The sequence below is a fragment of the Pelodiscus sinensis genome, chromosome 13 (genome assembly GCF_049634645.1).
Source record: "Pelodiscus sinensis isolate JC-2024 chromosome 13, ASM4963464v1, whole genome shotgun sequence".
NCBI lineage: Eukaryota > Metazoa > Chordata > Testudines > Trionychidae > Pelodiscus > Pelodiscus sinensis.
Genome location: NC_134723.1, coordinates 29,450,833 through 29,580,691, shown reverse-complemented (window position 1 = coordinate 29,580,691; position 129,859 = coordinate 29,450,833). Strand labels below are relative to the sequence as shown.

General features: G+C 43.7%; 1 protein-coding gene across 4 annotated transcripts; it reads left to right on the top strand.

The window, feature by feature from the left end:
* Window positions 1–13,420: 13,420 nt before the first annotated feature.
* On the top strand, window positions 13,421–128,169 carry GAB3 (GRB2 associated binding protein 3). 4 transcript variants are annotated; one of them, XM_075940966.1, is made up of 10 exons: window positions 13,421–14,247; window positions 91,157–91,460; window positions 103,941–104,157; window positions 107,343–107,818; window positions 111,184–111,239; window positions 112,570–112,825; window positions 115,145–115,226; window positions 119,044–119,146; window positions 121,386–121,499; window positions 121,852–128,169. In XM_075940966.1, the coding sequence occupies exons 1-10, from the start codon at window positions 14,176–14,178 to the stop codon at window positions 121,966–121,968; spliced, it is 1,797 nt and encodes a 598-aa protein (XP_075797081.1). In that variant the 5' UTR covers window positions 13,421–14,175; the 3' UTR covers window positions 121,969–128,169. The 4 variants fall into 4 exon arrangements, with proteins under 4 accessions (XP_075797081.1, XP_075797082.1, XP_075797080.1 ...); XM_075940967.1 differs by lacking the exon at window positions 13,421–14,247 and adding an exon at window positions 62,071–70,955; XM_075940965.1 differs by lacking the exon at window positions 13,421–14,247 and adding an exon at window positions 80,977–84,305 and having other exon boundaries at window positions 111,187–111,239.
* The last annotated feature ends 1,690 nt before the right edge of the window (window positions 128,170–129,859 follow it).

Below are 129,859 nucleotides of genomic sequence, written 5' to 3'. Positions count from 1 at the left end.
TCACATTTCAGAACAGGAGGGGGATGCAGGGGGGGGGGGAGAAAGGAAGGAAGGTAAGTGTCTGTGAATTGATGATATTAGAGGTGGGGAGAGTGGGATGTCTGTGAGCTAATGGTATTAGAGGTGATAATTGGGGAAGCTATCTTGGTAATGGGTAAGATAGTCTGACTATTTGTTCATTCCTTCCCGGAGAGTGTCGAATTTTAACATGAATGACAGTTCAGAGGATTCCCTTTCAAGTGCAGATGTAAAAGGTCTTTGTAGCAGAATGCAGGTGGTTAAGTCATTGAGAAAGTGTCCTTTCTGGTTAAAATGGCAAGAAACTGTTTTTTCTTTGTGATCTTGTCTGATATCTGTTTTGTGGGCATTAATCCTTTGGCGAAGTGTCTGAGATGTTTGTCCAATGTACATAGCAGACGGACACTTTCGGCACATGATAGCATAAATTATATTTCTGGATGCGCAGGAATATGTGTTCTTGATCTTATAACTCATTTGGTTAGGTCCAATAATGGTATCAGCAGAATGAATATGTGGACAAAGCTGGCAACGGGGTTTGTTGCAAGGGAAGGTACCAGCGTTGGTATTAGTGTGGTATGTCCTGTGGTTGTTGGTAAGAATCATCTTGAGGTTAGGTGGTTGTCTATAGGAGACTATGGGTCTGTCTTCCAGAGCTTACATGCTGTGTGTGTGTCTCTTCTCTCTCTCTCTCTCTCTCTCTCTCACACACACACACACACACACCCCTTCACTCTCATCTCCCGACCCAACACATACAGGGAGGGAGGGTTGTTGTTACTACTTTTACTATTTCCAAAGTGGGTTATTTTGGGGTTTTGACTGCTGTGTGCATTTCATAATTTTCATTTCTCTCTGGGTACGTCTATTCACTAACGTAGTGAATACAAGCAGAGAGAGGGTAAGTTTAGAAGATAGGATACACAAAGAACAAGTTAAAAACCACTTAGGAAAGTTCGATGTCAGCAAGTCACCAGGTCCTGATGAAATGCATCCCAGGATACTCAAGGAGCTGATAGAGGAGGTATCTGAGCCTCTAGCTATGATTTTTGAAAAATCATGGCAGACGGGAGATTCCAGAAGACTGGAAAAGGGCAAATATTGTGCCCATCTATAAAAAGGGGAATAAGAACAACCCAGGAAACTACAGACCGGTCAGTTTAACGTCTGTCCCACGGAAGATAATGGAGTAGGTAATTAAGGAAATCATATGCAAACACTTGGAAGGTAATAAAGTGATAGGGAATAGCCAGCATGGGTTTGTGAAGAACAAGTCATGCCAAACTAATCTGATAGCTTTCTTTGATAGGATAACGAGCCTTGTGGATAAGGGAGAAGCGGTGGATGTCATATACCTAGACTTTAATAAGGCATTTGATACGGTCTCGCATGATATTCTTATTGATAAACTTGGCAACTATAACTTACATAGGGCCATGATAAGGTGGGTGCATAATTGGCTGGATAACCGTAGTCGGAGAGTTGTTGTTAACGGTTCTAAATCCTGCTGGAAAGGGATAACAAGTGGAGTTCCTCAAGGGTCTGTTTTGGGACCCGTACTGTTCAATATCTTCATCAATGACGTAGATATTGGGATAGAGAGTACGCTTATTAAGTTTGCAGATGATACCAAACTGTGTGGGGTTGCAACTTCTTTGGAGGATAGGGACATAATTCAAAATGACCTTAGCAAGTTAGAGAAATGGTCAGAGGTAAACAGGATGAGGTTTAATAAAGAGAAATGCAAAGTGCTCCACTTAGGAAGGAACAATCATTTCCATACATACAAGATGGGAAGCAACTGTCTAGGAAGGAGCATGGCGGAAAGGGATCTAGGGGTCATAGTTGAATATGAGTCAACAGTGTGATGCTGTTGCAAAAAAAGCAAATATGATTCTAGGTTGTATCAACAGGTGTGTTGTAAGCAAAACTCGTGAAGTCATTCTGCCGCTCTACTCTGCACTAGTTAGGCCTCAGCTGGAGTACTGTGTCCAGTTCTGGGCACCACAATTCAAGAAAGATGTGGAGAAATTGGAAAGGGTACAGAGAAGAGCGACAAGAATGATTAAAGGTTTAGAGAACATGACCTATGAAGCCAGGCTTCATGAACTGGGCTTGTTTAATTTGGAAAAAAGAAGATTAAGGGGGGACATGATAGCGGTTTTCAAATATCTAAAAGGGTGTCACAAGGAGGAAGGAGAAAATTTGTTCCTCTTAGTTTCTGAGGACAGGACAAGGAGTAATGGGCTTAAAGTGCAGCAGGGGAGGTTTAGATTGGACATTAGGAAAAAATTCCTAACTGTCAGGGTGGTCAAATATTGGAATAAATTGCCAAGAGAGGTGGTGGAATCTCCCTCTCTGGAGATATTTAAGAACAGGTTAGATAGACATCTGTCAGGGATGGTGTAGACGGAGCTTGGTCCTGCCTTGAGGGCGGGGGGCTGGACTCGATGACCTCTTGAGGTCCCTTCCAGTCCTATTATTCTATGATTCTATGATTCTATACTTGCTCCCTAGTTCGAGCTAGGGATGAAAATGTAGGCAACCGAAATTGCTAATGAAGCGGGGATTTAAATATCCCGCACTTCATTAGCATGATCTCGCTGGGGTGTTTCTCCGCTCAACAGCTGATTCGAACCAGGAAGTGCATGCCAGGACGCGTTAGTTCGAACCAAACCCTTTGGTTCAAACTAACGTTACTCCTCATTTTTTGAGGAAAAATGAGGAGTAACGTTAACCAAGGGGTGTGGTTCAAATTAACACGTTCTGGCGTGCACTTCCTGGTTTGAATCAGCTGTTGAGCGGAGTCACACGCCAGCGAGATCATGCTAATGAAACGCGGGATATTTAAATCCCCGCTTCATTAGCAATTTTGGTCACCTACATTTGCATCCCTAGCTTGAACTATGGAAAATGTGTAGATGTACCTTGTTACACTTAAATTGAATTATTTGAATATAGTAGTGAGTTCTAAAATGCCTAATCTGTTGTGGCTGGAGTAATTATCCTATGGTAATTGTTGCTCCCAAAGTGCCTGGCATTTCCCTGCAGCCCCTGACAAAGGCAGAGCAGGGGATCTCCACATGCTGTCCTTGCCTATAGACACCACTCCTGCAGCTCCCATTGATGAGTAACAGGGAACGTGGCCAGTAGAAGTTGTGGGCTCAGTGCCTGAATACGAGGGGAGCACATGGCACCACGGAGCTACTACTTTATGTGACAGCTGCTTTGGGAAGTGGTGCAAGGCCAGGGCAGGATTAAACCTGCCTTAACTCCACTGCTCCACCACCGGGAAGGTGTCTCAGTTAAACAGTGCACCTCCAGAGCCTGCTTCCTGAACCTCTGTCCCAGTCCTGAATCCCCTCCTGCACCCAACCTCCTGCTCCAAAGACGTGAGACCCCTTGCACCCAAACTCCTTCCCAGAGGTTGCACCATGAAATGCATCGTGGACCCCAGTTACCCTCCCTGGGCTAAGCCCAGAGCCCCTCCCACACTCCAAACCCCTTGGCCCAAGATCAGAGCCTGCACCCCAACCCCCTATCCCAGCCTGGTGAAAGTGAGTGAGGATGGGGGAGGAAGGGTGATGGAGTGAGCAGGGTGAAGCCTCAGAGAAAGGGTGGAGCAGGGGCAGGGCCTTGAAGAAGGGATGGGAAGGAAGTGGGGCAAAGATATTTGGGTCTGAGGTAGATCCAGGGGTCTCCGACCTTTTAAAGTATGAGATCCCTTTTTGAATTTATGTGCAATCCAAGATCTACCTCAAACCCAAATACCTGTGCCCCTCCTCCTTTGTGCCCCTTCTCCAAGGCCCCGCCCCTGCTCACTTCATCCTTCCTCCCCCCCCCCATATTTCCTCCCTTTCATCAGACAGGGACAGTGGATTGGGGTGCAGGCTTTGGTTTTGGGCTAAGGGATTTGGAGTTTGAGAGGGGCTCTGAGCCTAGGTCAGGAGTTGGGTTGCAGTAGGTGGTTCAGGGTAAGGCTCTGTAAGGGAGTCTGGGTCTTGCGGGGCTCAGGGCTAGGGCAGGAGCTTGGAGTACAGGAGGGGGTTCATGACTGGGGCAGGGATTCAGGATGTAGGCTCCAGCTGGACACAGCTTACCACAGGTGAATCCGGTGGGGTGGTGCAGTGAGGCTAAGGCAGGCTCACCCCTGCCCTGGCCCTGCACCACTCTCAAAAGCAGCCAGCAAACTGCCTCCCTCCCAAACCCTGTTATGCCCCCCACCCCTTCTGTAGAGATAGAATACAGGGTGGGAGAGGGGAACAGCTCCAAGGCAAAGGCAGGAGCAGGGGAAATGCCAGCCCTTGACAGCTTCTTGGCCAAACCAGTCAAGATCACCTGTCAGAGGCTCCAAGATCTACCAGTAGATCCTGATCTACTGGTTGGTGACCACTGAGGTAGATCTTACATTGCATTTAAATTGAAAAAGTGATCTGAGGTTAAAAAGGTTGGAGACACTATGCTAGCATATTTATGCCTGTCTCTGTAATTTCTACTCCAGTGCATCAGATGAAGTGGGTCTTTGCCCATGAAAGCTTATGCTTAGGTGTCTTTAAGGTGCCACTCGATTCCTCATTGTACCTGCCTTGGACACTCAGCTCTGGTCACTTTGCTCCTTCATAGTCACATAAGAGCCTGGAATAACACTGCAGTGCGGCATCTTGGGGATATGAAGAAGGAGGAAGAGAATGGAAAGATGCAATTAAGAGTATGGAGCAAAAAATGCTCATTTCAGTTGGGTTCTCACATTTTTGTTGTGATAAGCCCATGTTTTGTTTCCCTAAATCCATCAGTCCACTTAGCAGCAGCTGTAGCAATGGTTTTAGAAAACTACCACATGGATCTTTTCTCTGAATCTGTGGGAGTTGGCTGACAGGGAATCATCTCATGTCAAATATAGGGCTGGTGGCTAATAAGGTATCCTCCATCCGTGATTAAATCATGGGTAAAGTCCTTGGCTTTGTTTATGCAACTAAGATCTCACTGAATGACTCACATGACCCTTTTGTTAGTTTTAGCGTTCTCCAGACTTGCTTTGTGTAGCCTGAGTTGAGAGAATTTTTTAGGTGGCTCAGCCTGCTTTCTGACTCCAGATACAGGAGTTGAATGTGACTTTGCCATGATTTATTTTTATCTCTTATTTCTGAGGCTCAGGTTTAAAGATAATTGTAATGAGGTATGAGCTGAATTCGTTTTCTCAAAATGGTGCTGGTTTCCTATTTGCTCATTGGTGGAGTTCCCGGAGTTAGCTATTGATCTTACAGTCGTATGTAGTCACCCAAGAGGCCATATCTGTGCAGTCCCACTGCAGCTGAGATCAACTGAGCCATTTGTACCAACAAGTCCACAGATTTGAATGTCTACAAGCGTTCACAAGGCTGTTCTGTCACAAAGTATTAATTTCTTCCCTTCCACATATGACACCACCAGGCCTATGATTTCTGTCTGGATAGACACTTAAAACCATTTTTTCCCCTTAGGACTATGACAGTGGAAAGAGGAATATGGTAAGAGTCTTGTTCTGTGGAAGCAGGCATCTTCAAAACAATTCTTATAAATTCAGACTCTGAAACTAGAAGCATTTAATAAAAGTAAGCATGAGTAACGCTATGAAACACTGCTGAAGAAGCATTACTCCAAACAAGACATCTGTGACATTAAGAGCTATTGTACTATTTAAAGTAAATCAATTGAGTGAGATCTACTGGGTGCCCACTCAAGTTAGCGATCAAAACATCAACAGAATGGAAAACATTCTGACTTCATTACTGACTTTTGTACAAGAGGAAGAAAGCCTGGTGACAAAGGCCTAAATGGCCAGAGCTTTCTGTATCATTCTTGTGGAACAGAAAAAGTCAAGGAAGATAAAATTTCACTCCTAAATGAACTAGCCATTGATGGACCCAACCTCCATGAATGTATGTAGTCCTTTCTTAAACTCTGTTAAAGTCCTGGTCTTCACAACCTTCTCTGGCAAGGAGTTCCACAGGCCAACCATGTGCTGTGTGAAGAAAAACTTCCTTTTGTTTGTTTTAAGCAATCTCTTAAGTAATTTAGGAGCTTAAACCAACTTTAGGTTGTAAGGAACTCGATTAAGGGAACTGACTTTAATATCATAATTGTCTTGCAGTTTTAGTTTTGTTTTAGCCTTGACCTATTTTCTTGTATTCCCTCCCATTAAGTCTCATGGGACTTAGGCTCCTAAAATCACATAGGTTTTTGAGAAGTCAGCCATCAGTATAAATACTGCATTAACATGAGAATGAACAAAAATGCTCTGCATGGAAATGTCTGAAGTAGCTTAGTTATTAAGGATTGTCCTTTGGTGTGGTCTCTGGTATTGCTGAATTCCCTCATACGCATATAAATCATCCAGCTTTCATTGAATGTCTAACTGTACTCAGTGAGACCACTACTATAGAAGGACAAGTAGGGTTTGACCCTGGCTATATCCACAGACAAGAAGTGAGAAGGGTGTAAATGAACACAGAGACATGAACAGAACTTCTGTATGCATCCATGTTGTGTGTGAGACAAAAGACAAAACAAATTAGGACTTTCAAGATTTCCAGACAAAGACCTGTCAGTCTTCTGAAGAAACTAAGAGTATGTCTACACTGCATGGTTATTTCAAAATAAGCTACTCCAGAAAAAATACTTTGAAATAGCTTATTTCAAAATAGCGCCTTTACGCTTCAGTGAAGCCTCAAAATTAGTTCGAGGCAGGCTTCCCTAATGTGGATGTGCTACCTCAATTTAGAGCCCCAGGAGGCATTCAGGAGTAATTACTCTGAATGGCCCGGGGGAGGAGCTATTTTGAAATTGAAGGAGTGGTGCATCCACACTACAGCTATTCTGAAATAGCTATTTTGGAATAGGCATTATTCCTCGTGGAATGAGATTTACAGAAGTCGGAATAAGCTGTTATTTCGAATTTATTTTGAAATAACAGAATTGCTGTGTAGACACTTGCGTTGTTATTTCAGAATAATAGCCATTATTCCGAAATAACGCTGCTCTGTAGATACACCCTAATAGATTAGCACAGTACTGGAATCCTACAAGCTCATTGTTCCTGATTACTGCAACCTCCATGAGACAATAAAAGATGCTATAATGTACAGACTCTGCCTCAGTATGAAAACTGTGGAATTCATGCAAACCATCATCAGTTCCACATATTCAGCTAGACACACTGCACCTGACATTTAATCTGGGTGTGGACACAGGAATGAACAGTCATCCAGGTAAAAATTATGGGCTTCTTCTTCCTCTATCAGGCAAAGGGAGCAACAATGTTAATTCAGCCAAGAATTGCTTCATCCCATATATTTTCAGCACACGTTAGGTAGGCCAGCTACTCAAGTACAAAGCTTCTACTTCCTCAAAAACATTATCATTTCCCAGTGACCATGACCACTGATGTCCTGACCCTGAAACAGCCTCTCTCCCAAACTGACAGGAAAGATTAACAGGGTTCACAAAGAACTATAGTGAATGAAGTGCATAGGCAGGAGACTAGAATGTGTTTGGGCTAAACCTGTTTGAATCTTTCTGCTAGCATCACAAACTATGTACAGGACTACGCCACTGCTGTAACGGAAGGAAAGAGACTCTTCTACTGCACTGCCATCACGCCAAATCATGGCCAATGGAACTAATCTACATGGGGAAGCAGCTAGTAAATCGAGATCATGTGATGCCAGCACTTAACTCAACCACTGACTAATGTGAACCATTTTCAACCTACTCGGCAGAAAATCTCAACCACATAAGTGAGGAGCTCTGATGGAGTTAGGTCCCACCTAATACATACACATACATAGGTGAAAGCCTTTAGGACCAAGTAAGCCACCACCTGACTGGTGAAAGCCAGTGAAGAACTGTGTCCACCACTAATTCCAAATGTAAAAAGCTAACATCAGTGCATATGAGCTCTGCAACCACCACCCTGTCCTTAATTTCCCATCCTTAAGCAAAATTATTTACAAAGTTTAACAACCAAATTCCAACAACACATGCCATCTGCCACCCTCCTGAATACCTCATAATCAGGCTTTGGACCAGGACATAGCCTGGAACAGCTGCAATGCACTAAAAGTTGACAGTCACAGTGCAGAGCTAATGTTGAGAGGGGAAGGACTGACAAGAACATATCACCATGGAGCTCCAGTCTCTCCACTAGCTCACACTGGGCTTTCCGGGCTAGTTCAAGGCCTTAGTGCTCCTCTTCAAAGAACCAATCTAGCAACATCTTCTTCTTTCCCTTATCCCATATCTGCGGTTGACCTGTCGTGCAAGCATCTTCCATCTTCATCTGGCAGAGGCAGCACTAAGGTCCACCTGCTTTAGATCTTCTCTGACGCAGTCCCTCCATCACGTCATTGGCTTTGCTCGCAGTCTCTTTCCAATCACCCTGTCCTGCCCTGCTATCGTCACTAGGAACTCTTCATGTGTCCTCGTTATGTGCCTGAGCCAATGAAGTTGCACTTCCTGGATTTCGACAGCCACACTAAAGACTTTGACTTCCATTCTAATGCTTTTGTTTCAAAATCTGTCCCTTAATGTAACTCTGTTTATGACTCAAAGACATCTCATCTCAAATACCTCCAGATTGGAACCTGCTGTCTCTTTGCTGCCTGTGGCTACGAACCATACAGCCCTGTGAGGCAGAGCGATGTTCAGCACAGTGGGACTTAGTCTCAATGGAACACACTTGTCATACACAACACCTGAGATGTTTTTTCTACATTCTTGCAACACCAGTCAACTGTACCTCACACAAGCTCAGTGTTTTCCATAACCCAGCTGCCAAGGTAATTGAACTGGTCAATCTGGTTCAGTCAGGATCTCTCTATCCAGTTTCCCTGTGACACCTTTACTGACCCACATGACTTCAGTCTTAGTCATGTTCATTTTCACCCCAAGCCTGTTTAGCTGGTCATACCACTAGTTTACTATCTTATCTAGGTCTTCTTTTGAAAATATTTTTACCACCAGGCCCATAGATGGAGGGGGAGGAGGGCAGAGGTGACAACTGCTCTGGGTCCCAGCAATTCAAAGAGGCCTGAGACTCCCAGTTGCTGCTATTGCAAGCAGCGATGGCAGCTAAAGCCCTGGGCCCTTTAAACCACTGCTGGTGCTCCATGCTAAGTGCGCCAGATGGTTATAAGAGCTGGTGGAGGGTGTACTGCACTCCGGGCAGCACAGAGGGCTGACTGCCCCCAGCTCTGCCCCTTCTGCCCGAGGCCTCTCCCTTTTTGGGGCCCAGAGATCCCCCCCCCACACACACACACATACACCTTATCCAGGTGCCTGTGGTGGCTGTCAGCCCCACTGTGCATATAGCAGCTTCCAACCATTTCCCATTGGGACCTTCCTGCTGACATAATCTATCAGCATGATAAACCTCAGAGTACTGAGGGCTAACCCCGGACGCAGTCTGATTTAACTTCAAAGGTGCTTGAAATGCCCAAATGTATTTGGATAACTATTTTAAGTGATCTATATAGTATAGTCACCATAGTATTCTCAGACGCTTTGTATTTCTTCAGTACTGGGGTGAACATCTTTCTATCCACTTGGGGTGCGTCTATGCGGCTCTGTTATTTCAAGATAACTAGCATTATTTCTAAATAACAGTGCGAGTGTCTACACAGCCATTCTGTTATTTCAAAATAATTTCAAAATAACAGACAGCTTATTCCAAAATCTGTAAACCTCATTCTACAAGGAATAGCGCCTATTCCTATTCCAAAATAGCTATTTCAAAATAAGGTGTGTGTAGACACTCCACTGCTGCTATTACAAAATAGCCCCTCACCGGGGCCATTCTACGTTATTCCTCCCCAGTGCCTCCTGGGGCTCTAAATCAAGATAGCACATCTACATCAGGGAAGCCTGCTTCGGACTAATTTTGTGGCTTCCCTGCAGCTTAGACGTGCTATTTTGAAATAAGCTATTTCAGAATAACTATTCCAGAATAGCTTATTTTGAAATAAGCGTGTAGTGTAGACGAACCCTTGCTGTCCTGTTGGCAAGCTGCTTGTCTATCACTTGCTTCATTACAAACAGGGCATCTGTGGCAAGCTAAACTGTTCGGCTATGTCTACGCTGGCGCGATCTTGTGCCAGAAGTATGCTAATGAGGCTAAGCGTGGAATATCGCCGAGCCTCATTTGCATATCTAATAAGCCGCCATTTTTGCAGAAGAGGTTCTTGCGCCAGAAGGAGTTGTCTACACTGCCCCTTCTTGTGCAAGAAAAACCCTCTCACGCAATGCTGTTACGCTGATTATTTTCAGGAATAATGGCATTGTGTAAGAGGGTTTTTCTTGTGCAAGGAGGGGCAGTGTAGACAGCTCCTTCTGTCACAAGAACCTCTTCCACAAAAATGGAGGCTCATTAGATATGCAAATGAGGCTTGGCGATATTCCATGCTTAGTCTCATTTGCATACTTCTGGTGCAAGATCACACCAGTGTAGACATAGCCTTCTTGTTCAACAAGGGGTTTTGCCATTCTCTGCTCCTAGTATCTAAGATGTCTTTCAATATATTCATCCCGCGCTATATTTTCTGCATTCCCTTCATAGGCATTTTTCCTTATGCATTGGGGCCAACATTGTCTTGCTGAATGGCCTTAGCCACTGTACTCATTCATTTTATGTCTCTCTGATCTAAGACTTTCACCAGGTGTGCTGTCACTGCATCAGATCCTGCTGCCTCACTCTTCTTCAGAATCTGGACTGTGTGTTTCACTTTATTCTCTGTCATGTCAGATTCACACCTTGCATTCATCAGAGGGGTAACTATATCAGCCTGTACCTGCAAAAACAATAGGGAGTCCTATGGTACCTTAAAGACTAACAGATTTATTTAGGCATAAGCTTTCATGGGCAAAAACCCACTTTGTCAGATGCACTGGAGGCAGGCACATGAAAAAAGGGAGTTGCCTTATTAAGTGGAGGACTGGTGCTAGGTGCTAATAAAGCTAATTCAGTCAGGGTGAATGTGGCCCACTCCCAACAGTTGATGAGGAGGTGTGAATACCAACTGAGGGAACACTGCTTTTTTGTGGGTTAGCTATTCCCAGTCTCTATTCAAATCCAGATAAATAGTGTCAAGTTTGTAAACAAACCACAGCTCTGCAGTTTCTCTTTGAAGTCTGTTTTTGAAGTTTTTTTTAGTTGAAGGATGACCACTTGCAAATCTATATACATTTGGGCTATGTCTGTACTGGCAGGTTCTTGCGCAAGAATAGCCGATCGTCCACACTGCCCGCCCGCTCTTGAGCAAGAAGATTTACAATAAAGCATGGTAAGAGAGGGCTTCTTGCACAAGAGCTACACTCTTTTCTAACAAGTGTAAGCTCTCTTGCACAAGAGGGCAGTGTGGACGCACGGCAGGGGTTTCTTGTGCAAGAAAGCCCTATGGCTAAAATGGCCATCCGAGCTTTCTTGCACAAGAGCGCATCCACACTGCTATGAATGCTCTTGCGCAAAAGCACATGGCAGTGTGGACATGTTCTTGTGCAAGAGCTCTTGCACTAGAACCCGCCAGTGTGGACATAGCCTTGTTAGTTTCTAAGTTGCTAAGTACTTATTGGACTTGCAAATCTGTTATTGAGTGTCAATAGGAAATTGAAGTGTTCTCCTATTGGTTTTCCTTTGTTACCATTCTCCATGTCTGATTTGCGTCCATTTATTCTTTCACACAGAGACTGTACAGGTTATCCAATGTACATGGCAGAGGGGCATGGCTGGCACATTATGGCATATATCACATTAGTAGATGTGCAGGTGAATGAGCCCCTGATGGTGTGGTTAATGTGGTTGGATACTATGATGGTGTCACTTGAGTAGGTATGTGGACAGAGGTTGCAATGGGGTTTGTTGCAGGGATTGGTTCCTGTGTTAGATTTGTTTCTGTGGTGTGATGCATAGTTGCTAGTGAGTATTTGCTTCAGGTGGGGCTGTCTATAAGTGAGGACTGACCTGCCTCCCAAGGTCTATGAGACTGAGGGACTATTTTCCACATAGGTTGTAGATTGTTGATGATGTGCAAGAGAAGTTTTAGATGGAAGCTATAGGAAAAGGTCAATGGTGTTCTGTGACCTTCCTTGTTGTCCTGTAGTAGGTTATTTCTGGGCACCCCTCTAGTACTGCCAATCTGTTTTCTCACGTCCCCTGGTGGGTATTGTAGTTTTAAGAATGCTTGATAAGATCCTGTAGGTGATTGTCTGAGGGACTGGCATAAAAGTGGTTGTATCTTAGCACTGGGCTAAACAGTGGATCTGTGATGTATTCAGGATGCAGGATGAAGGTATGTAAATAAGTACAGTGGTCAGTAGGTTTGGAGTATAGGGAGGTGTTTATGTCACTTATTTGCACTGTAGTGTCCAGTGTCACTTATTTGCACTGTAGTGTCCAGGAAGTGGATCTCTTGTGTGGACTGGTCCAGGCTGAAGTTGATAATGGGATGGAAACTATTGGCCCTACATTCAGATTACATGTTGGCAACTCCATAACTTATGCCTGCTGTAAGAAATCCTAACCTTCAACTGTTCAGTGGGACCTAGCAGAGCTGTAATGACAGCATTTAATCTATCACTCAGCAAGGCAGCTGCATGCCTCTGGGCCAGTTCTGCTCACAAAACCCAGAACAAGGAGTCTGAAACCAGGGGATGAATTGCTCACAGCTGAGTGTGCTTTGCAATGAGAGCCTCCAGAGGAACTCGGACTAAGCCAGCATCTGACCCCTTTCAGAGCAAGGTGCACAGACAGACCCTTCCTCACTCTAGCCAAACTAATGGGAGCAGTGGAGGACAAGTCTCAGAGAGGCAGCCATGTTAGTCTGGAGCTGCAAAAACAATGAGGAGCCCTGTGGCACCTTAAAGACTAATACACTTGGGCATAAGATTTTGTGGGTAAATCCCACTTCATCAGATGCACACCCCAAGGACAGTGGGGGGGGGGAGAGGGCGAAGGGGAGTTTAAAACTGACATAAGCTTCCTACCTCTAGAGGTACTCAAACTCTGGGGGGTGGAAGGGGGATATGTGAGAAAAATCCAGTAAGGAGGGACAACACGTTTTATTTAGTAAGATTTGCCAATTTTACTATATTATGACCAGAGGGAGGGACCTAGTAGACTACTTCGTTTGGGAAAGGGTTTGTGGCCTAAGAAAGAGTCGAAAACCCAGTGTCCTTGGGAACTGCTCAGTAGGAGGGAAGAGCAGAAGACTCCTGACCTCAAGAGGGGCCGACACAATTTGTATAGGCGGAGCGCTCAGGGCCATTGAACTAAACTGCCAACCCTGATGGAACCCAGCCACTCCCAGCCGGCAGCCCCCTCGGGGCCAGGTCCTAGGCTGCAGCCCGCTAGCTCCCTGCGAGGCCGGTCAATGGGCGAGGGGGAGCACGGGCGGGCTGCGGCCAGAGCCCCTGCTTCCGGTCAAACGCGACAGCTCCCCGGCGCGGGCGCGGTCCGTGCCCAGCGTTGCTGGCAGCCCCGCGGCAAGGCAGGTGGCTCGGAGCGCCCCGGGCCGGCGGGGAGGGCTCTTGCTGGGGGGGGGGCTCGCCCCCCTGCTTCGCGTGCGGCTCCAAGCAGCGAAATCGCCTCGCTGGGAGCCGCCCCCCGGCCGGAGCCCCGACCCGCCCGGATCCGCCACTGCAGGTTCCTTCTCCCAGCGCGCTGCGGGCGGCGCGCCCTGAACCCTGCACCGGCTCCCCCGCCTCGCAGCGTGTCCGTCCGCGCCCTGCCTCGCCCGCTCCGGGGGGAGACACGCGGGGGCCGCTGGTGCCCCCAGGGGTGGGGCGTGGGAGAGCTCGCTCTGCCCGCCCGAGGTGCTCACCGAGCCGGCGGCGTGTCAGTTTCAGGGCGGGTGTGGGACACTGGCACACGCTTGTTTTTGTTTATCCCTGGCCTCTCGGCCCGTCACGTGCTCGGTGTGTTGCATTGTGTTTTCAGTGGGAGGGGGGAGCTGCCTGGGGCCGCGATCAATGTTGTGACTTCCTCCTTGCGCGGTAGCAGCGCTGGAACCCAGCTGAAGGAAGCCGATTGCTGCTAGTTTCAAATTGGCTGGGAAGGAACAATACACACACACACACACACACACACACCCTGGGTGCCGTGTCCCTTCTCTTTGAGAGGGGGGGAAGATGAGCTCGGGGGACGTTGTGTGCACTGGATGGCTCATTAAATCGCCCCCCGAAAAGAAACTGAAGCGATATGTAAGTAACGCGGCTCTCCTGATATTGTTCCTTCCATCCAAGAGCTTTTTTTTTTTTTTTTTTTTTGCATCTGCTCCGTGTCTAACTCTTGCTTTGAAATGTGTCGTTGATAGAAGTGTTTGTTAGGACCAAAACAATAAGGGAAAAGTCTAGGCGTGTATTAAGCAGTTTAATTTTCAGTAACATTTTTGTCACTTTTTAAAAGGAACCTTTTGCGGCTGGCTAGATCAGAATACTTAAATTGTATGTTATGCAACAGAGCTTAGGTTTAAACCACATTTCAGTTTCAGTTAATGTTGCCATAACTATAACAGTTTTGTAACAGTCACTCAGAGGTATCTTGTTCAGAAGCTGAGAAGAACCTACTGTCCTTATGTTTTTAACTCCTTGCTTGAAGTAGGATGACATGTTTTGCTAAGAGGCTATGTGCTGGTAATGACACTTGACAATGTGAATGCCTGTTAACATTTTTTGTTTACCAAATTGCCATTTCAGTTGCATTGACACAGCTACTCTTTTGCCTGTCATAAAGACGTGATAGGAGATGTCTTGCTATAAAGTTGCAAATGGTCCTTAGGTAAAATGGACCAAGCAAAACAAAACCAGGATTTCCAAGCCTGGATAGCAGCAATGGGGACCTCTTGTTTCATTTTCTATCTGCCTGTTTTTCTGAAGGGGGGGGGGAAGGGTGTGTGTTACAAACATAGGAAACTGTATCACTCCAGGGCTACAGGGAAGGCATTCCAGGCAGAAATAAATGACCTTTTTTTCCTTTTTAAATTTGCTTGGAACAGCACTAAACTTAAACCCATCTTGGGCCATTTTGTTTGCACATTTATGAAAATCCTTATTCAGGCGTGTTATTGTTCAGTCTTGGAACTGTGTGATGTTCACTTAAGAAATGCACTTTCCATCTCTCTTGCCCTAGCGCACTTCCCTAGACTAGAAGGATGCCACCATATGTTTCTGTCATAATTTTGTAGCCATTTACATGGCTTACATCATTTGTCATATTTGCGTGGGTTTATTAGCATTTTTTTTCTGGATCGCTGATGCTAGCTTTTTTCTAGTAATATGGGGAACTGCTCTGTCTTGGGAAGAATAAAATCACAGCTCTTTTGCAATGGACTTCTAAAAACAAAGTAATTTACTGACGATAAAACTGACATCCAACTTATTCTTAACATCAGTTTGTCTTTGAAGTCTGTCTTGAGAGAGCAGCATTTAAATAGGGAAATCTAGTTTTTGTAGTATTTTCTGTAATAAATAGCATACTAAGACTGATTTGCAGCAGGCACCACTAGACAGTGTATAAGCCACTGATTCATCCAGCTGGTAGCATTAGAAACTGGTATTAGTGAAACTATTTTTGATGACTCAATATTCATAAAAAGGCAAGGAAGAAAAAACAGAATGTGACAATGCTGTGAGTTGAAAGCCCCCTTTATACAGTCAATATAATGGTCACAGCAAGGCCAGTGATCAGCTCACAAAACTAGCTGCAATCTGCAAAAGCTGTCCTAGACTTTTGCACTACAAACCTCAGTGGAATCGAGTCTACTCTATTCCTCAAACCTGAGCCATTAGATTAGCTGGATCTCTCCTGATTAATGTTTGTTTGCTCCTCAAAGGGATAAACTGCTGCCTTGTTCACAGTAAAGCAGATGCAAATCTGCCCTCAGTACAGAGATTAACACCCTTTCTCTTATCCCTGTGTGGATGGTGAATAATTTTTGGTAATAAATTAACACCTGAACCTCCTTAATCCAAGTGTCTGTCATCCGAGAACACCATGATTCAGACCCCTGCATGGCCCTCCAAGACCCCACACCCAATAGCAGTTTAAATACAGTGCATTAAGGTTTTCTTATGACATGTTATACATGTGCAGTACTCTATAATGATTTGTACTTGCAAAAGCTTTAGTGACACAATTTATTTATCCTTCATTATGGCGAACACCCACGATCCAGAAAATTTCATAATCCGGCACAGCCTATTTCCCAAGGTTGCTGGATTAAAGACATACAAGTGTAATATCTAATTCTTATACAGCATTTTTTCATCCATAGCGCTCAAAGCACATTAAAAGATTTTTTAAATATATTATGGTTTCATCACCAATATTTTCTGGTATAAAGACCCCCCAGAATGCTAAAAGAATGACTAATTGAATTGACTTTGCTAGGAATAGTAACAAACTGCTTACTGCAAAGTGTTGTAGGCTCTGATTGTGGACAGAAACCATATACTAATCTGAAAGATTTGCACCACTCTTTGTGTCTGGTTGTCAGAATGTATACTCTACATGGAAGTTTAGTGTTGCTCCCAGGTTACACTGATTTGAGTATAGTATGAGGGCCATATAGGGTCAGGTACTCTCCCTATTATACACCCAAGTGGTTCCTAATCCTGTATCTGTTCCAACCATTGGGAAATTCTCAGTGACTTCAATGGAATAAGGAGGAAAGGTATATTGAGAAGGGAATAGACCTCACCCCAAATTCAAACTTGTGCATTAATATTACTCATTGTGAGTATGCCACTGGGATTACTTGCAGAGTGTAAAATAAGGATATGTGTACATCTTTGCAGGATTGGGACCAAACAGTCTGTACTTAAAAGTTAGGTTAATGCATCTACTGTGCTCAAAGATATGAATCTTATATCGTGGGGTCCTGTAACTATGCCGACCTAACCCAGTGTAGATACAGCTAGGCCAGCAGAAGAATGCTTCCCTTGAACTAGCTACCATCATTCAGGGAGTTGAAGTTTCTACAATGACAGAAAATCCCTTTCAGTTGCTTTAGGAAGTGTTTACAATATGGGAATTATAGCAACATAGCAGCAGTGTAATTGTGTTTCTGTAGCACCCGTAGTGCAGACGTGGCCTGACGCTTGTACCCAACGAACTTAATTAGGTTTTGTGAGCATGAACAAAGTCAGTATTTGGCAGTAAATAAGGATAAAATTATTTTGTAGCCTGGTAAAACTAAAAAAACAGGTGTTGGAGTCTGTATTTTTCCTGTAATGTCTCTCAAAGCTAACACTCTTAGTATTACTATTCTTAGAAGTGTCTTATCATTCCCTAACAAAGGGTGCTGTCTTACATGTGCAGGAAATGAACATGAGATTAATTACCAACATGTAACTTTCTGTAAAAACAGAGCCTAATGCTAAATGCAGAGAACTCATTAGAAAGTACAGGACACTTGATTTTTATAAGGAAATACTTTAACATTATTTTAATATCCTATACAATCTTGTACTGCTGTCTTCAAACATTAATCTTTCATCAGCCTATCTAAATGCTCAACTGTGCAAGGAATATCCCTGGAGACTGTTGGTGTTTGCTGTAGCTCTTTGTCCCATAATAAATATGACCTGCAAACTGCAGAGCTCTCATTTCCCCACTTTGTTCCATTGTGGGCTTTCCTCCTTGATTTAATCTGTGTAGGTTCTGGAAGTTGCTGGTGCAGGGTTTGGTGAAGGTGGAAAAATGCTGGGGTGTAACTGTGAAAGCAGTGGTTACAGTGTCATTGGTGACCATAGTTTCCTAGAATACGCATTCTAACTACTAGGCTCAGTGCATTTGGAATTTTGACATTTCAATACTTTGGGTGAAATCCTAGCCCCATGGAAGTCAATGGGTTTTTTGTCGTCAACATTGATGGGCCCAGGATTCCATACTGGATGAAACAGGATTAAGTTGTTCGGAAAATGGGCCTGGGATATTTAGGTTGGAGTGCTTTTATTCCCCTGATAAGCACTTAGTACATTTCAACAAGCCAGCAAATTTGAGTAAGCATGTGACATCTTACAGGAGAGAGCACTTATTGCAGAATAAAGTTTGTGCATTTTTCCAGCCCAAACTGGGCTCTAGAAACTTGTAAATAAGGCAATGAGAATTCAGAAACGAAGAGCAGGCAGGGATGGACGTTTCACTTACGATCAGTTATACAATCTGAGTCCTGAACAAGAGGAAGCATTTTGGTATCCTTACTGTTGCAGATGTAGCTGGGAACAAACAAAGTCTCTCAGGACTTGTCTAAATTAAACACCCGTTGCTCTAACCTGCATAACGAAGAACTTACCGTGGTGTTTTCTGTGCATCAATATCAGCTGGTGCTGCTCTCCTGTCAACTCTGGCTACTTTTCTCACCCTGGTGGAGTACTGGAGTCAATGGGAGACTCCTCCGCGATCAATATTGCATCTGCTTAGACAGAATAATCAACCACTGGTGGATCAATCAATCCACTGCATAGTGAAGACAAGCCCTCACTATTGAGATAAAGAACAAGTCTGTTTCATGGCCTAGAAGAGAGAAGGGGTATCATCAGGGCATGAAATGTATTGCATTTCCTACTAGCTAAGAAAGACACAAAAGGGGGATCCAGACTGTGAACTCCAGGACTAGCACCCTGGTGAGAAGCCCACCCCTATAGATGCTTTTTTATATTTTCCCAACCCCCAAATCATTAGAAGCTCTAAAACCAGATTCTTAGCTGATGTAAATCAGGGTAATAGCTCCATTGAAGTCAGTGCTGCACTAACTACCAGCAGCTGTACGCTTCAGTACTATAGAAACTGAAGGGGTAGGTCCCCTTCCTCACCAGGCCCAAGTTCCCACTTGGCTTGGATGAATGGATATTTCAAACACCACTGACAATCAAGATTCCTTGTACGGAGCTTTAAAATGGGATAAAATAGATCCCAGGTAAGTATAGCTTAACTTGCATTTCTCACCATACGCCTTCTTGGAGCTTCTGTGTTACAATGTGGTGAACTGAAGCTTGATTTGGATTTTTGATGGTTTAGCTAAGTGGCTAGGCTAGGGGATGGTAAATAACATCAGTTCCAGTCAGATATATGAAGCTTCGTGATCCTCATATATGGTTTGATGCTGAGTGCCAGGCTTTAAAAAGATATGAGAATGGCTAACTGTTTCCTCTGAACAACTTCTCCATTTTTTGCTGAAGTTCTGGTATTTGTCAGGAGAACATACAGGAAGCTACTAACAGTTACGAAGAAACCAAGAAAAAAATTATTATGGGAATAATTTGCTCAAGAATGGAAACAAAAATCTCAATCAAATACATTTTGGAGACTGCTGGGATGTAAAATATCATCCCAGACTGATCTGATTCCCTACCAGTCGAGTTGGTATCATCAGGGGACACTTCCACTCTGCTCCAAAGTCTGCACATTCTAGGTACAGGTGAAATTAACCTTGTTAGTAAGGTTTGACTTAATTGGTAGCTTGTATTTTTTAAACTAACATAAGAGAATCCTGAACTTAAGTTTCTTTCTAACCCTACTTTTATTTTTGCTCTCTTCCCTTTACCCTTTATGCTCTTGTGGAGTCAACAGTTTGCAGTTGCCACAGTGAGTCAGCTGTTCCGACTCTGCCAAAAGCATATACCTCCTATTGACAATAGAAGAACCCCTGTCTCCTTAGGTGGAAGTTATAAATTGTGTGCTCTTCAACTATGTAGTGTATTCTCTCTGTTGATATAAAGCGCTGTCTAACACCTGACTGGCGTTCTGGTCATTCAACTTATTTCTAAGAAGGATACAGAAAAATTAGGTACTGACCACATGGAGACTTCTTGCAGTGGAAGTTCCTTTTGAGCAAGGACTATGTTCTCCTGTGTTTTAAACCGCTAGAAAGATTGATGTCACTGAGCAAATAAGAGTGAGGTTGTTTCAGGGCAGAGTTTCCTTCTCTAGTATTAAATGTCCGTAATTCAGTGAGTTAGTGAAATCATTTTATCCTATTTTAACCATGTTTTGGTGGCTTGATACAATGCTTACTCTTCTGAGATGGCGATTAATTCTAGGAAAAAAATGTAAAAAATAATAACCACTGCTGTTCTTGGCATCCTGAATATCAAAATTTCCGTCAGACTATTAATTTGGGTGGAGCTGCAATAGCTCTGAAGCCCCTGTTTAATCTTCAACAACGTGTTTTCAGTGCCCTGGAATGTCCAGCTATTGGTTTCTTTTCAAAACAAAAGCACAGAAGTTATCAAGTCTTTACATTTGAAAATAAATACTTTTTTAAAAAGGGCAGTTTTCTACAAACTGAAGTGGAGAAGGAAATGTTAACTTACTAGTAATTAACCTAGTGATGCAATCAGAAATTCATTAGAGAAAAAAAATTGTTAAAAGTAGTGGCTGTGTGGTAGGTTCTTTGTTACAGCCTATGAAAACTACCCAATATTGTTATTTAAAAAATTGCTAGAGTGCAATATTTGCATTGGTCATCTCAGAGCATCTGCCACCTTTTATGTGTTCTGTGCAAATTTGTTTTATGCTTATTTGTTTTGGGGGAAAGGAGATTATGCAGCAAATTTACACTTGTAAAGTTTTTCAGAAGAGGATTTTCATCTGTGCTGGAAGCGTATTAGTAATATGATCATGCAAAAAGAAACCCCACACATGCTAAATTAGAAATGAAATTTGCATGTCAAAACATTGCAGCCAGGGAGATGATGTAAACTTGTTCTGTCGTATTTGACTATTGAATAAAATGCTTTAATTTGTGTGTTTGTTTTATTATTTTTTTTAAAACACTGCCTTGGTTGGTTTTCTGTTTCGCCCAATTTGCACCAAGACACCACTGACTTTCCAAATGTATATCAAGCAGAAAGGTTGAGAGGTATTGTTAGGGTTTTGTAAGTTACAATATAACCAGCCTCACATGTTCAAAGCCATGAGTCAGATCCTAAAAAAGTAATGATATTGTTTTAACAAGAATTAACTTTTTTTAATAAGCCTTCTGGCTTTTGTGCTTGGGGGGGGGAGGGGGAGTCCATATTTTTAAACTTTTCTCCATAATGATTAGGGTTAGAAACTTATTCTTTTTTTAATTAGATCTGAGATTCTCCCTGTCACGTGACTCCATGAGATGAAGCTTTAAGAGAAATGCCACATATCATGAGTTGCAATAGAACCATGATAGCTGGCAGCACTGTGTAACGTTTGGACATTAAGGCTACGTCTACACTGGCCCCTTTTCCGGAAGGGGCATGTTAATTTCAGCTATCGTAATAGGGAAATCCGCGGGGGATTTAAATATCCCCCGCGGCATTTAAATAAAAATGTCCGCCGCTTTTTTCCGGCTTTTAGAAAAGCCGGAAAAGTGCGTCTACACTGGCCCCGATCCTCCGGAAAAAGCGCCCTTTTCCGGAGGATCTTATTCCTACTTCGAAGTAGGAATAAGATCCTCCGGAAAAGGGCGCTTTTTCCGGAGGATCGGGGCCAGTGTAGACGCACTTTTCCGGCTTTTCTAAAAGCCGGAAAAAAGCGGCGGACATTTTTATTTAAATGCCGCGGGGGATATTTAAATCCCCCGCGGATTTCCCTATTACGATAGCTGAAATTAACATGCCCCTTCCGGAAAAGGGGCCAGTGTAGACGTAGCCTTAATGTGCAGATGGTGAAGTGGTGTAAAGTTCCCACTGAAAGTAGAATCAGGATGAAATATAGTTACCACCCTGTAGCCTCAAAGGTAAGGGCCCTGACTTACAATATAAGGAAGGTAACAGGCTGGGCTTTCTATGATCATTTAATTCTGCATTCAGGGTTTTTTGTTTTAAGGTGTTGGTGCTCTGGTGGAGAATGCTCTCTTCACCATTGGGAAGGATAACTGAGCAGAGCTGAAACAATAGCTCTTACAAGGTATGAGCTGCCTCATTCTTTTGTGTCAACAGGCTGTTGAATTGTGAAGCAAATGGTAATGTCAACATTGTTAGTTATTCCCTGCTGGTCATCAAGCTAATATATTTAACTATTAGAGGCTAACAAAACATGTAGATGGCATCATGAGCTTTTGTGGGCACAGTCCACTTCTTCAGATGAATGGCATTTAAAGGGTCTTAAAAATAAAGGGTACTGAGAGTGGTTACTAAGTATTCTTATTCATATAGTATGGACATTCTAATATACAATTTCTTTTCCCTTTTTCTTCCTCTTCTCCCCATGCCCTCTCTGTGCTATTTATTTGAAAACTGGACCCCATAAACTCCCTTTTTCTGAAGACGTGGGCTGTGCCTACAGAAGCTCATGATACCATCTACATGTTTTGTTAGTCTCTAAGGGTATGTCTACACTACCACCCTGGTTCAAACTAGGGTGGTTAATGTAGGCAACCGAAGTTGCAAATGAAGCCCGGGATTTAAATATTCCGGGCTTCATTTGCATCTTGCCGGGCGCCACCATTTTTAAAGCCCCGGTAGTTTGGACTCTGTGCCCGCAGCTACATGCGGCACGGAGTAGGTAGTTCGGATTAGGCTTCCTATTCCGAATTACCGGTACACCTCGTTCCACGAGGAGTAACGGTAGTTCGAATTAGAAAGCCTAATTCGAACTACCTACTCCGTGCCGCGTGTAGCCTCTGGCACGGAGTCCGAACTACCGGGGCTTTAAAAATGGCGGCGCCCGGCAAGATGCAAATGAAGCCTGGGATATTTAAATCCCGGGCTTCATTTGCAACTTCGGTTGCCTACATTAACTAATGTCTACATTAGTGTAGACATACCCTCAGGTGCTGCAAAATTATTTGTTGTTTTTTAAGTTTTTCCAGTTACACACTAACATGGCTATCCCTCTGAAATATATAACCATTGTTACTGGATGTATTGGCATATACTTGAAGGGGGGAGGGAGTGTGCAATTAACTACTATCATAAATTGTTGAAATAAGGGATTCAAGAATTTCTCTCACTCTTAGCATTTGAAGTCCATCATTGACCTTCCTAAAATGGGGAGGGGCAAAAAAGATTCCACCCTTATCAATAACAGTCTGGTGGTCAACAGCCCCATCTGCCCTGAACTGTCACATCATTCACCCCTTACTCTTCCGCCAACTTGCACAATGCAATTCTGCATTTCCACTGCAAACATCAAAGCACCATGAAAAATGAAAATACAGAAGCAATGTAAAATTAAATTAAATACCAAATAACATAAGAAACAGCTGATTTATTGAAGATTTAACTTATTAAATAGCCACATTCTAAAATGTACTTGAATGTGCAACAGAATGTCTAGTTTATTGCAGGAAAAACTGCAGTTTGGGTCCCAGATTAAGGTCCAGACTACATGGGACCCTGCTTTTCTGGGGCTGCCTTCCTGTAGAATTTGCAGTTCATAAGTAATACTCAGAAGAATAATGTTGATGTTATGTCTATGAATGCAAGTTCATTTCCTTGTTAAAGAACTCAACACTTATCACTTGCTATTTTAATTTGTTACTTTGTTATTGTTTGCTTTCTAGAAATTTAACAAAATACTTGTGTTTGTGGTTTTGACCTACACAAAGCTCTTCTTCAGGTGTGGGAAAGATATTCAGTGTTACAACTAAATACAAGGTTGGAAAGATTGTTTAGCATATGTAATTAACATATATTCTAAAGGACCATTCAAGGTAAAGTGGCTAATTAACCTTGCAGATTAATAGGCAAACACTTTTCACAAAACAATCACTCTGTCTCATCTCTCAGTCCTCATCTTCAAAAGAAACCTGCACAACACCTTCAAAAGAGCTTAAATTCATAATTTTGGTAGATACTTGGTGAAATGATAGTTAATGGGACACCATAATAGCAGGGTATAAAACATATAGAAATAACTGAGTAGGTTGCAGGTGGAGCAGTGGAGTCAATATAGTAAGAATTTTAAATGAATCCAGTAGTACTAGAGAATCTCTAGGGAGAGAAATTCCATGCTTGAAGAATACGAGTATAGCAAGAATATACTACTGACTATCTGACTGGGATAAGAACAGTTACTGTGAAATGCTCAGGGAGAATAGATAGTCTGAAAAGCCAAGGATAATGGGGAATTTCAACTATCCCCCATATTGATTGAGAATTTGTCACCTTGTAATGGGATGCAAGAGATGAAAATTTCTCGACTCCATTAATGACTGCTTCTTGGAGCAGCTAGTCCTGGCACCTACAAAGGGAGAGACAATTCTTGATTTAGTCCCAAGTGGTGTACAGGATCTGATCCAAGAGGTGAATATAGCTGGACCAGTCAGTATCAACAATCGCAATGGAATTAAATTTAACATCGTTGTGGAGGGTGATGCTAAAGAAATCTATCATAGTAGCATTTAATTTAAAATAAGGGAACCATGTGTGCCAATTCCCTGGGTGCACCCACAGAAAAAATAGGAGGGTACTCAGCACCCACTTGCCACACTGGGCTGGCTGCCAATCAGATGTTAAAAATTGGAAGTCCTACCAAGTAAAACAGAAAGGAGCATAAACTCTGATGAGCAAATGTGAAGTACAATCAGGCAGGCCAAAAAAGAATTTGAAGAGCAACTAGTAAAAGACACAATAACGAACAGCGTGGGGGAGGGAGGATTGCATTGTTTGGCAGGTTTCCTGTTTCTAATCAGTGGAGCCACTGGACAATGAAGATGCTAAGGGAGAACTCCAGGAATAAAAGTCCATTGCAAAGAAGCTAAATGAATTATTTGCATTAGTCTTTACTACAGAGGATGTAAAAAAAAATCCCCACTCTCAAGCTCATTTTGCCAGGTGACAAATCTGAGGAACTATCCCATATTGAGGGATCAATTAAGGCCATCTTAGAATAAACTAGTTCTGAAGGAACTCTACTATGAAATTGCAGAACTACTAACTGTGGTATGTAACCTATTGCTTACGTCAGCCATTGTGCCAGAAGACTGGCAGTTAGCTAATGTGATGGTGATTTTTTTTTTTAAAAGGCTCCAGATGTGATCCTGGCAATTGCTGGCCAATAAAGAGCAGGCCTACATTAGAGAGGGAGATGGATCTAAGTCATGCAACTTCAGCTGTGTGATTAGTGTAGCTAAAGTTGACTTACTTAGATCTACTTACCATGGTGTCTTCGCTACGGTGCATCTACGGGAGACATTCTCCCATCGACTCCCCTTGTGCTTCTCGTTCTGGTGCATACCAGAGTATGGGAGAGTGATCGATACTTGAGTTATCATATCTATAATAGACATAATTGATTGCTGTGTCGTGGATCTGGCCAGTAGTGAAGGCAAGCCCTAAGGCTATGTCTGTACTACTGACTTGACTTAGCAGCACAGCTCAGAAAAGTTATATTGGAATTGGAAAAAGTACAGAGAAAGGCAACAAAAATGATTGGGCTATGGAACAGCTTAAGGGCAACAAAAATGATTGGGTTACAGACTGGTGTTAACAGGCCACTTCACCATGAATGATGGTTCCTTAGAGTGTGTTTGTCGGGGTGACTGGTGAGGAAGGAGATGGGGAGGTGAGGAGGTCACCGACCACGTGACCAGCCCCACCATGTGACTCCTCCCCATGCCATCCCTAGCCTGGGAGGGCCAGAACACCCCTCCTTCCACCCGACGCCCCGTCCCTGCTCTGCGTCTTCTCCACCTTCTCTCTGCCTCTTTCCCACCATGGCTCCATCCTGCCTCTTCCCAGCAACCCCCACAGTGATGCTACTTGGGGGCTAGTGGGGTCTAATGGCACGGGTCAGCCCCCCTGCACTCACCAGCAGCAGTGGGGCTTGGGAAAGCAGAGTGATGTGACCACAGCCCACTCCACTCCCCAAGCTGCTGGCCGAATCGCTCCACTTCCTGCCAAGTGGGGAGGAGAGTCTCACCCCTCCTCCGAATAATGCGGCTGGCAGCCAAGGGGGCGGAGCCACATTGCTCTGTTTTCCCGCGCTGCTCCCAATTTGGGGAAGGGCTGGAGTGGAGGCAGGGCCTGGAGCGGAGTTGAGAACTTATTGGCATAATTAAAAGTTGGTGCCTGTGCGGCAGGGCCCAGAAGACTGGCAGTGAGTAGCAGCTTAAATATCCTTTCTTGTTGCTGTACCTGCCCCCATATTACCTACTTCCTGCCACTCCTGCCTTGCTTCCAATCTTGCTTCTGTCTCACCTTCGCCTCATAGGTGTCAACTCCATGAGCGCTCCAAGGCTGGAGTATCCACTGAGAAAAACAGCACTCACTGGGAGCCACCTGCCTGTGACCCCTGCCGATCAACTCCTCCTCCTCCCTGCCAGTGCATCCTCTGAGCAGCGGAGCTGTTCAGTGGCATGCAGGAGGCCTAGGGAGGGAGGAAGCAGAACAGGGGCGAGTGTGCCTAGGCGAAGGGCAGAAAAGGAGTAAAGGCAGAGCCAGGGGAGAGGTGGGATGGGGTGCGATTTGGGAATTGGGTTGGAGCAGGGGTGAGCACCCCTGGGGAAAATTAAAAGCTAGAACCTGTGCTCTGCCTTAAGTCCCTTCTTGCCTGATACCCTGCTTCCGCCCGTTCCTGACCTCCAGCTCGACCCTTGGATTTGTCCCATGACTCTAGCTCTGATCTTAGTCTTTGGGCCTGATGCTTGCTCGCAGGGCTGTCCCTACGGATACACAAACCATACAGCTGCATATGGGCACTGACAGCTAGCCCCATCCCCCAGCCAGGACCCAATCCCCAAAGGCTGCTCCCAGTCCCCACTCACCGGGCAGCATGAGTGTGGGTCAGAGGACTCAGGGGGGCAGCCACACAGCCAGCAGCTGAAGAGAAACAGTGAATGCTTCTGAGTCTTCTGGCCTATGCTCACGCCACTCACCATCACCGGTGCCTGCTGCCCTAAGGCTGTCCAGATGGCTTCCCTTCCTGCCCCTGCCCCAGCTTTGGCCCCTGCAGCTCCTTCACCCCCTGTGGAGTGGCTGCTGTCCCCGTGAGGGAGTTGTTGGGCTGCGCAGGGCACCACCATTGGCAGGGATAGTGATGTCTGCATAAACGAGGCTCAAACACCCTCATGCAGGTTGGCTGCCAAAGTGCTAATGTGTTCTCCCACCGTTCCCCCCACCCCCACCCCAGCTCCTCAGTCCACCAGGGGACTGTTCTCTTCCCCCCCAGACCTCCCCATCCCCACAGCTCACCATGGGCCTCTCCCCTCCCACCCCCAGACTGCCAGGGTCCTGTTCTATTCCTCCCCACACCTTCCCTTCCCCCCCCTTCTCCAGCTCACCATGGGCCTGTTCTGTGCCACCCCCAGACTGCCAGGGTCCTGTTCTTTTCCTCTCCCCCAACATCCCCTTCACAGCTCACCATAGGCTTGTCTTTCCCCCACCAGGACCCCCCTACAGCCCACCAGGGGCCTGTTCTCTCACACCCATGCCCCCACAACCCTGTCTGGGGACAGATCTCTCCTTCCTCCCCACTCCCCCCGGCTCCTCAGCGAGCCCAGGGCCTCCACCCCCCACCACCACCACACTTTGGTTCTGTGGCCAAGGGCCAGGAGAGGGGAGGAAGTGTTTCAGGCAGGAAGGTTACTTACCTATGTGCTGACAGGCAAGCTGGCGGAGCCTTGTTGGCCACTCTCTTGATGATAGGGCTGCCCCCAGTGGACATGGTGCAGGATAGCTTTCCTCTGCAGGCTTGCTGCCCCCAGTGTAGACTCTCATATCGCATCCCTCTGAACAGCAGCCCCTCCCTTTGCATGTTATGTCAAACTGTTCTTTTCCCAGGGCTTCTGGTTGTTCTGGCACAGCCAAACCCTGACCTTGCTTTAAGTTATGAGAAGAGGAAGCAGCATACCACATTTAGTGGCCCTAGTTCTTACCATTTACGAGAAGTCCTTGAACAAACAGACTCGCAGACAGACACACAGACACTCTACAATAGATAGATGTAGGTTTAGCTGTCCTCTTTCAGAACCTTTCCCAGATCTGAAGAAGAACTCTGTGTGGCTTGAAACCTTGTTTCTTTCACTACCAGAAATTGGTCCAATAGAATATATTACCTCACCCATCTTGGCTCTGTAATATCCTGTGATCAACACCGCAAAAGCAACACTGCAAACAGTAAATATTTGTCATAAGTAGAATGGATTCAAAATTGAATTAATCAAGGGCTTAATTTAAATGGGATAGAAATGAACAGTATTATACAGTGTCACAATTGATTTTACACAATACATTTTAAAAGTTAATGGCTACCATAAGCTCTGTAACTAGCAGACATACATTCTGAGAAACCAAGGTTTCAGTTATTATGGATTATATAAATTCTTTGAACAGACTTTGTAATGGTCATAATTGGACTGTGAGAAGCAGTGTTGTAAACTCAGCAGGATATATAGCTCATGAAGGAGCTGCTTTTACCTCCAAGAGTTTTACAAGTTATTTCTCAAAAGTTCAAGGAGCTTACAATTGTGATGTTGTAGTTCCAGGCTGACAATTGCTACACATGTCAAAGAGAAATCAACAATTCACAGTGGTCATGAACTAGCTGTTCTTACATTTGCAGCCATTACATTTGCAGCAGAAAGTAACTGCTTTTAATAAAGATTCTGAGCTCGCTATCCCTGAAATGACACACTTGTAAACTCTGCAAAAGCTGAACCCTTATAAAAAGAATGAAATAGCCTTTCCAGGATCTGCTTCAAATTCCATATAGAAGCCACGGAGTTCATAAAGATTGTGCTCTAGTATAATTAGTCTGAGCAGACAAACAAGCACTGAGATGGCAACTACATTTTCAATGTCAGCAAAAAAACAAAAAACGGTTTTTTTTAAAGAAATGATGCTCTAATTCATGACAGCCTCTTTAAACCTACTAATACATCTATTATTTAATAATGTTGACAGCAGTAGTTAGGTGCTTCCATAAGTATTTTCACTTTTAGTAAGTTCAACAGCTTGAACCCAGACTTGATATAATAAATGCCTGAATTTACACTGAAACCTAGGACAAGCTTTTCCAAAGTTCTTGTCCAAAGTTTTTCCAAAGACTGGGCTTCCACATCCATGAGGGGACAAAAAGTTTATAAGGAGATCAGTTGCACCAGTACTGCCTCCCCTTTTTCCTCTCCTCCCTCTTGGGCACAATCTGTTATGCAGTCTGTGAGAACGAATATTGGACTGGGCCCTGAAGGTGAGATAGGCAAGGGAATACCTAGTCTGAAGGCCCCACTGGGATTTAGGTGTGAGATAGTGGGTGTCAGGACTCAGGTGACTGTGTATATATTAATTGGTGATTTTTAGGCGACTTGTCTCAGGGAAAAAAAAACCTAGGGGAATTAGGCACATACAGAGTTAATGGCAGCTGAGAGGAGGGAAGTGGGGATCTGAATTTTGGACTTAGGCACTTAAAGTGACATACCTAAATCCCTTTGTGGATCTAGCTCTCAGACACTTTTACAATTTTTACTTTCTAGAGAACACATTGTTCTGGAGCTATAGATATTTAAATAATAGCGAACCATTTTTGAAAAGTTGGAAAAGACACTTTACTAAGTTACATTATTAATTTGAAGTATTCGAAAAGTCACTCTTCTATGTTTTGATACCATGTGAAATAATGCTCAGATGTTTATAAAATAAAGGTTGAAGGGGGAAAAGTAAGAAATTTATTATAGGAACAGCCTCCTTTCTCTGTACTTTGAAAATTTGCCCAAACTGGAAATGCAGTAATATTGGACAGAAAATAAAAAACATTATTAGAGGGTTATTAAACTGAAATTCTTTAGCAGACTTTTCTTATGAAAAACATGGGATTTTTTTTAACTGACATCTGAAAATACTGTTGCTATGTTACTGTAATAGTGTGTAGGCTGCTAAATAAATAAAGGGAGTTCAATCCACGCCAAAAATAGAAAGCCAGGTCAGAGGTGACATTTGGGAAAAAATAAATGTAATAGTTACTTTTTCTTCCCTATCCCTCTCTTCTGTTTCTTCACCCCAAATTGCTCTGCAAGAAACCAGCAGAGTGTTTCTGGGCATAAATAAGTGCTGTAGCTAACCCCAGAAGCTTTGGGTCTCTGGTGCTCCAAGAGTTCATTTTGGTGTGTTTTGTTTTGTTTGTTTCAGATTCCAATCCAAATCTTCAAAGGAAATGCTAGCAAAATTACTGAAGTTTGCTTGCTTCTTAAACTGAAAATAAGCATAAACTATCTTGCCAACATAGTGATGTGCACACTCTACTGGTGGTGTAAATTGTGTCATTCAGGGGTGGAATATTCACACCTCTGTGCCACGTCAGTTTTGCTGTCATAGGTGGTAGTATGGACATAGCAATAGTTCTGTTTGAAATGGGACTGCATCAATGTGAACTAGATACCGTTCAGTTTGTGCTGGCAGGTCCTACATGATGCAGTTTGTGCAGACTGCACTACCATATGCACACAGGCCTGCCGATGTGTGTGTGTGTGTGGGGGGGGGGGAACAAAAGGGGCAATTGCCCCAAGGCCCAGAGATTCTAAAGGGCCTATGGCCCCCCAGCTGCTACTGCTACTACTGTGGCAGCAGCAGCACTGAGAGCCTTGGGCCCTTTAAATCGCTGCTGGAGTGCCATGCAACATGCTTGGGGTAACTCCAAGGGCTGAGAGGGTGGCACTCTCCTGGCAGTGCTGAGGGCTGGCTACCCCGCCCCTTCTCCTTCTTCCCAGAGACCCATCTCTTCCAGGAGTCTGGTGCGGCTGTCGGCTCCCCTGTGAACACAAGCCTTTAGTTAAATTGGTTGAGCTGAGTGCGAACGCTCCTATCAGTTTAGATTGTGTCAGTAAATCAACAGGCACAAATCAAGCCGATATCAGTTTTCACACACAAAGTGGCACTGATACCACGAAGCAAATTGTAAATTAAACGTGTTTAACTTTTCAGCCCAAAGAGTCCTAAACAAATTATTCACGTCGTACAATACAGGGCATCTGACATTTCCTTATGAGTTCGGAATAGATTCTACAGCCTTGTGATAAAGTTAACCATGACCAACACAGTTCAGTGACGGCAACCGCATCCAGAGATTTCTTGCCATTATTTATGTAGTTCCACATGTATGGGAAGCAAAAATAGAACTTAGTTCCTGCCCCCACAGAATTTTTGGTATAAGGGTGGGATTGTAGCACAACCAGTGTTCAACTCCAAATCAAAAGGGGGTGTGCCAGCGGCTTCCCTAACCAAAAAGAGTTCAAATCTGTTCCTTTGACTGCCAAATCCTCCATCTTCACAAGGGATGAATTTTACCCTTGACTAATCAAGAAAATCTAAAGAGCAATTGTTATTGCTTGATTCATGTATTTATTTACCTTTGGAATGAATTAAATTGTATCAAGCATTTTCCACAGAAATTATCTGCCAAGAATAATCCTGAAATCAGCCCACAAGAGCAATGTCCCCCTAAGGAGGTAAATGGCTAAAAGGTTAGTCCTTAACTTTTGAGGTTCACTGGTTCCAGTTAACTGGTTGGGCTGAAGCAGCTCTCTGCCTGCTATGGACAGGGGGCTGCTCCAGCCTCGCGGAGCCCATGGCAGGCCCAGCCTGGCCTCTCGCCACAGATTACACACTGGCTCTTAAACTTGTATATAAACTTTAAACTGCAGAGCCTGCAGTGCATGTAACCATGTAACCAGTAGGATTTTTAGCAGTTAGAGGGTTACATTTTCAAATTATGTTTTACATCCCTAGTCCCCACAATGCTCAGTGAATTGCCCACTTTGAGCACCAATCACAACATTAACTAAGTTGAACCCTAGTAGGGATGTAAAAGTATAGTCGATTAAAGGATTAACCGATAAACAAAAGCTTATAAGTTAATGCTATAGACTACACGCATTCCCTCCCCCACGCACACACACTTGCCGGTAAATTTTTTAGCAGTCTGGCTAACAACCCAGCTCAGTTCCTGCTTGCACTGAGTCCAGAAGCTCAGACCACCCCCTAGACAGGGGCTGCTGTCACCCTGCAGTGCTGCCTCTTTATCAGAGACAGTAGCACAGGTCCACAAGAGGAGCTGGGTTTTAAACTGTCTCCCCTCACAGACCAGCTCCCACCTGGCATCCCATGCGGCTGTGTCTGATACAGCGGCAGCAGCGTGGAGTGGCAGGGGTCTTCTTGGGAGTGAGGCTGGAGCACACTGGCTTCTGGCCTTGCCCCGAGGGACTATAGAATAGTCAACTAACAGATAAGAATTCATGAGGTTACTCAACTATTCAATTAACTGATATTTAACATCCCTAAACCCTATGCTTTTTAGCTCCCTTATAATTGTAAAGGTCCTGTTCATTTTGTACTGTACTTCCAGATTCTCTCTGCCTAAAATGACCATCTAGCCTTATACATAAATACAAATCTCCTTACTGATAACTTCATTATTATCCATTTTATTATTCCAAGCATGCTGTCACTAAGGGCACGTCTAAACAACATTCCTCTTTCGAAAGAGGAATGTAGTCTAGACATAGCCTAAGGTTGTCCATTCCTTTCTTATAAGCTTCCAGCTCAATCATAGACCTTTGAGACAAACAGGCAGAAGACCTCTAACTCTGGCAAGCTCCAGGTCAGCTCTAGTGAGCTACGTAATTGTTATGTTTTTCTGTTTGTGGTGTGCAGCAGATCTAAATCTCTAAGGACACCACTGTACATAGAGATTGGCAGCTAGCTACCTTGTCTTCAGTTCAGGTTGTTAAGACTTACAGAAGCTGTACAAGTGCAGGTGCAGCAAGGTAAAGAAAAGGGGTAATGGAGAGAGCTCTCTTAAAGTTGCACAGTCCCTTTTAGGGGAGTACTGTGGCTCTGAGGGAAAATCAGTGACTAAACTAAACTGTATATCTGAACTTGGGGAAAAGTCACATTCAAATGACATATCCTAGCACCAACTGTGGGCAAACACTTCGCGTACATTATAGTGCCTGAACTATATAAATATTTGATCAGTAGCAAACTTATTTCTCCCAAGCACAGAATTTCTCGTGAGCCCAGAGGCAAGGTTTAGTTTTCCTTGTTCATGTGGGTTTCCGGGTTCCAGACGCGGGATCGGCGATATTCTGTGAGAACACCATTATTTGCTTTGGGTTAGAATGTAGTTGTTGGAGAGAGTGCACTTTTTAAAAAATTCACACACGCTTAGAAAGAAATACACAATAGATGAAAGCAGGTCAGTATTTATCGTGTGCCAGGGATCAGTTTGTGGCAGACTGTATCAAGCAACTTGTCACCTTCAGTTGCTGCTGAGAAGGTGTGAGAAGTGGTTGGGGCATATGGCTTTGTGGAGCTACCTTCAGTGAAACCCATAAACCTTGTCAGTGGGGCAAGGTCATTGTGGTTGTGGTGCAAAGACAAAAGGGAGCATGTTCCAGCGATACAGCAGCAAGTAAATACGGAGAGGCAGGGCCTGAGCATGGACCGAGTCAGCACTCTGAGTTGTAGCATCTCCATTGCAAATAATAAAGTAATGATAGCAAGGAACTCTGACAGCTTCACTCTTTAACTGATAGACTTAAATTGAACAATGTACAAGTTTGGACCACAAAGTTCAGGTCTGGAGTCAAACTTCAACCAGGCAGAGGGTGTTTGTTTGGATCCATTGGTTCGCATATCTGTGAAATACCTTTTTGTCCTTGTGCATAGGGATTTCCTGTGGGATTCTCGTGCTTAATGAAATAATTTACAGTATTCATTCTGAAAAGAAATGTAATCTCAGGCTGCTTGGAAACGAGAAAGGTAGTGGAGTCTGAGGAGAACCCAAATAAGCTGGAATCTTCTCACATCTTAACTAGGGATGTAAGCCACTAGTCGAGTAGTCAACTACCCAGGAAGCCTTGGCAGCAAGGGGGGAGTAGGAGCTGGTGCTGAGGAGAGCTGGCTTAAAAGCTGGTTTTCCCCAGCACTGTCTCCTCAGAGGGAAGGGGAAGCAGAGGTGCAACGGGGGACTGGGCGCGAGCTGGGACAGCTGAGTCCTGGCTCGTGCCCGGTCCCCTACTGCTGCTCTGCCTTTTAAATGTAGTATGAGCCAACTGGGCAGCTCTTACTACATTTAAAAGGCAGAGCCACCTCGGGGTTAGCTCCTAAGTCCGGGAGCTAACCCCGCTGTGGCTCTGCAGTTTCCCCCCTTTTCAATTAATCATTAGCTGATTAAATACAATTTAACATCCTTAGTCTTAACCTTTTGTGATTTTTACATTAGTAAAATTTGTGGGCAATACTTACATTTATTCTACTCGTTCCTTGCTTCTAACTGTAGTTTACGATCACAAGTTTTATTCTTGTCATGACTAAAAAATGGACTCGATTGTAAGAACTGAGCTACAGATTTTTCCCTTTAAAGAGTGCTTGGTTTGAGTATCTCTTTCACCGGCAAAGTGTGACGTTGACTGCAGGAGAAGTTGAGCACAGTGAAGTCCTGTGAGCTGTTCTATCCTTGTGGCAGTGCTGCTTGCAACCTAACTCCCTGTGTTCCTTTTGTTTTTTGTTTTTTTTTCCCCTCTTGTGACTTTTCAGTAACTGTCTTTCCAGAGAGCACTGGCCCTCTGACTGTAGTTCCACTAATCATGGTACAGCTTCCCTATTTTACAAACATTTTAAATATAAATAATACAATACGTAACTGACACCCAGAGCCCCACCCTATGTTTCTAGGAGGTTGCTAGTATATAGCCAAGTTGGAGTCTCCTCTTTACCACAGTATCAGGTGGTTTCATAGTTTCCTCAACAGGCAACCACACTGGGAATAACTTATCTCTGTCTCCCTGTCACCTGTCTCTGAGTCTAGCAAACTCTTTTTCTACATGGAGTTTCCTCCCTCTCTGTGTGGTTGGTCCCCCTGTGCTACAATTTTGTGTGGTGTGTCCGGTGGCATGTTAGCACCTCCTGTTACTTCAGAACTCTTGTTCTTCTTTTGTCATCTCTTCAAATGACCTGGAGGCCATTGCACCCTCACAACTTCTGTAGTCCATTCCTGATGCCTGGATCTTCACAGGAGAGCCTGTCTCCTGGGCCAGGAGGTCCTTGGCTGACCTGTTGTTGTATGGTGCTTGTTTTCTCTGACAGTGTCCTGATACTTTCTGGCTGCAACCAGTCTCACCTGGTTTTAGTCCTTCATCACATCAGTGCCTGCACTGGGCTGTTTGGCACCCCTATTATGGGGCATTGCTGTGTGTGCCAAAAAATGCTACAAAGGGGGATGGGCCAGAAGGAACACTTCTGTGTGTGATAGACACTTACCATAAATTTTACCTTACCATTATTATGTTCCTGGTATCACAGACTATAAATTCTGACTTTGTAAAGTTCTGACAAGATGTCATCAGTTATGGGCAGTGGAAAGTGGGACCTATGCAGATACATAATTTGACTTTTTTACCACTTGTGTACCTCTTGTGCAAGAGCCGTTCTTCCTGAAAAAAAGCGGCAGAACAGCTCATGCGCAAGAAGGGATTTTTGCGCAAACAGGAGCTGTACAGATGGCTCCTTTTTGCGCAAAAGCCACTTGTGCAAAATGGCGGCTCATTAAGTATGCAAATGAGGTGTGGCGATATTCACCGCTTTGCCTCATTTGCATATTTTCTTGCGCAAGAGAGGGCAGTAGCCTTAGTGTCTGCAGTATAACTGTGAGATATAGTCATTGATATAGAAATTGTGATGCATAGTCAGCTTATAATTGGAAACTGAAGAAAAAAAAAGTCTAAGAATAGTGAAGGAAAAAATAGTATAATTCATTATTCTTTTGAACAGATCTTTCGTACAAACAGTATCCACCAAAAGCCATTTGATTTGGATATCATTATGGTGATAAAAAAGAACAGAATCAGAGAGAAATTAATCTCTTTAAAAGAACAAACTGTCACTGTTTGGAAAGTCTCTCACTTTCTAACTGAGGGATCAAAATGTATACACAGAGTAACCATTTTTGTTTTGCATAGTGTGGGTTTTGTATGACTCATAATCAGAAGCAATACCTATTGCTGAGGACCGAGAGAGAATTCAGAAGCAGATGCCAGTTGCAAGCTGGCGAATTATCATAGTATCCTTGAAACAATGAGCTTATTTGATGAGGTCAAACAAAATGGGCCATACCTGTGTATTTACCAGCCTTCCCCTTCGTGGGATAATATGTGGAGTGAGGACCCATGACAGTAGCTTTCAAAGCAGCTGCATAGGCAGAAGTTTATCCTAGCTGAAGAGGAGGGTCTATAATAGACTAAGCAGGAAATAAAAGGTTTCCAAATGGAAGGGTGTAAAATTTAAGGACTTCATGAACAGAAAGTTGCATTCCTAATTCTAGACTGCAGACAGCTGAGCAGATGGCAGAGCAGATGAGTTGTGAGGTATCAGAATATTGAGTGAGAACATGAGACTGTTAAGTGAAACAGGGTGGCTGTGCATAGAAGATTTATAAGGCTGCTTGACTGGGATGAGAGGTGATTTGATGCCATGTTGATCCATGCAGGTCAGTAGCGCCACTCATGTTTCTCCCACTGTCCTGCTAGTGTGCCTCTTATCACCTTTGGTCACAAGAGTGTAGTTCAGTTTTCAGTCCTTTGGCACCAGTCAGTTTGGGGATCTGTCCACCAGAAACTGGACCAAGACCAACCAAACTCATTTCGCATAGTCCAATAGTAACCATTTTCTGTCATTCTTAATCTAGTTTGTCTTTGTACCAACAATGTAGCTAGTGAGCATTCATTCCCTGAGCCATGAACAACCCCAAATGGCAGGGTTTCTACAAAGCAGTATGTGAGTATGTGACTTTGCTAATGGTGCTATTTATTTGTTGTGTTGCTTATCAATGAGCGTGGTGCATTTTGGTGCTTCTGAAGGAAATATTTGTCAGAGAACTTGATGTAAAGTTAACTGCCATCCTAAATCAAGTTCTTCATACACAATACACAAAAATCACTAAATCCCAATGAACTACTGATATAATGATACTGCCCAAACTGTAGCCCTTCAGGCTGTAGGGCTGTGAGAGGAAGTGAAAGAGTCTAGGGAAACCGTCAATTAAACATCATCTGATACAAATGCTTTAATGAGAGGAAGCAGACAGTTGCTTTACAAAATATATTACTATGTTTTATCATTTTTTATAAAGAAGATGAACCCTCAGGACATGATGCAGTAAAGCAATTAAATAAGAAATGATGGAATACCTCATGACATTAAAATGGGTTTCTCCTCCGTAACATACCTGTGAGGTAGAATAGTTAGCATAAAACAATCTGACCACGTTTTTTTTCCAACAGCTTGAAGCACTGGTGACCATCTAGAAAATTACATGGTTCAACAAGTCCTGCAATTAGGCTAGTCACTTCTAAGGAATCTAAAGCTGTTGTTGCTTTACATAGGCCAATAGAATTGTTGACAGTGGGAAATGTATTCAGTTAAGAGGATCTTGTCTGGCGCTATTATTATAACGAAGCAAGAGCATTTTTTTTCTGTGGGCTTGGTCCTGCAGTCATCACTCAGTAAAAATTCCCATTGATTTGAGGGCTTACCAATGTCACATAAAAGTCATATGGGGGTCCTGCAGCTTAGCAGGCCTAGGATGGAAGTTTCCATCCCTGCTGTACCCACCTTAGCATAGTGTGGGACACTGTAAACCGAACAGCAGCTGTGGGCTTTATCAGCGTTAACCCATGCCTTGAGCTGGGAATCTACTAAGCGGTAAATAAGTTTGACCTCGGTCTCAGCCCATAAGAGTGATAAGCATGGCATTGAGCCAGGTACATGCACACCCGGTAAACAACTGTAGTATAATTAGTGTAGAAAGTCCCACCCCTAGCTGAATCTCAACAGGGGCCCCAACCTCGAGGGCTGACCGGGATTCCCCCATGCTGGAGCCACGTCCACTGCGGCTGGGTGCGAGGTAACCAGAACAGGACTCTCTGCAGACCTGAACAGATATAAGCATTCCAAAGACCTTTAACCATTGTTCTGTAGTGCTTTCGCTTGCCAGAGCGTACCCTGTGAAGTGTAGTAGCAGTGGAGTAGTGAGCTTAATAAAGTACGTTATCCCTAATTGGCGCAGTGTTGAAGCAAATTTGCAACCCTGTTGGGCCCTGGCTCTGTGGAATGACAGTCTCCACCATTGGGAGATTGATGCTATGGCAATCGATTCACCGAGAGTCAAATCAGTGGGTCTAGAGAAGACATGCTAAATTGACCACCGATTGCTTTCCCATGGACCGTGTTACTTTGTTACAGAATGAGAAGTGGAAAGTAAGTCAAGGGAGAGTGTCTTCTGTCCACCCAGCATGGTGTAGACATTGCCCTAAGTAGATGTGAGCTACATTGATTCCAGCTACCTTATTCACATAGCTGGAATTGCGTAACTTACATTGACTTAGCTCCATAGTGTAGACCTGCCCTTATTGTAAACCCATGGTTTTTAGCATTCAAGTTGGCAGACTCTGGCTTTGTTCATTTAGGATTTAAGAATCTACACTGATTTGTATCCATAGGTTAGCAGTTATTGACACCTGAGTCCCAGCCTGGGGCTCCAGCATCTACAATACAATATCCAGGCACATGTTCAGCTACTCATATCCCAGACTTCCTAGTACCCTCCCAAAACGTGGCTTCTCGAGTTCTTTGTTGGTGGTGCATTATGGGAAAACTTGACCATCCACCAAACTTGACTATCCAGATGACATAGGAACATAGATAGTCAGTGAAGGTAGGGCTGGGGGAGGTGAGCCCTCAGCCCCACTACAACCCCCGCCCCCTCTGCAGAGGCCCCTTCCCCACCACAGGGAGGTAGGGTAGCGCACCGTGTGTCCTCCCCACCATGGCAAGCATGCATATCCCGAGCCTTAATGTCCCAAGCATCTCCAGCCCTGGAGCACGGGGAGGGCAGGCACTGGGAGCAGCAACACTCAGTGCCGTACAGCAAGTAGATGCCCATGCATAGGAATTTGGCCTGTGGGATTGTAGGATTCTTTTTGTGGATTCCCGGGGTATATCTCCACTGCATTAAAACGTCTGCAGCTGTCTTGCATCTGCTGACTTAGACTTCCAGGTTTTGGGAGGTAGGACTATAAAATTGCAGGGTTGATGTTCGAGTTGGACTGAAGACAGGGCTTTGGCTCATCCACATTTCAGTTTTATAGCCCTGCACCCCAAATTCTGCAAGCATGAGTCAGCTGACGCCGGCCAGTGGTTGGTGTTTCATTGCAGTGAAAACATATACCCAGACATTGTGGGGCTTTGTCTACACCGCAAAGCAGTAGGGCTTGAATGCTGGGATCCCAGCTTGATTCAGGCTGAGACTCTCCACTCCTGTGATGGCCAGGATCCAACTTCTGGGTTAGCACACTTTGTATATAGATGGAAAGGGAGCTCAGGGTTGAGCCTGAGTTCAAATCTTGAACTTAAAAATTGTAGTGTAGACATAACCAGCAAGAACAGACCCAAAATGTTTCAGTTAAAAGGCATTGAGACCTCTTCTCATTTGAGACTTGGCTTCATAAAGCAGAACATATACGCATCCCACTACAAGCAGTCTGATAATTCCTTCCCCTGAGTATGAGACAAATGAAGGATCCCAGCCCATGACCTTCAATTCATGTGACTAGTCTTTAGGTATTATAGGTAATCTCCTCAGCATGAAGTAGCTAACCACAAAGCATGACTCAGCATTCTTAGTCTCACGACAGTCAGAACATCCAGTTCTTCATAAGGTGATTCTAGGGCAATCCACATAGTGCTGGGTACATTACACATGATGGGAGCAAGAGGTGGTTTGCCCTTGCAAAAAGTTGAAAAAAATAATTTGTGTTCAGACTCAAAATGAATATTTTTTGAATTTTTCAGCAAAACGAAAAATAGTTTTGTTTCAGGTGGAATGAAATGTTTTGTTCTGATACATTGAAATGTTACATTTCAGTGTTGATCATTTTTGAAATTTTTAAAATTAAGGACACGTCGAAATGAAAAGTAATTTCATACTGAAATTTAGATGGAAATATTCTAATTTTTTCTGAATTGTTTGTTTCTAAAACAAACAATTAGGTGAAATTGACAATTCACACACAGCAGGGCTAAAGTTGAAATAAGCTATGCAACTTGAGCTACTTCAGTTGCGTCACTGAAGTCAAAATAGCTTGTTTTGGCTTTTGGCACTGTCTGCACAGCAGAAAGTCCGAGAAAGACTACTCTTGTAAAGACTCCCTTACTCCTTGTAAAATGAGGGTTACAGGAGTCAGAGTAAAAAGTCCTTCATCTCGATATTATTTTGACATTGTGTCAAAATAACTGCTTGTAGTGTAGATGCAAAGTATGTTATTTTGGAATAATGTCAGTGTGGACGTACCCAAAATGTTTCAGTGTTGCCAAACTTTGCATTTTTTGCTAAAAAAAGCTTTAGCCAAGAAAAATTTCTCTTGGCTCTAAATCCAAAGGCTTTATCTTACTTCCATTGAATTCAGCAGACAAATGCATTTTTGCTATTGATATCAATGGGAGCAGGACCAAGACCACCAGTGATTGTTTGCATGAGAAGAAATTCCCTATTTTGGGAGGAGAGCAGGGGTAAGAGGAGTGTGGGGTTCTTTCATAACTATTCTTATAACAATGTAAAAATCTATTCCATTTGAAGTTGCTACTTATCCTCTGATTCATAAAATGTGTTGTTTTTTGTCTTCAGATTAAAAATGCTGAGCTATGCAATTTGTTTCTCCACTTTGGAGAACATGTACGGAGCTCTCTTAATTAGTCAGCAAATACCAGAGATGAACTTTAGGGAGTCAGTGAAGGACAAAGGGGAAAATGTCCATTAATGATCCAGTTATTCAACAAAAATGTTGACTCGATGTTGCGAGCAAATAACTGGTAACGACTTTCTTCAAGTGCTTAGCATCCAATTTGTGTCAAGACCACAAGTGCGATAAAACTGCAGTGTCTACTAACTGTGTGAAATGAAGAGATGCGGTATCAGGTACATAGCTAACTGGGCCTTCACAATACCTTTATAGCTTTATCCCTCTGCTCTTTGGAAACTCCAGTGGCAGTGTACCTCCTTAGCCTCACGTGGCCAGGGAGGGGACATAGAGTGAATCAATTCCACACTGGAGAGTTTTTATTTCTCATTTGGGTTGTATTTTTAAATATTTACAAGGTAGGCTTGAGGGTGGACCCAAGGAGCAGTCTTCAACCAAACCCAAAAAGCAATTTCATAACACATACAAAATGAATACCTTTCCCTGTTCCTTGTCTGGGATACTACCTTGGTATGCCGTCCCCAGAGTGCCAGTCCTTCAAATAGACAGTTAGCTTAGTTGCTTTTCCTATAGGAAGAAAAGCAGCTTTCCACCTTGGATAAGCCTTTTCTCCCTGCTGCCACTAAGCTCCTTTCCTATCATTAGTGTGTGGGGAGGAGGGAGAGGAAAGGTTATATGCCACCCTTAATTGAACTCAGGTGTCCTAAGCTAACTGGAGCTTGCTTCTTTTCAGCCCTTGGGGAAATGGGCCTTTACCTTTCGAGAGCTGACACACCTGCCTTCCACTGCTCTCTTAGGGTATGTCTACACTTGTACCCTATTTTGAAATAGGGATACAAATGAAGACATTCGAAATTGCAAATGAAGCCGGGATTTAAATATTCATGTTATGGCGCTATTTTGAAATAAAACGCATGGTGTAGACGTGTTATTTCGAGAAAAAACCCTTCTCTCGAAATAACCCTTATTCCTCATAAAATGAGGGTTAACAGTTATTTCGAGAAAAGGGTTTTCTCTCGAAATAACGTGTCTACACAGCACGTTTTATTTTGAAATAGCTCTATTTCGAAATAGCGCCATAATGCAAATATGCAAATGAAGCATGGGATATTTAAATCCTGGCTTCATTTGCAATTTCGACTGTCTTCATTTGCATCCCTATTTTGAAATAGGGTACAAGTGTAGACATATTCCTAGACTTCTGGTTCCTACTGAACCTACACTTGCAAGTGTGGCCCCACGAAACCCGGAGACCTTCTTGTCAACCGTCTCCTAACAATGGCCAAAGTATTGATTTCTAATACTGAGGAGAGGATGCTGGTTGAAGGGGTGTTCCATTTCTCTCTCTGTTTCCCTGTTCGGGCAGAATTCCTTTGGGCTGCAACACTGGGCTTCCTTGACATCTTTGAGGAGCAGTGGGTGCTGTCTGGGGTTCTTTACTGAGTGTCCACTTCAGGTTCCCTATTTTTCATCCTTTTACCCTTACACCTGTTCCAGTTTCTTTTGTTGTTGTTGTCCCTAATACTTTTGAGTCCTGGGCTCAGAAGCTCCTCCCGTTAGGTGGGGAAAGGGACCTTTAGCTTGTACCTACCCACTCTCTGGAAACTAATAAGACACCTCTCTTAGAGCTGTAAGATCTGACTTTGTCACATCCCATGAAACTATATGATACATTGCAGGGACCACTGGTGAGATAGTAGATAATTAAGCCCATTTAGTCGGGCCCAATTCTGCTGTCCTTAATAAAGGAAAACTCATGAGAAAAAGGTCAAAGAAGATTATGATATGGGCATTTAGTAGGACCATTTTCTACTTCCAGTGCATGTGAGTATGTGCATAGATACCCTCCCCCCCCCCCCCCCCCCGATCTTTACCATTCCATAAGCAAAGATTAAGGGAAAATATCAGTTAAGAAAACTAGCATAACCCGCTTATCCTGTCTTTAATGAGTCTTTAATTATCAGACAGAGTATACTGCAAGTTTCTCATCCTAATGAACAGGAAGTCTGCATATCTTGTCACACTGTTGCCAATATATAATGTTAAGTCTGTATTCCCTGGGTTTGGTCAGTTTGGATGTCTAAGTTCAAAACGATGCTCCTGTGCTTCATTTGTCTACCACCAGGGTTGCCAGATGGTTGAAACAAAAATACTGACCCCCCCCCCCCAAAAAAAACCACCAGGAAAAAATTCTGTTGAAGGGGAAATAAAGGGGGGGAGATCAAAGTTGTTGAGCAAAAAAAAAAAATTTTTTTTTAAACTTAAGCCAAAAAAAAAAAATTTAAAATAAAACAGCATTAAAATAGCACGTCCCCTTTAAGTGCAGGAATAGGACAGGGGAGAGGTTGAGTACTAAGACCCAGGGGAAGCATTGGCTGGCAGCCATTTTGTGCTGGCAGCCTTGGGAAACCAGGTAAGCAGGGGGGCTGGGGGTGTTGGGGGCCAGAGGAGGGCTTGGGGCGGGGGCGGGGGAGGCCAGGCGCTGAGTGTGTAGGGTTGCCAGGTGCCAGGCATTTTCGCCTCCTGTCTGGGGAACAATTCAGAAAATACCAGACATTGTAGGTGTCCGGTATTCTCTGAATTTTTTTTTACCGGACAGGAGCTGAAAATACCGGACTGTCCAGGTGAATACCGGACACCTGGCAACCCTACCTACCATGCAAACTGAGATGGAGAGAAGAAAGACTTGATGACACAGGAACATAGGAAATCTTTACTGATGATCTTTACTGACTTGCTTGTGGTTGCATTGCTTGTAAGCTGAAGGTTATAAACAATGCGGGGCAATATTGTTTATCTCCATGATCAGCCCACAGCATAGTGTGTATTGTGTAGAGCTTACCCTGCTACATGTCAGGCTTTCCCATGCAATCTTTTTGAGATTTTCTCAGTATTGTGAGGTGGAAACCTTTTTGAGCTGGTTTGCAACGTGATTCTTTCTGCTGTTACATTGTCACTGTTTTCCAGAGCACTTTACCTTTGATGCTGCACATCTAGAATATGGCAGACAGTATTATGTTGTAGAGCTGAAATTCACCTGTGTGCAGAGTGGCCATACAAGGCTTATGTATTATATCAATACTCCAAACAAAATGTAAGGTGAACATAAGTGATGGATAGACCTTTTGCTGGCCTTCTGCACTGGGTTGAATTTCACATCTTAATGTTATTCTTATGCTTCAAGAGTGCAGTAGGCATCTGAGTCAAACCCTGTGGACTTCCATGGAGTTGGATCAGGCTGGATTTTACTCCTGATGAGTTCCTGTACTGACATTCAATTAAATCACATTGATTTAAAAATTCTTGTTCTTGACGTTTTAAGTTATTGTATGGACTTGCACCATCCTATTTCTTCTTTTAGTTTTGTAGTCTGAATTCTTTAGTAATATCCAAGTAGGCCAGCTATTTACCTTGCCTTAAATGTAATTAATAAAATTAGGAACCAAAGCTTTGTGTGATTTGAGCCAGGGCTGCAGCATGTCACCATTAAAAACTTCACGTAGGCAGCAGAACAGATAGGAATGTCAGTTGACTGCTGTTTTGTGTTTATTGCTGGGTTGGATTCTGTTCTTATCTACCTCATCTACTATGTGTGGGGTTATATACTCCCATGTAAGATTAACTCCATTAGAATTACTCCAGATTTACACCTGCATTTACACCTGCATAACGGAGAGGAGAATCTGATCTTCTGTTACTTGCAGTATAGGAATAAGGGGGCTCTGGATTTTTTCTCTGGCTGTTCTACAGTGCAAGTTTTCTGCTATAGATGCTCTTGTACTGTAATGAGGAATCAGGGAGCCAACACACCTTCCGGGCCGCCGGGCAAGGTATGTGTGGGTGGTTGGTTTTGCACTCCCAGAAGCAGCGGTGCCTCAAGTGAAAGTGGCAGCCAGCCTTCAGCACCATGTTGTGTTGACCCCTCTCTCTTCCAGGCAGCTCTCAGAGCTGCCCAGAGCTTGCCAGACAGTTCTCCAGCAGCAATTTAAAGGGCCTAGGACTCCTGTCTGCTGCCGCTCTTACAGTAGTGGCAGCCAGGAGCCCTGGACTCTTTTTAATTGCCAGGCCCTGGGACAACTGCTCTCTTTGCCCCCCACTCCTGCTGGGCAGCGGGCCTATGAGGAATACAGTGTAAATAGGAAGAAAGATATATTACATATTGTGAGCTAAACTTTCAAAGATTTGGCCTCCTATTTTGCAGATGCAAATGAGGCAGCTAGCCATTCAACTGATGATGTTTTATATACTATCTTGGCTTTGACTTTAACATAGTGTTCACTAGGTATAAAAATGCTTTAGAGAGTCAGTCATAAGGTAAAGAGAGAAAATAGAGTTTTCGATGAGAGGATTCAGTACCTCCTAGGATCAAACAGGAAAAAAAATCCAGATATGGAGTAACACAGGTCAAAGAGCAACGACTAGTCTAGTGGCACCTTAAAGACTAACGAAACATGTAGATGGCATCATGTTTGGTTAGTCTTTAAGGGGCCACTAGACTGTTAGGTTGTTGTTTAAAATTTTCCAGTTACAGACTAACTCGGCTACCCCTCTGCAGCTTTTGAACAGGTCAAAGAGTGACTCTCAGCCCCACATCAGATCATGGAGAGGCAAAAGTGTGGAGTCCAAGAGCCTAATTCTCCTCACTGTTGTAACTATAGGTTGGCCCTCCTTGGTCCAGCCCTCTCAGGATCTGACTCATTCCGAACCAGGGAATTTGACGGCCCAGGAATGGTCAATGCCGGCTATTGCCTGAGCAAGGGCCAGGGAGAGCACTCAGGAGGAGGCAGGGGTGGCTGCAGAGCCCCATCTCTGGGGGGCCACATGCTTAGCTCTACAGGAGCATATTGAGCCCTGTGGCTGCCAGGGTGCTGGTCGCAGTGATCCACAGCCACCCTGCCTCTTCCCCTGAGCATCCCACAAACTCTGCTCTTCCCCTACCTTCCCTCAGTTTGAACGCCAGGAATAATTTATTTGCCATACTCTGGGAGGACGGGGAAGGTGTTGTTGATTGCATGGCATCGGCTTTTCCCTGGGAGCACTCACGGAGATGCTAGCCCCCAGATGTTGCAGAACAAGAGAAGTCTGGATCCAACCTGTACTTTGGAAAACAATGGGGCAGATTATCGACTGGTGAAAATGTTCTGAGGCTCTGCCCTAGTGGAGATGCATCGGGCTTGTCTATGTCAGGGTTCCCATTGACTTTAATAGGGCCACAAGCAAGAGGAGAATTGGGCACCAAGATGACAGGAGTGAAGTAAGCAGATGCCACAGTAGCGGGAGGTCAAAGAAGTAGGATAAAACCATTGCATGGAGTGTTTTGAATACTAGTGGGGTAAGTTTGTACTAGATCTGGTGGCTGATCAGAAGCCAATAAAGTAGACACATCCTTCAATTCCTGCCCCCAGACAAGCTAAAATGCTACTTGAAATGTTTTTTGTTTTAAATATTTTTCTGCATGGGATAAATTTACCATCGTAATAGTGCTGCCTTAGCCTTTAATCCTCTTACAATGCATATGTCTCAACCTGGATCAATAACAAACACATGAAATTAAATAGTCTCATTAATATTTTTTTCTTTTAAAAAATGACAGTACTATCAATGAGGCCATAAGCTCTAAAAGTTGCCACGTTAATGCACTCAAGTAATTTTTCAATATTTTTGTGGGTTGTTTCCAGTAAATTAGAGGAGATCTTGTGCAAACACTTCCAAGTATTTCTTGCATTTGTTCCTTTACTTATCGACTCTGAGACAGAAAAGACTGTTTGCCCGTCTTTAGCTATGAAGTTAGATATTGAAACAGTGAACTCCCATTTAAAGCTACTAAAGCTTAATTTAATTTCTTTTTTAAACTTGCAAGTGGTTTTGCCACTAATTTTACTCTTAAACAGTCCTCCGCATTTAGTGTAAAATACATTGTGATGAAGATTGAAAGAAGCAAACTGAAAGCTCTTTATGTGGTAAAAATTCAAAGCCAGAGATCACTATAATGATTACTGGCATGAAGCTACGCAAATATTCTTAAAAGCGAAAGCCACAAGCAGATCTAGAAGTCATGTTTCTCCCAAGCTAGCTGAGATTCCATGGCTGATTATATTACATGAATAAATTATTGGGAAGATACATTCTGAGCTTGCCTTCTTTCCAGAGGGAGTGGAGAAAGTGATCCATATTTTATCTTTTGAATGCAGAACCAGGATGTAACAATAAGCATGACGTTGTTCATTTATTGACAATTACTAACCTATTTGATTTGTAGAAGGCCTTTCTGAGCAATGCTGATGAAAATATTTCTGAACATTTTTGTGCCCTAAGGTGCAGATGCAGATAGAATCCTAGTGAGATTTTCAGAAGTGCCTCAGTGGTGGAGGTGCCCAATACCAAGTGATGTTTCTGGATAGACATCTAGCCTGCTTTGGCACTTTTGAACATCCCACTAGGCTCCAGTCTATGCTTTGGTGTTTAAGTATCCTTGAAAATCAAGCTCTAACTATACATTCACTAGACCTCTCACATCTCTAAAGAATTTGTTGAGGTTCCCTCTGGCCCTCTACTTTTATGGATGGCCTGTGGAAAAGGCATAAGAGTGAATGGCAAAAGATCTTTCTCCAGCTCTGCCACAAATTCATTTTGTGGCCTTGGGCAAGTCACTTAGGCTCCCTCAGCTATTCCATCTGTAAAATAGAATTAATAATAGTTAGCTGGCATAGTCACTGCTGTAGTTTTGAAGCACTGGGAGATTGGTGGATACAAGCATTATTTAAATCTTTGTAAATAAACATCTGAGTGGTAGGATGTTTGATTTACAAATTGGAGTTTTTTCTGCAGAACCTCAAAAAATGCTACGGTATGACTCACTATACTGCTTTGGGTTGGCTTCTTACACACATCAGTACTTTGGACAAGCTGCTTTTTACCGTGAACAGGGATATTAATCCCTTAAAAGTCCTTAAAAGCCATGACATTGTAGAGTCATTACCATTCTTCATTAAAGAAGTATGGTAATGACTCTAATCTGTGGAGTCAGAAAGTTTCTCCCTTTTTATGTTCATTTGTGTTAAAGCCTATCTAAATATTTGACGTATGATACTGCTAACCCCCCAAACAATTTTCAAATATAAACTGACACACATACAAACTATAAGGAACATGGCCTGTCGCCTGAATATATGTTCCTTTTGGCATCTATTTTTAGATGTTGTACATTGAACTGGGGCATTCAGACTGATGCTTCTTGCTGTCCCTTCTGAGGCCACCTCAGTCCCTTCGTGAAGTTCAAGTGGATCTATTCATCAACGGTGACAAAGATTTTTCAAAAATGCCTGCTAACCCCTCCCATTCACATAAAAGTCGTTTAATGACGCTTTGACTCAGGGTGGATCAAATCAATTATTTTCAAATGGTTTCTTTTTTTAATAATAAAACTATTTAAAAGTAAAATTAACATAGCTTGTTGTTACATTGTTAAGGACTAACCTCATACTACATCTAGTAAACTAATTTAAATGACATAAATATATCTAGGGTTGCCAGGTGTCCGGTATTGACCCGGAGAGTCTGGTATTTTCGCCTCCGGTAAAAACAAAATTCAGAAAATACCGGACACCTAAAATGTCCAGTATTTTCTGATTTTTTTTCCTGGCCAGAAGGCAAAAATCCTGGGTGCTTACTTGGTTCTGCAGGAGAGCTGTCTGGCTCGGAGCAGGGAGACAAGATGGTGGATGGCCGCCGGCAGCCTGTTAGGGCCCAAAAGCCTCGAAGGGGCCATGCTGTTTTTTTAAATTATTTTTGCTTAATAACTTTTTTTTGCTCAACAACTTTGGTCTCCTCCCCCCTCCCCCGCTTTTTTTTCTCAAAATAATTTTTTCCCTGGTGTTTTTTTTTGGGGGTGGGAGGCGTTCGGTATTTTTGATTAAATGATCTGGCAACCGTAAATATATAATTTAGAACATATTTGCAGCTGAAGTTTTAAAACACTAAGCATATGGAAGCTGAAACTAGAGTTTGTTAAAGTGCTAAACCAGTGTTTCTTGGCCTTTTTTTATAAAGTACCACTTTAAAAAAATTATAAGTACTGTAGTACCTACAGTTTTCAGACACACAATTTTTTTTTCCCCACCATTGCAACACATTTTAATCATAGCCAGGTGGGTGATGAAATTTTTGAGTGTAAAAAGTACAAAAATAATTTTAAAAAGTACAAAAGAAATAATAAATTGGGGGGAGGGATAGCTCAGTGGCTTGAGCATTGGCATGCTAAACTCAGGGTTGTGAGTTCAATCCTTGAGGGAGGGATTTGGGGCAATTCTGTCAGGGATGTTACTTGGTCCTGCTGTGAGGGCAGGGGATTGGACTCAATGATCTCTCAAGGTCCCTTCCAGTTCTATGAGATAGGTATTTCTCCATAAAGCACTGTAAAACTTAAACCAGAAAGTTTTCTCCAAATTTCAGTTGTGTTGACCTCCCCTCAGACTTCTCTCAAGTATCCTTAAGGGTTCCTTGTACCGCCGCTGGTTGAGAAACACTGTGCTAAACCACTTTTGACAGCAGTATCCTCTTCCGCAAGTGCAGAGAATATTTTCATTTCAGTTTATTGAACTAGTTAAATGCAATCATTAGTTCATTTGAAGTTGAGAAACCGAGTGAGAGTTGAAAAAGCAGGAAAGTTTATTTTCTTCCAATCTATGAATAAAAATGAGTGGTGAAAAGATGAGACCTATTACTTCTAAAATCTTGTAGGACATGGTGGCCACAATCAGTCAGTTCAGTTCATTAGCTATTGATGATATTTTCTTGTTTAATAAATCAGTTAGTTTTAAAAACAAATCAGGCATTGATAAACATACTTTTTTCCTTATGTATCTAGCACATTTAAGGAAGTTTTTTTTGAATAATAAGAATTGATTTTGAAATTCTGGTTTTGCTCCTCTTTAATTGAATTCCATCAAATTCAGAGTTAAAAATAATCATTTGGTAAATAACAAATGTCATTCACCATTTTCTAACATAATAATAATAAAAATAAAAATTAAGAATCTGAATAAATGTTTTAGCTATCTAATTGCTTAAATAAATGTGTAAATGTGTACAGATATTTCCTCCTGCTTAGTTTAAAAAAAAAAAAAAAGTATGAAATTACACCAAATAGTTAGAATCGACCTTTCTTTAGGAAGATAACTAAAAATTACAAAATGCAAACCATGATTAAAATCAGGAATTTAAATGAATATTTCCTCCTTGCTGATTTAAATCATTATTAAATCAGTGAGTTAAATCGTTTTGATTTAAATTACTCCACCCCATTGTGACTGATCATCGAAGGCAGCGCTACTCAACTTTGGAAGCCTCGGGGGCCACAATAATACTCTCAGTATTTACCGAGGGCCACAACTTAAGCATGGTTGCATATACATGTAAATATATATGCAAGTAGCTGCTTTCACACTGACAGGCTTGAATACAAAGATTAAGGCAAGACTACACAACACACAGGCCCCATTTAAGTCAGTTCTGCTGATATTAATAAAATGCTATATTTACCCGATTTCCACCCATATGACAGCACTTTTAATGAGCAATGACAGTCTAGGAATTTAACTACTAAAACGCAACAGAAGACCATTATATTGACTACTTTTTGGTTTTGGCTCTTACCTGGGGGCCGCGTGTTGTGCCCTGCATAAACACAAACCGTGCCACGGGCTGCAAATAAAAGGGCCACATGTTGAGTAGCCCTGATCTAAGGCCAGGCCTACGCATACAGCATGTTTGGTGAAGACTTTCTAAGTCTGTGCTGACAGGAGAGAGCTCTCCTGTTAGCATTAAAAACCCACCTCTGTGAGCAGCATAAGCTATGTCAGGGATGGGCAATAAGCAGTTCACAGGTCAGACGCAGTTTGCAGGGGTTAGTCCCTAGCAGGCTGCCTGATGCTTTATTTACCTGTGCATTTGCAGGTATGGCCACTCACAGCTCCCATTAACCGCAGTTCACAGCTGCTTATTACTCACCCCTGAGCTATGTACACAAGTGCTTTTGTTGGTGTAATTTATGTCACTCTGGGGTAGGGTTGCCAGATACTTTCACAAAAAATTCCGAACATGGCGGGAAAAAAAAATTGGTTGAGCAAAAAAAAAAAAAAATCCGCACACACAAAAAAAGAGTCACTGCACCTTAAAATCCCCATGTGCACCACTCCCCCTGCCCCAGACACGGCATGGGGAAGACTGTCCCAAGTGGCCTTCCGTCTGAGAAAAATATGTCCGGTATTTTCTGTTTTTTTTTACCTGATAGAGGCCACAAATACTGGATTGTCCAGGCCAATACTGGACATCTAGTAACCCTACTCTGTGGGGTGGAGTATTCACACTCCTGAGCCACATAAATATTGCCAGCATAGGTTGCAGTGTAGATATAGCCTTACACAACAAAATTTAGGGACGGTAGTGTAATCGATGGCATTGCTGTTAATCATCTTGTTCGCTTTTTGTCTTTTTGAACATCTCGGAAATACAGCTGACGTGGTATTGACTTCTAAAGCTGAACACTGTCAATCATAGTGCTTTGTGGCCTTCCATCCCATCCCAACCCATCCCAAGTTTTCATTTGTGCATCATCTGTTTAGATTTTAAGCTATTCACAGCATGGTCCTTCTCATCAGTCCTTACTCAAAGCAAGAAGCATGCTGTTAATAATATACTGCTACTTGAAGGTTCTTCTCAGTGCACCAACAGAGTACCTGCTCATGGTAGGTGGAGTGCTCTGCCAAACATACTAGTTTGGTTTGTGCAGGGTCTCTTGGTGAATATTTCCTCAGTTCTGCACTTTGTGGGCTTCACAGCCCTCTGAGTTTCTGGCTTATACTCAAAGCAAAACTATTGCTGAGTTTTACCTGGCTGTGTAGTGAAACTATTTGAAACCACAAATTTCACATGGTTTCTGGTGCAAAGCCATAACGGACCTATGGTTCCTTGACTCACTCTTATACTTGACTTGAAACCCCCAACAAGATACTGTTTACTTAGTTATATGTTTTGCTGCAAATATTTCCCTCAGCTGTAAGTATCTCTTAAATTTCCATCCGTTTTAAGACACTTCATTGACTCCCTGTAAAGCAAACCCACCCATTTCAGAATGAATTCTTTGAGGCACTGCATGGTCTCACACTGATCCTTATTCTTGGTTTCCTTTGGTTAACTAATAGGGAAAAATGTTGCCCCTATTGCAGTCCATGGTAATTTGCTATTGAATTTATTGTGGCCAGGTTTTCAAATATGGCACCAGCTTCTCCCTTCTCATTTTTTCTTCTAGTCTAAATGGTATTCATCTTATCTGTTTTCATTACAAGGTTGTTGGTGTGTTTCCTATCCTTTAGACTCTATTGGAAGCATCGTGAAGCCATCAGAGTCATACCCTAGTCCTCTATATAATCTTCATCTCATATTTGCATCCATTGGTTGAGTTCCTTAACATTTCTATTTATTTTTTAAAACCTCACTTATCTCTGGCTAACATGACAAATTAAGTACATATTATTTAAGTTATTTTCACTAATAATGGGCATTTGTTTTTTGTGCTCCTCTCCATTTTAGTTGTCGGGTTTAAGCACTTCATAACCACATCTGAGTGCAGCCCTTCATCTGAGCCCTTTTTGTTTGCTGCACACAATATATTTTATTTTTTATACCGTATCCTTAACACACACTCCACAAATCACTTCACTGAAAAACACAGCAAGAAAGTTGTACGCGAAGGAGAAGAGTAGGAGGAATTCAGAATTCACATCTAAATTTGTATCAAGTGTAGGATGGAAGTTAAAATAAAAAAGAGATAATAATTGAAATTCAGTTGTTTCTTTTCACAATGCTCCGAAAAGAAATCTTGTGATAACTCTATGTCGCTTTACAAAATGCTATTTCTGCTGGTGGCTCTTTACTAAAGTGGTGCATAGGTTAAAATTAACCATGAAAGTAAACAGTTGGGTGTTATTTGCTCTTGCCTTTTTTTTTTCCATCTGCCCAGAAATGGGTAACATGCAAATGTTTCTCTGTGGTTTAAACAAATAACTTATGAAGCCTGAAAAAGGAAAGAAGTGTGTGCTTTCTTTCTACAATCTTTCCTTTCAGATAAATCTGTTGTGGGTGTTTGTGCCTGTGTGATTGGGGATTGGCTTTTACCTTAAAAAAATAGCATAGGGGTTGATTAGGGTGGAGAAGTTTTTGTAGTTTTGTTGTTGTTGTTTCCAGGAAAGGTAGCTGCTCATGTCAATTGTATGAAAATGAGATATGACTATGTAAATAAGACAATAATAAAAGTGCCTATTGCACTGTAAAGCCTAAGGAGTTTGTTATTCAAAGCACTATCAGAGCTTTGTTCTTTAATGGGACACCAACCAAAAATCTAGTTAATTTTAGAAAACTGAAGTGAGGGTGGCTTCAGGTACCTTGACTGCCCCTGAGTTCCCCTGCCAATCTGGATTTTACAGACACATTTCTTATTATTTTTAAAAATGTTGTGCTCTACCCTGTTGCTGTGTGATACATCCAAACAAACAAGGGAAACTGGCAATGTAGGTGAAACAGGGTAATGGGCTCTGCATAAAATTCTGTCCAATACACTAACAAAAAAACTGAAAAATTATTTTTCTCTCTTTTCATTCAGTTACAGCCATTGTGGTTGTTACAGGTAACAATTATTTACAACTAAATTTTGGGACAGAAGTGACATTGTTCCTTCAATTGCCATTGTTACAGGTTGCTGAGCAACACACACAGTGGAGTGACCAACCCTTCTTTGCCTGTCTCTATAGCCAGGACTTTCTAGTAGGTGTCTGAAGTTAGTTTTCTAACTAAAAGTAGTTGGAGAAACTGTCAGGGCCAGCCTGACATTTCTTGGCAACCAAATGAGCATAGCTGACCTAGATAGAAGTTATCTGATTGTTTGAACTACCTGGCTGGCTATAGGAGTCAACAGGCTGATATTTATGCCAGGTCTACTCTGGAGGAGAAAGTTAAACCAAAGTATGCAACTCCAGCTACATAAATAGCATAGCTGGAGTCTACGTACCTTAGCTTGACTTACCACAACATCCCACTGCAAGAGGCCAATGGGAGAAACTCTTCCATTGACTTCCCTTACTCCTCACGACCCCATGGAGTACCAAGGTCAACTGGGATGTCATCAGCAGTCAATTTAGTGGGTCTTTATTAGACCCGCTAAATCAAACCCTGGAATATTGATTTCTGGAGCATCGATCTCCAGGTAAATATAGACAAAGCCTTAAGCTCCGTAGCGGCAGCTGCCCACCATCAGTTGATCAGTGTGTTTCTTGCTTGCAGCTGTGCTTGATCCTGTCCCAACATCCTGCTCTCTCTTTGCTTCTGACTTCCAGCTCTGATCCTCAGCTATGCCTCCTGACTGTGATTCCAGTTAATGCTTTGGCTTCTGGATCTTGGATGTGCCTTCTAACTAAAACTTTTACGTAGACTTTTCTTTCTGATCCTGGCTCTGACCTGTGGCTTTGCTACAGGACTCCAACCCAGCTGTATTCTGCTCTGTCAGATCTTATTGTTGTTACAACCATTAGGGAAGACCACCATCAACTCAGTTACTGACAGAGACTTCAGTGGAACCATGCTCCTTCAGATCATGTGGTTCTGTTGAAATAAAAAACCCTTTGTGAAACTGGATTTCACTGGAATTTTATTTTGGAACAAAGCCAGAAAAAACATTTTTTGACACTGTCAAATGAATGTTTGAAATGATTGTTTTTTTGCTGTGAAACAACTTTTTGTTTTGAAATATTTTATTTTGTATTTTACTACAGATCTCAAAATTTTATGCAAAATGGAATTTCCATCCAATTCACAGAAATCAGAACTTCATTGTATTTTCCTTTTATCCTTAAAACCTTAGGGTATGTCTACACTACAGTGTTAATTCGAGTTAACTTAATTCGAAATAGTTAATTCGAATTAAGCTAATTCCAATTAATGCATCTACACACAAAATCTATTTCAAAATAGCGTTTTGCTATTTCAAAATAGCACATCCACACTGAGTGGACCCTGAACCGAAGTTAAGGCTGGCCGGAACCAGTGCCAGCAGGGCATCAGGTTAGGACTTAGTGTGTGGGGCTGCTGCCTGAGGCTAACTGAGCTCCGTGCTTAAAGGGACCCGACCCCCACCCCGGACAGACAGTTCTCAGGTTCCCACTTGTCTACCTCAATGAGGGACAGCAAAACAGTCCTGTCTTGGAGTGCCCTGAGTGCCCACACTCGGGACACCACAGCACTTGGCCACACGGAGCCAGAGCTGCCCCTGGGCACACCGGTGCGTCTCGTGGGGTCGTTGCCATCAGCCCAGCTGCACTTGCTGCAGGCTGCCATCCCGGGGGTTCATCAGGGGGCTATCAGGATCCAGGAGGCCCTGAGGGAGAGCGTCCACCCCAAGGAGCCCTCAGAGCTACCCCGGTCCTCCCCACTGGGGGCTCATGCCCCATTCCTCCCTCGTGTCCTTCCACTTACCCCTCCCTAGTCCCCCTTCCTGATGTCAAATAAAAGACACGTATGTTCAAAAATAGAAACTGGGTTTATTGGAAAAAAATGGGGGGGGGGGAGGGGAGAGGGATGAACCTCTGGGGAGACTGGGAAAAGGAGGTGGGAGAGGGGAAGAGAGAGGGTGGTAGAGGGGAGGAGGAAACCTGGGAGGAGGGAGCTGGAAGGGAGAAGCAAGGGGAAGAAGGAGGAGGGGAAGCTCAGGATCCAGGGTTGGGGGTCTTGCTGGACCAACTTGATTTTCATGCAAACCTGCTCCTGGGTTCGCATGTGGCCTTTGGTGGCCAGGCTGGCAGCTATCCTGCCATAGACGGCCGCATTCCTCCGTCTAGTGCAGAGATCATGGACGTTGGGGGCATCCCCCCCAAACCTGAATAAGGTCCATGATCTCCACCCTGGACCAGGAAGGTGCCCACCTTCTCCAGCCCCTGTCAAGCTCCTGGGAGCTGGCAGACTACTCCTGGGGAGCAGTGGAGGGCTGGCTGCCAATGGCTTGCTGGCTCATGTTTTGGGGCCAGTGGGTCAGGGGCAGTGACTGCTGGCTCTGGGCTGGCAGGCTTGGAGCTGGCACAGGCACTGTGGCCAGGGTCTACCCCTTTAAAGGCTCCGGGGCTGGGGGGAGGAGAGTAGGTTTTCCTGGTTGTGCCCAGAGTGGCCACCAGGGCTCCCTAGGAAGGGCTAGAGGCCCCCTATTTCGAATTAAGTGTCTACTCAGCACTTAATTCGAAATAGCCATTTCGTATTTGGCATTACTCCTCATAGAATGAGGTTTACCAAATTCAAATTAAGCGCTCCGCTATTTCAAATTAATTTTGAAATAGCGGTTTGCGTGTATAGACGCTATTCAAGTTAATTAAAAATAACGGCTGTTATTTCAAATTAACTTTGCAGTGTAGACATACCCTTAGAGACCTTAATTATTTTGTACATGTTGGTAAATGGAACTGAATTTAGCGTGGGCCAGTCTCAATTGATATGAGTTGTATCATGCTGGAGAACTGGAAGGCTTCACTGGATTAGCTCTACTCCATTTGGGATTGACACTACTCCTGCTTCACTATGAGAATCCTCTGTGCCCAGCTGGGCATATTCTCTTGTGCCTCAGTAATACCTCACAATAACTTCTTCCCTCTGTATAACCAGCCATTTTTTGGGGGGGTAGAGGGGAGAGATACATTTCAGAACTGCTACTGTAAGGAACGACTGTAACAATGTGTAAAGCGGCAAAAAAACCACTCCATACTTTACAGTAATTGGAACTGTTACTTTATAAGCTTCATTTTTTATTTCATTCTGGCTTGTAATATGTACATTAGTCTTATTTTAGGAGATGGTAGGCACCTGCAACTCTAGTTGAACGAGAGAAACTGTAGCGCTCAGCACCTCTGGAAATCTGGCTGGTAATTTATATTTTTGGGAATTCAAACTTCTTGAAGCTCAAACCGTATTTGTTCTGCTGCTGTGGTTATTATTATTATGGTTCCCATGTCACTGTAGCCTATCTGGGAAGTATTTTGCTCTTGATCTGCTTTCTTTTTGTAATATCATAAGTCAAAATTTCAAAAAAAATCCATAGATATATTTTAACTGAGACTTTAAGGCGAAGAAGTGTAGAACTGTGTTGGAATAAAGCAGAAAGACAAGTCACAATCACACATTTTGGTTTGAAACATCAGTGAATGTTTTGGAATAAAAAATCAAATTACCTATATAGTGGTTCCCCTGGAAAAGCTCCTTTCCTGGAATCCAAGGATCTGTTTATTTTTGCAGCTGATTATGCTCTGACTTCTTATGAAACCTACAGATGGTGTGTGGAAGATGCAAAGGAAACTGGACAGAACTTTCAGTGGGGCTTAAGAAACTGAAGTCAACATCAGAAACATGAGAGAGAGAGAAAGTCCACAATACAAAAAATGACCGATTCTGCTCTCACTGAAGGATGGCCATTAATATCCTATAGAAGCTGTATTGGACCCATATTGTACCAAATAGGGAAAATATCAGTATTCTCATGTTTCTTAATGCTGGTAAGCATCTTCTAAATAGCTGGTAAATGACAGCCTTGTCATGTAGGCTTAAATTCACTCTCCACTTGTTTACATCATGTTAGGTCAAAAATTAGAGTTCTTCAGATCTTGTTTTTCTCCTGACCCAGGATCAGTCAGCTGGTGGTTGTTGTTGTTGTTGTTTTCATTTCTATAGTGACGCTGGAAGCACTAAATATTTTGGTTTCCCAATTCCAGAAATAACTAGCTGGAATAAAGTGTTAATAATGTGATGGCTATGGGCATGAGTCATAGACCCAGTGGCTTTTGAGATAGAAGGGAGATTACATTGCTGTAGCAGTGACAAGAACCGTCCCCTTGGGCATTTGTCTCCAGTTCGAAATCCATTTTGTGGGCCATATCCCAAGGTCTTCACTCAGAGGGCAAACATACCCCTACATCCATACACACAGGTTACTCTTCCTGCACCTGATGCCTTTGGATGCATGTGGATCCCAAGCGGTACTCAGGGGCTAGATCCATGACTTGTCTGTCTATGGATAGGTAAGCCCCACCCCGATCCTCATGGAAGTAATTTCTGTGAGGAAACCCTATGGAAATTTCCTTCCTGGTGTCTAGTTCTCACAGGATCAGTTGAGTGGGCCCATCATTTTACACAATCCTCTTGAATTCCCACTCAGGTTTGAATAAGGATATGAGGCTTTAGTTCAGTATATGATAGTCACTCTCTTGGATGCATTCATTTCCATTGGGTGCATAGAATTTGCTTCAGAGGGTTTCTGCTTTTGCCTTACACTAAACATGACTGAGCACTAGTAACTAATGTAGTTAGGATAGGAATATTTTCTTTCAAAATGAATGTGCCTATCTCTATATTATGAAGAACTGTCAAATAGGAGCAATTCAGTTTTTTGGGAGGGACCATATTCTAAGGTCCTCTGGACGTTTTCACCCAAACACTCAGAGACCTCAAACAATGAAAAAAGAGCAAAACACTCAAATTTTGGCCCTGACGTATTAACGTGGGTATATAAGCACATGCTGAACTTTTAATATGACTATTCGCATTGAAGATTGACTACTCATGAGCTTAATGTTAAGTGTATGCTTAAGTACTCTCTGAGGTTGAGGTCTACGTTTTGATGACAAATGTGCTGGCTAAATGGCTTCACTGGTACTCAAAACTGTTGTCAACCAAAAAGGAGTCATTTCTCTTCAGATTTCTGACTGGGTGGTTGAATCCTGATTTTTTTTCCCCGTTAGACTTAAAGATCATTTTCAAAAATAGCATTAACTCAACTGAGGGTTAAGGATCAAAAGATCCATGTTTGTTTTTTATTCGGTACTAAAAACAAACCTTTTCTCACATCGCTTTTTCTGTGATGCAGCCAGCAGAATTGGTCACGGTGAACTTCACACTTCCTCTTGTAGGTGCTGACGGGCTCTTCGCCTGGTGCATTCTATACATTTTTCAGGTTGTGTTTGAGTTTTGTTGTTAACATGAAGCTACCAGTATCACAGCACAACACACCGTGGCATTTGATTAGCACAGCTTCTCATTCTGCGGCCAAAATTGGAACGAGATCAAATTCCAAAAGTAAATACTTGTTGAGTTATTGGAACGAATGGCCTACATTTTTTTAAAGCAAATGGTGATTTTTTGTTTTTGTTTGTTTGTTTATTTATGTATTTATGTATTTATTGGTGACTCCTCTATTTTTACATGTTCAAGTCAACATGAGATGCCTTAATGCAGGCCTGGGCAAAATACGGCCCGTGAGCAGGATACAGCCTGCAAAGCCACCAGACCTGGCCCGTGAAGGCAGTGGGGAGCCCCAAGCAGGCTCCCCAGCTTACCCCGCACGCCGTGCAGAAACGCAGCTGCAAGGCTCCATTTCTGTTTTAAAACTGGAGGGGAGGGGAGAAGTTTTAGGAGCCACACTACCTCCAGCTCATTCCCATTGGCCAGTTTCTGGCAGAAACCAGACAATGAGAGCTGCTTGTTAGAATAATAGGCAGCTAAGAAGCATCACGCCCCTTCTCCTACGCTCAGTTATTCATGAAGCACATGGCCAAGCAAGCTGGCTGGCTGGAAAACATTTTAAGCTCTGCAGGCAGGCAGGCAGGCTATTTTGCTTCTGGAACCCCATTCCTTTCCTGCCTCAGCTCTCTGCCCTCCCACTCAACATACCCAAACCCTCTGTCCCCCTCTTACAGCCATACCCCCTCCCATTTCTGGCACCCCAATCTTCTGTCCCAGATCACAATCCCCTCCTACCCTAGGTCACATCCCAAATCCCTGCACTCGAGTCCCCTGCCTTAGGTCACAACCACCTCCTTCACCCAAACTCCCTCCCAGACTCCATTCTCCCTCATGCACTCCTGTCTGTTACCCCAAGCTCCCTTCTGCACCCAACCTCCATTCCAGACCCCGCATCTCCATTAATATTATGAAAGAGTGCAGCCCTTGACCACTTTCCAAAATCTTGACGTGGCCTCTGCCATCAAAAATTATTGTCCACCCCTGCCTTAATGGATCTGATTTATGTTAAAAAAAATAGAAGTCCCAAAAATGATTAGTCAATTTTGAAAATATAGGCCGTTATTTCTAAATATACAGTTGCACCAGAAAGGAAATCTATTGAGAACAAATTCCCATGTGTGTAACTTTGGAAGAGTGGTGAGAAAAGAGGCAACTGACTTTTTTATTTTTTCTAACCTATTGCAGTACATTTCTTTTTCTTATTTTTGTTTTAATCTACTCAGAAAGACTGATGCATACAAATGATTTTTGTGATTTCAAGTAAATAGGCTTGCAGTGTAAAAATCTTTGCATGAAAATTCCCTTGGTTTCTTATATTAAGATTTTTTTAAAACATTTCAAATACATGTCATGCTGTTTTCATCCACTGGAGACAGGGTGGACATAGGAGGAAGCAGTGTTGAATTATTAGAACTGTACGTCAGACAATACCGCGTGGAACAAACCTGCATTTGAAAGGGATGGCATTTGGAGAAAAATACGTTAGAACCACATTGTTTCCTATTCTCAAATCTGGTGAAAGCCTCAATAACAATTTTAGATGTAGTTTTGATTATCATTCATCCCAATGACCTCAGAGGGGTTGCTCACAATGCATGATATTAGGCACCTGGACTTTGCAAGATTGGGAGCATTGATTGTGCAATGCTGAGGTGTTAATTCATTTTATTCCGCAAAGGTCTAGTTTGAAACTGCAGTACTAGATGAGTGACAGACTTCACCCTAAGTAATAAAGACTTGGGATAGTCTATAATGTTATTTTACATCAGCTTAGTATGGGAATTATACTGCTGTGAACATCTGATCCAGCAAAAATCTTTGTGGTGATGTATGTTTGTCTACATATATGGGGTGGCTATCTACTCTGTATCCAACCTCTCTAGACCATTGTTTGCACAGGGTTTTGAGATTCCTCTTGAAAGCAAGCGTAAAATGAAGGACAGTGTTACTTTCTGCTGCTGAAACAGAATTTGCTCAGTGAGTCATGAGACAATCACAATGGTGAAGAAGAATCTCTCTAAAAAATGTCATGATGTGACATGTGCATAAGTCTATTGTGTTTTTAGTGGATCCAGGAGCTTTGGGTGGAAAAGTAGGAAAAATCCTGACTTCTTGTGTCAAGGAGCAAAACTTGATGGATATATTGTTTAATTCCGAGGCAAATCTGACTAAGGGTCTGTCTATATTAAGGGTATCAGATTCAGTCCATCTGCAGGGTGAGTCACATAGGAAAGTGCCAGTACATATGACTTGCACATAGTCATTTGCCTGCTGATTAGTGCAACATTAGCAACTAATTTATCTGACACAGTGCAGCCTAAGACTTTGCTTTAAAAGCCATTGTTTAAAATAGATTCGCCCTCCCTTCATGAGGGAGCTCCCAGTCATTCTACCTGCCAACAGAAGGACATCCAGAATTTGGTCCCTCACTTGGTCCCTCATTCACCATGCCAGAAAATGGCTGATAGCATCAGAGATGATGCTTTAAACAACAGTAACAGCTGCTATGCTGGATAATTAAGTGAAGACTGTTCCCTGGGCTGCAGAGGGAGCATAGTCCAGTTTCCCATCCTCATCTTCCTGGGAGAGGGACAGGAATAACACTTGGTACTTCAGTGCAATACTTATGACTGTGCACTCTGTAGGACAGTGATTGTTGTTTGTACATCACCTCGCATAATGGGGCCCTGAACCATGCCTGGCTGCTATGGAACACATATTAATAAGAGCAGTATATGTGGCTCTTTGTACTGTTCAGGCACTAATTTTCCCCCATCAGGTAAATATTAGCGGGGGAGCTGACCGCTTCTGCAGGCCTTAGGGCAAAGTGTGTGTGTATGTGGGGGGCTCCATGTCCTTGAAGGGGCGGGGCCATGCAGAAGGGGCAGGGTGAGTGGAGACCAGGTTTCAGCACTACTTGGACCACAGTGCTGGGTCCCTTCCAGCCCTCAGAGCCACACTCTCTGATAGCAATATTAAGGGCCTGGGGCTCCGACTACCACTGCTGCCACGGCAGCTGAAGCCAAGAGCTGGGGCCCCTTTGAATCACCAGGCACCAGGGTAACTTCTCCCTTTGCTTCTTCTCCCCATCAGTACGCCTGAAAATGAGTAGCCCTATTTTACAGTTGGGCAGAGAAAGTGCCAGTGACTTTCTCCAGGCCACACAGGGAGTCCTCGTCAGAGCTAGAATAACAACAAAAGAGTTGCTGACTCCCAAACCCCTACACAGATCTCTTCTGCTTGAAATTTGTGCAGGAGGAATCTCCCGGGGGGGGGGGGGAGGAGTGTAAAATCTGGGAAAGAATAGAGACCCCACAGGAAAATGTTTGATATAGCTGGAGCTGGGCCTGCCTCCCCTGATCTCCGGCTTCTGTCCATAGTCCGTGCCTTACTGGGAACGAGAGCTGGTGTGGGAGGGGATACCACAGTTACATGTTCCTAGAATCCCAAAGGATCCGTTTTCCTTTTCTCATTCTCATACACACGCAGGCACAAACACGTGCCCCTCGCTACTCCAAAGAGGATGTCTAAGTTAGCCTCTGAGGAATAGCTATAAAAATACAGGCAAGAGGTCAGTTTTCAGAGTTGTCAGTGGTTCTGCATTACTGGCTCAATGGCAGTGCAAAGCACGACAGCCCTAACACGGCAGGGTGGGCAAACTGAACCCTTGCACAATTCTGTCAGCTCACTCGTCTCTACCACACATCTGGCATCTTTGGATCTTTTATATCTTTCTCCAGTTAGTCACACCGCGTTTCTCCTTTCCTAAGCAGACCCGACAGACATAGCTATCTAGCCAGTCAGACTAGCCCTCTCCAGCACAATCACAGGAAGTTATTCCAAGCCTCAGACAAATCCCATTTCTATCTCTGGAAGAGTAAAAGGTCAAAAAACACCAGGCTGCAACTTTGCCAGCAATATCAGCCCTAGCAGTCGCAGCAGCCATCGCAAGGCAGAACAGAGGGGAGCATGTAGCAAGCAATCATGTCCTGGTGACTTCCAGCCTTCTGCTCACTCTCATCCTGACATGCCTGGACTCCAGATCCCAGGGGATCACAGACTCCAAAGGAAGTGAAGGCAAGTGGGAGCTCAGAATGGACTATGGAAGCTGCTTCAATCAAAGAGCAGCCCTGGGAGAGTGAAGAATAAAATGTACCAAAGCAGCTCTCTTCAAATTCCATACAGTTCCTTGTCCCTCAGGACTCTTAATATTTTTTGCCAAGCAAATTCATATTGGCTCCTAACCACATGCCCGTCCTCTCAGAGCAATATGTAGTTAGTTTAGGTCTCATCAAAAGATTTTTGTTTAGTTTTTACCCTTCAGTCCTTGCATGCTAGCAAAACAGTTCAGCATAAGGAAAGTCGATTGCAATGTAGTTTCTAAAGCTCCTAGGATTTCGTAGCCCTATAGGCTTTCCTTAATGAGATGACAATCTGGTGACATTATGTTCAAACTACCCCCAATCCTTTAGGCTACATCTATACTACAGTAGAAAGTCGACTTAAGCTACCCAATTCCAGCAACATAGTTGGAGTCAGTGTACCTTACATTGAGTTACTGTGTGGTGTCAACAGGAAAAACTTTTATGTCAACTACCCTTACTATTCTCATTGGGGGTGGAGTAACAGGATCAACAGGAGAGCAATCTGCAGTTGATTTAGCAGGTCTTCTGTAGACACACTAAGTCGACTGCTGGTGGACTGATTTCAGTGTGTTGATCTGGACTGTCGTGTAGATGTAATCTTAGTGTTCAGCAACATTATATCACATGATTTTTTAAACATATGTCCTCTCAATTCAGATAAAGATGTGGGTTTCAGTGATCTGTCATTCCTGAAAAGTCTGATACCGTTTAAGTAACTGCTTGCTCCCTACTTTCGCTCTGTGTGAGTTGGAGTTACACCACCCATCACAGACTGAGGATTTGATTTTGAAAAGCACCATGTTTCTGTGGTCACAGTTGTGCTCAGAAGGAAAGGGAGAATTGGGTGGGATATTGAAACCTGTAAGCACTGACTTTGGGGCTGTATAGCTGGAAAAATGACCATGACAGTAACTTCTGGTGGCCCTGGGCAGGCGTCTCCTTTCTGTAGAGCTCTTCCTAACTTTGATTAGCCTTGAACCCTCTTGGGACTTGGCTTTTCTGACTGACCAGTAAAAGGTAGGGTGGAGGGGGAAGGTCTTCCAGTACTTCTGAAGAACCCAATCATCTCTCCACATGCTCACAGACTCCTGTATCTTGCTCCCTCGTTTTTCCTTCTTGGTTCAGATTTCCTGTTCCACCCATTCCCTTCCGTCAGGAAGTGGCATGGATGCTTTATTAGGCCGGGACTCCATGTGTTTCCCTTTGTGTTGCAATTTGGACCTAATCTTCTAATGAACATTCTCTTTAAATAAGACACTGAAGATAACGTTGGCTTAGACATGCTTGTTCTAGGACACGAATGTCCCCAGCCAAAGCAGACATGTTCTGCAAAAAAACAAAAACAAACCCATGCCACTCGTTTTCTGTCAATAAGCAGCTTTGACAGATAGCTGGTGATGGCTGCCTTATTCCTGCTTGTTCCCAGTCCTGTGCATCAGTTAGAGCAGCTTCCACGCTTGCTCCAACCTATTCGCTGTGCCAGAAGCTGCATAGTGGTCAGATATTCCAGCATCACACCAGCTGAGGACTCCTCAACATGATGGATATCTTCAGCTAAAGGTCTAGAATTAGTTGCTGCTCTACATGGCTTGAGCTGCACAAAGCAGATCAGAGAATCCACTCTCATGTCAACACCCCACTTCCCGGTTCTTACCTCTGAAAAATACTGATGTGTCTACTATATGTTTGTACAGTGCCTACCACAATGGGACCCTGGCATCGATGTGCTGCAGCAATGCAAATAATAAATGCTGTAAAACCCTACAGTCTGTCATATGTTCAGCTTTGCTGCTCTATCCCTAGTCAGATGCATGCAGAGGCTAAGAGGCATAGGTTGCTGGGATTACGCCAACCAGAAGACCACCAGAAAATGCTTAGCAAAGCCACCAGAAAATGCTTAGCAAACTGGGATTTGAGGCTTTATAATGGTGACCTCTGTCACTGGATGTACTTCAGACAGTGAAAACCATGGGCTTGTGGGACTTCAGCGAAAAAAGGGATGGGGAAGAGCAGGAGAGGAGATGACAGGGAAGATAGTGAGCGAGATGTTACAGAAAAGCAGAAACAAGAGCTGCAGTTCTGAAAATGATGGTGGAAAAACCCTGTTGGTTTGTTATCTGCACTTTCATAAAGGTGAACTCAAGTAACCATTCCACAAACACACATTTTTATCATTGTCGCTGATTACTGAGAATAGTGTAACAGTTTTTAAGAAAAAGATTAAGACACCGGACCAAAACAAGTATAAATCAGCATAGCTTCATTGACTTGAAGTGGAATTCTGCCCGTTTGCACCAGCTGAGAATTCGGCCCTGTCTCAAATATTACTATTGTGACAGTTTGAGAAATTATATAAAAGGAGCTATTACTCTTCTCCCACATTACATATATTTAAGGTATCATTGAGCACATTTAATTGCACATTGTTTCTAACAGATCAAACTATAGTCTCTGAACTTTTCTTTCCAAAGCATTCTCTCCCCTCCACTCTCCTTCCCCCAAATTGTTAGTTATATGCAGAGTTTTACTTCAGCCGCACTGGCAAAGTCTGCTTTAAAAAATGGTAGGAAGCTGCGTAAGATACCTCCACTTGTTTGGGAATACAATTCTGTCTGCTTATAGTTTACAAAACTGCATTTTTGATGTGGCTAGAAAGAGTTGGACTGGGAAGGGAAGAACTCAAAATTCCAAGGTGATATATCAAGGGATACGATACGTTAGCTCAAACTGAGGGTTGTGACAGGAGCATAATGTTGTGTGTATCAGAAATATAAAGGGAAAATAACAGTCCTAGGAAGGTTCAGTGTGCAATGTGCCAATTTTAATTGTTTTCCATTTCTGAGCTATTATATTCTTCTGATGGTGAGGAAATGATATAATATTTCTGAACACTGTGATTTCATCTTTTGGTAAGGCAAGGGAAGTTAGAGAGTAATGTAATTTAAAACAAATAACAAATACACCCTCGTTAGTATTTGATGTAGTCTTATGACTTTCCATTACCTTAGAGAAATCACAGTCCAGAAATTAAAAGCAACATTATGCAAGGTATGCAAGAAAGTGACGCATTGTGTGATTCAAAGGCATAATGCACCAGTATTAGTAGGCAATATTAAAAAGTCTTTACCGGTATGTGAACCACTTGTGTGAGTGAAGGACTTAGTCCTGTCTGATCCAATCCAAAACCTCTTTATGGCAACAAAAAGAAGCTCATTGACTTCCATGGGCTTTGGATCATGCCCTAAGTTCCAATTCCAATTTACTCTTTTAATATATTTACTGGTATAGGAGAGGAAGAGGGTGAAATAGATACACTGAGAAACAAAGCACTTGTCTGTAGAATTTCACATCCCTGTTCCCTTTCCACACCAGACCATGGAACTTCACACAGGCTCATTTCATGAGCACGAGAAGTTTAAGTAATAAATGCCTAGATGCTGGAGCTGACTTTACCCATATGTAGAATGCAGCTAAAAATGGTAGCTAGAATCCAAAGGAAAAATAGATTTTTTTTCATATAGAATATGAAAATACTATTTTTAAAAACTTTATTTCCCCTCATCACCTTGCTTGTTTGCAAGAGCCATATAATGCATAAAAAGAAAACAAAAACCAAACAACTCACAAGGAATTATTTAAAAAATAATTAATTAATTACATATAATCAAAAGTTGCACACAGAGTTTTGTTTTTATTTTGTATTAGATTTTGTGTATTTTAAAATTTAAAAGGCAGATAAATGTTGATGTGTTATTCTAGCGAGACCTGTGACTGATTAGCATGTTTCCACAAACTAAATAGGGTCAAAAAATAAACAAAAGTCAAAAATTCTGTTTATCTCTCCTATAAAATGTAAAATCAGAGAAGACTAATTCAAAGTAGCTTTTAAAGAAGAAAAGAATAAGTGCTTAACAATGAACAATTACTAATCAAAAACAGAAAGGAACACATCTTAGGCAGTAAAAATCCAGTTAAAAACAACAGAGAGGATAATAAAACAGCTTTTTTAATTCCTTAGGGTAACTTTGTAATTATCCTAGTAATGCACTCCAAATTAAGCAGTCTCATGTATAACAACTATTCAGAGGTTCCTATTGTTATTGCATGATCATTGGTATTTTTCAAATAATGCCAATATACAAAATATAGATGGGCCCAACGGCGGAGTTCAGATCCAAATTCAAATACACATTTGTACAATTTGAGCATATAATTTAATCAACAAATGCCATCACTTTGTCTTGTTTGTTTGTTTTGTTTGTGAATTACTTGCAAGCTTATTGCTATATTCTTGAGTAAGTTCATACTTAGACTTAAGTCTTGATCTGTAACTTGTTTAGATACTGTTTTTAATAAGTACTTGTATTCAGTTACTGAAATTTGAGATCTGTTGGTTAGCTTTGATTGGATGCGCAAATCACATGGTGTATTTCTATTCACCAAGTGGATTACAGTAAAACTCCAATAGTCCGGCATCCAATAGTCCGGCACACCTGATAGTCCGCCATCAAAATGGCAAGAGCCTAGTGAGTGAGCTTCAGCAAAAAATGAGTCACAAGGTAACAGCGGCAGCAGCTGAACTGAGCAAAAAGGGTAAAAAAGGCTTAAAAACACTAAAATATTACAGTATACTGTATACAGTATGTACAATAAAAAGGGTTAAAAACACTTTATATACAGTATATAATGTATACAGTATATATATAACCAGTTTATAGTACCTCCTGATAGTCTGGCATATCTGATAATCCGGCACCACCTAGGTCCCATAGGTTCCAGATTATTAGAAGTCTACTGTAGTATGATTAGTAGCATCAAGTTTCCAGGGAAATGCTCATCTTTACAAATTTAAAATGGGTTAATTATTTATTACTTGTGCTCTTGTGGTACCCACAATGTGCCAGGCACTGTACACACACAGATGAAAACCTACTCCCTGCCCAGATAGCTCACCATATCTTTTTCCAGTATTGACTTAAAGGTTGCTGATGCCCCAGCCATTCTTGTCAGTAAACTTGTGGAATAGACACTTCAAAGAATGGGACATAAATTCAGCTGATAAGAATTCATATAAAAATTAAAACAAATACTTCTGGAAAATAACCTGCAGTGTTATATGTATGCATACAGCTCTTCTCTGTTATAGACTGATATATTGACATAATCCAGAACTATTTATAAAGCTATAGACAGATATGGACAGTATAACTCTATATCTGACAGTATAACAACAGCGGTGTGCAAGCCAGCTCAGATGGGAAAATAAGCTTTTCCCAAAATTTGACCTGAGGCCAAGATGCAAAAATTTGTAGATTAAACATAAGACCCACTTCTGGTCCAATTCATATCTTAGTCCACAAGTGGCCCCATTGAAATCAGTAGGGCTATTTGTGAAGTTATTCATTGAGAATAAGTGTATACACAGTCTGGCCTATTGATATGAGTGGAAAAACTCCCATTGACTTTCAGAATGTGGAGTGATTTGACAGGCGGGTATGTGACGAGCACCCTGTCTGCCCTGAAGCATGAAGTGGAAGAAATCTCACCAGAAGACCTGTTCCCATGAGATTTCTATTATACTTTTACAGGCCCAACAAATTAAATTCTGCACCAATTAAAGTCAGTTGCAACTTTGCCATTGACTTCAGTGGAGCCAGGATTTCACCCAGTAAGAATGCATATTTCCTACAGGACTCAGAGATCATAGAACACTAGAACTGGAAGGGATTTCTAGAGGTCATCAAGTCCTGTTGTCCCCCTGCCCTCATGGCAGGACCAGCCATCATCATTCTAGATCATCCCTAACTTAGATAGATACTCACCTAACTTAATACTCAGATCTCTCCAATGATGGAGATTCCACAACTTCCACAACTAGGCAATTTATTCCAGTGCTTACCCACCCTGAGAATTATGAAATTTTTCCTAGCGTTGACCTAACCTTCCTTGCTGCAATCTTGTCCTATCCGTAGAGGTTAAGGAGAATAATTTTTCTCCCTCTTCTTTGTAACACCCATTTACATACTTGAAAGGAGCTATCATGTCACTCATTCCTGCATGGTGCTAACTACCATGTCCCCAATCCAGAAAAGTACAAAAAGCCAGATCTACACAAAAGGGAAAGGTCAAATTAAGACACACAACTCCAGCTATGTTAATTACATAGCTGAGGTCAGTGTATCTTAATTTGGGATTTTTCCACCGTCCTCACAGTGGGAGGTTGACTGGAGCAAATGCTCCCGTAGTCTTCCCTTACTCCTTTCAGTAGTAGGAGTACTGGCTGCCATGGGGGGCACTCTCTGAGTTCAATTTAGCGTGTCTTACTAGACCCACTAAATTAAACTCTGGAAGATCAATCACAGCAGCATTGATCTTCCACTTAATGAAGAAGTGTCCTAGGTGTCTGCATAATTTTTCAGTATGTGAGTGTGTCCCATCTGTAGTCAACAGAACTAATTAGGTGCTTTGCAGTAAGCACATACTCAAGTGCTTTGCTGTATTGGAACTTAGTGATGATCTATTTCCATCTTCTTTTCTTTGTGTATATATTGGGAATGTTGGTCTTTCTTGTCTGCATTTTTTGGCATAAACTCCAGGACAAATCTGCCCTGAACAACCTCGTAATTTAAGACAGGGAGGGTGTTGAAGCTTCCCGAAGAAATCTCAGAACAACTCAAATATTTCCAGATTTGATCACCTCCCAAAGAAATCATGTATAGTGATCTTGTGAGTTGGATGGATCTTTCTTTCCCCGGGCAGTTTTTGGTGGGAAATTAGACATGGAAACAAATTCTACTCACCTTACAGTACAGATAGTACTAGTGAAAACAGTAAGACATGCCTAAGAGCACCAAGATCTGTGCCTAAAATAGTTTAAAAATATATTTGATCTGTCACCTTTTCATTCTGCTATTAATCAAGCTTTGAGAATTTCCTAAAAACTCATGAGTGAAATCCTGGATGTCAATCCTTTGCTTACATTCCCGTTGGGGCAGTATTGTTAATATCAGCCACCACCATCATAACATAAACTCTTGTGGCTTTTTCTGAACTCCCCTATTCCAGTTACCTTGGTAATTCAATAGAAAACGTGACTATTGCTGAAGAGTGGGGTTTTAAAAAAAAAGTATTGTGGGGCTCTTGCTACCAGAGTCACTTTGCCCAATTTCCTGTTTATGTTCCTTCTCTTCAGAGTTATAGTATCATGTGAGTTCAGACGGTTAAAGATAGGCAGCATGACTGTTGCTGACCTCGTACCACGTGCTCAGTTAAGGTGAAACAGCAAAATTTGTTCTGTTTCTGTAGAATGTACTGAGAAAACTGCCAGTTCTAGGTAAAGTAAAAAGAGAAGGATGTCAGCCTGAGACACAGCATAATCTATAGGCTCTAGACACCTGCAGATCTTTTCAGTCCTTAACTGTGTTACACATCTGTATTTACACCAGGCTTACAAGCTACAAGAAAGGGCATTAGTCCCCACTGTTTCTTTTTTCCTCAGCAAAAAAAGCTTTGGAGTCTTTCCATAAAAGCCATTAGTTTAGCAGCCTTACTCAAAATTTCTCAAAAGTTCAGTTCCCTTAATACAAGCCACTTCCCACCCAGCCCTTCAGAATAAGAAACAAATTCTCCATTTCCTTCAGTTACATTACAACAGCAGAGGATTACAGTGCAGTTGCCCTTTTAAATTACATGGAGGAAATAAACAAAACAATGTGATATTCGTGAAGATCTCAGGGTATAGCCAAAACCTTTAAAAATCACTTGGGGTTCCATAAGAATTTCAGAGATGGGACTAAGGGCATATCTTTACTACCAGAAGGATTGACGGGCAGCAATCGATCCAGGGGGGTTGATTTATCACGTATAGTATAGACACACAAGAAGTTGACCGCTGAGCACTCTCTTGTCGACTCCAGTACATCACCAGAATGAGACGTGTAGGCAGAGTTGACGGGAGAACATCAGCTGTTGACTTCCCACAGTGAAGATACCATGGGTAAGTAGATTTCAGTACATCGACTTCAGCGCTGTTATTCACGAAGCTGAAGTTGTGTAACTTAGATCGATGGCCTATGGTAGTGTAGATTAGGCCATAGTGTGCCTTTAGGACATTGGTTCCCAAACTGTGGTGTGTGCTGCCGCAGGGTGGCGTGTAAAGGGCAGGCCCGGCCTTAGGGCAAGGCAAGCAAAGCGGTTGTCTTGGGCCCCGGGCCTTCAAGGCCCCATGCTGCCCAGCTCCTGCCTGCCCGGCTGCTCACTCACTGCCCTGGCGGGAGCTGCCCAACCATGCAGTGCAGCCAACCACAACATGCCACCTTGGGCCCCACAAACATTTTGTCCGGGCCTGGTAGAGGGACCTGAGCGAGCCCCAATCCAGACCTGCTCTGTCACAGGGTCTGGCAGCCACTTCCGGTCCTACCTTCAGCCTTTGTGCCCCACGCACAGCCCTCCCCCAACCTTCGCCCAATGACCTGGCCCCAACCTCAGGCCTGGGCTGGGGGGGAGAGGGGCACAGACAGGAGTAAGGGGCACAATGTAAAGTTTAGAGACTAGTGTTTTAGGAGAACAGGGATTTACCTATACTATATTCAGTATTAAATGGTCTTACTACTTTATTGAGCATTAATAAACCATTTGTAAATGAATTGCAGAAATCTCCAATCTAGCCATCCCATTTGACAGAAATGATGTTGCTGTTGCAGAAGAAATTGTCACTGGGGTGCCAGTGGCATTAGTGGCAAAATCGTGAATGACAGCAACACTACTCTGTCTATGAGCACTAGAGGGAAAATGTATTGGTTCTTCTACACATTTTCCTGTTTCTTATCCAGTGTATGTAAAGAACCTACTCCAGCCCCTTTGAGATTAGTGGAAGTTTTACTTTAACTTCTAGTCAAACTGAATGAGATCCTAACTGAATGGAGCAGGAATATTCCATCGGTAGCTCACAGACCACCCTACCTACGTGGGTATGTTTAATTATCCCCATTATATAGATGAAGAAACTGAGCCACACAGAGATGAAGATCAAAGTTGCATTTGGATACATAATATTTAGGCACCTAAATCCACATTTGGTCACTTAAATAAGTGGCCTGATTTGTATAGGAGTTGATCACTGACCCAGAGGTGGATGCATTCCAGTGATGAGTAGACTAGTCATTGCATACATAGCTTGTAATCAGCAAGAGTTTATCGTGTGCTTTGGGATTTTTGGGTGAAAGGGAATATAAGTTACAGTCATGTCATCTTAGATCTCTCTCTATATAGATAAAAAAACGTTTCCTGTGGGATGACAGAGTGATGTGATGATGTCACTCTGCGTCCCGCTGCCCCTCCGCCTTCAGCTGCCTGGCCTCCTCCCCCACCCCACTCCCTGGTGCTCTGGGGAGGTGGAGGCGGGATCCACACAGTTCTCCCCACTCCCTCCCAGGCGAGCGGGATCCACATGGCCTCGCCCCTCTCCCATGTTCCAGGGAGGCAGAGGGCAGGATCCAAACTGCCTTCCCTCCCCACTTCCCAGTGCTCCAGGAGAGGGTGTGTGTGTGGAAGCTGCGTGGCCTCCCCCATCCTCAGTGCTCTGAGGAGGTGGGAGCCACACTGCCTCCCCCGTCCCCGGTGCTCCGGGGAGGCAGGAGCTGCTCGCTGCTCACACTCCTCTCTCCCCAACCCCACACAAACTTCCTCAGCCAAGACCTGTGCCCCCAGCCCACTCACTCATACACCCCCAAACTGAGATCCCACACCTCCAGCCCCTCACTCACTACCCTACCGAGACTTCCCACTCCCAGCTCCCTCACACACCCCTTCCACTGAGACTCTGCACCCTCACACACACCCTCCACCAAGACCTCACACCCCCAGCCAGCTTCTGCTCCCTCCCCACTTACCAGACATCTATGCCCAGAGAGAGTGGGGGTTGGTGAGTGTAGCGAGCAGGGGGCACAGCCCCATATTTACACATAAATATGCTGTTGGGATGGGAGAAGGGGAATGGAACTAAAAGCCTTGGCTAGCTGGCTTATCTGTAAACATCCTCACATAAAGAGTCTTGCCTGTAAGCCTTCACTGTCAGTGAGCTCGGATGCCTGGGAGAATTTAGCTGCATTCAGAAGGTGCAATTTGGGAGAGGACTAGTGAGAAGTAGAGTTTTTTCAGCTTATTTACCTTGGAAGGGAAGGAACTAGAAGAGGTGCTCCATGACCATAGGGGAGGCCCAAAGCAGATGGGAGACCATCAAATGACTTAAACCCAACTTCCTTCTTTGCTGGTTTAAGCTCTTTCTCCTGCCTTTGGGATCTACATTTTGAATCAGAACCTGCTTTACATCTGTATTAAAAAAAAAAAAAGAATCTTGTAGTCTTCAGGGAACTTTAGTCATAGGTGCAGTAAATGAGCAGTAAAGTAATGAGATTGCCATTCTCAGAGGAATCTCATGTGACACGTTAAAAAGGATGGGTGTGCTCTGGGCTTTGGCAGATTTCACACAGAGGCTGGCTTGATTGTTCTCAGACTGGTTTTTGACAGTCTGCAGATCCTTTTGAAATGATGCTCTGTCAAAGACAATCACTGTTACTTTTCTCAGAACGTTGTCACCTCAATCTGTTTCCACTCTACATTAGTCACAGTAAAATAATATCCAGACTATGCTTGAAAGATGTCATCTTGTGTGTTTATTATCTTGTACTGTTTTACTGAAACTTGGAAGATAAGCCCAGAACAAAAAAGCAAAACAAACAAACAAAAAACACCCAGAGCAGATCCAAAGACCAGCTGCCATTACAAAAGTTTTAATAGGGACCCAGACTTTGGCTTGTAATAAATAGGACCCAACACACTAAACATGTGCCTTTTAGTAATGAGTCATTACTAAATGAAACGAAAAGTATTCATATATTTACAGGCATTTATTGGCAGAAGAGCTTCAAGATTTTATTATTGCTCCAGGAAGATTAAGGAAACCTTACTTTGGAATAACCACTAGTAGTATTGCTTATTTATGGAACATATTTGGAATTTTTCCAGTCAATATCCTTCCTTCTAAAGATTGGAAACATTTTCACACTATCCCCGTGCCAATAATATTCACGTTCTTCATTTATTGGAGAGACTTTTGATAAACACAGCTTGTCTTCAGGAAGGCCCTAAATGTAACTGAAGACAAAGTGGAAGAGATAGATACTGGAGCTGTTTTCTGTTGTCCAGGATATTCCTAATGAGAAACTTCTGCTTGTGGTAGTTCTATGGGAAGGAAGAAGACAGTCTCTTTTCCTGGTCCCTGATTGACAATTTGGTGAACACTGTGTTGACTCCTGTTTCTTTGCCCACTTTTGACTAAATGACACTTACATGATGATTTAATTAAACATCTTCATATGCCCTCCCCACAAAAATCTATATATCTAGACACATTTTTTTCTACTTTAAGAACTTTTGAGCTCTTCTCAATGGTTTTTTTAAGTCATAAAATTCCAAAGCTTTCAGGTCACTTTGACTTTGACCCTGCATGCCCAAAGGAACATTAGCTTTACAAAGAATTTGCATGTTTATTAAATAGCAATGACTCACTCAGTTGCAGATGTTCGTATATATAAAGTACCATAAATATTATGGATTAGGATGTGGAATATGTGATGGGAATGTGTTTGGGGAAGCAGGCAACATTTTTCTTTGGTTTTATTCATTTTGTGGCAATCTTTTCTTTCTATGCAAGCCATAGGCTTCTTTCTGTGCATTACAGAAACAGAGAAGAGCCTGCTGGTTCACAAAGACGTCATCTCATATGCTGTATTATAATGCAGCCATCACACACTGTGGTGCAGGAAATTTTCAGGCTAGTAGTTTCAGTCAATTAAATGTATATGTATCGCCTTGAAAGGAACAAGGTATTTCCCCTCTGACTCTGCACCGTTAGAAACTTAGTAGATCCTAGGAGCAAGATTTCTGCTGACTTTCCTGAAATAAAGTCATTTTAACAGTCCTAGTGAAACTCAGTAAATGATTCACTTAGCAGTCTGCAATGCAATGAGGTTACACAGTCTATCCTAAAATGATCTGGATATCTGCTCAGTCATCTGATATAAGATAAGCAGCACAAAGGTGGTGGACTCAGCACAAAGTTAGCTTTGTAACTTGAGTCTCACTTTGCTGCTAAATGGGCACTCGCCTTGGGGTGGGTGGTGATAGCCAGAGGGCCATTAGAAATCTTAGCACAGAGTGGCAGGAGTGAAGGGGAGCAGGAAAGGCGAGTTCACACCTTTGCAACTGTGGTTGAGTTGAGTAGGCAGGATAACAGCGTGGCTGGGTAACCAGGGTAGCAGAATGTCAGGGTATTGTGAAGCTGCCTCAGTAACAGAAAGTGCTCAGCAGTCTGTTTAGTGCAGTGGAAGCTGAGCATCTGCCGGAACTAACCCTGCTCCAGAAGGGCTGGTGCTGGCATTGGCCAAGGTGTCCGAGGGCCTGGCATGGAAGAAGAGACACAAGTGGCTTTACTGCTGTTTCCTTTGGAGCCTGACATGCCCAGAGATTTGCAAGATGCCTGGACTGCTCACCAGGACCAGCACGTGGGATGAACACTAGCCAAAATGTGCAATGTCTGGTTTGCAAGACGGTTGTGCAGGGCTCAGAGTGGACGGCGTAATGTGATCTTGCGACTTCTTTTTCTGGCTTGCGGCCTAGTCTGGTGGTCTTTGCTCAGGGGAATAGAGGCTGCCACTCTCAGGTTCCCAGAGGAGGGCCGTCATTAAATGAAGTGTCAGGGACCAAACAGCTGCTGGCCTGCTCTCTAATGGCGCTGCTGGACAAGACAGGAGCCCCAGTGCTTGGCTTTAGAACCCAGAGTGGCCACAGACCCTGAGGGTGCTGGGTTAGCAGTCCTGGCCTGTGCAGCCATTCAGTGACTGCTCAGTGCAAATCATGGCTGAAGCTGTGCTTGTCCTTGTTCCAGGACATGCTCCTCCTGCTTCTTCTTGTTCTATCCTTATAACAGCCAGCTTCCAGTCTCTGCTCCAGCCTGTTTCTTTCTGGCTTGGACCCCCCAGTTCTGTCTCTGGTGTACAACTCTAGTTGACCCTCTGGATCTGGCATTTGACTTCTGCCCCTCTGCTAGTGACCCTTGTTTTGTTTTCTGGACTCCACCCACCTTGCACCTAGCTTTAACTGGTAGGCTGGACTTCTGCCTTCATCACTAAGTCCACAGCCTGGTTGTCAACAGAAAGGAAGCAATTGCAGAATAATCACTCATTTTCCTGCTCCACCCTGGGTTGCATTTGCTGGGATTACATGGCCACAGAGCCAGAGGGAATCCTAGTCTCCAGAAGAAAGTGTGTTCTCACCTTTAAATTGGATTTTTGTTGCACAGTGTTCAGTATGTTGATGCTGTGGTGATCGGCACAGGGTGCAATCCTAGAGAGATAATTGATGGCTCTAGGTATGTAAATCAACTACCAAAAAATAGGAGTAAAGAATTAAATGTACAGGCAGAGGGGGAAACAGCCAAACTGATTGCAGAGTATTGCATGGGGATATGTTAGACCAGTGCTTCCCAACATTTTTTATACCACGGACCAGCAAACCCATTCACAAATTTTTGGCAGACTGGTAACATTTTATTTGCATATTCATTTTGAAAAATGAATATGCAAATAAAACATTAATTGTCTGCCAACCCACTCATCCGTTGACACCGTTTTCTCACGGCACATCCATCTACCTCCAGCCCCAGAATGCTCTGACGCTGTTCAGCCAACCCTGGTACTCTGTGTCTCTGTATATCCCTATATTCCACTAACTCCATTACCTCACAAGTCTGTCTTGCCAAGCCTGTTATCCCAGTGCTTACTGTCTCCCGCTTCCCAACACCCCCTGCTGCCAACTTCCATTGGTCAAACATCTGTCTTGTATGGAGCCTGTCCTGCATCCGCTATCACTCCCTACTTTGGTACGCTGTGTCCCAGCGACCCCTGACTTAAATTGACAGCCTCCCATTTCCCTGGATCCTGCCCCACCGCTCCCTGATCCTAGCCCACTACCCCCAGTGTCCCGTGCTCCACAAACTCCATGACCCTGCAACTGCCTGTTCCACAAGCTCTGAGCCCCCCCCCCCCAACCTTGCTCAGACACCCTCAGATCTGCTGCCCCGAGACAGAAGCACAGGCTGTGCCACACCTGGGTTCATAACCACTGACCCACTGCAACCCACCCCCTCTCGCCCTTTGACCTCTAACCCCTGCCCTCCCTGAGCCCTAACCCTCTCCCTTAACCTCTAGCCGCAGCCAGCCCCTTGCTCCCCAGGGCCTAACCAGAGTTGCCAGGTGTCCGGTTTTCGCCCGGACAGTCCATTTTTTCTGGCCCCGTTCATTAAAAAAAACCCAGAAAATACCAGACATGTTTTTTTTTTCTGAAAAACTTTTGTCTCCTTGTATGTGGTGGTGATGTTTTGGGGTGGTTTTTTTGTTTTTTTGCCTAACACCCTTTGACTCCTGCCCTGTGCCCTTTGACCCTTCAACCTCTGACCCCTACATCCTATGCCAACACCCTCTTGCCCTGTGACCCCAACACCCTTTTGATCCCACCCCACCCCTGCACTCCCCAGTGCGAGGCTCCCCCTTTAGGGAGCATGTCCATTACTGCTGTGCAGGCAGGGGGAGCTGCCGTTGGCAGCATGTACACTCCCTCCTCCTTCGTGCCCCCTCCCTACCCGAATATGTCTCATGCTCCCATGGGCAGAAGGAGTGGGAGTGCAGAGCCCTGGCTGGGCTGCCATCTTACCTGGGGGAGAGGGGGAAGAAAGGAGGGAGGTTCCTCCTACTTCTCCTCCTCCTGCAGCTGCCTCAGCTCCAGCGCCACCACCAAGCAAAATCAGCTGCCACGGGATTTGGGAAGTGCTATGTTAGAAGGCATAAGCAAACAGCCTCATTACAGGGAGATTAATTGTGTAAAGCTGATGGGAGCTGTAATCCAAGAGCCACGGTTGAAATCACTTAGCAATAACACTGGCAGGGGCATGGACTAGATGGCTGAATTGGTCACTTTCACAGTGCACAGTGCTGTGTGACAATATTCAGTGGAGAGGAAGACACGGTTCCTGCTACGCAGTGCTTATAATCCAAGCGAGCATGGTTTATTAACTGCTACCCAATTTCTGTCTTGGAAAGTGTTTGCTCCAACAGCACATGCCACACCTACTTTGTATTCCCATTCCCTTTGAATTCAGGCTTACTTCCTCGCAGCTTGGTCCTGAAGCCTCAAAGCTCCTTCCTCAGTCCCATGCTCTACTCCATCTCCCTGGGCTGGCCAGAGAGAAAAACTGACACTTATGTCCTCAATAGGCTAGACATCAGCTGCTTTCAAACTGTCTGTGTATGAATTTTAACTTCCTCTTTTAAAATCATTTATAGGAAACACTATAAAGTTCCTCTTACTGTCCCCTTCCTCTTAATGTCCTTCCACCCTACCAGCGACCCTTTTAAAGTGTTTTCCTGCTTTATTCTTTTAAGCACTGCAAGCTTCAGTCTTGAAAGATGGAGCTAGCGTAGGACTTGGTTTGCTGCTCGGCTAGTGTACTCGCATCAGGGCTGTCTCATAGCATTAGAAGCCTCAGCCACAGTGAGTACACAAGGAACGCTGCTAGTGCAGCAGCCCCAAAGTATAATGCATCTATGCTGCTTCCCCGGCGTGCCTCCATGCCATTCTGCAGCCACACCCTCTACACTGGGCTTTCCCTACTGAGAGAGCAGTTTCTATGGTTTGGAGTGCTGCAGCCACTCCTGGTACACTCCTGCACTCCCTCTGTATTACTGACTGCAGCGTAAGCAGCAGTGGGGGAAGGGATTCTCCTCAGCACACTTCCTAGTGCAGCCAGTCAGGACAGCCAGAACTAAGCCCTTAGTATCTTAATTAAGAGTCATTGAACTTGTTCAACTAAAATAAACTTAAAACTTTAGTCAGATCTTAACTTGCACCCAAGCATACCCCTTTTCTGAGTGTTAAATGAGTTCAGTTCATTTTCCCCATTATGTTCAGGCTTGCTTTCTGTCCTGGCCTCTCCCAGGTCATCCTGATCACAACTCCGCATTTCCTGAGCCATTCTTGCAGGATGTTGGTGGGCTCCAAAATCCCCTGGCTCCCTGTGACACATCACACTGCATTGTTTTCTTTGCAGTATCGTGCTTCACAGCCTGATCACAGGACACCAGAACTTCAACGGGAGTGAAATGTTGCCCAACCTTATTCATGTGGAATTTCCAGCCCAGCCATTCCTAGAGGCTCAGCTAGGCCTCTTAGTTTGGCTAAATATGGGAACTTCTAAGTGTAGACCTGTCACAAACTTTCAGTTCTTTTAAATTTCACCCATTGTTGAACTCTTGCCCCTTTGTGTGCGTGTTAGGAATTCATTTCTGAACCTGTTTTCTCTCGACTAATAGATTAACACAAATCGCTTTCCCAGGAAGGATGGGGCTGGAAAGCAGGACACATAAGTTGTTTTCTAAACTTCCTCTCTGCATCCCCAAGCAAATCACTTAATGCCCCTTTGCCTCAGCTTCTTCATCTGTAAAAAAAGAATGAGATAATATTTCCTTGCCTGACCAGGGAGCGTGGCGTCTTAAGTTAGTGATGAAGACGACCTTTCACGTCTTTGAATAAAAAGGGCTGCGATTAAAAAAATATGAAGTATGGACAGCATACTTTATGCTAATGTTCTATCATGTTATATAGCTAGTATGTGATCTATTATCTGTTTAGTAGTCAGTGTGTATTTTGCATAGGAGTATTTAGGAATGAAAATATGTTCACCAAACAAAATGCTAATGAGTCACCTCTTCCGTTGAAACTAAGCCCCTGTTGGATGACTCTCATTTTGCTGTTGTTTAGTAGAGCTCTAGCTGTTTTTCAGTACACTGCCGTTGGCTTTGTGGCCTGCCTTGCCTGACTGACAGTCAGCAGACACCAACTTCACACCTCACGCCACTTTGGCAGATATAGAGATACTGGTCTACGGAAGCAGCAGTCACTCATGGAAGAATGCTGATGTACTAATAATGATAGAGATATTCCTCTTCTCTTGAGGAGAGCCAGTCAGAAAACAGCAAAAGCAACACTGGGCATCAGACTGACACTGCTCTAAAAGCTCCTCTCTCAAAGGCAATGGAGCATTCCAGTTGTGAAGGAGAGATGAAAATAGTTATTAGTTTATGTGACCTCTTTCTTATCTGATAGTAGTTGTGGTTTTCTGATTACTTCTGAAGCGATGTAAACACACAGTAAAGCCCCCAGCAATTTTGAAAGGCACCAAATAAAAGTATTATTTTTCATGGCCACCTAGAAACTGTACATTAAAATAGCAAAACCAAAATCAACTGAGGAATTTTTTGTTGGAAAGATCCCAGCCCTTTTCCCACTGGAGGTGAGTTAAACTGCTGTCACAGTTTGACACTGTATTTAGTTTCAAGTATGTAAACAAAAACAATCCTCTTCCCAAATTCTCCCAGCTCTGATAAGATGAAACCAACCTATCCCCACCTCCACTCTCCCACTTCTGGTTTTGCTGGTTTTTTACATGTTGGTGAAGCTCAGCACAATCAGCTTTCACAATATTGCCCCGCCCCTCAGAATGCCAGCCACTTGCTAGTTTTGTATTGACAAACTGGAGCAGCAACAGAAACTGTTGCTGAGGAGGTGCCATAACTGGTAGCTCAATGAGCAGCACTTTGAGTGGACTGCAAGGAATGAATTCAAACAATCTCTGGATCCCGTTTACACTGCATAGGAGAGGCCTTCAGCCATTGTTAACAGACTCCAAGGAAAGGCAGAGAAGGCTTGACACATGCAGATGTTTGCAGATAAAGGTGAGCATATGGAATAGACCTGTGGCACCTTAGAGACCAACAAAAATATATATATAAACTTAAAAAAACAACAAATGGTCTGGTAGCACTTTATAGACTAACGAAACATGTAGATGGTATCATGAGCTTTTGTGGGCACAGCCCATGGTCATCTGAAGAAGCGGGCTATGGCCACAGAAGCTCATGATACCATCTACATGTTTTGTTTGTCTATAAAGTGCTACCGGACCATTTGTTGTTTTTAAGTTTATCCTGTACAGACTAACTCGCTACCCCCTGAAGCTTCTAAAATATATGTAGTATCATGAGCTTTCATGGGCAATGTAATGTTAGTCTCTAAGGTGCCACATGACTACTCGTTTTTAAAGTTACAGACTAACACAGCTACCCCTCCGAGACTTACAAAGTCAAACAGATTTGCATATCTCATAGAACTGCATGCATATAGCACATTGGCAAATGGGTAACCCTTTTGAATATTTGCAATGCAGTCTATGTACACTTCAGACTCTCAGCACATCATGCATTTAGCACAGCTGAATGTGCAAAATCATTTTAGTGTAAAAATATTTTTGCAGATTAGAGGCATAATAGTGTAGAAAGCTTTTTGAAGTGGAAATAATCCATTCTGTTAACAGTGCCACGATATGGTGGCATGATAACAATGTAAACGGGAAAAGGTGAAAAACAGTCTCACTAACAAAATTAAAAAAACCTTGAAAAACAACAAATAGTCTAGTACAGTGGTCCCCAACGCAGTGCCCGCGGGTGCCATGGCGCCCGCCGGGCCATTTCTGTGCGCCCGCCGAGTGATCGGGACCAGCCCAGCCCCGAGCACAATTGCGCATGGGCGGTGTTGGCCCCTGGGCGTGCAGCTTATGGGAGGTCCTACTCCCGGGTGCACGGCGCAAGGGCTCTGCCAACCCTGGGCGCGTGGTATAGGGGTGGTGCTGGCCACTGGGCGCGCTGCACAAGCATGGCGCCAGCCCCAGGCCTGCGGCACAGGGGCGGCACTGCTTCCGGGCGTGCGGCTCATGGGCACTGCCGGCTCCTGGGCTCACGGCATATGGGCGTCCCCACCCCTGGGCACGCAGCTCAGGAGCAGCGCCTGCCCTAGGCGTGTGGCTCATGGGCACTGCCGGCTCCTGGGCACGTGGCACAGGGGTGGCGCCATCCCCAGGAATACAGCACATGGGCTGTTCCAGCCCCAGGCGCGTGGGGCATAGCCAGCCCCACCTCTGGGTGTGCGGCACAGGAGCGGTGCCAGCCCCGGAAGTGCGGTGCATGGGTGGCACCGGGCACACGGCGTATGAGTGGTCCCGCCCCTGGGCGCGTGCGTGGCCCCACCCCCGGGCGCGTGTGCAGCCCCGCCCCTAGCTGCCCGGTGTGTGAGTGGCCCTGCCCCCGGTGCCCAGCAGCCCCAAAAGGTTGGGGACCACTGGTCTAGTAGCACCTTAAAGACATGTAGATGGTATCATAAGCTTTCATGGGTGCAACCCACTTCTTCAGATGACAGGAGTATTAGAAGTCCAGATAACCAAATGAAAACCTAGACACAAGTGAAAGACTGAGCTTGTCTTTCCCCAGAGGCGTGAGACACGGCATCTTATGAGCCCTTGTATCACATGGAAAGTATTAATGTCAGTTGAAAATAAATGACAATAGCTGTCACTTGAGAGGGGAGCATTGGTGAAGTGGTTAGGATTTAGCCCAGGACTTAAAGAGACCTGGATCCAAGTCCCTCCTCCAGCACTTTGGGGCAGGTCATTAGGCCATGTCTTCAGCATGGGCCAGATCAATGAGGTAGTGATCAGTCAAGTGAGGGACAATTCATCATGTCTAGTATAAATAGCTGGTTGCTCTCCCATCGACTCTGGTGCTCCACCAGAACAAGATAGTAAGGGGAGTTGTCAGAAGAGGGTTTTTTAGTTGTTGACCCAGCATGGGATGGACCCCACAGTAAACAGATCTAAGCTACATCAATTTGAATTATGCTATTAACATAAATCAAATTGTGTAGCATGCATGGAACAAACTGTCCCCATAGTGCAGACCTGCCCTTAGTCTCTCTGTGACTCAGTTCCTGGTCTGTAGAATGGAGATAACAGCACTTCCCTGCTTTGCAGGCATGTTGTGTGAATAAGTACATTAAGGTCTGGGAGGTGCGCAGATGCCTATGGTAATGAAGGCCATCTACATAGTAAGGAAAGTAGGTGTGCTCTAAAGCTCTTTATCTAAGGATCACAGTGCTAGTTTTTTTGGCAGATATAGAGATATTGGTCTAGGGAAGCAGCAGTCGCTCATTAACAATCATTAATGTATTAAGTGTCTCACAACCTTCTTGAGGTAGGTCTCAGACTCACTTTGTTGATGGGTAAACTGAGACACTGAACAGTTCAGCCTTTTCTCCAGGCTAAAATGGTGAGACAGAATTAGGAATAGAATCCAAGGGTTTGACTAGTGGGGCCTGATGCTAAGTTATCTTCAATGAGTTCCTGAGGAACCTGGCAATGTCTCCTCCAGGTAGGCTCATAGCACGTTTGTGACTTGCTATGTATGCTAACCTGGACAAAGGCAGTGGCATTTTCTGACGCATGTTCTATTACTCATTTTCTTTATAATTAGAAACCACAAGAGCATCTTAGAAGCCTAGAAATTTGATTACAGAGAAAAAGAAATAGTGTAGCAGTAAAAACTGCCTTTTACTACTATTGTTTACTCTAAATGCCCTAATAACGTACATTAGGCATTTAGTCATCTTTTTGAATGACAGGACTGGGATTAGCAAGACCCAAAGGCCTATACTGTTCTGTCTTTTTTTTCAACTCCTTATAGATTTGGTAAGGGAGAGTAAATTACCATGGATTATATGACTAGGTTTGGAGTCATCTGTGCCCTTAAGAGACACTGTACAATGAAAAGAAATAAAACGAGTCATCTGCTTGGAACCTACATTACTGCTAAGTATGTAACTCCATGGTCACCAACCAGTAGTTCGCGAGCTACCAGTAGATCTCAGGGGCTCTAAGAGTAGCTCTTGAGCCCTCTCTGAACTGTGCGCCTGCGCAGTACATTTACATTAGATTTCCTCATTTGAGGAGCAGCTACTCACCGAGCAACAACACAGGTGAGTAGCTGCGAGGAATGGTGGGAACTGGGAGGGCTGAAACACCCCAGCAAGCTGACTGTGGCTTTCAGCTGAAAGAGGCTGCCCCACACTCCAGCTGATCGGCAGCTTCTCCTCTGCACCTGCCCACGTGGAGCTTGGTGCACCCTGGCTAAGCGCCATGGCCAGCTGGCCGGGCAGCCACTTCTCTTCCCTCCAGCCCTGCTGCCCTGCGCTCAGCCCAAGGAGGCTGCATCTAGCTCCAGCTGTGCTGGCGCAAGCTTCCCAGGCTGAGCACAGGACCACAGATGCCCATCTGATGGACTGTATACAACTAGCAATCTCAGACTACAACCCAGACTTCAAGACGCTGGCAGATATTGTTCAGTCACAGGTGTCACATTGAGACTTTGTTATTGGAAGAAAAATATATAATTATCAATACTTGATTTTAGATTTACAAAATGGCAGAGAACAAAATGTATAATTGTAAATGCTTCATTTGACATTTAAATAGCATGAAAAACAGAGCATTTATTTCATAACTATAAACATGTGATTTTAATTTTATATATTGCATAATTTAAAAATAAACTGTTTAACAGAGTGTATAAGGGCTGGGGATAGCAAGTGATGGACAGGAGAATAGAGAGGGCGGGGCTTCAAAGAAGGGGCGGGGCAGTAGATCTTCGCCTGTTCTGAGACTTAAAAAGTGATCTTGGGTGTAAAAAGGTTGGAGACCACTGATGTAACTGTTCTGGGCTGGTGTCTCCCCCTCTGTGCTCCACACTCTTAGTCTGGACTCTTGTCGCTCCCCGACCATGGAATTCTCTTCAGGACACTGCTCTTCAACAGTGTCGACTCCAGTGGTCTCGCCCCCTTCCAGGGGTTGTATCGGCAATCCTCAGTCTCTACTGCCTCTGTGGCCTCCCAGCTTAGCCCCGCTGTCTCAGAAGCAAGCCACAGTCTGTATTGGCCACAAGGTGTGGTGCAAGGGGGCCCAGGCTCACCCACTACTCTGGGTCCCTACTCCCCTTTACTGCTCTTGTTCCCTGGACCATTTTCCCTGTGATACTTTGAACCTTATAGCAAGGCCAGTAGCAGGTATCAGGCTGGAACTTCTCTCTCTAGCCTCCCTGAGCCCGCCTAGCACTGCTTTATCAAAAGTGCCTTCTCTGAAGAAGCCAGTCCTACACCCACTCTGGTCAGGACGCAACTACCAACTTCTTGCTGGGCAGCTTCTTTTATACAGGGCTGCTTCAGCAAGCTATACCCTGATTGGCTCTTTAAAAAGCTCTCCCTGATTGGCCAGGGTTCTGCACAAGCTCCCTTCTGTCTGCCTTAACTCCTTCTGGCCAGTGTGGGGCAGTCGCCCCACCAGAGTGTGAAAGTGAAACCAATGTAGTTACAATCGTGTTATAACAGTGAAGAATCTAGCCCAAGGTTTTGAAATGACAGTTTTGACACACTTTGTATGTAAGTCTGTTCCAGGCTCTAGGCCTGGTTTCTGGAGTTATGCTTGAGATCCTACAGACTTGAGATTCAGCAAAGCATAAAGTCTAAACAAATGTAGACATTGGGCGGTCCTGCACTGTACCTTGACCTACTTAGGAATGTTATGTCTCTGACTGTCTGCTTGATTTTTCCCCAGCATCAAACCTCCACTCAGCATGGAGGGAGTGAAGGGAGGGAGCTTCTTACAGTTTCCTGATTCTGTGCCAGTCCACCTCCAGAATCAGAGCAGCCTAGAGAAGCTCCTCTGCAGGAATCAGAGCAGCTGGCATGGGAGTGCTTCCTCTGGGTTTACATCAGCAAGGAGTTCAATGGGAATTCTCTGTTGGTCATCTAGGGTACGTCTACATAGCGGGGCTAAACTCGAAATAAGCTATGCAACTTGAGCTACGCTAATTGCGTACCTTATTTTGAGATAGTTTATTTTGAAATTTTGCTAAATTTCAAAATAGACCATTATTCGGACTAGTCCCTTAATCCTTGTGGAACGAGATTTACCGGGACATCAGAATAGCATGCCCGTTATTTTTATTGCATTTTGAAATAATGGGCATGCTGTAAAGACACTGAAAACGCTATTTCGGGATACCGGACGCATTCTGAAATAGCACCGCAGTCTAGACGTACCGCATGAGCCCTAATGGACCAAATTCCAAGCCCTGTATATTTTGTTTTGTGATGAGCTGTTCATGACACAAGCATGATATATCATTGAATATTGGCCGGTTCCCTGCTAGGTTATTCAGCAAGTGTCTCATTTCTTAACTTGTGAAACAGCATTTTCTTGGGTTGTGACCAGGAATTCTTTGGCTCTAATGTGATCAGACATATCTGAAACTTCTGGGCAATCCCCCACATAAACGGTGATTACAGTAAAACTTCAGTGCTACAAATACATCAGGAATGGAGGTTGTTCGTAACTTTGAACAAAACATTATGGTTGTTCAATCAAAAATTTATAACTGAACATTGATTTAATATACTGTTGAAACTTTACTATGTAGAAGAAAATGTTGCTTTCAGCCATCTTAATTTAAAGGAAACAAGCACAGAAACACTTTACCTTGTCAGAGTTTAAAAAAAAAAAAAAAAAAAAAAAAACTTCCCCTTTTTTGAGTAATTTATGTTTAACACAGTGCTGTACTCTAGTTGCCTTTATTTGTCTGCTGCTTGATTGTGTACTTCTCATTCCAAACAAAGTGTGTGGTTGACCAGTCAGTTTGTAACTCTGGTGTTCATAACTTGGTTCTATTATATTTTGAAAGATTGGATCACAATCCACAGCTAGGTGGCACATCCTCAGTTCCAGCATTAGGGAGGTTAAATTTTGATGAATCAGCGAATCGAGTAGTCAATGGAAATTCCATCGACTACTCAATTAGTCGATAAGGGGGATGCTCACTATCCCATTGCACCTCTCCCTTTGAAATGTACAGGAACCACCCGCAGCTCTTGTATATTTCAAAGGGAGAGATGCAGCAGGATCTCGTGCCAGCAGGGAGCAAAGAAGTCCCTGTTGGCACGGGTTCCCCTCTGTGTCTCTTCTTATTCAATCCCTGCTCACGCTTCTTCCCCGCTGCCCCCTGCCTCCCATGCCCACCACGGAGACGGTGCTGGGGGAGGAACTGTCTTTTAAGTCAGCTCCCCCCAGCACCAACTCGTGCTCCCCCCATTGCTGCCTCTCTCAGATAGATGCAGCAAGGCGGGGAGGGGGAAGCGACTAGTCAAGTTCCTACTTGGCTACCCAATAAGTATTTGCTTATTGGGTAGTTGACTAGTCAACTAGTCGCTTACGTCCCTAGCCAGCATTTCAAAATGTTTCATAGGGCACATTGGGGGAAAAAATGGCAAATATTATGTACTTATCTTCTTTTTTCATTAAAGCACATGTGCCTTGAAAGAGAGAATGAAATATATATAAAGTGTTCTTCATGGAGGCTATGTCTACACTACACTCCCAGAAAAGCTCTGCCACGTCCAAGGAATGACTCCGCTTTTCTGGGACAATTTCTGAAAAAACGGACACGTTCTTTCGCCATCCCTGTAATTCTCATTGTACGAGAAAGAAGGGATGTGTCGAAAGAGGAGGTTTTCCCCAAAATTTGGCCCTGTGTAGACAGGCCAAATTTCGGAAAAGCCTCTTCCAAAAAAAAAAAAAAAGGCAGAAAAAGATACGGAAATTGCGGTTCACAATTTGCATATATTTTTCCGACTTTTCTTTGCAGTCTAGACATAGCCTGAAGCTAATGATGCACTTGGGGCAGTAGGTTGGAAGAAGCATGGTGGGGATAGGGTCAGTAGCAGAAAGGGACAGGTGCAGGAGCAGGGACTTGAAGAAAGGAGTGAAAGAGGGGTGGGGACTTGGAGGAAGGTGGAGTGAGGGTGGGATAGGGCAGGAGGGGGGTTGAGCACCCCCCCAGAGATAGAGGAAATCAACATCTGTAGGTCAACTGCCAATTTGGGAACTGTGTGCAATAGGTGGAGAAGCCCAGAAGTTGGTTTGGAGAGAGATGTATGTATTCTGTGGGTATAATATGTACCAGACTACTTCAGAAATTGACGGTGTTCTCCAGAAGGTGCCCTGAGTCTCTCCACAAACAAACAGATGTTTAAATCTTGACTTGCTGTCAGAAGCTGTCCTGCTTCACAGGCCTAATCATTAGTCAAAAACTTTACAATGTCGGTATTTGCGTAATAATGTTTCTAAGGTATGAAATTTCACAATTTGTCCTTTTAAAAAAAGAGATTAAATCTCTAGGCCTTAAGAGAAATAGTCCTTAGTGGCCTCTGTCCATTTTCAAGAGGACAAGACTCCACATCTCAAAAGCCACAAACATGCTAGCTAATAACCTGCTTGAAAGATGGAACAGAAGTGCAAGTGGGTGAAGAGATCAAATCACTCTCTAATGTCTTGAGATCAAAAAGATCAAGAGTATACCGCAGTGGACAGCGGGGACAGGGTGGGAGAGTTTGCATTGCCAGTGCTTGCACTGTCCACTCTACCCCCACACCGCTGTTTGCTCTGGCCCACCAAGCCTCATTCAAATTCCCTTTTCAAACTCACTTCTTTGCATAGGCTGATAAATGATAGTTCTGGCTTTCAAAATTCTTGTACAACATTATCTCAGTCTCTGTCCCTAGTTTGGACAGCCTTGTACTTTAGAAGTGGGTCGTGGTATTACTGATTGAATGGATAGGCTTTTAAGTAAGCCTAGTCCATAAATATTTAATTGGAGTATTTATTCCATGTGTATCTCGTGTGGTAGACTCTCAAAGTTTTGATGTGACATGACAGGACTGGAGATCCCTCGAGGTCAGTATACTTGCATCAAAAGACTATGAGAATAATGGAAATCAGCTTAAAAGCCTTCACTGTCAGGCAGCTATTTTGAGGGGTCTTGTTAACTTTTCTTGTGGCTTAATGTAGGCCATAAGGTTGTGTTTTTTCTCCATAGTTTAGGTGCCATTGTACCGACTAGTAATTGTATTGACTTTTAAGGTGCACAAATGAGGATTTTTACATTCCATCTAAAACATTTTGCAATCAATTGCTTGGTCTCAAGAGATGCTGGACCTGTTTGCCAGATTTAAAATAGCCTCCTACCACAAAACGGGTGTAATTATACCTCAGACTAAGATTTCTCAAATGACAGAAAACTGCTCAGTTTTGTGTTATGATGACTAATCATTTTGTAAACAGTAGTTGAGTAAGATTCAGACAAGGAGATCAACTCTTCTCTTGCTGTTCAAATTGTTTCTCTTATTGTCCATTTTGAATTTCTAATGAAAGGCCATTTAGCAGATGCAGTGAATTGGCTAAAGTGTGTGTGGGTAGAATCAGAATTTCTCCTCTAAAGGTCATACATAGTTCCTACACGACTTGTAGCCAGTGAAGAGGCTCCTTTAATTCGTGTGCTTTTTTGGAGCAAAGGTACCTGAGTTTTGTCTCTGCTGTCACTGTGAAGTTCCTGCTGATCAACTATGAAGCGTAGTGATAGTTGATGTACTTAGTTGGCCAGGGGTTCGTTATTCAGTATAATAGAAGCTCTGCGAAGGAAGGAAACAGCTCTATGGGTGGTAACATCATAGGGACTGTCCTATTTCCCTCTGCCAGCCATCAAAGACAAACAGCATTTTTGTGATCATATGACCTCATTTCATCTAATTGCGTTCTTTATTAAAATTTAGTAGCTCCTAATTTTGTAGTTTAATTTTTATCCATGGAATGGGGAATATGAAGGGGGTCACTTCTGGATCTTATAGTAAGTATATTTGTGACAGCTGTAACCAACACAGCCCTGTACAAGAACTGAAACAGCTGGTGAAATGGAGGAAAACAGTCAGATGGCTTTTTCTTTTTCCTTTTTAGATCCTACATACAACTTTCTAAAATCTTACAGTGTCTTAATCTATATGTGACTTTACTTAACTGTGTGAAATCCAGCTATTAATCATTTAGGCCAAAAAGAGATAAATATTTATTAAATTACAGTTCTGGGCAGAGAGAGTTATACAAGCCTTTCTGTGTGATACAGGATTTTGTAGCATTCTGAAGTCATCTGTTTAACTTTTTAGCACTGCAGCCCCCTCAAGGTCTGTTCTCCTTAATTTGCATAAGTAACTGTCAAGCTCATTAACAGCTCTTTATTAGTGCTGAAAACCATCTGATGGAAACATGTTAGGTTGATCTAAAGGCTTTGTCTTTACTAGGAGAAAAGGTGTTTTCTAACAGGTGTTAGCTAACACTTGGTAACTAAGGCCATGTTTACTATATGGGGAAAAGTGGCATAGCTACAGCACCATAATTATCCTGGCATAATTCAGTAATGTAGACACAGTTTTAGAATAACAGAAGAGTTTGGGGTTTTTGGGGTTTTTTGGTTGTTGTTGTTGTTATGGTAACACCAATTCCCTTAGTGACAGCAGCTAGCTGAAGGAAAGCGTTTTCTCTTAGCCTAGCTGCATCTACACGGGGGATTAGGTTGGCGTAGCTGCATCCCTCAGGGGTGTCAATTTTCCCACCTCTCTGGGTGTTGTAACTATGATGACCAAAAGGCCTAGCACAGCTAACAGGCCTGACATTGCTCTGCACCCCAGAAGGAGTGGGGCCTCAGGCAGAAGGGATGGGGTTGGGGCTACACAGCCCTCAGCGCCACACAGAAAGCACACCCTGCCCCCAGCCCTTAGTGCTGCCTGGAGCTATGTAAAAGGCCGGGGCTCCATCTGCTGCTACTGCGGCACCAGCTGGGAGCTCTGGGCCTGTTTGTATTGCTGGGCCCCAGGGCAGCTGCCCCCTTTGACATCCCCCTCGTCAGTGGGCCTGAACACAGGATAAAACCCTAGGGATGCCTTGTCTTCACTAAGATAAAGGGTGTGTTCTTACTTCACGTTAGCTAACATATGGTAGCTAAAATCCTAGCAAAGGTAAGACCATTTGTAGCTTTAACTCATGGTATGAGATTGAGGCAGAGACTATGGAGAAGCCTATAGCTTACCTTGTCATGCAAACTAATGTTAAAATTACAACTGCCTACCTTGCTTCTTAGGATAGACGTGCCTTATGGGGATGGTTTTCCAATCACCGGTCACAGTTCAGCCTAGTGATTAAGATAAGCATAGAATCTAAAGAAAATATGCATGTTTAGGGGACAAAATGTGACAACCAGTTTGAAGGCTGAAGCAAGAAGCAAATTCTCCGTCAGTGACTTGTGTACATTTGTGTCTCCCACACAGGCATGGCGGAAGCGCTGGTTTGTGCTCCGCAGGGGCCGCATGAGCGGGAACCCGGACGTTCTGGAGTATTACAGAAACAACCATTCCAAAAAACCCATTCGGATCATAGACCTTAATGAGTGTGAAGTATTGAAGCATTCAGGGCCCAACTTCATCAAGAAAGAGTTCCAGAATAACTTTGTCTTCATTGTGAAAACCACCTATCGCTCCTTTTACTTGGTGGCCAAAACAGAGGAGGAAATGCAGATATGGGTGCACAACATCAGTCAGATCTGTAACTTCGGACACTTAGAAGATGGCACAGGTAGGAATGGAATTACGGCTCAAGCTCTGTGGAAATAACCTAGTGCTGGAATCTTCCTCAGGCGGAACAATGGCCAGATGGGAGTGGAGTCTTATTCCATGGGGGAACATCATAGAACCAGTGTCAACTGGTTTGATTCTAGAAAGTTTGATTAACGCTATCAAAGCTATCAATTCTGCTGGGTATAAATAGCCAGTTGGTTTTGGTCTCACTTCTGTGAACTAACTCCTTTTGGAATAAACCAACACATCTTTTATCAGAGAAGCTACTGTTTGTGTACAGTACTGACTGAACATTATCTAATGGTGCTTTATATTTCGCTAGCAGGTTTAACCAGTGTTGCCTGGTAGGGCCAACAGAGCACTACTCCACATTTTTCCATTTTATCTCTTTTCTGTAAGGTCTATTGAGAAGCAATCCAATTCCAGGTTTGTCCTATTTTTCTGGCTCATCTTGGTTCAGTCTCTGTCAACATTCACTCAGTTATGTTAGTTATGAGTAATGTACTTGATTTGGTGATTCTGTCACATTTCCGCTTGGTTTTCTGAGAAGTAATCCCATTCCAAGCACTTCCTGTTGTCTTGGCACAACTAAACCCTTATGTTGCTTTAAGTTATGATAAGAGAAGCTCTATGCTGAATTTGGTGTTCATAGCTCTGACCGTTTAGGAGTTCTTGATCAAACAGACAAACTTTCAAAATTTTACATGTTTGGTATTTATTTAGTTTAACTTAACATCAGACACCCATCTCAAAGAGAGAAGGTGTCCTACAAAATTCACATTGTCTAAAGCGTTACAAGATGTGATCCATAAATCTTAATGCTAAAGCTAGAGAGCCATTTTAATCTTGTAAAGAGGAGAAAGGGCAGAAAAAAGAGGCAGAGAATCAAATACTCCAGGACTGTGGTAGGAATGTGTGTCTAGAGACCCACGATATGTTCCTGCTGGTGAAAATGAGGACAAAGTATTTTGTCAAGATCTCCACCCATATATAGAGAGATCCTGTAAGTTTGTTATAGTGAATTTGTTGAAGCTCCTCCTAGAATTAGCCCTACAGGTTGAATCTGGCCATTAATTGAAAACACGAACTAGAGATGTTAACGGGTAAACGGTTAACTGGTTATCCATTAAGCATCACTCTTTTTGGATTGGCCACTGCCCATAGGATCCCGGTTAACCAGTTAAATGGAATGTTTGACATTCTGTTTAGCCAGTTAACTTTTTAACCGGTATTTTACATCCCTAACAGGAATCTGTATCATTAGTTTGTTTTTTAAAATAAGCTATTCAGCTTCAGATAAATGCAAACAGTCCCTGACATTTCCAAGGGGCAGATGCAGCAATGATTTCAAAGTAGCAAAGGAAATAAGTCAGATTGAGTCTCAAGGTCATGAAGAAGGCCACTGCAACAACAGAAGTGGATGGTGCTGAAGGAATTCATTCATTTAAAGGGGTAATAGCACTTTTACTCTCATAAACTTGAAAGGAGAGAGAAGAACATGCTGGGATGCGTTAATTTCCTCTATCCCAATGCATTCTTTAATTTTCTCTTCATTAGTATGTTCAGAGGGGGGATGAAAGGGAATGGAGAAATTTTGGCAGAGTGCTTCCTGTTGTAATCCCTGATAGCTGCCATTTTCACATTCAGTTTAGAGTCTGACCATAAGGAAAACTTGGTGGTGTGTTTGGTATGTGCCAGTGTATCTTCAACTAGCAAAGTAGGACTTAGTCACAGGCAGCACAAATTAGGAGCCGTGAGGGGGCTGGAATCACTTGCTCACCTGAGTTTGAATGAAATATGAGGATGGTTCAGAAACAAGCTGTCTTAACCTTGCTGAAATTGTGAGGTTTGGGAGTTTTGTTGCTGGATTGTAATGTTATTATTTTATGTATAATTTTGTCAAAGAGTCTAAAATTAGGGTAAGGCTGTCCCTGAGAAGCTAAAGAGGAACAATATCCTTCTCCTGTGAGATAAAGGAGTGAAGTCATGAAAAGCCAAAGAACAGAACAGATGGAGGTTCATTTCAGGGAGGCCCAGTTGATACGGTCTGGGCTGTAGTTTGCTCAGAGGACTTCTCCTATGGGATTTGAAGTGAACTCTTTATGAAAACAGTAAGAGTTTGCCCGAAGACAGGATACCTACTGCTCAAGCAATGCTCAAGCTTTCTCTTCTCACAGTTTGTGCCTCTCATCTAGGGCTTTGTGTACCCATGAAAGTTTTCTTGGCATAACTATATTGGCTCTGTTGGTATCACTGAGGGTGTGTCTAGATTACATGTTTTTTTTCGAAAAAAGTGGCCTTTTTTAAAAAAAAAACTTCCCCTGCATCTAGACTGCTGCTGCGTTCTTTCGAAAGTAAATCGAAAAAATGCAGCAGTTTTTTTCAACCACGGAAAACCTCGTTTTACGAGGAATAACACCTTTTTTTGAAAGTGTTCTTTCGAAAAAAGGCGCTATGTAATGCAAACTGTGCTTTTTCGAAAGAGAACATCCAGACTGCCTAGGTGCTCTCTTTTGAAAAAGCGGCTTGCTTTTTTGAAAGTACTGGTTGTAGTCTAGACGCTTTTTTTTCCAAAAGAGGCTTTTTCAAAAGTTTTTTCCAAAAACCCTCTTTCAAAAGAGGCTTGCAGTCTAGACATAGCCTGTATGTGCACTAGGGACTTCTGCCAGAGTGACTATGCTGGTCAAGGATAATATCTCTTCACAACCCTAAGCAACACAGTTACGCCAGCACAAGTCTATAGTGCAGACACAGGTATGCTGAAATAATTCAAGGGAAGCATTATACACACTTCTATACTGATATTTCTGTGTCCTCATTAGGTAGTTGTGCTGGTTTAACTATGCCAGTATAATCGTGTATCGGGCCTCCCAATTGCTTTAGAAACTGATTAATTTGGTTCAGTCACTTCACGTGACCTCTCTTAACTTGGTTTTAAAAAGCCTTAAATTCAGTTTAATTCAGTTACTGAATCTGTTGTTATGCCTGTGCACATTCCTTAATACAGATAAACCATCATGAGTCTCTTGCTGCCACACCTCACCTTTACTCAAACCTTTAATAAGAGCATAAGAACTACTGGGTCAAACCAAGGGTCCATCTAGCCCAGTATCCTTTCTGCCTACAGTGGCCAATGCCAGATGCCCCAGAGGCAGTGAACACAACAGGTAATGATCATATGATCCCTCTTCTGTCATCCATTTCCAGACCAACAGGCTAGGAACACCATTCCTACCCATCCTGGCTAATAGCCATTGATGGACCTAACCTCCATGAATCTAGCTCTTTTTTGATCCTTGTTCAAGTCCTAGTCTTCACAACATCCTCTGGCAAGAAGTTCCACAGGTTGACCATCATTATCTCCAGAATCATTATGACCTTATCTAGTTTTCCCTGGAACTCCTATTGGTCTGGTGAAGGTTGGAAAAGGGGTGGATTCAGGGCTATGTTCTTGTCCAGTTTACCATCAAATCTATAAAGTTGCATAGGTAGTGCATCAATTTTTAAACAGCTGCTGATTACTCATGCTTAGTAGAAGCACCTACCTCCTCAAAGTGTCTGTAGATTTAAACAAATTACCATAAAAATGAATATCAGAAGAGAAGGGAGCTCTGAAATGCCACGTGCTTTTTTGACTTTAATGCTAGCTAGTATGTAAAAATATTCCCAGGAGTGAATCATCATATCAGAGATGTGTCAATTGCAGGAAATTTTGATGTTTTTCAGTGCATTAAAATTAATCTCCAAGGTAATATTATGTAGCTAACCTGATCATTCATAATCCACGTACCTTTTACATTTTTTGTGACTTTCAGGCCAGAGTGTAATTTCAGATTATTTGTGCATGATGTGTGCAAGAGGGTAGTGGTAGGTTTACCCAGTGACTCAGCCATATTCCTATTTCAAATGAGCCCCTTCAAATGGAGAAAAACCTGGGTTAATAGCCAGCCTCATATTTATCAAAGAACCACTAATTTGGCTTTTCTACAGCTACAGCAGGACAAACCTGAATTGCAGTTTGAGTTCTACAGGGGGGCTGTACTGCCCACCGCAAGTAGCTGTTTTCAATCAGCACAGAGAGGGACAGCAAAGAGTAAGAGAAATGCAAGTTCCAAACAGATGTCAGGAAGCACCTGTGTGTGTAATTGTCAGGCTGCAAAGTTTGAGCAACCCAAGAAACCATGCCACTTACTGGTTACACTAGGAAATGGCAGCTAGAGAAGGAACTGTGCATTCCTCCCTCATGTTTCTGCTTTGCACCCTTTGGAACTCTAGTGGAGTCCAGATGGAGTTGTGAAACTCCACACCAGTATTTCCCTACTTCCTTTCTTTAACAGTCTGCTCCCATCCCTGGCATGGCAGGACAGAACTCCCTTGGAAGCACTATTGCCTACTGCTTAAAATGGGCCAGGGGAAAATAATTAAGACCTCACCACTGTGGGGAGCACAGTATAAAACCTAAACAGACAGATTATACTCCTTGTTTCCCTATCACAGGCCATAGATTACTGCATGCATAGGGCACACGGGGACCAATGTATAGGAGTATAGAGAAACCTATCATGATATCATCAAGTCCCATCACCATGGAGGGCAGGATCCATTCCCTGAGAGAGGAGTCCAACCCCACTTGCTGTTGAGTTATCCTTTTGCTGTACACCAGCTGTTCCCAAAGGGTGGCCTGCAGAGCATATGCTGATGATGCACAGTTTGACCGCTGATTGGCCATGTCGTGCTGGCTCTCATCTTTGTTCCTGGCAGCTTTTACAGGTGCCAGGCAAAGAAGTACAAAATCAGGTAGGAACAAGTCGGTGCCAGCCTACCCACTCACATCCGGACAGGACCTAGGCATTTCTCCTTCAGACCCATCTGCAAGCCCTACCTCTGCTGCAATGCCTACAAGCCATCAGCCAATTAATAATGGCTCCAGGGGCCATTCTTAGAGAGTTTCTGGCAATACAGCCTTTCTGTACACATGGAATCTATTGGGAAAATTGTGCAATATGTTATCTGAAAATAGGGTAGCCCAAGTATACAGAAGAGAATCAGTCTGGAAATGTAAGTGAAATGGAACATGCATGAAAGAGAAGGCTTAATGCTAGTGGCAGGCCTGCTGATGAGGGAGAGGTGGGGCAAAGGGGGCAGCTGCCCCAAGGTCTTGTGATTCAAAAGAGCTTTGGGCTCTCAGACACTGCTGCCACTACTGCAGCAGCAGCTGCACCTGGAGCCCTGGGCCCTTTAAATCGCTGATGGAGTGCCACGCAGTGCACTCTGCGCTGCTCTGAGGGCTGGCTTCCCCAGGACATGCCCCTTCCGCCTGTGGCACGGCCCCTTCTGGGAGTGTGGGGCCAATTGCTCCATACCTTTTCCAGGGGCATAGCGAAGCTGTTGGCTCCCCTGGAACGTTCCCTCTAATCTTTTTCCATTCATGTGTGGATTTCTTCCATCCATGTGCAGAGTCAATTTTGTTATGTGCACTAAGACACATATGACAGTGCACCACAAGGAGAAAAACAATCAGCTAGGCAGCATGACACTTTCTTCTGAGTGGCCGCACAAGTGCATAGTTTACAGGGAACACTGCCCCTGGCTAGTGGAAAGCCAGTCAGAAAAATGCAGTGTTACAATCAGCAGTAAGTGCTGGATTAACGCTACCCTTTCTGGAGACAAAGTGTGGATACCTAGGTTCTCCATACTGCATTTGGTATCCAGGGAGAAGCCATTTACTTTTGTAAAAGGGCAACCCCTGTGAGAGCCAGGGTGTCACATTTTGATTTCTGAAATCAGGCTGGCCAAACAGAATAATTGATGTCTAGACCCGTGGTGTCCGACACACTAGCTGCTAGCCACATGTGGCTATTTGGACAGTTGAGTGTAGCTAGTTGACTTGAACAATGTGACTATTTGGCTGGTTGAGTGTGGCTAGTTCGCTATAGCAATAGTCCCTATATTGGCTACTGCTTCAGAAGTGGCTGGACGCCATGGGTCTCTAGCCAATAACTGTGTTATTCTTCAGCTCTCTTTAGATAGTTGTTGATTATCAGGATATTCAGAGGTGTTATTTTATTCAAGTTAATAAAGCATATGCTGCATTTGCATTGTGGGTGCCACTGAGATGTTTGTGGGCAGGTAACTTGAAAAATGTGAAATGAGTGAGCTCGACTTAAAAAGTGAGCAGTGAGAGCAGAACAAGGGGATCCAGGAAGTCTAGCATCCTAATCCTGCCTCTGATTGTGACTCTGCATGCTTGGCCAAGTAACCTTTCTGCTTCAGGTTCCCCTCTGTGAAGCAGAAGTGAGACTCCTTAGGGTGTGATGAGGACTAATTAGTACAGCTGAAGGTCAGTACCTTGCTATTGCTCTTGATTCCCCTTTTGTTTCAGGGCTTGGAAGTAGGAAGGAGCACAGGAGACTAATAAACGCGGTCTGTGCTTTAGAATCAGTGACAAATGGAAGGCAAAATGCCGACAGAGAGGAGACCCCTGGCTTCTTCCTCAGGGTCAGTGCACTGGCCAGGTGTTGGGGGTGCAGTGTAAATCAAGAGGCTTCTTAGTGTAAGAACTATGCTGGCACCCTGCACTGTTAATGAGTGAATTGTTAGTGGGATTCTTCCATCCTCTGGCCCCTCCAGGTCTTGCTTTGACTGCAGACTTAGCCTGGGAACCTCCCCCTTTTCTTGAAAAATAGAACCCCGTCTGGTATTCAGTTCCCTGCTGTATCTGGTACAGTTGGTTCCTGTAACTCTGACAGGCTCCTTGGCGATGCAGCTGTTGCGGTAGCAGTCGCTTGTCTCTGGTTAAAACATAGAATAATTGGGGAAGGGGGCGAGAGGGAAAGATCCTGAGAGGAGCTGAGAATCTATAAGCTTCATTGACAGAGAAGAGTGAGTTACACAGCGCCTCCCAGGCTCCAGTCTAACCGCCTGCTGTGAAAGACACCCTCCAAAGGGGCTGTTCTCTCCGCTGCATGTGTGTCAGGCCCAACGTAGCTTTCATCTTGTGGGAGGGGCCCTTATTTTTTCCCCTCTTTTCTCTCTCTTTTTCTCCATGTGAACTGTGTGCTCATTCCATGTGGCTGCAACCCACAGAACAGCACCCCTTTTCTGCCAAGCAGCACAACCGACTTACCTCTATTGGGCTAGATGGCCCTGGATCTTGGGTGGGCTTGAGGGGAAGTGTTTCCTGAAGAATGCAGGGACTGCACCTTCTGCACAGGGCCTAAGCCCTTCCTGAGCTCCCTCAGAGGCAGCATGAATAGGGCCACTCTTTAATGCCATGGTCTGGTCCATTGCCACGAGAGGTGGGAGGGTACTTCCATCACCTTGACGTCTCCACTGATATGGCTAACATGGAGCCCAGCTGGGTGAGTGCTGCGATGGGGACCCCTGTCTGCGCCTGCAAGCTGATGTCATTTCACCTACATCCCCAGACAGCTCTTAGGTAGTGACTAATTTCAGTCTTAGAGCTGGCTTTGAACCAGCACATGAAAGGCAAAGAACCTCCGTTGAGGTAAGTTATGCACATACATTGAAGGGAGATCACCCCCACTAAGAGTGCAATGGGGAGATCAGTCATCCAGTATCTACTGCTCAGCAGAGTCTGGATTTATACTCCTTGCTGTTGCTGAACTCACAAATGAACTCCTCTGTGAAACGGTGCGTCTCTGTTACCGCTTTGTAATATACAGAGCCCGAACCCGGGTGGGATGGTGCTACATGCAATCTCCCTCCCCCCCCCGCCAGCTCTCCTGTGGTAATTAGCACTAAATGAAGCAGTTACTTTGGCAGCAGAGTCAGCTCACTGTCTTATTGGGCTGGAGTGGGAGGAGGGAAAACAGCAGAAAGCCTGTTCTCTGCATTCTCTCTAGAAAATGGACATGCATAATTTATCCTCCCCGGCTGCTGCAGTATAACTTTAATGCACGCCGATTCTATTACCAGCAAAGCACGCAAAGCTGACCTGTTCTCTTGGGAGCTGACTACAGATGTCCGGACAGCCCGAAGGTTACAAAAGGGCACAGCCATTTTTTTCCCGTTAGTACAGTTGACTGGGACTACAATATATTCCAGGCCTAAGAGGCTTACGACTGGGATAAGTCTGATGCTAAAGGCAGTGCAGTGGTGTAGCGGGGGGGAGAGAGGGTCGGTGGGGGGGAGGCCAGTTGCCCACAGGCATTATACTGGGAGGGCGCCAATTTAGTCCCCTTCTGCTCCCCCTGTCATCCCTTGGCTTGCCTGCTCCTCCTCCACCCACCACCACTGGCTGGACCCTCCTCCATCTCCGCTGGAGGGTTAGTGCGTGCAGGAGCCTGACCCAAAACTGGAGGCGGCAAGGGAAGACACGGTACAAGCACCACCTCTTCCTCCCAGGGTTGGGCTCAGCCATGCGCCAGGTTCGCGGTGGTGGTGGTGGTGCAAATTTTGCCTTTGCCCCTGGGCACATAACACCCTTGTTACGCCTCTGAGATAGTGAATAGCAGATGGCATTAGTGCCTATCAATTTTGTGTTAGTATAAATAATCCAGCGAGCCACTTCTGATTTCTCCTTTTGCATTTTTTTTATATGCAGAGAGATGGTGATCTGAACATGTTTTCTTGAGTTTCCCACAGAATTAGCTCAGTGTATATTTGAGTTGCCACGCCTTAGGATATAGATCTAAGAATTCAAAGTCTGAGCAGTTCAGTTCACCATTTGCACCTGCAAAGAGAGTCTTGGTGGTTAAAGTTCTGGAAAAGTTCGTTAGCTTGTTTGTAATGCTTTGGGCCAACCACGCTATTCAGCAGATCTAATATGCTGTGAGAGCCTGGTCCTGAAAACACTTTTAGATGTAATGCTCGGTGCTGTGAACAGTGCTGCTGAAAGCATTGGATACAAGATTCAGGAAAGCATTTCAGCATGTGCCTAAAGTTCAAGGGAACCTGACAGGCTTAGATTTGAGCACATGCCTATATGCTTTGCTGAATCAGGACTTAATTGTATACAGGCAGTCCCCGGGTTACGTACAAGATAGGGACTGAAGATTTGTTCTTAAGTTGAATTTGTATGTAAGTCGGAACTGGTACATATTGTAGGGGAAACTCTAGCCAAACATTTCTCCAGAGCTCAGTTTTATTCTCCCACACCTCACTTCCCTCAGTCCTTTATTCTCAAGCTGAGGTGTCTGCTGAGAAAAGCCGCTCCGCGTCTCCCTGGTCTGCTGGGGCGGGCGCTAGCTTCACGTCTCCCTGGTCTGCTGGGGGGAAGCAGCTAGTGCGGGGTTGCCTCACCCCGTTTGTAAGTAGGGATCCGATGTAAGTCGGATCCATGTAACCCGGGGACTGCCTGTATAGGACTGGAACCTAATCTAGCAAGGAGAAATAATTGTCAGATACAATATTGGAAATAAAAATGCAAACCCCTGATAACTCCTTTGTTAAACTTTATACAGGTTGAACCTCTCTAGTCTGGCATTCTCTGGTTCAGCAACATCTGTGGTCCAGTATGATTTTAGTGAGGTGGATTCCACTTATCATTGACATGGCCAGGTTTTCCACAGTCCCATAAAGTTTGTTTACAGCCACCAGTCCTGGCTCTCAGTGTTCTGTGTTGTTGTTTAGCTCTAATTTACTCCCACTGCTTGCTGGGCTCTTATAAGATATTAGAAATGTTGGTAATGCTGCTAGACAATATTGACTTCCTGTGGTTCAGTAAATTCTCTGGTTCGGCACCGGTCAGGTCCCAAGGGATCTGGCCTAGAGAGCTATTAAAGGTACCAGTGCTAGAGCCATTGTTACGTAGTAGTTTGAGTGCTCTGGGCCAAATTGTACTGGCATTACTTAGATTGTGAATGAGCATTATCTTACTCTCAGTCCCACAGAAGTCAATAGAGTACTGCTTTACATTAGGCTGCCAAAATGTGGCTCTGAATGGGGTTTTATACTCTTAGCCTAAGTACTCCATGGAGCTGTGCTGCATTTAAACCAGTTGAGGAGCTGGTCCAGAGTCTGCTATGGATGAAACATATTTCTGTGCTCATTAGGTGGCGGGTTTTTGTTTGTTTTGTTTTGTTTGTTGGATGGGGAAGAGAATGGGGTTATCTTAACATCAATGTATACAGGGCCAAATCTTGATTCTCTCCTTTTTGGGGTGCTTACTTTTATACATTGTATCTATCAACTACTTTCTGGGGGGCTTACAAAGTCAAAAGCACTAAGCGTAAATCAGATATGTCACAAGAACATTGATGCCAGCTGGAACTGTGTCCGGTGAAGGACTGACTAAAATCTGAGTAAGGACCTCAGGATCTAGTCTACAGAGCAAAATCTAGCCCATCTTTTAATGCCCATTGACAATGAGATGTCTTCAGGATTTCTAACTGGCAGGCCCTGAAATTGGGACTTTGGAGAAATTGACATGCTTGCTACCACTGAATCTTGATTTAGCAATATCCAGGACTTTGAAAGTGTATTGGAGAGTTCTGTATTTATCAGTTGCTTAGGGTTTTTGGTGGAATACAGCTGCTTTGATTTATGCAATGTGTAGGTTTTTTGAGACGTGCTTTGTTAACAGCAGAGTAACACTAATAATAGCAATAACAATTGGTCGTGGAACAAGATGCACGCCATCTGGCGGCCGTAATGGGGTAGTGCAGTATCATGGGGCTCTATATTGAAAGCTTTTTGTAGTTTCTTCAGATACTTTCAGAATTTCCCATGTATCTGATCTTCTAGCACAGCTTGTTGAGAGGGGGAGGAAGAATTATGTCAGAGCCTACGGGGAATTGTGTACAAACTCCACAGGAACTCACCGTCCCTGTGCCAAAGAAGCTTGGCTACAAAAATGGGCCCAAACTGCACATTGCTGGAGTCAATCTAAACTCCCGCAAGGTTTGGGGAGGATAGGGGCCATATCTAGGGATATGGGTCAGACCCGGCTTTATGCGGTTCTCCGTTCATCTTCGATCACTAAGCTACTTACTGCCATGTTCAAACATATCCAGAGGATTAAAACACAAAGATCACTGTGTGTGAAGGAGAGACTAGCCCTGAAATCAAAGGGACACACTTTCTGCTCTGGCTGCTTGGTGCTGCTCTGGAGACACAAAGTAGCCAGATCCTGGTTCACGGGAACCCAATGCTGGTATAAAATTTGTGGAAGCTGCTCCTGCACCAGCCCTGCCATTGGGGGTGTGGCACAGTACAGCTCCGCTCATCTGTCAGCCAGGAGCACCCAGTCTCCCAGAAGCCTGTTACTTATGCTGAGACCAGCTGGTTCCCAATAAAGGGGACCTGATTGTCTCCCTGATGTTCCTGCCCAAGGAGAGTCCAGTCACAGGGAGAACTGAGCCCAACTCAAGCTTTGTCATTGGCTTCAGTGGGTGCAGGATCGGGCTTGATAAAAGATGCAGACAGGGAGCCCACAAACACATCATATGGGCATGCTGATTACAGCTCCCAGGATGACCAGGTCTCCTGGTTCTTTATTTCTGCCAGAGGAGTCCAAAAAACCAGACCGTTGATAAAACAGACTGTTCCATCTCGGTGCTTTCTGCAGAAGAATCTATTCGTTTTCTTCCCCACCCGGGAGAAGAGTGCAACAACTGAAACCATTAGAAAAGGAGCATTCAGGGATTTTAAGGAGAGATGGCTCCAAGCCTCAAGATTTTGATCTACAGTGTTCAGTTCAGCAAAGCTTTGATCTAGGTTCAGGTCGTTCAAGAGAGAAGGGCAGCCAGAAAGTTTGGATCCGCATCTCCTCAGGGCTTCAGGGGTATTTTAAATCTGAGGTTTTGTTTTAGGCTAATCTCCAGTTTAAGACAGTGCTTCCCTGGAACAAAAAGGACCTTCAGGAGCTGTGAGAGGTGGCCCTGGCTGGACCATACATTGGCCTGGGAAGGACTTGTGTTCACATGGACGCTGCTAGGATCTCTAGTCAGGGTGGGGTGAAGTGCAATATGCAGTACAGTTAGAATGTGAGCATTCTCCTGCTTTGTACGGTGAACACCTCAGGGACCACTGTAGCAATGACAGTGAGGCTGCCAAGAGGCAGAGGCAAGCATTTTCTTAGACTGGATTTCCAGTACCTCAGGTACCTGCTGAATGCAGTTTGTTACCGACTCAAACTTTTTTTACAGTTGCCTTTCAGTGCAGAGCTTGGGGTCTGTGTCCTGGCCCATAATCCCACGTTCACTGGCCCTGTTGACTCTTTCTAGTGACTGTCCATGCAGAATGTTTGTGGGAAGTGTTTTGGCTGCTGATTTTTGGACCCTAGCGTCTCTTACTGGGTAAACACTTCACTATTTAGAACCTCACATGAGTCAATGTCTTGGCCTTCTTTCCCAGACACTGTTTATAGGAGAGGGAAGCTGCCTTCCCAGTCAGTGTCAACACCTGGTGTGGTCTGTGACTGCTCAGTGCTCTTTGGAAATGGGCGGGCACGCAGCATTCTTGGGAAGGGAGGCTGTGCAAATCCATCACAAGGTGCAATCCTATTAACTTGCAGATTCTGTGGAGAGCCTGTCTCACACCACCTCATCCCTCCAGCCCTCACCAGCCATCTCCATCCATACCTCAAGGATCACAGACCCCTCCTCCTCTGTAGGCAGTGCCACCACAGATGCCTCCACTGCTGAAGAGACCAGGAGCGAGTCGGAGTCTGTCTTCCTCCCCGATTACCTCTTCCTATCAAACTGCAAAACAGGGAAGCTCAATCATACCAGGTAAACCACATCATGTTCTAACGCTTTTTTACAGTCGATATGTCTCCTTGCCAATGAGCTACAGTTCCACCATTATTCCATTCCTGCACTGGATGCAGGGAACAAAGGTGGGCATAAAGTGGCTTTAATCCACCTAGGTGCCTTCTGTATTCTGGGTGTTACCATCGTCCTATACAACTCCAAGAATAGGTTAAAGCAGCCCTGGGGCTGATCTAATTTACACTATACAACAGCAGCTCTATAGGGGCCTTTCTGCAGGTGAGACTAGCATGTTTCCAGCCATGACCCTTTTCTCTCTCATCCCTCTCGTGAGCTGCAAGTGTGAGCAGTAGGGTGTTAGCACTGGCTCTGTATCCCCCAGTACCCTCTTGCGCCAAGAAATTCCCTGGGGACTGGTTATAGCCCTTTGGCATCCACCGAGCAGCATGCAGGGGAGGAAGCACACAAAGTAATATGCTCCAGTGTTTATATTCCTAGTATACTGACACTCTTTACTTTCTTCTCAAACTGGCAGAATGAAACCTTAAAGACCCAAGAAAAGCTCAGCTCATTCTGCCCCTTCTGGCCCCAGTCCTCCAGGATGGCATTAGGGAGCACTGGGCTTCAGGAAGCCCCAGGAGCCAGTACTGACCCCAGGTCCAAGGGGGCTGTTGCTTTAGGGCCACGTGTTCCTGGAGGGGCCATCTCTCTGAGAGGATGTAAAACTGGGGTTTTGATCGTCAGTAGTTTTTAAAGGGCCCTGGCACATGAGACGATGTGTTGTGTGAAGAAGTGCTTCCTTGTGTTTGTTTTAAAGCTGCTGCCCGCTCATTTTATTTGGTGATCCCTGGTTCTTATGTTTTGAGAGAGAACAAACAACTTCTCTTTATTCAGTTTTTGCACACCAGTCATGATTTCGTAACCCTCTATCATATCCCCCTGAGTCATCTCTTCTTCAAGCAGAAAAGTCCCACTCTTATTCATCTTTCCTCAGATGGCAGCCGTTCCATGCCCCGAATCATTGTGTTGCCCTTTTCTGGACCTTTGCCAATTCCATTTGGAAAAAGTTCAGAAAATACCCACAGAGTGGCAGGAGCAGCAGTGATATCTGGCACTTTGCCCCTACATGTGCTGAAAGCCTGTGGACTCCAGTATCTGTGGATCTACAAGCTGCCCATAGCCTGCCCCAAAACCTCTCTAGGTGCTGGGGTGCAAGGAGCCCCGCTGAACTAGCACTCTGTGAACAGCCCCCTCATCCTGCCTCCTATGTCTTCCAAGTGGATCCTCATCTGTTCTCAGGGAAAGGTGGGGACTTTCCACACCCATGAAGGAGAGGGCAGGATTTAGCCCCTGCTGCACTTTTGAGCAGGTAGCATCATTCTGCCATCAGCATTCGTTATGCCGTGAAAGGCGGCACAGGCCTTAGCCAAGGGTAATATTCTCAGTCCTTCCTGGGGAGCCGACAGCCATGCCTAGCCTCTAGGCAAGGTGTGTATGTGGGGTTGAGGGACTCTGTGCTCCCAAAAGGTGTGGGGCTTCAGGAAGAAGGGGCGGGGTCACGGGCAGCCAGCCCTCAGCGCCGCCTGGAGCATGCCATGCCCCCGCTTCCCCCAGCCCTTAGAGTCACCTAAGAGTTAATGTGTCTGGGGCTCCGAACACTGCTGCAGTAGCAGTGGCAGTAGTTGGGAGCACTGGGTCCTTTAGAATCATTGGGCCCTGGGGCAATTGGCCCCTTTGCCTCCTCCCCTCCTTTGCAAGCTTGATCCTTCCCTTGTTGTCCTGAAAGCCCCCATGGTTTGGGTTGGAGTTTCTACAAGAAGAAGCGCTGCTTGATGTATTGAAATAATGCTGTGGAGGCCACTTAGCCATGGTCTGGGGAACTAGAGCCTCTTTGGCCATGAGGTTAAGGTTGAAACTCCAGTAGCACCGTGACCCAAGAATGGTGGTCTTCCCTTTTCATGTATGCTACCAGTCACAGTGACAGAGAGGTCTAAACTCCAATTGCCTGCAGTGGGAACAGGATCAGACCCTAGTTGAAATCATGGCTGCCCCGATAGCCTGTTATCTGGCTGGTGAACAAGGATTTAGTAAATAGGAAGGAAAAGGGAGCAACCAGGCTTACACTGAGCTGTACTTAAGATTTTAGGCTCACGTTCAAAGCCCAGAGCCCCACCCAGGTACCAGGCAGATGTGTGGAGTCAACTATTCAGTGCCTCATACAGTCTTCCTTATGGTGCTTGATGCTGCCATGAGGGCAGGGGACTGGACTCGATGACCTCTCAAGGTCCCTTCCAATTCTAGTGTTCTATGACTCCATCCTGATAAGGGTGGCAGGCAGTTTCTCACAGCAGCGGTACTTTTGGCCCTACCCTGTTTCCCCAGCATGTTGCCACACACTAACCAGAGCAGATTTCCACACCACTCAGCTTGAGAGTCATCTGCACAGCCCTCTTATGGACAGTGCCCCAGTGCTGCTCCGCTGCACTGCTCCATGTCCTTTGTCAAGAGAGAACAGGTCTGAATCTGCCACATGGTAGGTGCTTACAATAGAGGAATGAAATTAAATGATAAATGCAGTTTCACAAGTGTGATTAAAAAAAGCCCAAGTATGAGGCTCGTTTCAGGAGCTGACTTCAATCTAGTGAGGCTGGATTTTAAATTTAAAAATCTCCAAAAGGAAATTGTATGAAGCATTTGAAGCCCTGGGTTGTTTGTGTTATTTTGGTCCAATGAGCAAATATGTATAGAGCCCTGCAAACCTGTGGATAGCTGCTTTATATCCATGGGTATCCACATCCATGGATGTGGATGCAGATATCCGCCACTTATTTTTGTAGATATGGATGCAGATACACATTTGTATCTAGATTCTAGAACCTTGCAAATGTGCAGATATTTCCTTTATATCTGTGGCTATCCACATCTGTGCAGGGCTCTGTATACATATATCTGGCATACAGTGTGAGCCAGTCTAAGCTGCATGGCAGCACAGCTTTATAGGTGATTAATCAGCCCCACCTAGTCAGTCAGCTCTGTGCATGGAGCCCTCAGCCTCTGAGTGGGTGGGGCGATTAATCACCTGTGAAGCTGTGCTGCCGCGCTCAGCATAGAGGGAACACTGGTGTGAACTCATCGGAGCACATACTAGTTCATTTGCAACAGTGGTAGAGCACAGATACAGAATTTGGTCTTTGTCTTCCATCCAGATGTGACAGCTGGTCCAATTCCGACAGATCCCTGGAGCAGACTTCATCAGATGATGTTTTTGTTGATGCCTTGCAGTCTCAGCCCTCCCTTCATGCACTGTCATCCAGCAACGGCATCATGCACCAAGATGGAGGCCAGCCAGCAAATCATGGGATTCTGCCCAGAAGCATAGATGTTAACGGGCCATTCAGTGATGTCTCCTCCTCCTCTCCGCTGTTAGGGCCTCCTTTAACACCGACCTTCCAGATTGAGAAAAACCAAACCACACTGCCCTATGGTGTAACCAACCTGGATATTTTGTCTAACACGCCACCGCCCCGGCCACCCAAACCAACCCATTTCTCAGACCGGAGGGGGGAGGAGCCACCCAATGTGGCTTTTCAGAATGGACATGCTGGGATCTGCAGAGCTCAGGCTGCCTTGGTGCCGAGACGAATCTCCTTGTCCAGTTTGGATAACGTGCGTCACTGGAAAGGTAACTCTTCCCTTCCCCTCCTGAGCTGCTGTGCCATGACACTGTGATCACCTCCATCAGTTTTACTCAGGTCTGTGATCAAAGCTCTGCTTCATGGCAGCCATTAGCACATTTCAGCCTAACAATAGATGTGAAATTTAGGAACTAAAATGAGTATTTTATCCCCAGTATGTTTAATTATTTTATCTTCATTTGCTCATGTCTAAAGCCAAGCCTTGGAGAGTGTGCACTTCCCAAAGTGGGGATCCAAGCGGCAGAGGTTGCAGGTTGTGCTGCCCAGTGAGAGTGAAGGAGTGGGAGGCAGGAGTTTTATGTTCTTCCCCTGGTTCTGGGACGCTAGGGGAGTGATCCTGGGTGAGCCGGTTTTCTTCTCGCCTTGAAAACTAGGTGCTAAGCACTTTTGCAAAACTGGCCACTACATACAGGCGCAGGCCTTTCTGTGCATTAGTAACCCCGCAGGCCACTGTGCAGTTCAGTGAGTCACTGACAGGTATGCCAAGTATCACTGCCAAGTATCACTGCAGCCTGGAGGCACATGTGGTATCCCTCAGTTGCATACAGCACCTATTCCTCTATGTAGGATTAACCGTGTAAGTGTTAGCTGTGATGTCCCCAAATGTGACAATCTGTGAATTCTGTTTGTTAATTTTTAACAAACATATACACATACAAAACAACCCCAACCAGGCCTGCCTGTCAACCTTAACTCCAAGCCTTAACTTCCACTTACATGGCTCTCGGAATTTTTTACATCCTTAAATGATAAAAATTCAGGCTTATTTGAGTGAAATGCCCCTTTAAGTGCAGTACCTCTACTGCTCCATGTAGTACACTCCATGGAAGGAAGACATCACTTGGCATGTTGAGAGCAAAGGCCTGGAAGACAGGAAGAAGCTGGTGATGGACAGCTGGTGATAAACCAGTGACACCAGTGTGATAGTAAGCCAGTCTATTGATGTCCCTGTATCTCAATAAGCCTCACTAGAAAACTGGGTATAAAGTAGGACACTCTGCTGCACTGAAGCAGAACAAGGCTATTCCACCTGTTCTTGAGACTTTGCTAGAATAAGAAGGGCGGGGGAACCCAAGAAAGAAAGTGTGAGTCATGCTACAGTGTGACACAAATACAATTATGTTCTGAAGAGCCCTAGAACAGGATAAGCAGATAAAATGTCTAGTTGGAAACTATCAAATGTGTTGTACAGAAGCCAGAAGTTTCTAATTGGAGGCAACAACAGGTTGATTCAGCATTATTGATTGGGTTCCTTTATTCTGCAGTTTAAACTGTCACCCATACATTGCACAGAGCCTGTGTGTTTAGATCTTCTTATTAAAGCCAAAACATAGAGGGGTTTGCACACTCTGTTTATCAGTGTTTAAGCAATTCTTGGAAGCTTTTAGAAGAAACACCCATAGCTGGAAATAGTGTTCTTAATAATCAGTTATAATTGAAGGCTGCCTGCGAAATATTCTATGTACTAATGGGCGTGTGTCTCTCTCTCTCACAAACACAATCTAACTGGAGATAGTTAATATTTCTCCATTTTAATTTACGCTGAAGTGCATTTAAGAGGATTAAGTGCCCACATGTCATATTCTGTGAACGTGCTGCAAGGTTATCTTTGCCTGACAGGGGGCAGCAATGAATTAATAAGCATTGCTTCTTCTTTTTATACTCCAACTGTAGCTGAAGCTATTTCTGACTTTAAAATATAAATATGAATGTGAATCAAAATTGAGATCTGCAATAGACATACCAATGGTCCAGCTACTTCTCACTAGTTGAGATGATGAAATGAGCTTACCCCTGGCGAGTTGTCTGTTCATAAGCTTTATCACATGCAAGTTGTACAGCTTTAACTATCCCAGTATAAATAAAGCAGTACAACCCCCTAGTGTTAACTCAGTTCTACAAGTGTAAAGATGCTTTATAAAAGCATAGCTTATTCCCATATGAAAAGGAGACTAATCTATGGTATGTACACTAGCAACGTAACTATTTTGATAAAAAAATCATTCTTCTGATCAGCATAGTTCTAGAAATACAAAATCTGTGTAACTGAGAAAGTACAAGATGCTAATAAATACTGTCTAGAAAGTGGTTTATTTTAGGCACTGATAATATAGTTTCTTTAATTTTTTTCATCTTTTTATTGTCTATTACACTGTTGTATCACTACCAAAAAAATACCCCAATGCAGCTACACGAGAACTTTTCCCAGTCAGATTGTATCATACTCCATTATATTCTATATACCCCTAATATTTATTTAATATTTTATGGCATTCCAGAGACAAGCTCTACACTACAGAATCTAAGTAGGGAAATGGCCCATTTCTCCATTATAGATATTATCTACAAAGGGGGAAAGATGGACAGGTTAAGCACAGGGAGAAAAATAAGGGTTTGAAAGGTAAGAGGCAGCCAGTTGCCCTTCCACTCTCCCAGTTACATTTTTTTCTTCTCTAAATAAACTCCCCAAAAGCAAATGCCAATGTACAGCCATAGATTTAGAGCAAATCTTAACAAGCAAACACAATCTGCCACTCAATCCCACTTTTGCTTCACAGGGACACTACCTCTATCCCGTAGGCAATGGAAACAATCACTCTAGTTCTGTCCAGTGGCTGATTAACTGAATATATTTTACAACCATTTTTGCATCTGTTTTGAAAAGCAAACACAGTAAAAACCAAAAAGAAAACACAAGTGGCATAAACAAAATTTGCACTAGCAGTCATTGTGACAGAGACCTTTTCACTTAATGGAAGGTGAATTTATTCTAAACCACTTGTGTATTAGGATTGCTCATCATTAGCACATGGACATACTTCTCCTCCCATAGTGCATACTATCATGTATTCCATTGTAAATAATTTGTACTTGCCTAATGCCTTAGCTCTGAAGATCTCAGAGCACTTTACAAGCAATAATGATTTAAGCTTCCCAGCACCCCTTTATGATATAATTGTGGCCATTTTACAGATGTGAAAGCTGAGACATGGAATTAAGTCTCAGATCTTCTGAGTCCTTGTGCAGTAGACAAAGATCTTACTCTTCATCTAGACATGATTAGAGAGAACTCGGAATAGGATTATAGGAGTGCATTGACGATTTCTTGTTGTCAATGTGCTTAAAACTAATATAACATTATAAGTAGCCCACTTATTATATAGCAAGTTATTTTGGATCTCATATTTCATCAGGTTCTACCATTCCAGGAAGACTAACAAGATATTTAATGAGCTTTAGAAAGTCATAATTATTTTAATCCCATATGCCTTGCTCCAAAATTATATCCTTCCACTTCCATTCCCCTTTTGTTTATCACATTGTTAATCACTGAGGTATTTTTCCCCCCCAGCAGACATGGAAGGAAGCTCTCTAAGAAGTCGAGATAAGAGGCTTAGTTTGAATTTGGTAAGTACTCTATTTGCATATATTTAAACACTGGCACAAAACAGAATAAAGCGTGTTAATTGTCTTGTGACCTGCTGCTCTGTTACTCCTCTCCTGTGCTCAGCACGGGATTGGAAGCAGAGGGCACAGGCGGCTTTATATCACATTCGCACCGCCTGTATTCTGGTGTGTGTAGCGGCTCGTCCAGCCCCTGCTGTAAGATACAGAAGCTGCACAGATGTTCTGGTACTAGGGTTTTTCACTGCTCTTTCGGATGTCTCTCTTAGTAGCCTGGCCATGCCCCTCCTGACACTCCTAGAACACCTCTTCTCTTCCACCATGCTTCCCCTATGCCGCAACCGTGGAGACAGAGTAGAGCAGAACATGTGGGTCCGCTCTTCACCGAGGCCCTGGCACTAAGGGGTATTTCTGTAATAAAGGGATAGATCACAACTGAGAATGGAGCCCTATGTATTGAAAGTTTCTGTCTCACTTTAGAATCATGCAGGTTATGTTCTTTTAGGGCCTGTTAACCCGGTTTTTGGCTGCTGAGGGTTAGTTGATGCTGGTCAGTGTTGCTGTGAAAACACCGAAGGCAGTGATGTTCCCACCAGGTGTTCCCTGCCCCCAAGAGCTGAGCATGCTGCCTCTGCCTCACCAATCCATGGAGCCTGCGAACCAGAACTGGATTCTCCCAAATGGGAAGGCCCTATGCTGCCTTTAGGCTGCTAAGGCCAGATGCAGACTCTGTTGTCTTTGAGAGATGCCATGTTTTTCTCACATTTTAAATGGATCCTACCCCACTGGTAGTCAATACCTCTTGATACACAACCAGCATTAAGCAGCATAATATGAATCTGCAGGGTTTATCCTCAGCCGTTAAATGTAATCCCTGAGCATATGTCTCTGCACTCAGAGCTTTTGCCTTTGCAAAGGAATAACTCTCCAGATGTTATCTGTTAGATGATTGACATGTGAACATGCTCCTTAAATTATAAGCTTCCTTTCATTCTGTGGCTCAGCTTTGCTGCTGGTATAGGCAAGTCCTTCACAGAAAGCAGTCCCTTTGAACCTGCTTATGCTAGCAATACGTTTGTGCCTGGGTTTCCAGCCATCGTGGCCTGAGCTGCCAAGTTCAGATCTGAACTTTTCCAAAGTCCAGGGAGCCTTGTCTTGGTAGTTTTGGTTCATATCATTCTAGAGATGGGCCACCCCAAAAGTTCAGCTTAGGCCATGCAAGCATGGGATTTAGCTCAAGCTAATTTGTAGCAGTGTCTGGATTAGCCTTTCCTAATTATGAGAGCTGTTCAGTTAACAGGAATGCTCTTTCTTTTCCTTCTCTTTGCAAAAGCCGTGTCGGTTCACCCCACTCTACTCTTCAGCATCAGACAGCACAGAGGACAGTTATGTTCCCATGCGCCCTAGCACCTCGCCACCCATCCCAGGACCTGATTGCTCACCTGACGGCTACACTCCCATGAGCCCAAGCTCAGTGACCTTCACCTTTCCTGTAGTCAACAATGAAAAGCTCTCCAGCCCCCTGCCGGAGCTTCCCACAGACCTGGAACCACCCCCAGTGAATCGAGATCTCAAGCCCCGTAGGAAATGTAAGTCTTTATACCAACCTAGTAAGCAATTAGATGCTAGTACATTGCTAGCCCTGATTACTGCTGTCATTTCTGTAGCACCTGGCATCCCAGGGCATCACAAAGTATGTCACATGCTATAGGTGTCTCCAGCTCTGCGGTGGAAAGTGGTAGCCAATAGCCTGGAGGGGAGAACATTATTGGCCAACAACCCTTGGACAAACCACTTATTTCATCAAAAATGCTATGAAAATTAAAAAAAAAAAAAACACCAAGCTGGCCTCTGTTTTGCTGGGATGTTTAAGGTCCTTAAAGAAAGACCCTAGTGCAATAACAGCTGTGTACTGGCTGTTAAATTTGGGGCATGCTGGATGATGTGCTTTAATCCAGTGGTCCCCAGACTGTGGTGGGGGACACAGAGGAATTTGGGGGGGGGGGTCACAGAGGCTCATTCCATTCCTAGCTCTGCTCCAGTCCCAGTCCCAGCCTCACCACAGCCCCGCTCCCCACCACAGCCTGGCCACAACTGTGGCCCCTGGTTCCCGGTCTGGCTCCAGCCTCAGCCCCAGCCCCCAGCCCTCTGTCCCAGCCCCGGCCCTGCTCTCAGCCATAGCCCCCTCCACAACTCTAGCCCCAATCGCAGCCTGCTCCTGGGGTGGGGGAAGAAAGGGTTAAGGCATGATGTAAAAAGTTTAGGGACCACTGCTTTTGTCCATTAGCGACACAGGAGAAAAGCCAGAGAAAAAGCCCTAGCACTGAGTATATTTGTAAAACTGATACAGGTCGTCCCCGACTTACGAGCGAGTTACGTTCCAAACACTTGGTCGTAACTCGATCTGTTTGTAAGTTGGATCCCATTCATTTAAATGTGACCGTGCTGTTTGTAAGCATGGATCGCATTCATAACTCAGGGACCGGCTTAATGGAAGGTTGGTCCTAAATACGAACGGTCGTAAGTCAACACGTTCGTAAGTCGGGGACGACCTGTATTCAACAGTCCTATGACACTCCATGAATGTGGCAACAAAACATTTGCATACTTAGGGACTCCATCCCCTACTATATGGCTAAGGATGACTCTGGGGGAAGGAGAAATCCATAGGTTTTACTTTACAATTTCCTTCCAGTGCTTTGTTGAAGGGGAGAGGTTTTTTCCCCCAGCCTCATGCCACCTCCGAATCCTCAGTGATTCACATACATCGGGTATGTCTACACTAGCCCCCTAGTTCGAACTAGGGAGGCTAATGTAGGCATTCGAAGTTGCAAATGAAGCCCGGGATTTAACTATCCCGGGCTTTATTTGCATCTTCCCATTTGGACGCCATTTTTAAATCCCCCCAATCTGAACTAACTGCCCGCAGCTACACACGGCAGTCAAACGTTAACTCGAAGTAAGTCCTTAGTTCGAGTAAACTGTTATACCTCGTGAAATGAGTTGAAGGCCTCAGTCCATTTCCCAATGGAGAGATGTTCACATCACAGAAAACACCACCTCATTAAGTGCCCCAATGGGCAGTGACGGTCTCAGAAGGCAGGCTATGAACTGGCTGGAGCTGGAGACTGCAGTAGCCCTTCCCCTGTGGAGGCATCACAGGGTTCAAGCATGTTCACAGTTCACAAGCATGTTCACAGTCGTTCTGGAAAGTCTGCTCTTCTGCTATCCATCTTGTTTAGCGGCTTGCTTTAGGATCCACAGAAGACTTCAGTCTCCAGGGCAGAAAACCATTATTATCCAACATGTTTGTTATGATAGTGCCTAGGTGCCAGCCAAGAATAGGGCTTCATTGTGTTAGGCATTGTACAAACACAGGAGTAGACTGTTGCTGCCTGAAGAGCTTACAGTCTAAACACATAACACAGATGCAAGGTGGGGAAAAGGAAGAGCACATGAGCAAAGTGAACAATGTGATGGCAGCAAATGATATGTTAGTTCCAGGACTTTTTGGCAGGTGGAATGGAGGGTTTAGTTAGGAGGTGACCAGCTAAATAGGAAGGGAAATGAGAGGAGGGGAACAGGATGGGGCAGATGCAGATAAGAGGGGCAAATCCTGAGTAAAGCTGAGGTGAAGAGGCTGAAGAAGTTGGAGCAAACAGCCATTCAGTACAAGGCAGAGTAGGTCCAGTCAGAAATGTAGAATGTTCTCTATGCTTCTGACAGTCCCTGCTTTGGCTGTTTCTGTCCCTACCAGCTGGATTTTCTAGCTGGCTTCTATCTGCAGTTTTTTCATCAAGGCCACATGTGGGCGGCACCACCAGGCTAAAGGAGGGTCACCCACTTATTTATGTTATTAAACCATTAATAAATCCTGCTTTTAAAATTCCTGTTGTACCCATTTGTAGCACGACCTCCTCCGCTGGATCTGAGAAATCTCTCCACAATCCGGGAACACGCTACCTTGACCAGGATGTGGACGGTGCCTTAGTGAGTAGATGAGAAATCTCACATTGAAACCTCTTAAGCATGAGTATTGTGAAATGGAGTTATAAATAACATCACATTCCACAAGAAATAGTTTTTTGGCAAAGTCTATCAACAAACATGCTATGCAAATACCATGGGGCTCCTTCCAGCATTTCACAGGCTTTTGCTGCCATTAAAAAAAGGCTCCTTTTAAAGACAGACACAGTGAACTCCCTTCAGACAGTGCCGTGAGAAATTCTGTGTTTTGGATCTCTTGCATATTAGAGCTACCTCAAAGCCTAAACTCTTTTTTGAAGCCTCCTTATGTAAGTTTCTAGGAGACTGGAGCTAATCTGTTCTCTGGTACAGTTGCTGCAATGTTAGCCCTCAGGCCTGCTAACATTTTTCCAAATATCTTTGTTCTTGAAGATGAATGTGGCAAAGGGCAGGAAAACTAAACTAATGTAAAGGCCTGGCTGGCCTGATGACCCCGGGGCTGAAATTCTGCGCTGCCATACCAAAGTGGAGACTTTATTCTTGCTCCTCATTTATTGTCACTGCAAACCCATTGTAGGGCGGAGGAAATGCCTTGAGTCTCTCTCCCCAAGTGATGACAAAGCCATGGTATGAGTGGGCCCCAAAGGGAGTTACAGCCAGGAACTCTTGGCTGGTAGGACAGAAGCAATGAAGGGAAGCTTACGGGTAGTTTGGGATGAAGTGCACTGGCATGGAGAATGGTAGCAATAGGTTCTCAGAGCTGATGGGAAAAGGTTGAAGTAGTTTGCCAGTTTTTTCCCTTAAAAATATCTGGGAGAGCAGAAAATTCTCACAAGCTTTCCTGTGTGGATCCTTTTAGTGCCTGGCACTTGAACCGTGGCTTGCCCAATACTGCCTTTTAGCTGACTTGTCAGGTCCTCCAAGGAAGGGCTTGCTATCTTGGGAGAAGCTGTCCATCTGTCAGAGACAGGCATTCTGATGCCTGCCATCAGAATCTTCCCCAGGCTTCCAGGTTAGCAGTTAAAAACTGGGTAACCCCTTAGGTGCTGTGTACCTGGCGTATTTGGCAAAGCCACAAGGTCAGTGCCGCCTCATGAACATCCCTGCCAGCATATCCTGGGTAGTGAAATCTGATATATTTTACTGCCATACAAGGTCTGCAGGGAAGAGGAGCATTGAGGAGCTAATACATTGTAAACTATAAAGATCAGGTTTTTTCATTCGGCTCTGGTGAGGCCCCTCACTATAGAAAGGATGTGAAAGCATTGGAGAGGGTAAAGCGGAGGGCAACCAAAATGATTAGGAGGCTGGAGTGCATGACCTATGAAGAGAGACTAAGGGATTTGGGTTTGTTTAGTCTGCAGAAAAAAGAAGGGGGGATTTGATAGCAGCCTTCAACTTCCTGAAGGGAGATTCCAAAGAGGATGGAGAGAGGCTGTTCACAGTAGTGACAGATGGCAGAACAAGGAGCAATGGCCTCAAGTTACAGTGGGCGAGGTCTAGGTTGGATATTAGGAAAAACTATTTCACTAGGAGGGTGGTGAAGCACTGGAATGGGTTACCTAGAGAGGTGGTGGAATCTCCATCCCTAGAGATTTTTAAGTCTCGGCTTGACAAAGCCCTGGCTGGGTTGATTTAGTTGGGATTGGACCTGCCTTTGACAAGGGGCTGGACTTAATGACCTCCTGAGGTCCCTTCTAGCTCTATGATTCATACTAAGACTGGAAAATGGCAAATGTCATGCCCATCTATAAAAAGGGAAATGAGAACAACCCAGGAAACTTCAGACTAGTCAGCTTAACTTCTGTGCCACGGAAGATAATAGAGCAAATAATTAAGTAATTCATCTGCAAACACCTAGAAGATAATAAGTTGCGAGGTAACAGTCAGTATGGATTTGTAAAAAACAAATCAAGTCAAACCAATCTGATCGCTGTCTTTGATAGGATAACAAGTCTTGTGGATAAGAGGGAAGTGGTGGACATGGTATACCTAGACTTTAGGAAGACATTTGATATGGTCTTGCATGGCCTTCTTATCAATAAACCAGGGAAATATAACCTAGATGGTACTACTATAAGGTGGGTGCATAAGTGACTGGATAACCATTCTTAGAGAGTAGTTATTAATGGTTCACAGTCATGGTGGAAGGGCATAACAAGTGGAGTTCCTCAGGGGTCTGTTTTGGGACCAGTTCTGTTCAACATCTTCATCAATGATTTAGATATTGGCACATAGAGTACAAACTTATTAAGTTTGCAGATGATACCAAGTTAGGAGGGGTTGCAAGTGTTTTAGAGGATAGGGTGGGTCATAATTCAAAATGAGCTGGACAAACTGGAGAAATGGTCAGGATGAAGTTTAATAAGAACAAATGCAAATTACTCCACTTAGGAAGGAACAATCAGTGTCATGCATACAGAATGGGAAGTGACTGTCTAGGAAGCAGTACAGCAGAAAGGTATCTAGGGGTCATAATGGACCACAAGCTAAATATGAGTCAACAGTGTGTCACTGTTGCAAAAAAACAAAAAAACAAAAACATGATTTTGAGATGCATTAACAGGAGTGTTGTAAGCAAGACACAAGAAGTCATTCTTCTGCAGTACCCTGTGCTGATTAGGCCTCAGAGTATTGTGTCCAGTTCTGGGAACCACATTTCAAGAAAGATGTGGAGAAAGTTCAGAGAAGAGCAACAAAAATGATTAGAGGTCTAGAAAACATGACCTTTGAGGGAAGACTGAAAGAACTGGGCTTGTTTAGTTTAGAAAAGAGAAGACAGAGAGAGGACATGATAGCAGTTTTCAAGTATCTAAAAGGGTATTACAAAGAGGAGGGAGAAAAATTGTTCTCTTTGGCCTCTGATGATAGGACAAGAAGAAATAGACTTAAATTGCAGCAAGGGGGGTTTATGTTGGACATTAGGGAAAACTTCCTAACGAACAGGGAGGTTAAACACAAATAAATTGCCTACGGAGGTTGTGGAATCTCTATCAGTATAGAGGTTTAAGAGCATATTAGATAGACATCTATCAGAGATGATCTAGATGGTGCTTGGTCCTGCTGTGAGGCAAGGGGGTGGACTTGATGACCTCTCAAGGTCCCTTCCAGTTCTAGTATTCTATGATTCTATAAACAAACCAAACAAGTTTAAGTGACCACATGAGTTCAGAACAAATAAAGTGAAAACCAAAAGGATAACTGTTTGGATTAAAAAGTTTATGTTGTATGAAGTACACAGCTAATCTCTGGTTTACCAGCCATGTTTGCCAAGATGCAGTAATTTTGTGATGATTTGTAGTAGGTTTCAATTATATTATACAAACTGCTTCTGACAGATTAACAGCTAATTTTTTTACTTTTAAAAGGACTAAATTTCAGAGATCTCCAAAGCATAGATAACATGTGTTTGTACTGTGTTCAAAGCCAGCCAGCTTGCTTTGCATGCATCTGCAGTAGCTGATTAATTCATTTCAGTCTCAGAAATGGTGATACCCATACAACAAAGTAACTGCTCCATCAGCACATATTACACAGATGAATGTCTGTACCATTTGCCTTCCTTATTAGGGAATTGCTCTGATGTCTTCTTCTTTGTCATGCTGTCACTGGCAAACTTTTATAGTGTTGAGATAAATCCCAGAAATGAGAAATCCACCAGAGATGTTACTGATGTAACTATAACACACTTTATAGGTAAATAATGTTTTTGGATAGCTACTACATAAAAGCTTCAGAATGAGAGTGGGTTTATTCACCATATGGGCCATGTCAGACTTTGGCTGCTTTTCAGAGCATCTGTAAGATGCTTCCTTAACCTCTCCTATGTTTTTTTTCCTAGCAATCGAACAAGCTTTATCTCTCCAGAAAGAGACGGTATTAATTCAGCAAGAATATTTGCCAATTTAGTTTCCGGAGAAGAGGAAGAAAGTTACATTCAAATGGTAATCTTCACTTTCACACAGCTATCCTTTGCTCTATTCTGCTCTGTCACATGGCCTGAGAATTCTGAAGTTCATTTTCTAAGAAAAATGTTCAGCAGGTTTGTCCTTTGCCCTCTTAAAAAAAATCAAATGGTTTTAAACTAAAGACACTGGGTCTGATTTATAAAGAGATAAGGGAAGCCCTTTTTCTGCTATGCAGATCTCAGCTGTTTCCCCACAAACGTTGCTGAGCAGTGCCAAGGGATCAGGCATATTTACAAGAGAACTCATTAAAAGCAAAGGAAAACGAAGTCCTTTCACCTTTTACAGGGTGCCCTGTAGAATCTCCTAGGAAATGACAGACAGTGCACTTCCTAAAGGAACACACACAACGTTGTATTGCAACAGAACTCCTATTAAAGTCTCCTATTACTCCTGTTTTGGCTCACTGTTTTAACCCTACTTCCCGTTACATAAAATAGAAACATCCTGGCATTGTGGTTCCCTTTTCGTCATTAATTCTAGAAATAGGCCAGAACCTAATCCCCTCCAAATTTCAGGTGGAGTTGATCTAGAATTCCTAGATTCATGACTGGCACAAGGGTTTTTGGTGACCTACACGAGCTCTGACTTTGGCAGCACCCTCTCTCCGCTTCATTCAATATAGAGAAAAATGAGAAGTATAGAATGAAATTGTATCTTTATTTACTTGGCATTAGAAATGAACAATGTAAAAATAAAAATAAATATTATTATTGATTTTTTTCAACTTTTCATTAATTCTAACACAATCATACTGCATGGGGTAAACTGCCCAGTAGCTGACATTTTAACCATTTTGAGTTGCACACAGCGTTTCTGGTCAGCTCTATGAAATGTTGCATTTTAAGCTGCAACTGTCTTCCTTCCAAAGGAACTGATTTTTGGGAAGCTATAAAAATCTTTATTCCTTCATACTGAATGAAGTCTGTTTTTCAGTTGTAACCCTTTTGCAGGGCTTTACTATTACATTAATAGTAATCGTGTAAGATAAATACACAATCTTAATCTCATAAGTAGATGTGATTCTCCTTTTACAATCTTGTTATAACCTCTTACCAAATTTTTCAAGTCCAACACAATTCAAATTATTCATGGGCACAGCAGCTTTGGGCTCACGGCTCATAAGATGGCAGAACAGCAGTTGTGGGTTGCTGAATGGCCTCCAGAAGTGAGCAAAACTGACTCAACTGGCCAACACTGGGCTACTGAGAGTGACTGAACTGCCAGACCCCTCCCCCAGGCAGCAAATCCAGTCAGTGCTCTTTTGAAGTTATGCTGTGACACATTATACCTGTATTTACATATACAGCCATGCTCCACAAGATGAAACTTAACTTCTGACATGGCAATGATGCCCTGTTTCTCAAGTACAATGTTTGATACTTTCCTTTATAAGAGATAACATGTTGATATATTTTTTAAAATAAAAAAAAAAATCACTTCTGTCTAATTTGGTGCTCCTTAAAGCCTGAAACCCTAGGTGACTGCCTAATTCCCCTATATGATCCAGCTGGCCCTGCCTGGATCTGAGCCAGCTTTGTCAGATTTGGTTCTAAATCCAAAACCCAAAGGGGCCAGCTTTCCATTTCCAAGTTGGATATGATTGCACAAATAGTTTACACAATTGGCCACTCCAAACAGAAACCTCACTCCCAGCTCCAAACTAAACTTGTCTGGATCTCTACCTACACACTAGATTGTCAACTCAGCTCTAGTCATAATCACAATCCAACTGTATCATTCAAAAAGCTAAAACCTTTAAAATGTTTTGAACTTCTGTGACTCTTCATTTTGATATTCAGTTGTCGGAGATGAACCAGAACCATTTAGCCATGCCCCCAGAACTTTGATGGCTTAGATGAAATAGGATCTAAATGTAAGCCACCCCAATTTTGGTTTTGCAAAACAAAATCCTTACTAAGGTTTTGCTAAATCTGAATGAAAATCACACCCACTCCATTTTACCCATATTCCTGTAATTAGCCAGAATCAGAGTTTCTGAATTTCTTTGTACAGTCACATAATTAGATATTGCTAAAATCTTGCAATTAGTTGGTGAATGTACCCTTGACATACTATGGAAGTCATGTGGGCCAGAACTGTCCTTTGCTTACTGCAGGATTAGGAATAATACTGAACAGTCTGAACTTTTTCCCTTGAGATTCCTGATTTTAGGATTTTAAATGACTCATTAAAAGTTTCTCTCATTCCACAACAGGAAGACAAGCAGGCAACATCTCCATGTGGTGGTGCTTTCCCATGGTCAAGGAAGTCCAACCTTGATTACTTATCATTGGATTTTAATTCTGCTTCCCCATCCCCTGTACAGAAGGTAAGAATCATTTATGCAAATCCCACCATTTATTGTACATCCTGATTTCTCTTTCTGATGGAGGCAACAGGATCTTATTGAAGGCAAGAAAATAATTATCCTTGCTCTGGGATGGAGTTAACCCCTAGAGCATGTTTTCGTATCTCACTGTGCTGAGGCTGGGTGACAAGGTGAAAGATGGATAAAAACAGACTGCAAAGCAATGCTCTTGTCAGCTGATGTTACTGTATCTTCAAGGTGAAGCAAAATGACCAGAAAAGAAAGAAAAGGAGGACTAGGGGAGAAAAAACAGTTTTACTAGCATCCATGTTCTCTCTCGTGTAAAACAATTGTTTCTTTCTCTACCTTACAGAAACCTTTTCTCTCGGAAGAGCAGAGAGTAGACTATGTCCAAGTAGATGAACAGAAGACTCAGGCCCTACAGAACACTAAACAGGAATGGACAGATGTGAGGCAATCTAAGGTTTAAAGGAGGAAGATTTGGGGTTTCGTTTTTTTGCACTGGAACAACATTCTTAACCAAGCAGCTGTAACAGCAGAATTCAGAGGAAGACAATGTAAGATCCTGGTGGTCTCTGAAGGAAAAACCTTCAAGTTCAGCTGGAAAGAATATGTTGAATGAGTGGTTTGTAGATTATGAAAGTAACACATTAATCTTCTTTGCCACCCCTTGCAAGCAAGTTACATGGTACAGTTTTTTGGCCTGATTGCAGCAACCACACATTTAATTGTAACAAATGCCACTACATGTTGCATTGATCATTTAACCCCATCTTATCTTCCCTGTATTGTGTAACTTCTTGTTGCTACGGCTGTTTTTTGATATTCTACAAATACTGCAGGTGCTAAGGCTGTTTATAGCTTCTGGTATCAGAAAGGTGTTGGTGACTAATTGACTAAGGGCTAAAATACTGAAAAACAAAAAGAACATTTTAATATATATATTGTGCTTAAGAAACAGAATTTTGGAGCATATTTCCCCCCAGATATAATATCCGAGTTGAGTGACACTGTTAGACACTATAAATAGGTCTTTGCACCGATGGAATTGGAATGCGTAGCAGTCAACACCCTGACTAACGTTCATCATATTGAATTTCCTCTTTCTGTTGTGGTTCACGTCATCGTCTTCCCCGTCCAATTGCTCCTGATGTTTTCTCCCTCCAGTGAGGACTTTCTTCAGCACAACACAGCAGCTCCTGTGACAGGAAGCTGCAGACACACAGTTCTTGGATGGCCAAAAAATAAAAAAGGAAGCTGTGCGCGCCTGTTTCTACAAGTCTTGGAAAGGCTGGCAAAACATCAAGAATGTTTTTGTCTGAACTGCAAAAGAAGAATTGCAATTGAAATTCCTGGTGGTGATGATCGGACTAAGAGTTTTGTTAGCCTCATCCTAGCAAATGTGTCAGGCAATCAGGTAATAATGATGGAAGGAGCATTGGTAGGCATGCAACTCTGCCTGTGTACAACAGCCATTTAATACACTTCAGTGATGTGAAGACATGTATTCAGGAAACTTCTCTACTTGGGTATTTGTTATGGGGACAATCTCAGGATCAGATAAGTGTGCGTTTTATAATGTATTTAACTTTATCAGTTTGCTTAAAATCCTTAGTTCAAATGTGTATGAGCCATGAAATCAAGAAAGTCTGCCACCTATCAGTTACCCCATTGGGTTTAGTCTATAACTCATGCTAGAGAACCCACTGGGTTTCCCAGAACCACTCTTGTGAGTGAGGACTTCAGTAATAGGAGTTTTACGGAGGATTTCCCTTCGTGCTGGATCCAAATTCATATTCCTTCTCCTCATATCTGCTGATACCACACTATGTTACTGTAAATTATTGACAGCCCAAAAATGCTGAATTACCAAACTGGGAGTAGAAAAAATGTTGTTTATAGCAAAGAAATGTCTCTGCTAGCCTTTCAAGCTTCTCTGGTGCATTTCATGCAAACCCCCTTTTGTGTTATCGTCACACAATTGAGCCCATTGGAAGTTTGAAAGCCATGACTACCTGATTCTCACTGCATTGCTAGAAGAGGGCAGTTTAGCTGATGGAAACATCATTTTCTCCTACCTCAAGAGAGCTGAAGTATTTGCCGTTCTTGCTGCTTCATCAGTGGAAAACCCATTGGTGAGCCTGCAAAGAAAGTTGGCTTGGTTTTGCCAGTGAGAAGGATGGGGGTGATATGTGCATTTATTGGATTGGAGGAAAATCACATTCCCCAGTTTGCAGGCAAAAAGTGTCATGGATTAGAGCAGTGGTTCCCAACGCGGTGCCCGCAGGTGCCATGGCACCTGCCGGGGCATTTATGTGCGCCCGCCAAAACATCTGGGCTGGCCCCGCCCCCGGCACATGGCACATGCGTGGTGCCAGCGCAGGGCGCAATGGGTGGCCCCTGCCTCGGGCGCACGGCACATGTGCGGTGCCAGCCCTGGGCGCAGGGTGCATGAGTGGCCCCTGCCCCCTGGGCACGCGGCACATGCGTGGTGCCGGCCTGAGGCGTGTGGTGCGTGGGCGGCCTCACCCCCGGGCACGCAGCGTATGCGTGGCCCCACCCCCGGAAGCGTGGTGAGTGAGCAGCTCTGCCCCCGGGGGCCCAGCAACCACGAAAGGTTGGGGACCACTGGATTAGAGCTAATTAGAAAATGGGGTATTTCTGCAGTCTGTAGAAAATGACTTTATGTCCAAACCGCCCCCCCCCCCAAAAAAAAACCCTGAAAATGACCGTTTTGGACAGAAAGGTATAGAGGAAAACTCAGTCTTTTCTGCAGAAAGCAGACACTTCTGATGAACATTTTAATGTTGAAAAATCAATTTTCTGTTGATAAGTTAGAAAAAGGAAAATCTTCTACCAGCCTCATCGAGTTTTGCAGCATCGGAGGCAGGACTCAGGGAGCCTGCCGGTACTCAGTGGTGCAGAGCACACCTCTGTGGAGGCTGGCACAGATCGAAAGTATCACAGCTACAAAGAGATTTGTTTTCATGCCCCAAAGCATTCCTTTTACTTCGAGGAGGGAGGCAAAATATCGGCCTGTGTCTATAGGGCTATGCAAATGGACTGTCACTGAATGTGCTTTGTGTGTGCTGATGATGTACTTGACAGAGTTAAGGAAACACAAGACAAGATGAGCTTTTCAGCAAAAGAGCAGCTTGCTTAGGAGCAGTGTGAGGTGCAACTCAATTTCCAGAAGTGGGAATTAAATTCCATTACACTTCCCTGGCTCCCAAATGCTTAGTGATAGCAAGCTGCCCTCTTGGTCAAAGTAAAATTTTAATAAAAAGCCTTCTGTATTTTATTGGAATATGTTCTTCCATGATGTAAAAAATTACTGTGGAGTAGAAAAACAGAAATTAAATAGTTTTAAAGAAAATTGAGTGGGATTCCCCCCTCTCCCCCTCCCCCCCCACACACACACTATTCTTATTTCTTTGAAATATTTAAACTTTGGCAGGTGCGTTGAAGAGTCAACTGAGGAGTCTAGAAAGTGTCTTTTCTGTCAGTGTTTCTGAAAGATGGGCCCAAACTGTAAACTTGGATCTGAATATCCCTGATCATGAGTCTATCTTTAATGTCATTGTACCTCCTGCCTGCTACTGGCATCACAACATCCTGCAGTTGTTGATCAAACAATGCTGTGCTGCTTTTAATCTTTACTTTTTATACAGAACTAACTTGTTCCCCCATGATCCAGTGTAGCAACCCAGGTTATGTCTAGATTGTAGAGTTTTTCTGAGATCTCTCCTGATCTCCTCAAAACCCTGGCTGGGTTGATTTAGCTGGGATTGGTCCTGTGTTGGGCAGGGAGCTGGACTTGATGACCTCCTGACGTCTCTTCCAGCTCTATGATTCTACGATCACAGAAAAACTCTACTACGTCAAGGGAACAGTTTCTGAAAAAGCGGGTGCATTCTTTCGGCATCCCTGTATTCCTCTCGGTGAGAGGAATAAGGAATGTTCCAAAAGAGCAGATTTTTCTGAAATTTGGCCCCATGTAAACTGGCCAAATTTCGAAAAAGCCTCTTCTGGAAAAAAAAGCGGAAAAAGATGCAGTCTAGATGTAGCTCCATTTTCCCCTGGCATAGGCGATAATGCTCATTGACATTAACATAGGGGTATAACATAGGAAAATGCAAGCAACTGAGTGTGGGACTGGGTAAAAGTTGAAAGCAGTGCTGACTGCATCTGATCACAGTGACATGCGTCTTCGCAAGAAACTGAGTTTTTCCATTTAACTCAAATGCCATGATGTGACAAACAAGAGTAGCAGTGTTACTTTCCCGTACACTGTGTGTATTAACCTGCCGTTATTCAAGGTTTCCATCTGCATACAATTGCACCCCCTTGTAAATCAGCACTTCTGTCTGTTAGATAGTTGTAATGATATGGCATGACAGTGTGTTACTGTGGCATCAAAATTCTCAGAATCACTCTGACCTGATGGCAGAAGAAAAAAGAAGGAGCTTATATTTATTTATTAAACACACTCATCACAATCCCTCAGCCAAAGAGAAAGGGGAAACAGAAAAGCACATGCAAGTGGATTTAGTTTTCAACAGTGGCACCTCTGAAAATACTATCTACTCTGAGAATCCTTCTTTAGTACTAGTTATGGATCAAGCCCGGTGAAGATACAAAATTGCTATCCGCATCTGGAGCCGCAAAAATGATCTGTGGATATCGGCATCCACATCTGCAGATGCAGATCCCCACAGATCTAAAATGGATATTGAAGGATTTGTAGGGCTCTAGTTATGGAATCGGCCAAACCACAGCTTCCTGAGGCACAAACTACATCCTTCCTTAATAGGGAACGAATTCTTTATTATTTAGTTATTTTTATTTATTTATTTAAAAAATATAAAGAAAGACAGCTCAGGAGGGAGGTATGGTTTGGGGTGGGGAAATCTAGCAAACAGCAGCTGGGGCTGTCGTTTCTTTTAACATGCTTTTCTTAGAGGGAATCTGTGTCAGGTTTGGTCCAGCACATGTCCTTCAGCAGTGCTTTATCCAACCACTTTTTTTTGAGCCAGGGATGAGCATCAGATAACCTAACTCTTTTTGTGTAATTATAAATGTAGCTTGGTTCAATGGAGCATTCAGATGAAATTCAGTAGCATGGCAAAGTGGAAAGTAAACAAGCAACGTGGTTTTAGTCCACGTGCTTATCATGAGAGAGCCACGTGGTTGGAAAGTTATGTTGATCAGCTGGATTTTTCCAAGATGTAGGACACAGCAGATTTATGAGCCAGAACATTAATGCCTACTCATTGGAAGAAGGAAGACGGATTCCCCTGCTGGCTTCCTTTGCCTTACAGTGCTAACTCTTAAAGAGGTAGGATCCGATCTCCTCAGCCACATAATGTATCTGTCGTCCCATTTGTAAATCGTTGTTAGCATGAGCTGATCGGCTCTCTGAATAAGCAAGCTGGACCATACAATTCTAACTCCTTAGTGCAGATATTTGGGCCAGACCCACTGAGACCAAACTTCCACTGATCCCAGTAAACACTGCAGATTTGAACTATTGCTCCTGAATTTCTGTATGTCTGCATTGCAGCTGGGTGGTGGAATTCCTAGTGCGGGGGGACAGGCTCATGCTGGCTTTCTAAAACAGCAGTGTGCATGTTGTGGAATTGGCAGTGGCTCAGAGTAGCCATCTGAACTCAGACCCAGGAGCAAATGGGCTTGGACTTGGCCAACTATCCGGAGCTCCTGCCCATGACACAATGCCCATGCTGCTCTTTGTAGTATACTGGCTGAAGCCAAGCTGGCGTGTGTCTGTTTCTTTTTGCTGGGAATCACACCTCTCAGCTGCAGCACAGGCATAGACACACACTGCAGCATAGACATACACTGCCGCAATGCAATAAAGTGCTAATTCAGCAAAAGCATTTCAGCCCTGCTTAATCACATGCTTATGAACAGGGAGGGATTTAAGCACTTGCTTAAAATTAAGCACATGCTTCAATTCATTCCTGCATGGGATTTAAGCCATATTCTGCAGCCTATGTGTCATTTGAGCAAGGGGCAGCAGGACACAGCGCCCTTTCACTCAGAAGGATAAAGTTATATTTTCCCTTATGTCTAAGGTCACCATTTTATGTAACAGCATTAATTTACATTAGGGGCAGAAATGAGCGCTGAAAAATCTCAGCACGTTTCTAACCTGAGATTAGCATTATCAATCCATTCACTTCAGCCAGGGGTAGCTCTTCACTGTTGCTAGCGCTGTCACAGATGTGGATGTTGGAAGCGCAGTCATTTTAAATAATTCAGTGGGTTTGTTATTAAAAGACCACCAGATGCTGTGATCAAAATGAGGTGTAGGGCAATGCCTTTTCTTTGTTCCCCTGTTCTGTGAAATTGCTCAGGTTAATAATAAAAAAAAAGTCACCAAAATAACAGACTTTTTCAATTTCAAAGACAGAGTATTTGTTGTTCAGGTAAAAATAAATAAATGCAGTCTTGTGCAAACGAAGCATTACACGTTGTATATGTACATCTTTGGAAAAGCATTAAAACAGTCATCTCTGGTATGAAGGATTAAAGTCATTAAGCAGAGGGGAGTGATCCTGTCTTCCTGCTGTTTCATTGTGGTGTTTGTTGTATATATTTGCACATTAAACTGTGTTCTTTTTTTCTAATAAACTAAGATAAAATTTAAGCTTGATCTTTAGTGATTTTGAGTATCAAGATTGCTCTCAGAAGTACCCCCCTTTCCACTTTTTTCTATTCATTTTCTCTTAAATGCATTTTCTTACTATTTGCATGTGAAGGGTTCATGGTAAATACTATTTATGCACCTTCTGTCTGCAAACGGATGTTATACAACAACATATCAGAAACATCATTTGCTGGTGGTTTGGGATGTGCCAGTTGGGAGAGAGGGGGCAGAAGAGTGGTGGTAGGTCCTAGGTCTAATTCTGTCTCCAGCACTGACTTCTCTCAATGGCCGTGGGCAAATCACTTAGGTCCAAATCCTCAAAGGTGTTTAGGAAACTAAATCCCACTGAAACCAGTGGGAGTTAAGCACTTAGGGTACGTCTAGACTACCGCGTTTTGTCGACGGAAGTTTTGTCAACAGATACTGTCGACAAAACTTCCGTCAACAAAGAGCGTCCAGACACATTGAGTTCTGTCGACAAAGCAAGCTGCTTTGTCGACAGAACTCCGTAGTCTGGACGCAATGTTACAGGCAATAACACCTTCTGTCAACAGAGTTCTGTCGACAGAAGGTGTTATGCCTCGTAAAATGAGGTATACCAGCGTCGACAAAACTGCTGAGTTCTGTCGACGTTATGTCGACAGAACTCAGCGGTAGTGTAGACGCTGGTATAGTTTTGTCGACAAAAGTCCACTTTTGTCGACAAAACTAGGTAGTCTAGACACACCCTTAGGGTATGTCTACACTTTTACCCCCTTTTGAGAGAGGGATGCAAATGAAGACATTTGAAATTGCAAATGAAGCCGGGATTTAAATATCCCGCACTTCATTTGCATAATCGCATTATGGCGCTATTTTGAAATAACAGACGCTGTTAAGACACTTATTTTGAGAGAAAACTGTTCTCTCTAAATAACTGGTAAACCTCATTGTATGAGCTCTTGCGCAAAAAAGTTATTCTTCGTAGAAAGAGGAACTCTGCTCTTTTGATTTTTTTTGTGCAAAAACATGCTTGAGGTGTGGACTCTCCACAAGTTTTTGCGGAAAAACAGCTGTTTTTCCGCAAAAGCTCTGTAGTATAGACATAGTTTCTCAGCCTCTGTTTCTGTATCTTTAACATGTGGATAATGCCAGCCAACGAGGGGTGTCGTGCACACAAATTAACTGCATGAAGTTAAAATGAAGCTTGTGCTTTGCTGGATCGGGACCTAACCAGAAAGTGTGGCGGTTATTTGGGCTGATCTTGCAATTGCTCAATGCTCAGAACTCCTGTTTATTTTAATGGGATTTCCACACAAAAAATGCTGGCAAGATTGGGACTTTGGTAACATACCTCTCTCAGGAGCACTGAGGCCAAAACAAGGTACGGTCCAAGTGTCTCAACATTAGTATCCCTTTTAGATACCCACAAGTGATGAGAAGGTTTGGAAAATATTTTACTGGTATTTAGCGCTATGGTTATTTTAAGAATGGTAGGTGCTTGCTAGATATACATTGTGCTATTGATAAGATGGTAGACTATAAGAACTGAGAGTGATGTTGATGAAAACTCAGATACACTTGCCGAGGAACCATATGAAGTGTTAGCAAGCTGAAATTAATGGGCCCCATAAATAGATAACTGGTGAAATTCTGTGGCCTGTGTAACCTAGCAGATCAGACTACATACTCTAATGGGCCCTTGTGGTCT

Coding starts and splice junctions, on each gene's coding strand:
- GAB3 (XM_075940964.1), top strand. CDS start 84,093: ATGGCCAGCTGGCCGGGCAGCCACTTCTCTTCCCTCCAGCCCTGCTGC. Junction 111,240..112,569: donor AGAGGCTTAGTTTGAATTTG/GTAAGTACTCTA, acceptor TCTTTGCAAAAG/CCGTGTCGGTTCACCCCACT. Junction 112,826..115,144: donor TCTCAAGCCCCGTAGGAAAT/GTAAGTCTTTAT, acceptor ACCCATTTGTAG/CACGACCTCCTCCGCTGGAT.